Below are 143350 nucleotides of genomic sequence, written 5' to 3'. Positions count from 1 at the left end.
TTGTGAATTAATTTTAGATTGATTATGTAAGTCTTGTGTACGAGACTACGTACATGACTTCCGGTGAGATTCAACATGGCAGCGTCCAGTTCGCAGAAAATACAGATTTTTGGACACTCCTTTGTACGGCATTGTAACTATCTATTATGGACTCAGAATCACACTACTTTCATCTTAATTTGGACGGGTCTCTCCTTATACACTTAACGGCTTTTTTAACTCCACATTTTCATCTTTTATTATCTTTTTTATTTAAAGTATTAATTTGATCGATTTTCGTCTACCGTCATAAAACGGGTTGATAATATTTTGGCATGTAAACCAGTCTATCTGTTTTGAGATGCACGTGCATTCCGTGCATTTTGTATCTTGTCATTTATACAAAAATTGTACACCTACAAAATTGGTAAGAATTTGCTGTGTATTGACTTACACGTCATGAAGTCATAAAATTATTGAAACATTGAAATTTATTAAATGATGCAGCGAATGACACTAGAAGAAAGGACACATGCAGTTGGGATGGTCCACAGTGGGATTTCTAATAGACAGGCAAGTTATTTATATTCTTTTATTATCTACAAAATAATAAAACTGACACATATTTGATGTCTAAATATTGCTTGAATTAATACCCATGTTAGTAATATCGAATTTTTAAGGGGGGCATATATTTCACCTTTTTTGACAAATCGACGAACAAAGAGGTTTTTGTTATTTTCTTCCCGGGTCCGATAATTGTGCCTGTGGCTAAGGTTACAGCGTAAAATTTTCACAATAGTGGTCTAAATGAAAACAAAATGGCATCCAGATCTTTTTGATTTAAAGAGGTTTAGAAAAAGAAGAATTGTCTGTATTTTGTTTATGTTTAATCACAGAATACACCCACACATTACAATTTTTAGATGAGCCCTTGGCCTTCAGAGACCCCAAGGGGTCCCTAATGTTATTTTCAGTAAAAAGATTGCCATGGGCTTCATACACAATATGTCAAATGCACGGGGACGAGCAATGGTATCCAGCTTATTCGAGGAATTGTTACCACACTGCACAGTTACTTCCATGGGGGGAGCCACAAACGATCCCGCTGTGAGGAAAATATTCTTCATACCCACCTTTACTTACAGCAGCCCAGAAACTTCGCCAGAGGGAACACCTCCAAAAAAACAGAGAACTGAAGACGCACGGCCACATAAGAGATCAAACCTTTTTGACGAGCATTGCAATGAAGAACCAATTATTGTGTATCAAAAGGATTTTGTTCCTGACATGGTTGCTGAAGTCATTGATTTAAAATGCAAAAGTATCAGAGAAGTGTTAAATGTTTCGGTGAAGTCCGGACATTACTTAAGGGACAAAGATCATTGTCAGTTGAAGTATGAACTGCTGCCTGTAGTGCTGAAGCAAAAGTCTGCCCTGGGCCTACTTATTTGTGCAGGCGAAGCATACAACACAGTCACTTGTTACTGTCGATTTTACAAGTTCTGCAATGAGAGTTTGTGTCAAAGTGTATCCCAAATGTGTAAAGATGTTGTGTATTATGGTGGGAGTTAAAAAAAGTTTACGGACGACGACGACGGACGACGACGGACACCGGGCCATGACATAAGCACAAAGTGCCGTTGTGTATTATGGTGGGAGTTAAAAAATAATTACTTTATAAAATATTTATAAAATACTAAACATGAAATAATGATGTGTTTTTTTATTTATTTATACGCTTATGAATTTATTGGCTTGGAAAAAAAAAGTGGCAAGTTTTTGTCTTCCGCAAAAGTGACTAAAGGTTTCAAAATCCTAGCTGAAACCCTGCATATATCAATAGTTTATATATAGGCTTATGTCACATATGGGTTGTCTGGAAAGAAATGAACAGTTTATAAAATCGTCTTTATCCAATATTCATATTCAGGCAACCCACAAATAAGTGATGCCACATTTTCAAAATCCAATATGGCTGCCAAATCCAAGATGGCTACCGTACATACATATCATACAAGGTTGTTCTCAAGATGTTTCAATACATTGAAGAGTTGGTTAATGGATCATTTATTTAAACTTCAATATTTAAATTGAATATGAAATGACAAGTTGCCACAATTCCCTTCGTCAATATAGCTGTCATTGTGTCAAATTAGTTTCCTATAGTTCCATGGACTTTTGGCTGGATCCAGTTGAGGTATGAGGGTGAACCCATGGCTCAAATTAAATGAAAAGATCACGGTCACGATACTGATGAGTTTCCTATAGTTCCCACGTGAATTGACATGACTGCCTTCAGTTTATCTATTATTTTAACTTCAAGTCACATGGCAGGTGATTTTGTCGACATCTATATATATAGAATTTATATGGGAAATTAAAAAAAAAACATTTTAGCGTGATTTGAGTACATTAAATCATTTTAATATTTTTGTCATTTGCCCGAGTATCCTTTTAAAGGGAATAATGAAAAAGCAACGTGTTGGTACAACATTTAACCAGTTATCCATAAAGTAAACTGTAGACGCTTGGTTATTAATAAAACATGAAAAAGAACCTGATTTTCGGAACACAAGAAACGAACTTAATCTGCAAAAAAAAAAATAAAATTCAATTCATTATTAATTAATTATTTGAATTAACTGGGAAGTGACACGGGGGCTCGCGGAAATTCTCTCTCGGAGTGACTCGCTATTTAACTCTTCTCTCGGAGTCACTCTTGTTACGCGTTTCACACGCGGAGTCACTCGTTTTTAATGCAAAATACTCTCACAGAGTTGCGAGTGAATTCCTCGATCCTCCGAGAAATTTGCATATTCCTTGATATCTGTACTGTATGGCGTAGAGTTCATAGTTTATACATCTGGTTTTCTTTTTACTTCATAGATTACTATGAGGCATTGCTAAGTTGATACGCAATGCTGCTTTGCTGAAATTTTATTACAGTTTGCATGACTTAGTTAACACGCCTTGCCTTTTGTTCAATTTTAAGTGAAGTTACTTGGCATTGCTTAGTTTACACGCTCTGCCTTTTATGTGATTTCACGACATTATATTGGGTTCAGTGCTTAGTTAAAACACTCTGTTGCTCGCTTGGCATTGCTTATTATACACGCTCTGCCTTTTATGTGATTTCACAGACATTATACCGGGTGCAGTGCTTAGTTAAAATGCTCTGTTGCTCGCTTGGCATTGCTTAGTTTACACGCTCTGCCTTTATGTGATTTCACAGACATTATACCGGGTGCAGTGCTTAGTTAAAACACTCTGTTGCTCGCTTGGCATTGCTTAGTTTATACGCTCTGCCTTTTATGTGATTTCACAGACATTATACCGGGTGCAGTGCTTAGTTAAAATGCTCTGTTGCTCGCTTGGCATTGCTTAGTTTACACGCTCTGCCTTTTATGTTATTTTACAGACATTATATTAGGCGCAGCTTAGTTAAAACGCTCTGCTGCTCTCATGTCTGTATTTATATAGGCTTGGCTTACTTAACACGCCTTGCCATGTGTTCATTCACGAATGAAAGGGCTTTAATTTTCAGTTAATATCAGTTTTAATGGTTATTTGGTTTTTTGCAGATAAAGCCAGGCAAAAGAAAGCCAACAAAAGCGCCTACAGCAAAAACATGGCAACCAAGTCAAAAACTAGAGTTAAAAATAACAACAACAAAGATAAATCAAGTGCCATCTACATCAGCTTGGCAACAGTCACATGCTATTAATTTAGATCAGGCCTGTCTTGATGACACCATTCAGCTGCTGACAATATTCCAACTGTTGTGGATACCGGAGACAAACCCACAAGACACCAGCAAGTCCAAAATGTGGAGGAAGTTGTGTAACCTTTATTAAATCCACCTGACATGGACGAAGACACATCATCTGACGAGGAGTCCATAGGGGACGATTTTCAAGATGTTATTCAGAATCACACTTATTCTATTTTGTCAGGTAATGGCACACAATTTGTAGAGCCGATTAGCTCGCCTATTATAAACCAGGTCAAAAATTCCATTAGCAAAGCTATCTGGAAAAATAAATTCCTTGATATGGCAGTCTTACTTCCCAATACCCCTTTATCTCATTCTCAGTCTCATAAGTTTACCCTTCAGATGGACCACCATTCGAACATTTCGGTCCAACCCGTAGTTCGCCCTAGGAGAATTACAACCATTGAAGCCTGGACGTTTGCTTTCATAAGATTTGTGGAAATATATACGGTCAAATTCCTCATGAGGCACCTGCCTTAATGAAGTATCTTGAAATACTAGTATTTGTCGGACGGTTTTAGGCCGCAGATCTTTTATTAGGTTATAGTTTACTATCTACACAGTGTCATATTGCTATGTTGTTTACTTTGTATTCTAGTCTTTCAAATGTTCTCATATTTTGCACTGTCTCACATAGACTTTCATAGTCTAGTTTTATGTATAATTTTTTGGATAAGATATTTACAAGTTTTTTATATTATGATTCATAATATACCTTTTCAGTTGTCGTTCAGTTCAGTCATTGTTTATATGTTAGACATTGTATATATGGTTGCCTTAGTTAATATAACCTACAACTAAGTTTTGTCATCAGTCCATCTTGTGCAAGTCACAGTTAGGTCGCTCTGGGTAAAGTTTATGGCGGTTTTTTCCACCCAGTTATGTTCTTGTGAAAACGTTTTTTACTTGATATGTATTTTATGGTATCTAACAAGAGCGATTAGTAATCACATGTGTCGCCTCATGATGGCCAATTTCATGTTGGGACAAAGTTTGTGACAGACGGACAGACAGACGGACAATGCACAACTAGACTTGGTAATGATCATTCCTGTAAAGTTTGGATAAAATTGCACCAGTAGTTTATGAGGAGTAGTCCGGACAAGCTTTTGCGTATCTGGCAACACACAGAAAAAACACCTTTTTATCAAATGGCCATAACTCGGCCAAAAATCATTCAACCGGAAAACCCGTGCAATATGCACAAGGACTTGAGCTACAGATCAATCCTGTAAAGTTTCATTGAAATTGCATTGGTGGTATAGGAGAAGTAGTCCGGACAAACTTTAAAAATAAAAATTATTAAAGGGCCATAACTCTTGACAAAAATCATTGAACCGGAAAATGCTGATAATATGCACAACTACCCTTGGTACTGATCATTCCTGTAAAGATTAGATGAAATTTCACCAGTAGTTTATGAGGAGTAGTCCGGACAAGCTTTTGTGTATCTGGCAACACACAGAAAAATACACCTTTTTTATCAAAGGGCCATAACTCGGCCAAAAATCATTCAACCGGAAAACCCTTGCAATATGCGCAAGGACTTGAGCTACAGATCAATCCTGTAAAGTTTCATTGAAATTGCTTCAGTGGTATAAGAGAAGTAGTCCGGACAAACTTTAAAATTAAAAATTATTAAAGGGCCATAACTCTGCCAAAAATCATTGAACCGGAAAATGCTGACAATGTGCACAACTAGACTTGGTACTGATCATTCCTGTAAAGTTTGGATGAAATTGCACCAGTAGTTTATGAGGAGTAGTTCGGACAAGTTTTGTGACGGACAGACGGACAGACAGACGGACGACGGAGAAGTGATCCCTATATGTCGCCACTACTCCGTAAAGGCGACACAATAAATGCCTTATTTTCATTCAAATACTAGAGTTGTGTTTTCACTTCATCCATACAAGTTTGACTTCTGTGATTTTCTCTAAATGGACAGAACATAAATAGAACGTAGCCCGATTAACCAATCAAAATTGACCCAGCCATTAGTCTTTGTTTACTTTGCGTGCATGAAACGCTTGCAAAAAATTTCTAATTATTTTGGAAAACCACCAGAGTCCTCCCAATGCCTCCTCCTCTAACGGTATTGTCAAGTTTCATTTCAATCTATCTAATTTTGAAGTAATTGTTACAGTGTAGAACTATTTATAATTTTTCGCCTTTGTTACATACATTGTTCAAATGTTATATATTACAATATTAAATGTTAACTATGAAGCCGATACTTTACAAGATTTTTGTTAGATCAACATAGGGGGATTTGTTCAAATTTTATTTTCTTTGTATTTTGTCATTTTTTTTCTGTTTCTATTGAGGGCGGTTATGTTCTTGTGAAAACGTTTTTTGTTTGTATTGAGGGCGGTTTTTTCCACCCAGTTATGTTCTTGTGAAAACGTTTTTTACTTGATATGTATTTTATGGCATTTAATAAATGCCCTTTTTTCATTCAAATACTAGAGTTGTGTTTTCACTTCATCCATACAAGTTTGACCTCTGTGACTTTCTCTAAATGGACAAAACATAAAAGAATCATATAAATAGACCAAATTTTATTTAAAAGGAATCATAACTGTTTATATTATATCATTTGGTATAATTACAAATATATATTTTGTTTATATGATAGATTTTATCTATTTGTAGATATTCATTGTTTATTTTTTGCTTATCAAATTGCTTTTCGTTGGTTTTACCTGATATAGATTCTGGGCTATTTGCCCTTATTTTGCGGCGTGGTGTAAACAAAGGAGATAGAAGAAGTAAGGAAAGGTTGAGTTGAATGTAGAACAGTTCAGGTATGATCCAGTGAAGAAGAGAAAGAGAAAGGTGATGTTAAGAAAAGGGAAATTAAAGTTAGGAAAGATAGAGTTAAATGAAGTAGAGTTCAGGTAGGATCGAGTGAAGAAGAGAAAGAGAAAGATGATGTTAAGAAAAGGGCAAAGATTACTCCCGAACTTAATGACACTAAACGCGTAAATTTGGACGTACATGTTGAAGAAGAACCCACAGATACTGAAGAAGACAGGCTAAATCCAGACACAACTTTAAGGGGTTATAGTGTCTCAGAAATAGATAGTGTGTTTCTCAACATAGGTGGTATGTATTTCGAAACAAGTCTTCAAACTCTAACATTGGATCAAACAAGTCTGTTTGCGTTGTCTTCGAGGAATGGAGAATTAGGGGAGTCGAGGACTCTGACATACGACAGAGATCCAACTCATTTTCGCATGGTAATAAACCATTTAAGAAACAGACTTTTTACAGACACAAGGACATTACCAGACAATATTGGACAATTATTAGAGTGTTTACAAGAGGCCCAATATTACGAATTGGGTGCTTTACAGCGGACAGTAGTGTCAAAATTGGAACAGCTGACAGTTGTGTCACCACTCACATTTCCAAGGTGGACTTACAGCGCTAATCAGTGAATCATCACTTGAAAAAAAAAAGACAACTGTGAAACCATGACAAAGAAGAAACAAAAACTTAACCGTAGCTATTGTGTTCTATTTAATAAAGTCTGTGTTCATTTTCTTTTTGTGTTTATTTAAGGGTATAAGTTCAAGTTTTGGTGTTCTCATTAAAAACTTACCTCAAACCAATTTGGGCACCAAATCCATAGTTACAAGTTGGCAATGTAACAAACCTCCAAAAATTAATGTTTATATATAAACATAGATTATCAAGTATTTAATGAATGACAAGAAATGGTCGATTTATGTCAGAAACTTATTGTTTCCTGTTTTATGAACATCATGGGGTCACAAAGGTTAGAAATATGGTATTATTATTTAGGCAAGAGCTAAAATATGGCAATGCCTATAAGGCAAGAGTTAAAATGCCTTTTACACAAAAGATTGGAAGGATGGTTTTGCCTTTAAGGCGAGAATTAAACTACAGAATTGGCTGTGCCAATTGGAAATTGTAGGATAGAAGAAGTGAAGAGATCCATCTTCCTTATAAACTATCAAATACAAGTGATGTGTAAAGCTCACTTCAATGTTATTATTAGTCGCCGGTAGAAACTGGCGACTATATTTGTAACAGTTTAATATTATACCTATGGTAGGAGAAGCCCTTAAAATCTGAAAATTAAAACATGTCAATCATTGAACAATTAAAGACAACAATTATTTTTCAGCAATCTCAAAAATTCAAACATATGATAACTTTGCTCATTAAAATGAAATATGCACATATTGACATCTTAAAAAGCAACATTATAATTTTCATAAAATGAATCAATAACGTATCCCCAAGGATCAGTCATTGAATATTGGGGTTACTTTTACTTTTTTCTATGTGTCAAGCATTGCTATTTTATAATATATAAATCATGAATGATATTTGAAATGACACTTTAAAATTATTTGGTTGTTTATATTTTATGAGACCTATTATATTACATTATTTTATCTTATTATAAACAAATTCTCCCTGGTCTTTCGTAAGAATCACATGACTACATGTTTTATATGTTGTATATCGTTATAAAATCTATTAATAGTAACAGATTGCTGATAAAGCACACAGGTAACATGTTAATGGTTGGCAAAAGTATGGTAGCTGGTAAGATGCAAATCATTGTAATTTTGTACAGATAATTACATAAGTTATTTTTCATTAATCAGTTTCATACTTTATATCATCAGACAAACCTGTTTACTCATATTTTACGCATTAAAAATAAATTTTCAAAACCTTTTCCTTTCTTCTTGATAAAGGGTTAAACTTGGCCCTTTCTGTCAAACTTTCGACTAGAAAGTTCAATAGTTTAGTTTAGGTTGAACATCCCAAAATAAGTTTATGCTTAAGACATGTAAGAGACACATTATTGAAATAAATAATGGTAATCGTTGATTTCGGTATATTCCGTCGGTTTCCGTCACGCAGGTTCCAAAGGGGTCCGGAATCGTATTAGATACATAGAAAAAAATAATAAACTATCTTTGTGTTGATAGTTTATCGCACTGAAAGGCAATTAAACTTTAATTATATATACATGTATATCGTATGTAACGATGGGAATACATGTATTGATTTCAACTAAATTATATATTTTTTCGGTAGCACATAATAATGATGTACAACACTTTTACAGTAAAACTGCATTGTTTCAAGAAATAATTAAACATATATATTTTCATAATCACTTTGCAAATATTCGATGATCGGTAATCATTTGTCGGTAATTATCTGAATCTGAACTAGTAACCTATACAGATTTCAATGTATGGTACAACAGTTTATTTATAAAGTACAATTACAAGAAGAATTACCAGCATAGCACTTGCCTTACAAGCCTCAGTGGCAAACAATACTCAACTCATTGTTCCTCTTATATTTATACTTGAACCATTAAACTTATATTTTCTTATATTTATGATAATACAATCATTTTTCTATCCGGCGACTTGATGCTTTAGCATCAAAATCTCGACTTGTTTATCAAGGTCTGGATATATATCTAAATATTATTTGAACTTGATAATGTCAACTAGAACTATCGCTGAATGCGATTCATACCCCCACCAATGTCCTTGACAGAAGACGACTTGGAAAGGTGGTTAAGGGAATAACTTAAGTGGCACAAATACATAAAAAGAAATTATTTCTGGTGAAAAAAAGACTAATTGTACAGGTTATAGTATAAATATGTATTATCAAATCATGTTCGAAACAGTTATAAATAACCTTTCATTTTCCCAATGTACTAAACATTTTATAAGTCAATTTTTGACCTTCAAGTGTGGCCTTGACCTTAAGCTTGCACAAGGGTAATATGAGTTTTGCCCTCGCCCAGTTGGGGTGAAAATTTGAGTAAAGTTTGAAGAAAATCCTTCCATTAATATAGAATTTATAGAGCGGACACAACATATTGTCTAGTATCGATTGTATGTAAATTTAAAGATTTAAAAAGGGGCATAACTTTGTCAAAATACAATATAGAGTTATGAAACTTGACCTGCATATCTTATTTGTGACACCTCATATATCTTTTAAGTTTCAAGTAAAAACCTGTGCTAGTTTCAGAAATATTCAAGTACATGTTGAAATTTAAGAACATTTTCTAAGTCAATTTTTTACCTTCAAGTGTGACCTTGACCTTTAGCCGGCACAAAGGTGATAAGGATTCTGCACATAACCTTGATGAGGTGAACATTTGAGTAAAGTTTGAAGAAAATTCATCCATTAGTATAGGATTTATAGAGCAGACACGACATATTGTCTAATATTTGATTGTATGTAAATTTGAAGACTTAAAAAGGGGCATAATTATGTTAAAATGCAATACAGAGTTATGAAACTTGACCAGCATATCTTAATTGTTACACTCCATATATATTTTAAGTTTCATACAAATATCTTTTCTAGATTCAGAAATATTCAAATAAATGTTAAAATTTAAGAATATTTTCTAAGTCAATTTTTTACCTTCAAGTGTGACCTTGACCTTAAGCTGGCAAAAGTGACATGGGTTCTGCACATTACCTTGTTGAGGTGAACATTTGAGCCAAGATTGAAGAAAATCTTTCAATTAGTGTAGGACTTACAGAGCAGACACAACATACTGTGTAATATTTGATTGTTTGATATTTGACCTTCAATTGTGACCTTGACCTTGAGCTGACACATGGGCAACATGGGTTCTGCACATCCCCTTGTTCAGGTGAACATTTGAGCCAAGTCTGAAGAAAATCCTTCAATTAGTGCAGAACTTACAGAGCAGACACGACATATTGTGTAATATTTGATTGTTTGATATTTGACCTTCAATTGTGACCTTGACCTTGAGCTGACACATGGGCACATGGGTTCTGCACATCCCCTTGTTGAGGTGAACATTTGAGCCAAGATTGAAGAAAATCTTTCAATAAGTGTAGGACTTACAGAGCGGACACAACATACTGTCTAATATTTGACGGTGTTTGATATTTGACCATCAATTGGGACCTTGACCTTAAGCTGACACATGAGCAGCATTGGTTCTGCACATCCCCTTGTTGAGGTGAACATTTGAGCCAAGTTTGAAGAAAATCTTTCAATAAGTGTAGGACTTACAAAGCGGACAGGACATACTGTCTAATATTTGATTGTGTTTGATATTTGACCTTCAATTGTGACCTTGACCTTGAGCTGACACATAAGTAACATGGGTTCTGCACATCCCCTTGTTGAGGTGAACATTTGAGTCAAGTTGCAGAAAATCCTTCAATTGGTATAGGAGTTATAGAGCGGACACGAAAATGGAGACGGACAGACGGACAGACGGACGCGACAAAGCGAATCCATTATAGCCCCCCCCCCCCATTTTGTGGTGGGGGTATAATGACGAGATTTCTCAAAATAATTTTTTTCTGAGAAAATTGTTAAAAATGATATGATCGCAAGAAATGACAAGCATGACTGTACAACCCCTGTCATTTTTGTTGTAAGCTTCACAAGGACGAATCTGAATATTGGCAATATTGTGAAACCTGCAACTGTAAATTTGGAAATCAAACTTGTTTTACTCAACATTATAAGAAGACAGAAAAGGGAAAATCAACCTGTGAAATTGTATAACAGATGTAGAAATTGCAGTCTACTTATAAACCGATCAAAACACAAAAATGAGTATATCCGAGATGAAAGGTATTGCCACACCTGAAAAGACAAATATTTATGCTACATGCAACAAGTTGAAAAAGAGGATATTATGGAAGAAGAAACTGATACAATGTTAATCTTAAATTCAATTCTTTTAAATCTGGAGATAATGTTTGGTATATATCATGAGATGCTCTCAATGTTGCCATTGGATGGCTCAAAGGGGCGTGTCGGTGGAATGCTTATCTGCCAGTTCTTTGCTGAGTTTCGAATTGCCACAAAACATGACAAAGTGATTGAATTAGCACTTGTCGCAGAGTTTGACTTCGAATCTCCCGACATTTGTTGCAATTTTCATGCTTTCGTTTGGTATCTCATATCCTTTAACAACCACTGCAAATAAAATTGGCTGAGAATTTCTAGGCTAATTCAAAAATATCGGACTTTAACAAACTCTACCAAATGAGTTGCCAGTACGAATTATAAAATATGAGCAAGGCCGAGAAAAAGGGAAATTTGATTCAATTTCACTTGGGGAGATGGGTCCAACGTCTTTGATGCGGTTTTACTTGAAGAACTTTAACATAGTGTACAAATGCTCATGTGATAAAGAATATACTGCTCCTAACAGCGTTTTGACCCACATCAACTGAAAACATTGTGATGTGGGTATTTTAAAAAAAATGATTGCTCCCAAAATAATTTTGTTGAACAATTGTATTCATTTTAATTTAAAAAAAAACTAGTTGTTTGCCACTTATCCATTTTCTTTGAGATTTTTAAGAAGTTCATATTTCACATGTGGGTTCTCTCTGACAAGACCTTTCCGTTGGTACCAAAATTTCTGATCATGTGACCTTGACCGTGAACTTTGACCTACATATGAAAAACTTTAACATTGGCCATAACTATTGCACTGTAAGCGATAAGGCTTTCATATTTATTATTATTAGGACGAAAGCTATCCTCTTGTGACCTTCATATTCAAGGTCATAGTGAAAAAGTACCGAGCGGGGCCCTTCCTGACTTTGTCAGTTTTCTAGTTGTATTTATAAACAGTATAATTCATTTGTTATGTTATGTTTGTCGCAAAAAGTTTCAACAATAAAAACTTTATGCTGGCCGTGATAAGTAACGTGTTAACTCTGTTTCATATTTTCTCACATACACAAACAACTCTGCATTATAGACGGAACGTTGGACACCCATCCCCTAACAAATTAGGTTATATAAAATGGCTATCGCGCCGAATAAATAACATAGTGTTAAATAATGATATATAGGGTGATAACCGACGTCAGAATAGGTTTTGGTGACCTAGTAGTTGTGACCTCAGAAGACTCGGGCATAATATCAAGAGGTGAAACATCGATGTAAAAATACTCAGGACTTCCAGCGGTGACATCAGGGTATTCTGGTCATTCTGGGCAAGCATTGCCAACGTCAGAATAGGTTTTGGTGACCTAGTTTTGACCTCACAAGAATTGGGCATAATATCAAGTGCTGAAACATCGGTGAAATATTACTCAGATTTGCCAGCGGGCATTCTGGTGATGCAGGGCAAGCATTACTGACGTCATATTTTCAGCCTATTTGTTGCCATAGCAACCAGAATTTTCAACATAGGAAGAAAAGAAAAAGACGTGCATAATCTCCATACTGCCATCTATCCATATATCATGTTTCATAAAAATATTTTCAGTACTTTTCAAGTTATCGCGGGATCCAGTTTTGTGGACGGACGGACTGACAGACAGACCAACAGAAAGATGGACAGAGGGTAAACCTAAAGTCCCCTCCGGTAAACCGGTAGGGGACTAATAAAAGATTTCTTTAAGATTTTGTAGGAGAAGATGATGTGCATATTGACCCTGTCCAAGGGCTACCACGCTATTATTCTTCAGTGAGAAGATCTTTGCTGCTGGCCGAGAGATATGCTATGATACTGAATTATAGATTTAACTTAAAATATAATAGATATTATAGAATTTTTATATTTTCTATTACAAAGTATTGATTTGCTTAGAGCTTAAGACATTGGCTTGTTGTTGTATATATAGGTTGTTGTAAAGTTTCCATAACAGTCATCTACAGAGATGTGGGTTATATTTATAATTTTCATTACATTAATTTGGTCTTAACATATTTACAATTGTTGGATATTACACTTACACGGGTAATGTGAATAAAAAGCATATAATTTTAACCAGGGTTATACTCCCTTTTGCAGTGTCACCATTTCAAACTGAAGAACTTTATTGTTTGACACAGGGGGATCTACTACCTTCTGCAGTGTCAGCCTCGGTTTGATGCAGGGAGAAATTCCATCTCTTATGCAATGTCACCTATTTATATTGTTGACATATTTATTTTGTCACAGGGTGATTTAGTCTTCTGCCTATCATTTATTTATTTTGACAGGGGGTTTCATTCCCTTCTGTAACATTACTTTTTCAATTTACAAGGAAGATTATCAAACTCAGAGGAAGGCAATCTTTTTTGTGATATCAATATACAAGATTCATAATAAGCTTTGACATTACAAAAAATTGTCTGATCAATACAATATGTGATGGTGATTCTACTTTCAATGACAAATGCCCAAATTGCCCCTGTTATTTTTGTTATTTGTACTGCTGTATTGTCCAATATTTCAGCATGCCTAAACGGAAACCATCAAACACAATTGGGGGCAAAAGAAAGGCTTCAAAAGCGTCATCTTCTGAAGAAATCTCTGAAAAAATATTGGACTCTCTCATAGTGACAGCTATTGTAAAAGACAAGACGGTCCTTAAAGAAATCATGGACATTTTACCAAATTCAGAATCTGGCGAAGACGTCATCCAATCTCGAAATCTGGATGGTACGGAAATTGAATCAAATACTTCTTGAACATCTTAGATCCCGAAGATTCAGCTTCAACATTGTCAACGGACTCTGCTGAATTTTCAGACTGTCAGGATATTTCTGTTGAACAGCCTGTAGATTAAGGGATATTTTCTTTGATAAATCAAAATTAAGATCAAAAATTTTGAACAATGAATACGTTGATTTATCAGAAGTTTTTTTCGCAAATTCAAATGTTTCTGAAACAACAACAATTCAAAAGTTCCATAATTCAACATAAAGTTGGTACACAAAGCAGCTTAGAAGGAAATCACTAGCATAATGATTTGGACAAGACCTTTACAAATATATGCTGATATCTACACATCTAAATATCCTTCAGAAGCCAAACAAATGTTAGATACATGTCTATCATTCAGACATTGGCAAACCAAAATGCTCCTTGGCTATCCTATGATGCCAAATTTCGACAAATGAAATAATCATCAAACATACCTTGGGGTACTATCCATACCGAAACATACTTACATTGTTCGATTATGAAGCCTTCCTTTCGTTCACATAGCACATCCTCTGCAAAAGTCCCACTACACATTTTGCAGAGAAGAGGTCACTGTTGGGAGTACCAAAAAATGCTAACTGCTTCAAGCAGCAATGTGAAAGGTTCCACAAATGTGCTAACTGTGAACACTTTAACCATGGTACCAGTAGATGCACTAAACCCTTCAGACCTTCCAACCACTCAGAAAACCCACAACGTTCTCGACTAGATGGATTTTACAAGCAACAGCAAAACAAACCAAATTTGGTTCTCTCTACCAACCCCTATACAGGTCATTTCCCTTTCTTTCTATTTAGAAAACTATTTTGAAGACAAGAAAACTTCCTTGTTACATGGCTTCAAATATGGTTTCGCTCTTGGTTCTGAAGGTCAACTACCACCCAAATCATGTCAAAATCATCCTTCAGTCGCCCTTCATGAAACATTTGAGTAAACTTACTTCTGAAATTAGTAAAAAAAAAAAAGAATTAAAGGTCCATATCCCTTTCCACCTTTCCATATTTCCATAATCTAATTTGTAGTCCACTTGGAGTTGTGCCTTAACAATCTCCAAATTTAACTTTCGTCTCATTCATGACCTTTCCCTTCCGAAAAACAGCACATCTGTCAATTCTACTATTCCAGAAAAGAAATCACATGTACAATTAGAAATGATTGACAATGAAGCCTCACTTGTACTTAAATCAGGCGAGCATTCTTTAATAGCAAAAGCTGATATTGAAGATGCTTTCAGAATAATTCCCATTTCTCCTTTACTAACTGACAACATCACAACCCAGTTACAAGATAATTGGGACAATTCAACAATGAAAATTCAAAATGAACAGATCATAAACGTTTGTTCTATTTATTATATTTTTCCCATTAATAACAAGTGTAATTGCAATAATCAACAATTCTGGAACACTGCCAATTAAATTTGGCTAATGTCCAAAACATAACTATTTTTAGTAACATATTTTCTATATTTAGTTACATCTGACAAAAAAGGTACTGTCTTTTTTATATCTTAGCTCTATAATTTGTAAATCCTGATGAAGGGTATATAGTACCCGAAACCGGTAGTTTAAATACATAATTAGAAACCATTAAATTTTGTAACCTGGTGTTTTGATGTGTTGTTCTCCCCTCCCAATCTTTTAAAATAAAGTAATTAGTAGTAATCTTTAAAATTGTATAAATAAATATGTGGATAAATGTTGTTTCTTGTTTAATTTAAAAGGGAAATTACCCATACTGTATATAAATATATATCATAGTCATAATTATGTATAAAGATAAAGGAAACTAATGAATGAAATGTGAAATTTTCCACAATTCAAAAGAATTTCATGGTATGATTTATTTTTTTATTATTACAGCATTATTGCTCAAGCCCAACTAAGATTACCTGATTCTGAAAGACCTATTTCGCATGATGAAGGGGATACCTGTCCTGTTCCTGGTTGTGTTGGTTTTTTTATACTTACTCCAAGTTTAATAAACATTGGGTATCAACTCATGAGTCATAAAGGAACTTTTTCAAATGCATCTACTGTAGCCTCATCACCAAGAGAAAGTATGATGCACGAAGGCATACATTTCAGGCCGGAAGCTTCCATCATTCAGAAGAGGTAAAAATGGTAAACTCCTACTATAAACCAACTCTGGGAAAAGGGAAACACAGGAGAAAAAACCAGGAGGAAAGATTAAGAGATCAAGAGCGGGAAAGAATCACAAAGAAAGAGGAAAGAAAGGAAAGGATATGGTTGGAAAGGGAAGAAAGGAGGAGAGCATATAACGAAGTTGTGGAGTTATATTTTGACAGAGCAGTCGATCTAGACTGGGATGACAGGGACCTTGAGATTTAGTTGTCAATTTGTCATGCTTATTTTTATTTTGTTATTAAATAAATAAAAATTATCTTTTTAAATATTTGATTGAGTCAAGCAATTTTGAATAATATAATTTTCTTTCCATTTTTAATTCAAGTCATCTTTTAAAGTAATATTTTCTGTAGATTCATGGAGGGGGATTTACTCAAAGGTTATGCACTCACCCTTGAATGTTAAAGTCTGGAAAGCCACCCTTAGTCGCCACTAATATTGCATCTGTGGAACAGTTGAAGGCAATACTGCATGTTGGTTCAAGCCTTGCCAAGGCTATTGTCGCTGTACGGGAAAGCTCTGGTAATATCACCAGGGATATTTTACAAACAATCTGTTGGCCTAAGTTCTCCCCTGAGATACTTGGTCAGATAGATTTTACCCAAACTATACCTCTTTTGACTGACAGAAGTGACCAGCTAGATAACACTAGCTCGGAATAGGAGACAGGCGAGGAGGTTTAAATCAAGCCCACTGCCTTAGATTGGACAGTGATGGTGGAGGTGATAAAGGCAGCGATAACGGTCCTTGCTGCACATAAGCAGCAACAACAATCATCTAGTAGCACCCTTTCATCAGATGATCAGACTTTTGCCAAGAAAAGTCTAATATTAATGTCACCAGCAGATTTACAACTAAAACGGTCAAACCCACACTCCCCCTCACCTAACCTCAGCACCTCTATACTACCCCTAAACATACCATATGTTTTGGTAAGGTAGTGGTGCCTTTAAATTCTAATTCAAACTGTGTGACCTTGACCTTTGGTGTAGTGACATGGTTCTTCAATGCAACTCATCGTCTTGGTGTGGTAGATCTAGATACCCCCTTCGGGGGCATGAAAACTGTGTTGACAAGAATGACAAATTTCAGCCTGACATAAAATGGTAGAATATTTTAAGCCAGGGACAAGTTCATCTGAGGCAGTTACATGGATAAAAAGAAATCTACATAAAGTATGTGATGAACTTTGACAAATTTACATTTATATTTGGTTTGGAATGTGTGATTTTACAAGAAAAGACGGAAGATTTATCAGTCTTAAAAATAATTTAGAAAATGTATTTGAAAATGTGCAAAAAGAAAATTACCAAGAAATTCAAGATTTTTGTGTTTAAAAGAACACAAAAATTGTTTTCCTCCAGGTACCATTATTTTTCATAAAGCCTTTGGCTTTCACATGCAAATAGTATTTCATCTTGGTTGTATGAATAACATTGCAAATTAAAAGGGTTTAAATTACCCGCCAGTAATCACACATGCGCAATAAGACCAAGTGATCAATACTGGAAATGGCGTGTGAAATCACTTTCATTTTGAGGCGTGGTGAAAACATCGTTTTTTCTGCAAGAACTGTTCTTTTTTGACTGTTCAAATATATATTGGTTCATTCGGGTTTTTTTGAAGTACATATTTAGTTATGTCGAAAGACGATACCTTAAATTTACTCGCTTCGAATGTTCTTCTCAATTTGACGTATTTTCAGATTATGACACCGTTCAAAAACCTGAAAAGGACAGGAGTAAACAACCTCTTGCCTCGAAAAGACTAAGATTAATCTATTATTGTTAAAGCGAATAAAGGTAAGAAAAATGTTAATTCTGACAAAGAAAAGAAAACATCTTCGGATGAAACAAGAATGTGTTTGTTAAACACAAATGCCCCCGCTCAGATTCTTGTCAGTAACAATATTTAAAATAAAGGCTGTATGGGCAAAAGTGTAAAAAATCTATTTTTAGCACTGGTGACCTTGACCCAACTGACCCCTAACTCCACCCAAAGGAAAAATATCATGCAACTTATTTTCCTACCAAATATGAAATAAATCTGTCAATATATAAAGGCTGTATGGGCAAAAGTATAAAAATCTATTTTAGCACTGTTGACCTTGACCCAACTGACCCCTAACTCCATCCAAAGGAAGAATACCATGTAAGTTATCTTCCTACCAATTATAATACAAATCTGTCAATAAATGAAGGCTGTATGGGCAAAAGTGTAAAAATCTATTTTTAGCACTGGTGACCTTGACCCAACTGACCCCTACCTCCATCCAAATGAGAATACCTCAATTTATGTTCCTACAAAATATACAAGACATCTGTCGATAGAATAAGGTTAATACACCTGTAAAAAATCTTGGAAGAGGACCTCCCTTGGTATGACTACTATAAACATGAAAGACATAAACTTAAAAATAAAGGCTGTATGAGCAGAAATGTTTAGATTTATTTCTTTACACAAGTGACCTTGACCTAGAGACGCCTAATGCCACAAAAAAATTAGAGGACCTTTAAAGGTATCCACCTACCAAATATGAAAGATATCATTAAATAAATTAAGTAATTAGGTGAAATTTTTTGATAAATCCAACTTGGCGGAATAGGTTAATCATACAAGGCCCTATTTTCAAAGTGATAAAAAGGGAAATTACTGGGAAAATGGATGGCACATTTATATAACTTGGCAATATCATGTACATTGTATTGATAAGTAAAAGTGAAAATTATTAAGTTCAGATAGAACATAAGATATTTCCAACTTGCTGGTTTAGGTTAACCATTATTCCTTTTTTAAGTGCTGAAAAGGGCCATAACTTGGTGCAAATGGAAGCCATAGTTATGTAACTTGCCCAGATCATATACTTTGCATGGATTAGTAAGTGTGTAATTTATGAAGCCATTGGACCAGGTACAGGTAGAACTTAAGAAAAATCCAAAATGCCGTTCTAGGTTAACCTTGTACGGACGGACAGATGGTTAAAAAACTATATGCCCTGGGGCATAAAAACATTATTAATTTATATATTTAATCATTGACATGAATTTATTGAATAATGTTGTAAAAAATGCTGGATTACTTATTACTTTATGTCATCTACATAAGGGAACAAGACACCTCAGTCACCCAGACACTTCACCCCTCATACACAAGTGGGGGAATGTTATCAATATTAATATTGATAACTGTATAAACAGAACTGCTGTACATTTCCAAACGAAGAATTGAAACAAATTGGTTTTTTCTTACATCCTCCTGATTAGTTAGCTAGCTGTAACCTAGAGACAGCATAACTATGCTTTGCGACTGGATAACTGGATGGGATAGTATAGACACCGATAGATAATTGACTAACAAAAATGTCAATACTAAAATTAGGAACATCTCATATACATTGGTTGGAATGATTTCTACAACAAAAGGTTAACACTTAACAATGTCTTAAACGTTGTTGGCGATGCTAGCCCAGTTGTACATTTCCAAAGAATAAGTGGAGGAAAAATTTACAATAAACACCAAGTGAACTGTTAGGAACTGAGTATATCAGAACAGCGTCCAAAGTATTTAATCATACAATTTGATGGAAACGATATTGGTTCTTCTGAAATGAACAGTTCATCACTAGAAGTTATTGTTTTGCAAATAGTCAATATTTGTGCAACATTTCAAGTTCGATACAACATTGTGGAGATTGTGGTGTTGCAATTCATTCCCAGGCTCAGGCCAAAATATTTATCAGGAGATACCTAAATTGGTACACAAAGATAATATAATGCTTAAAGAGGAGCTGACAAAATTCCCCAAGTACTTTATTGGAAAATTAAAGGAATAAAGAATACAACAACAAATATCAAATGAATATTTCACTTATATCTATTTCTAGTGATTTAACACACTCATTTCAGATATTAATCAAGCCTCCAAAACGAAAGCCCTGCAGCCTTGGCGAAGCAACCTAAAAATTCAGATGCATCTTCTCTATCGCAAACAGAAAGACAACAACTTATTGAGGAGTTAGTGCCAGCTGTCACCAAGGCATTGGTTGAATCCCTTGTTGCCATGCAAGTGCTCCCAGGCACATCAACAACAGAAGAGCAGACATCGACACCAGATGTGCAGACACAAGGTAATGATACAACTGTTTCACAATTTCCACATGACATACTTACAATTGGTATGCATTTGGAACAGAAGACAAAAAGCAAAGTATGGGCAGATGAAAACATCAATTTATGTTTATTTCTGCCAGCTTCGGCTATGGAAAGTGCAGACAACAATAGAACATTGAGAATGGTGGAATCCACATCAGGTTTAATTTTAATCTGGAAGCCACAAAAGAAAACCATTATGTCATTACCCAGATGGTTTTCTGCATTTCATTGCTTTGTTGCAATTTACACCAAAAAATTCCATCTGTTAGCACCAAATCTTTTGCAATATACTGAAACTATAAGGAAACAAGGTCAGCGAGCAGGAGATGAGGAGGCTTTGTTTTATGATAGAACATTTCGTCGTTTACGACAGACTGATCCCACTCTATGGTTCTGTAGCTTGCATACAGACACTTACACAGAAGCTTTAGCTATGGGTTTAACCCAGCAAAAGAAATTGTGCTGTCCCTTTCAATCTGTTATTAATCAATTTCTGTGCCGTCTTTTTTTGTTCCGGTATTTCTTCTATTAATTTTGGTACTTTTTTAGTCAAAATTATGTGCATTTCCGCCCAAGCTGATTAGCTAAATTTCAACAATAAAACTTTTCATTTTTGAGTTTTGTGCACTCCACATGCTGAGACACAGTGTAAGTAAAATTGTTAGCAAGTAAAGACATTTAGTTACTGTTTCTTGTCTAAGCAACTTGTAGTGAGTTTATTTTTGCAGTAAATTAAGTTTTCAATGAGTCAGTTTCACAGAAAATATATTTACTACGGAAATCCATAACAGCCATTGTACTTATTTTTATAAATTCATGTTTTACTTTAACTTTTCTCTTAATATGAGTCTATTCTAAGTCAGGTTTATGACATTGCAGTATTATTGTTTTGCACAGTTCCTAGTCATTTGATTACAATTTTGTTATTTGTTTTTAGTAGCTTTTCACCTTACATCACCACGATGCAGGAAACTGCCATTTACACCCAATAAACGAAGATTTGGAACAAATTGGTTTTTTCTTACATCCTCCTGATTAGTAAGCTAGCTGTAACCTAGAGACAGCATAACTATGCTTTGCGACTGGATAACTGGATGGGATAGTATAGACACCGATAGATAATTGACTAACAACAAGAGCGATCAGTAATTACATGTGTCGCCTCATGATGGCCAATTTCATGTTGGGACAAATTTTGTGACAGACGGACAGACAGACGGACAGTGCACAACTAGACTTGGTACTAATCATTCCTGTACAGTTTGGATAAAATTGCACCAGTAGTTTATGAGGAGTAGTCCGACAAGCTTTTGTGTATCTGGCAACACAAAGAAAAAAACACCTTTTTATCAAAGGGCCATAACTTGGCCAAAAATCATTCAACCGGAAAACCCGTGCAATATGCGCAAGGACTTGAGCTACAGATCAATCCTGTAAAGTTTCATTGAAATTGCATTAGTGGTATAAGAGAAGTAGTCCGGACAAACTTTAAAAATAAAAATTATTAAAGGGCCATAACTCTGACAAAAATCATTGAACTGGAAAATGCTGACAATATGCACAACTAGACTTGGTACTGATCATTCCTGTAAAGTTTGGATGAAATTGCACCAGTAGTTTATGAGGAGTAGTCCGGACAAGCTTTTGTGTATCTGGCAACACACAGAAAACAAGAGGGCCATGATGGCCCTGAGGTCGCTCACCTGTATATAGGCCCCCCCCACCCTCGGGCCAATTTTTACCCAAGGGCTTTTATTTGTTTATTTGAACAGACTTGGTAGACACCCATAAGAAGATGTTTCATGCTAAACATCTAAGTTCTAGCTCATTGGGTTTTTTTAAAGAAGATTTTTAAAGGTTTTACTATACACATATAGTTAAAAACAATGACACCCCTGGGGCAGGGCCAGTTTTAACCCCCGGGCTTTTATTTGAACAAACTTTGTAGATATTTACTTAAAGATGTTTCATGCTTAATATCTAAACTCTAGCTATTTGGGTTTTTTCAAAGAAGATTTTTAGGTTTTTGCCAAACACATATAAGGAAAATCAATGACCCGCCGGGCGGGGCCAGTTTTGACCCCAGGGCTTTTATTTGAACATACTTGGTAGACACCCATTAGAACATGTTTCATGCTAAATATCTTAACTCTAGCTTATTGAGTTCATTAAAAGAAGATTTTTTAAGTTTTTACTATAATATGCATATAGGGAAAATCAATGACCCCCTGGGGCGGGGCCAATTTTGACCCCAGGGCTTTAATTTGAACAAACTTGGTAGACACTCATTAGAAGATGTTTCATGCTAAATATCATAGCTCTAGCTCTTTGGGTTCTTTAAAGGAAGATTTTTTAAGTTTTTACTATATGCATATAGGGAAAATCTATGACCCCCTGGGGCGGGGCCAATTTTGACCCCAGGGCTTTTATTTGAACAAACTTGGTAGACATTCACTAGAAGATGTTTCATGCTTAATATCTAAGCTCTACCTCTTACGGTTCTTTAAAAGAAGATTTTTTAAGTTTTTACTATATGCATATAGGGAAAATCAATGACCCCCCGGGGCGGGGCCAATTTTGACCCCAGGGCTTTTATTTGAACAAACTTGGTAGACACTCACTAGAAGATGTTTCATGCCAAATATCTTAGCTCTAGCTCTTTGGGTTCTTTAAAAGAAGATTTTTTAAGTTTTTACTATATGCATATAGGGAAAATCAATGACCCCCTGGGGCGGGGCCAATTTTGACCCCAGGGCTTTTATTTGAACAAACTTGGTAGACACTCACTAGAAGATGTTTCATGCCAAATATCTAAGCTCTAGCTCTTAGGGTTGTTTAAAAGAAGATATTTAAAGATTTTTCTTTCGGTTGCCATGGCAACCAGAGTTCTGCATGGAATTAAATTCTTTGAACAATTTTTAAAGGTGACCACCAAAGGAACATTCCTGTGAAGTTTGGATGAAATTGGCTCAGTGGTTTATGAGGAGATGTCATTTAAAGCAAAAGTTTACGGACAGACGGACGACGGACGGACGACGGACGGACGACGGACGGACGACGGACGGACGGACGCCGGACGAAAAGCGATCACAAAAGCTCACCCTGTCACTTTGTGACAGGTGAGCTAAAAACACCTTTTTGTCAAAGGGCCATAACTCAGCCAAAAATCATTCAACAGGAAAACCCGTGCAATATGCGCAAGGACTTGAGCTACAGATCAATCCTGTAAAGTTTCATTGAAATTGCATTAGTGGTATAAGAGAAGTAGTCTGGACAAACTTTAAAAATAAAAATTATTAAAGGGCCATAACTCTGACAAAAATCATTGAACCGGAAAATGCTTACAATATGCACAACTAGACTTGGTACTGATCATTCCTGTAAAGTTTGGATGAAATTGCACCAGTAGTTTATGAGCAGGAGTCCGGACAAGTTTTGTGACGGACGGACGGACAGACAGACGACGGAGAAGTGATCCCTATATGTCGCCACTACTCCGTAGAGGCGACACAAAAATGTCAATAATAAAATTAGGAACATCTCATATACATTGGTTGGAATGAATTCTACAACAAAAGGTTAACACTTAACAATGTCTTAAACGTTGTTGGTGATGCTTGCCCAGTTGTACATTTCCAAAGAATAAGTGGAGGAAAAATTTACAATAAACACCAAGTGAACTATTAGGAACTTAGTATATCAGAATAGCCTCCAAAGTATTTAATCATACAATTTGATGGAAACGATATTGGTTCTTCTGAAATGAACAGTTCATCACTAGAAGTTATTGTTTTGCATATAGTCAATATTTGTGCAAAATTTCAAGTTCGATACAACATTGTGGAAGTTGTGGTGTTGCAATTCATTCCCAGGCTCAGGCCACGATATTTATCAGGAGATACCTAAATTGGTACACAAAGTTAATATAATGCTTAAAGAGGAGCTGACAAAATTCCCCAAGTACTTTATTGGAAAATTAAAGGAATAAAGAATACAACGACAAATATCAAATGAATATTTCACTTATATCTATTTCTAGTGATTTTACACACTCAATTCTGTTGCTTTTCAGATATTAATCATGCCTCCAAAACGAAAGCGTACCCCATCTGCTAACACTGCAGCCTTGGCGAAGCAACCTAAAAATTCAGATGCATCTTCTCTATCGCAAACAGAAAGACAACAACTTATTGATGAGTTAGTGCCAGCTGTCACCAAGGGATTGGTGGAATCCGTTGTTGCCATGCAAGTGCTCCGAGGCACATCAACAACAGAAGAGAAGACATCGACACCAGATGCGCAGACTGCATCATCTTTGGATGTGCAGACACAAGGTAATGATACAACTGTTTCACAATTTCCACATGACATACTCACAATTGGTATACATTTGGAACAGAAGACAAAAAGCAAAGTATGGGCCGATGAAAACATTGATTTACGTTTACTTATAAAGCTTTGGCTATGGAAAGTGCAGACAACAATAGAACATTGAGAATGGTGGAATCTACATCAGGTTTAATTTTAATCTGGAAGCCTCACAGAAAACCATCATGTCATTACCTAGATGGTTTTCTGCATTCCATTGCTTTGTTGCAATTTACACCTAAAAATTCCATCCGTCAGCACCAGCTCTTATGCAGTATACTGAAACTATAAGGAAACTAGATCAGCGAGCAGGAGATGAGGTGGCTTTGTTTTATGATAGAACATTTCGTCGTTTACGACAGACTGATCCCACTCAAATTGGTTCATTAGCTTGCATACAGACACTTACACAGAAGCATTAGCTATGGGTTTAACCCAGCAAAATAAATCTTTTAGTTTGAAGCCATTTCAGGCCTTTCGATCACAAGGGTCATCACAAGCCATTTTGCCCAGCTACAGTTTAAACAACATCAATGGGAAATGTACAAGAAATCAATGTCCCTGTAAACACGTCTGCCAATGTTGTTTTGGACCACACAGCAAAAAATCATGTGGTAGCAGAACTGCAGTGCAACCAAGCACATCCGTTAATAAGAAAGCCGTCAATCAATTACCCAATCTGAAATGCTAGCTCATTCTTCTCTTATAGGACATAGTCATTCTATTTGATGAGAAATTTAGATTTTGGTTAAAAGGTTAATGATGGTATCCCAGAAAAATACTGTATGGTTTCGAATCAAAACATTGATACAGCTGTTTCATTAGTCAAAGCTTGTGGCCAGTATTTATACATGATGAAAGTCAACATCAAAACTGCTTATCGTAATGTTCCAATACACCTAGATGATTTTCAACTTCTTGGTTTCAAAAAAAATGACAGATATCATTTTGATAAATCTTTACCTATGGGTCTGAGCTATTCATGCGCTCTTTTTGAAAAGATCAGTTCTGCTATTCAGTGGATTGCAGAAAACAAACTGGGTTTACATAAATGTACACTACAAAACAGAAATATGGAAATCGGAGTTACCTAATGTAACATACAGCTTCAAGCTCAAACTTGGCAAAGAAAATGGGGAAGTGTTAAATAGTTACTGTGAATGCCCTGCTGGTAAAGGACCGCATTGTAGATGCAAACATCTTGCTGCCATGCTGATTATGCTTTCTGAGTTATAACTCTGGCAATAACCCCAATGTGCAAAAGACATGTACTGAAATACTTAAGACATTCCACAAGCCAAAGAAACAGTACTCTGGGACACCTTTAAAGGCAGATGATCTGCCAGGAAACAAACAAAAAAATGAATTTTAGGATCCAAGACCCATGCTCTCAGGAATTGGGCAAACTACACAGATCATGTTGGGAACACAGTTTTCAATTATTGTTCAAATACATCCAAACTCTTAGCCATTGGCTACATATGGGGCAGAGCAGATATACAGTCTGCAGGAAGGGATCATGACTACCTCCCCAGACCACTGATGGAACACATTAGCCCGGAACAGATAGCCACAATAGAAAGGAGGACCAGATTGCAGACTGACAACCACACATGGCTGATGCAACATCTCTGAAGAGTAACTGCATCAAGATTTGGGGAAATTTGCAAGTTGACAGCAAGGAGGAACATAAACAAATCATGCAAATCTTTCATGACTTCTTCAAATCTTCATAGCAAACCTTTAATGCATGGTAAGCAGTATGAAGAAACAACGTGTAAGAAATTTGAAGCTGAAAGGGGACTCACAGTGCAGCATTGTGGAGGCTGTACATCTGCCATCAAAAATCGTATTTAGCCTACTACGATCATAGAAATTAAATGTCCATACAGTGGAAGAGACAAGCTCATTAAACCAGGAAAATTATTCCCTTTTATGGAATATGACTCGCAGGGTAACATCGTATTGACACAAACCAGCAACTATTACTATCAGATTCAAGGACAGTTGTATATCAGTAAACAAAAGTATTGCTACTTCATTGTTACATTACATTCAAAGACATGATGACACAATCAAGCTAGTTTGCAAACAATCCTTTTTAAAAAAAATTTAGAATCATGAAACAGACTTATAAAACATGTGACGCCTGTTTAATTGTGGAAAAAAGTTGTTTCTAAACAAATGTTAGAACATTTTCCTTCCTTAACAATTGCTGTTTCCATTTAACTCCAGTCTGATCATGAAAAAAGAGCATTGTATTTGAGCTATGCAGATGTTTTGTTGAAATACTTTGTTGATAAAAGTGGCAAGACATTTAGTTTAATAATTCATTTTGATGGAAATGTTTCCTTTATCCTGACTTAAGATAGAATTGCATTGTTTAGTAAGTAAAAGTGACATCATCTCATGTTTTATACAACAGAAGGCACTTTGCTTAGATCATGACGTTAACATCTTACATCAAACTTGAATATATATTAAACCAATAAGGTACACATAATTTCACATGAATTTCAAAAATGTTATCTCTTCTTATCTATATTTTATAATATATTGTGGTGCACCGCTAAATGATTATTTCCTTACCGTAATTGCCCCTTTGTTTACATTCTATTTACATGCTATAAGTATCAAACTGCAATACTTGAGTATCCAAATGCCTTTAACTGTAACCTCTATTTCATTTTTATCAAGTATTTTACCGTTATATGACTCCAGAAATCGTTAAATGACTCCAGAGTCGTGTATTTGTGTTTTATCAATGTTTATCATTCTAGTAATAACATTTCCTCCATCTTGTATGTAAGCTTTCGTGACGTCATCATTGTATTTTATTTATGATGTCATCATTTTTGTTGTTTTACAATTTGAGGTCCATCAGGATTTGTAGGATTTCATAATTTTTATTCATCAATAAGTTTTCTGCACCACACGTTCCCCGCTACCTTATTGTGTTACATAAATAAAGTTTGTATTATTATAAATGTTTTACAATTATTTATTACGTACGTTTAATATTATTTTATGCTGTTTTATTGAAAAAACTTTTGGTGTGGGAGGTGTGGGATCCGTTAAAACTCCTTTCGTGTACTATTTCCCACAAGTTCCTACACTGTGTGATACTGTGGGGAATTTTGCTTATTTTGATGTAGGAACGAGACTCCGCAACTAGCAAACAAGAAAAACAGTCTGTTTCTGTATAATATTATCTCTCACATTCAAAGAAAAAAATAAATAAATTCAGAGCTGAAGTTTTTCTGCATCATAAAGACTTTGTCACAATTCTTGAGTCCGTTACTGCTCCAAATTTGAAACTTGGTCGGAGGAAATAATGACAATTGTGCAGTGTCTTGGACTTTTTTACTTGAATCTTATTGGCCCATATTGGAATTTAATAGTCCAAAATAAAATTCCGTATTTGAAATTACAAAAGGAAGTATGTAATATTCTAGATTTTCTCCCACAGTGCAATATCAAACCGCCAACAATTTTCCAACAAGTCCCTTTCAGTGAAATTGACACATTAAAAGTCCATTACTATGATTTATTAATGAGTAAACTTGTGAACATATCTGAAAACTCAGTGTGTCGAGAAATGCTCTATCATTTTGTGAAAACAATATCCTGTGCAATGAAGTGATCTGTCGAAAAACAATTAGCTGAATTTCTAAATGGTCAGTATAACCAGGAATCAGAAGCACAGGAATTAAAAAGAACAAATTTTGCACAGGTCACCAATTTGAGCTGTGAACACCACTTTGGTGATCTCGACAGCAGTCAAAGACGAAGACCGAGTGCTTCACTACATCACCACTCATCAGTGTAATTACTGAAACGAAATAGAAATCAAATGATGAGCTGGCTAACAAAAATGCCACACGACAACCTTACAAAAATAATGACAAAGGCAAGGAAAGGTGGAAAACTTTTGAGAAAGAAACACAAAGAGCAAAGAAAAAAAAAATTCCAGAGCTTCATACTATGGTAAATTTGGTTTAAAATTTATCTCATAAAGTGTTTATTAAATTTCTTAAATAATAAAAGTAAATGTTTTGTATTTGGAACATAGCATTTGTATTTTTGTTTGTTGGAGAATCAGCGGCAATTCTTTCAAGTAGGCTATTAAACTTTATATAAAACGCTGATTATTTTATAAGCTAAAAACAACATTAAGCCAGTTTCCCCAATTTTGCATGGCGGGACATGATGTTAGAAATATTATAGAAAAATAATCCAACAAACAGAACATGATATCAACAAATGTCAAAGAACTGAAGAAGTTTGGATTAGTTTTAATATCTAAATCACACACAGGTCTTAATATCAAATAAATGGAAGAAAAATACGTAGCAAAAAACTGACAGAATTTACTCAAGAAAAACACCAGAAATTAAATTTTAGTCAAGAACTTTAGAACATTACATCTAAGGGAAATATGTGGATACTCTACTAAATAATGTTCCCAATTCTACAGACACAAAGAATCTCATTTACTAACAGTGTTTTTGGTGTAAGTAATTATATAAAAGACATGATACTTTAAAATGGCACTCCAAAAACATCCACGGATCTAAAGAAGAAACCTTCCATAAAAATTGAGGAAAGACGACAAAATTGAGGAAAAACAATCTCAAAAACAACCTTCCACTCCATGCAGTCACAGCAAAACATTACTAAAGAAACAAAAATTCAGGATAGTGATGGGGGAAAATTGGGAAATCCAATTGTTAACTAGACCTATCACTGAAGGTGATTAATACCCCCACCAGCAACTCTGACTTTTTGGAAAAAAAGTAGTCTAAGAAAAATTTGAAGACAAACTATCAACTGTGTACAAAGAAATATTTCAATTAATTGCAATCGCAACTTGGGTTGCTATACACCAAGTTTGATTACAATATCTCATTCCTAACTCTAGTTATTGTCCGGAAACAATTTTTCTATTTTTAGTAACACTTTAACAGTGAACTTGACCCTAGGGGGTCCAAATGCAATACCAACCCAGGTCTTCATATAAGCTTCCTATACACCAAATTAGATTACAATATCTCATTCCTAACTCCAGTTATTGTCCAAAAACCATTTTTCTATTTTTTGTAATGGTGACCTTGACCTTGACCCCAGGGGGCCCAAATGCAATACCAACCAAGGTCTTCATATAAGCTTGTTATACGCCAAGTTTCATAACAATATCTTATTCCTAACTCTAGTTATTGTCCGGAAACCATATTTCTATTTTTAGTAACACTGTAACGGTGACCTTGACCCTAGGAGGTCCAAATGCAATACCAACCCAGGTCTTCATATAAGCTTCCTTTACACCAAATTAGATTACAGTATCTCATTCCTAACTCTAGTTATAGTCAGAAAAACATTTTTCTATTTTCCTAACGGTGACCTTGACCTTGACCCCAGTAGACCCAAATGCAACACCAACCCAGGTCTTCATAAAAGCTTGCTATACGCCAAGTTTGATAACAATATCTCATTCCTAAGTAAAGTTATTGTTTGGAAACCATTTTTCTATTTTTCGTAACGGTGACCTTGACTTTCACCCCAGGGGGTCCAAATGCAATACCAACCCAGGTCTTCATATAAGCTTGCTATACACCAAGTTTGATAACAGTATCTCATTCCTAAGTCAAGTTATTGTCTGGAAACCATTTTTCTATTTTTAGTAATGGTGACCTTAACCTTGACCCCAGGGGGTCCAAATGCAATACCAACCCAGGTCTTTATATAAGCTTGCTATTCACCAAGTTTGATTACAGTATCTCATTCCTAAGTCAAGTTATTGTCCAGAAACCATTTTTCTATTTTTAGTAACGGTGACCTTGACCTTGGCCCCAGGGGGCCCAAATGCAATACCAACCCAGGTCTTCATATAAGCTTGCTATAGGCCAAGTTTGATAACAATATCTCATTCCTAACTCTAGTTATTGTCCGGAAACCATTTTTCTATTTTTAGTAACGGTGACCTTGACCTTGACCCCAGGGGGTCCAAATGCAATACCAACCGGAGTTTCCACATAAGGTTGCTATATACCAAGTTTGATTACAATACCTCATTCCAAACTCTAGTTATCGTCCGGAAACCATGATGTGGACCGACCGACGGACCGACCGACCGACCGACAAGCTGACTCCTATATACCCCCCCTAAACTTCGTTTGTGGGGGTATAAAAACGTCAACACCATACCTACATCTAAGAAAGAAGTATCACTACTAACTAATATAAAATTCAGACAGAATATTGACACTTTGGTTTTTAATATATCACCACCTTTGTCACCATTACTGAATTCTCCAAGAAGTAGACCTATTCAAACACAATCGAAGGTTAAACTTTGAAAATTTCATATTTGGTATCATTTTTCCCATCTTGATTGTGTACTAAATACGGATGTCGCACAAATTCTGATAAACTCTTATCATTTTGAAAATCATTTATCAAACAATTTATCATTATTGTGAGCAGAGTTTTTACATTTTTAAACAGATAAATATTTTAGGTTTAGGAATTGCAGGGTTCGACTGATTATATATAATTAAAAGAGGTAGTTGCTTATACAATATACAACATGTCACAGTGCTGTGTATAGAATATATATGCCTAAATATGTATTTCATCCGCCTGGTTAGTCTTGGGGTCAAGCTATTGGTCTAAGTCCGCATCGGGTAAATAATCCTCCTGGTACACACATACTTTCTTTTTCATTTCAATTCACACCTATATGACTTACCAGACTATGTCATCATACAAATATTCATGTACTTAGATTTACATGAGCTTCTTCAAACTGTAAATAAAGTGTGTCAAAGATTCAACTGGATTATCGACAATAACTCCGTTTTATGGTGACATTTCAAATTCTTAAAGCTTAACTATTTTAATCTAGATCAAAACAGTTTGAAAAGGATCTTAAAGCATTTCAATCGTATAGTGGATTGTTTTGTTCCAGGTACAGAGTTTCTTTGTTCAACTCCTGAAATCGATTGGCTTTTCTCAAAAGCATCGTTTAAAAACCTAGATCATTTAAATCTGAGTAACTCACCTATATCAACATTGTCTTGTTTGAATGAAGCTCCAAATTAACGTGTATTGGATCTTGGCTCATGTCAACTGCTAGTGGACGAGGACTTTGTTGTACTGAACAAGTGTTTGAATCTCGAACAAATTTACGTCAGTGAAGTAAGTGAAATGTGCAAATGTCAATAAATAAATGACGTTTACCCAGACAGTTACAGTCTTGGTGCATGTAACGTGAATTGTAATAGTGCTATCTATTTATAAAATGATAATTGTACGTGTGTTTATTTAAGTAAATTGACTAGAAATAGATGCTGCTGTAATTTGTTTTTATATAATTTTTTCATTCATTGTTTCAAATAAAATTATCCCATAATAAAAATATTGTTCAACAAGTTTGGAAAATGATTTCCCAATCGAACTCAACCAATGGCAATATGCATGAATATAGATTAATACAGTGTATAGATTATTAATACTCAATTGAGAACACTGGAATAATAATTCTTAATATTTAAAAGAAATGACGTATTTGACAAACTGATGTAGTAACAAACAATAATATTGATGTATTTATCATTTGACCAATGTAAGGTGGAAAACATTTAGCCTATGCCCTACGTGATAGTAGTTCAACCTTGGTTGGCTCGAACTACCTATCTCTTGAACAAATTTGCACAGGCCCTCCCATTTCAACTGTAAGTTGCTTTCTGGACACCACCATGGAGTGCTTTGGATTAAGAAAAGCTCTATGCTTGCTTAAAGAATTTGATAATAAACTCAGTTCATAAAGGTGATTGTAGTGAACCCGAACCAGAAATGATAGAATATATAAACATTGAAAATTAGGAAAACAAAATACAGACTACTTATCAGGAAGAAAGTGAACATGAAATATTTGTAGTAACAATACTTGAGTATTTTACTAATAGCAAAACTAAGGAAAGTGAGAATGAAGTGTTCAAAATGCTGATTCCAAGGATGCTGAAACAATTGAAATAACTATTTACAATTCAGGAGACTTGTCACCATCTGAAATAGAACAAATGAATGGGTGCATTGTCATAGATGCAAACAACATTGAGAAACTAAATTCATTTGATAACTTAAAGGAATTAAGTGATCCCAGGAATGAAAATATTAATAATATTGGTGATAATATTCCTGATTATCTGTTAGTTGAACCATTGGATTTAAGGGTGAATATCCCAGAAGGTCAACCAAAAAGTTCTACGAAAAGTGCGAGATGAGAAACAATGTGGAAAGAATATAAGAAAACGAAAGCACCAGAGAGGTGAAGAATATGTAAATGTAACCGGCAAACCAATGCTGGAAAGGACAAGTTGTAAAGGTGGATTTTGTTATTGTAAATTACACTGTAGTTGGAACTTTACCAATGATGAAGTGAATATGATACATTCTCAATTTTGATTATAATATTGAATGATGATCAAAAACTTATTTACTATGCAGAGACAACAGAAAGATCTAGGAAGGCTTGCAAGATTGATAGAAGAAAACATCATCACGAAGAAAATTCACATAATTTTTATACTTATTTTTTTCTGAAAGGGAGATACAAAGTTACATGCTTGTCAAAACTTCTATTATTGTTTCTGTTTATAGATGTGGTGTCAAATTTAAAATGTTCATTTAAATATTTAATTTCACTTTCTTAGCTCATCTGTTTTGAAGAAACAGTTGAGCTTTTACAATTACTGGGTTGTTATTGTTGTTGTAGTCATGCAATTATGACAAGGTACAAATAGAGTAAAAAAGCTCATCCAAATAAGATACATATACCATTAAACCAATACATCTCCCCAAGATATGCTTAAGTGCTTTTTGAAAATATCATTTAAAGTTCAATAAAGTTACCTTAAAACTTTAACTCAACTTTGACTAAAAAGTGTTGTTTTCAGATCAAGTTGAGTATTTTGTCTGATCAAATTTAGGCTTTAAATATATTCAAAGAAAGGGTAGAACATTTTTTGATTGGTCATGGTCATTCATGACTAAAAGGCATTCCAAAACACCTGTAGTATTTGGCAATTTAATACACTTAACCAAAATACAAAATCCTGTAACAATTTAGTAATCATTTGTTTTTAGATTGAGACTTCAGCATAAGGCAGCCACTAATCATGTCACATTGGAGACGCACCAATAAAATATTGAGAAAGAAGTGGAAATCTGGGAGACAAGGGGGCACAGAACAAGATGTCTGAATACATTATATTAAAAGCAATACTAAAAATCACTTACAAGAGTTTAAAATTAATATTCAACAGAGTATAGTACCAAACAATTAACTGAGCTGAACATTCTGCAAATTTCATAAAGTTAAAAACAACAAAAATAACAAAAAAAAAACATGTGATGCTACACAATCCCTGATTAAAAAAAATCATATAAAGAACAGATCAATTAAATAAATGTATAGGCAACATTTTGTGACCAGAGCTGCATTACTGGTACTGGTACTGCAGTACGTACTGCAGCAATTTTGCAAGTACTGGTACTGATACTGAATTACTCTTACAAAATTTTGCTACTACTGGTACTGGTACTGCATTACTGTCTTAAAAAGTGGTACTGCTACTGCATTACCCAGTACTTTTGGTTTTGATAGAAATTAAAAATAGCATCAATTTTCCTCATAAAATAAAGCTGTAAATTACATTAACTATATTTTATTTTTGTGAAAAAGTAAGTTATCAAATCTAAAGATAATTTGCTGCAATATTCCTTCAAATGTTAACATAGAATTCATCATAAAAAGCACCAAAGACTTTAAGTAAATAAACAGACTCAATAACTCTTTACCCTAAAACATCCTTATTAAAATCTTTTATTACTTTGTATTTACTAGTAAAAGAGCAAAATAAACAGTAATTAATTTCTTCTATTCTAAATAATCCCATTTCAAGTGAAAAAAGTGACATTGTTAGCACCATAAAAAGTTGTCATTTACTTTGGTATAAATTGAACAGAGGTGTGAAAGGCAACAAAAGACTGTTGTGTTTTAAATGAAAGATGTTTATGTTGTATTTATACACTTGACTGGTTACTAAACAATTAGATATGACATGAATATATGTTGTAAATATTGTTTGTAAAAAGTATGTTAAAACCATAAAGTTGTAAATATGTTATGTTAACTTTAAAGTAAATGATTTTATTTCTTTGCTGAATAATATTTGAAATTATTTGTTTGAGACTGTATTTATTCAAACTTTGATGAATATATAAAAGTAATGGTACTGATACTTAATTACTTCACCAAAAAAAGTACTGGTACTGCAGTGCCGAGCTAAAATCTAGTACTGGTACTGGTAATGGTACTGCATAATTTGCCAAGTACTGGTACTGGTACTTAAGTACTACACCCTTAGTACTGATGCAGCTCTGTTTGTGACATCTCTTTAGATTTACAGTTAATGCCATAACATCCCATGTAAACACCAACTTGCAATACAATATTGCATATATCACAGGCATAAAAATATTGTTTCCCGAGATTTCCTACAAGCTATAAACTATACCATAAACTTGTTAATCTTCATGTTGCAATGTGGATTCATCTTGTATTGTGTCCTTGACAATCACTGGCTGATTGTTACGGTTGATTGACATCAATGAGTACCCAGCTCTCAACACACGAGCAAATTCACTGAAACATACAATTTTAATCACGTTTAAATGATCAATCACATTAACTAAACAAGAGCTTTTGATAGGACAGCAACGCTCGACTATTCTTAGTGCCTGATAGTAAAAAAGCCTTGATTAAAAGGTAAAATTTTCTAAGTAAAGAAAAAGGCAAAATTTTTCTTTAAATCCATATTACAGTTATTGGCCTTGGAGAGAGTCCTATTATGCTCTCAAAGAAGAGTATACAAATTGAACATATTTCAAAACCTTATGTCAATGAATTTTGAAAATATTTGAGGTATTACAAAAACTTTAACATAAATTCTAAGTCGAAAAAGGGGCATTATTCTGTCAAAATGCTTGATAGAGTTACCTCCTCCTGTCTACATGTTGGGGTCATGATGGTGAACAAGTGTGCAAAGTTTCAAAGCCATATGTCAATGGACTTTGAAAATATTTGAGGTATTACAAAAACTTTAACATAAATTCTAAGTTGAACAAGAGCTGTCGGTAGGACAGCAACGCTCGACTATTCTTAGTGCTTGATAGAAAAAAAAATGCTTGATACAGTTACCTCCTCCTGTTTACAGGTTGGGGTCATGATGGTGAACAAGTGTGCAAAGTTTCAAAGCCATATGTCTATGGACTTTGAAAATATTTGAACTATTACAAAAACTTTAACGTAAATTCTAAGTCGAAAAAGGGGCATAATTCTGTCAAAATGCTTGATAGAGTTACCTTCTCCTGTCTACAGGTTGGGGTCATGATGGTGAACAAGTGTGCAAAGTTTCAAAGCCATATGTCTATGGACTTTGAAAATATTTGAACTATTACAAAAACTTTAACGTAAATTCTAAGTCGAAAAAGGGGCATAATTCTGTCAAAATGCTTGATAGAGTTACCTCCTCCTGTCTACAGGTTGGGGTCATGATGGTAAACAAGTGTGCAAAGTTTCAAAGCAATATGTCAATGGACTTGGAAAATATTTGAACTATTACAAAAACTTTAACGTAAATTCTAAGTCGAAAAAGGGGCATAATTCTGTCAAAATGCTTGATAGAGTTACCTTCTCCTGTCTACAGGTTGGGGTCATGATGGTGAACAAGTGTGCAAAGTTTGAAAATATTTGAACTATTACAAAAACTTTAACATAAGTGGTTACGCCGACGCTCGGGTGACTGCAATAGCTCTACTTATTCTTATCGAATAGTCGAGCTAAAAAGGGGCATAATTCTGTCAAAATAATTGATAGAGTTACCTCCTCCTGTCTACAGGTTGGGATAATGATGGTGAACAAGTGTGCAAAGTTTCAAAGCAATATGTCAATGGACTTTGAAAATATTTGAGGTATTACAAAAACTTTAACATAAATTCTAAGTTGAACAAAAGCTGTCACAGGAGACAGCGAAGCTCGACTAATAAAATACTGGACGCAGTAAGGAGGACAAAACTATGAAAGAAAAATCAATTATGTATAATTATGTATTAAGTTATAGTAAAAAAACATTTGTTAACATAAATTCCAAGATCAAGGGGAATAATTCTATAAATAGTCACACTAGAGTTATGAACCTTGTCACACAACATGTGTGTAATGATAAGAAATATATATTTGAAGTTTGAAGTAGATACCTTAAAAAGTAAAGAAGTTATAATATTTTTTTAAAGAAAATCTTAAGTTCAAAGAGAGATAAATCTGTAAATATTGCTTCAAGAGTTATGAACATTGTCACATAAAATGTAATTGATGATAACGAATAAGTATTTGAAGTTTGAGGTAGATACCTTTAAATCTAAAAAAGTTATAGTAAAAAAATAATATTTTTCAAGGAAAATTCTAAGTTCAAGGGGAGATAAATCTGAAAATATTGGTGCTAGAGTTATGTACCTTGTCACATAAGATGGGGATGATGATAAGGTACATATATTTGAAGTATGAGGTTGATCCCTTAACAAATAAAGAAGTGACAGTAAAAAATAGTATTTTTTTACAAATTTTAGGAAAATTCTAAGTTCAAGGGGAGATAAATCTGAAAAATATTGGTGCTAGAGTTATGAACATTGTCACATAAGATGGGGATGATGATAACATACATATATATGAAGTATGAGGTTGATCCCTTAACAAATAAAGAAGTAACAGTAAAAAATAGTATTTTTTTAGGAAAATTCTAAGTTCAAGGGGAGATAAATCTGAAAATATTGGTGCTAGAGTTATGAACCTTGTCACATAAGATGGGGATGATGATAAGGTACATATATTTGAAGTATGAGGTTGATCCCTTAACATATAAAGAAGTAACAGTAAAAAATAGTATTTTTTGAGGAAAATTCTAAGTTCAAGGGGAGATAAATCTGAAAATATTGGTGCTAGAGTTATGAACCTTGTCACATAAGATGGGGATGATGATAAGGTACATATATTTGAAGTATGAGGTTGATCCCTTAACATATAAAGAAGTAACAGTAAAAAATAGTATTTTTTGAGGAAAATTCTAAGTTCAAGGGGAGATAAATCTGAAAATATTGGTGCTAGAGTTATGAACCTTGTCACATAAGATGTGGTTGATGATGAGGAACATATATTTCAAATTTGAAGTTGATACCTTAAAAAACAAAGTTGACAAAGTTATAGTGAAAAATATTTTACTGCACCAAAACTTAAATCTGAAATCTGGACGCGGACGCCGGGGCGAGTAGGACAGCTCTCCATATACTTCGTATAGTCAAGCTAAAAAGGGGCATAATTCTGTCAAAATGCTTGATAGAGTTACCTCCTCCTGTCTACAGGTTGAGGTAATGATGGTAAACAAGTGTGCAAAGCCATATGTCAATGGACTTTGAAAATATTTAAACTATTTCAAAAACTTTAACATAAGTGGTTACGCCAACGCCGACGCTCGGGTGACTTCAATAGCTGTACTTATTCTTATCAAATAGGTGAGCTAAAAAATACTCAAATGAAGAAAAGAAACAATGTTGCCTGATAATGCAGAATTTCTTATATCAATTTTTGAAATTAACATGTTCTTTGATGTGATTATTTTACCAGCAATAGCACTTGCTGTACTTTTAAACTAATTTAGTGATGGAAGGACAATTTGCAATTTCTGATACACAAATTAAAACTTTTGTAAGTGGTTACCTTGTAGAAGGATCAAGAGTGTGTAGCAATGGTAACAGTAACCTAGACACGGTATCCATGACATCAATTTGTAACTGGAGTAACTGAACTTGATAAACTATATCCATGTACCTCTCTAGCAACTTGTAACTTCCATATTGGAATACTTTTGAAGAGCAATGGTTGCCTGTAAATCATATCATCTACGTAAATGTCTTTTATAATTAATCAATACTTTTTCTTCTTAAATACTGTAACATATTTTAGTAATGGTTTAATCTTAATTACAAATGTAATTTAACACTGGCACATCTTTCATACACCCTTATAAGTTGCATATAACTATGATTAATATAGGTCATGAAAGATGATTCACTTGAACACACAAAGTCTGATTTAATAAATAGAAATTTTACCATTTTGATTTTGTCCTTATGAGCTTAAGATTTTGTCCTAAAGAAAAAATGCTGGTGTCACAAAATCCATACATAACAGTTAATAGTATCTGAGCTGCCTATGAAAGATAATGCCATAGAACATAGTTTCCATAAGATTTTCAACAATAACTAGGCTCTCCTGTGCTTAACAAGTTAATGCTTGGCTACTGGGTAAAGACACATTCAGGTTTCAGGCAAACAAAAGTCCAAGAAGCTACAGAATTCATAGTTACCTGTTAATATGTTTTTCTCATACCAGACTGACATTCCACTAGGCCGTGCCTGGGGTAACTTAATTGATCTAGTCGAAGGTGTCACTACACTGCTTAACATTCCTGATTATAAGTATATTATATCAGTTATACAACCTCATACCTTATAACAATAATTTTCATAAAACATTCTCTGCATATAAAACAGCATATATGAGACTGATATGTAACAGCAAATCATTTCATTTATCAACTTCTTGCAACTTTTCATATGTTAAGGACAATCAGATTTAGTGATGCCTTATTTTCTTTTAAGCTTGAAATTTAATAATATTTAATATTAACTGAAACTGATTACAGATTAAAACCTTCAAAACATTCCAGATTTATAGACAACAAATATTTATAAAACACCACATACAATTTTTGATAACCAAGCCCTTATCCTCCAATAGTTTCAATTGTTTCATAACATAACTTTGTAAATGATCATTTTGGGTAAAATAAGTTTTTCATTTTTCTTTGCAATATAGGCAAAATTTACACCAAGGCAACAGCTCATTATTTTTCCTATATGATCCTTGGCAATACCTGGCTGTATGTGGCTTAAAATATCAGATTGTAAAAACTGGTCAGGGTACTATAATTATAGAGTGACTTACTGAAGTCTGATGTGTGCAAGTTTTGTTCCAACTCCTGGAAGGTGAGTAGAATATGTTCAACCATTTTCTTACAATAGTAAATGTCTGCAGGGTCAGAATCAACTGAAATACAAATATATTACCATTATTTACACTCAAGCAAATTTTTAATGAACAAGAGCTGTTGGTAGGACAGCCAGCATGTCCATTCTCAGGCGTTGATAGTAAAACAAGAGCCTGGATAATGTCTAATTTCCTAAGTTCATAAAATACCATAATTCTGTCAAAGTCTATGTAACTTTATATTGGGTAGTGATGCAACAATACTTTCAAAGTGTGTGAAGATTCAACCCATTTGTAGATACCAACCCAAAAACTTGACCAAAGCATGACATCAATGCCAGGGTGAGTATAATAGCTCACTTAATTCTTCAAATACATGATTTAAAAATGTTTTTAACATCACAGGCTTTACTATCACAACACAATGTTAACCTACTCAATTGACTAATGTAGTACAAGTAAATGTCTGTCACATATTATTATAAACAATTCAAATATGTAGATAAAAAGAAAAGATAGTTTACCTGATATATGATCAAGATGTAAGTTGTCCATCATATGTAAAAGACTAGTATATGTAGATGTTATATGTTGAGCTTGTTTAGCTTGAAGCTGGATTTGTTGATCAGCCTCGTCTCCAAACTAAAGATACAAATATATTTCAAATACATGTGTACAAGCATAATATCATGCTGATATACTACTTTGAATATCTTAATTTGGTTTTCATAAATAATAATTTTGTCCTCACTTTTAACTTACAGTAGCATGCTTAAACAAGCACTGAAGTCTTTAAAATATGCTAACACTCAAAATAACAAAAGATAACACTACCTATAAAAGATCGAATCTTATTTGCAAAGCAATGATAATATTACCTACACATAATTCACTAGCTTTTATCTTAACCTATTATTCTGCAGATAGAACACTCCACTTTCAAGAAATTGGGACATAATTCTGCAAAAATTCTAAACAGACTTACCTGCCCTTGTTAGTCAATAAACATTTCAAGTTTGAAGTATATATCTTTAATGCATTACAATTTAAAAATTGGACATTAAAAGTTTGTACTAATTAAGTTTGACAATCTTTGAAAATTGACCTTAGAAAAAGTAACAATATGTAAAATAGTGCCAAAAATTTGCAAAAATAATTTCAGGTTATCTAACTCTTACATGGTATCATATTTTGACAGTTAACATGTATATCAAGTTTGAAGTGAAAACTGATAGTTTTGAGAAGATGGACCTCAACAAAAAGATTCAATAATGGGAAACATACTTTTAAGAATATTTATTATTTATTAAGCTACCATAATTTTTTATACAGAGCTTTGCACTTAAATAAATAAACTAGAAATGTGTCCATAGGATACAGGTGTCCGTACATTCCACTGTTTTGTCAATCTAATGACTCAAGGTTAAATGTTTTTGGGCTACGTGTGACGCATGTTGAAAAATAACTCAGACAAAGCAGCACAAATTCACATGCTTATCAATATTCGTGCGCAGTTTCATTACTATAAGTCAAATATTTTTTTAGCTATGCACAACACAAGATGAAAATAGCAAATTTTTACTATGTCAAGGGCTATAGCTCTGACAAAACAGAATAAATCAACAATTGAAACCTCAAGTACACAACATCACATGCTGAGCAACATTCATGTAAAGTTTCATGACCCTACGTCAAATAATTTTTTAGCTATGTGCAACACAAGTTGAAAATTGCAAAATTTTTACAAAGTCAAGGGCAATAACTGTACAAATATTTAATAAATCCACATACAAACACTCAGGTGCACAACTACACATGCTGATTAATATTCCTATAAAGTTTCAGGATTCTAGGTCTATTGAGACACAAAAGAGAATGGATGGACGGACAGATTGATGGACAATGGTAAATCTAAATGCTCCCCTCCCCCCTCCCCTACAGTGGGGGCACAAAAAAGATTAAAGGCAGTCTTATTAAGAAAATACATACAGCACATTGAAGACATTGCGGGAAATCTGCAGATGCATGAGGAGTTCTGACTTTCTGAGTGACAGTTTGTGCATACAATTTCTGACGAAACTTCCTATTTTGGTATACCAATTTTTTCAGTCTGGCAGGAACACTCAGGTGAGCACTAAAAAATATATATATTTCATCAAATTTACTTATTACAACATATAAAAGCTTCAATATTCAATCTTATTCTTAATAGAATGGTTAATAAAAAAATCTGAAACCATACATATGCATATAAAAAAAAAATTAAGTAACTAATATTTGAAACGGCTGATTTTTTTATTTCCAAACTGCATTTACAAAATTGAACCCAAAACATATTTCTAAAACACTATAGCAGTATAAATAATAATTGTAATTCCAGCCTCGAATCCTTTACCTTTTTGCATGTTCAGTAAATCCAACTTACCCATCTTTCTTCAGGAAAAATAATTCATCACTGTCTTTGTCTTCACTACCATGACATTTATTACCTGCTGATGTATCTTGACTGTCTTCAATAGAAATAGCATCTAACTTGAGAAATTCGACATCATTGTTACAATTCATATTTAAAGAATTCTCTGTTTCTTTACAAACATCAGCATCCATTTTAACACTGTAATCTATTTGCTGATCAACTTCTGGTAAGTTTTTACGTTTTACATTTTCATCTTCAGTTTTAATAGATTTAAACCTACTGGCCACTGTCTCCTTTCTTTCACTCCCTTTTGCATCTCTTGCCCTACTGCCTGCACTTCCAGCACCACGAGATTTAGATAATGTTTTAGCAGTTGCTGCTTTATAGGTTGTCTGTAACTTTGAAGACCTTAAGTTTGGATTGGTTTGGAAAGGAGCATTTACATGAACCGGTACTACTTTCCTTGTACCAGAGCTGCTTTGGGGTCTTTGAGATATTTTTGGTCTTTCAATCTTTTCAACAAGGTTAGCTTTGTTTTGTCCTTTACCTTGTGGTTTTCCACAACTAACAGGCTTATTTTTAGCAGGTGCATTTGCATGATGTGTTATCTCTTGAGGCACTTTAGATGTTTGAACATTGCCGACAATTTCAACTTCTTGTAACCTCTTTTGTAATTCTTTCTTATCACCAGTTTCCATTCCAGTTTTGTCATTTTGGTTTAAGTCATGGTCAATTTTGGTCTTCTGTTTTACACTTTGAATAGTCTTTGGCTTTTTGGGCTCTTCAAGCTGGGTGCCGAGAATAAATTAATAAAACAAGTTACATAAATTCAGATTAAGCTGTAAACCTTAATTTGCAAAATATCAAATTTGTGAAACAATTATAGTGTAGAGATACTCTATGAAGAGAAATTTTATTGTTTAAGTGAATAGAATAGCTCTTCATATTTTATAAATATAATAGTCAAGCTAAAAATGTACAAAGATCATAATTTATGTGATATGAAAATTGAAGCAAAAGTCTACATAATTTTTGTCTTTAGTCTTAAATTTGCTGTTACCTTTTTCTGTAAGTCCCTAGCTTTTTGTGCTTTTGACAACAACTGATCCATCATTAATAATCCTTCCTTTTCTTCTGCTGTTAACCTGTCATCACTATTCTCAAGCTCATCATTCTTCTTTACTGTCAAAATCATAAATTATTCTTAATTGTCAATCTTACCTCAAACGGATTTTCTGTCAAACAGTATGATTTAACAGGCATAACCAGTTGTAAAATGTTCACTTCTTTTTACAACATGTGCATATTTTCTTCCAGAAGTGTTGAGTTTTGCATGACATGAAAAGTTAAACTCAATAACTAAAATGTTATGCCTAAAAGTATTGGATTAAACTTATGTTGGAATTCACTTATGTTGGAATTTTACTTATGTGCAACAGAGCCAGTTCTTGACCTTTGTAATTAAAATAAGGTTCTCCCGTTACTACACAAAACAAAATAATGGAATAACCATCTGTACCAGAAAATTATATGCCTGACACTAGAGTCTTTGTGGAATAGTTTTGTCATATTGTTATGTTATAATTTCACTATTGTACAGGATGAGGACCCATCTTAACACATCCTTTTAAATAATGCTTAACAAGTTAATAGAAACCAAATATTTTAGCTAACAGAATGGGTACCAATTTAATGTACATGTATAAGCATATCTCACAAAAAGGGCAAGGGTTAGTGTTAGTAAATTAAATGATTTTCAATAATGATCTTCAATACAATTATATAAATATAGAAATCACTGTAAAATCATTTCACATACACATACTATTTACCTCTATTTGAAGCTGTCTGTCTCTCAGATTTCTCTTCTTCTAGTTCAGCTTTGACTGGCCTGTCAATTAATTACAATGTATAAATGGCAGATCATTACATATACAAACATATTGTCATAAATATATATCTTATCATGAACTTAATATTATTCAAATCTGTCATTTCAGTCTCGTACATTTGTTGTAAATGCTTGCATTTTACAGTAAAACCAACAAAAACAAGGGTAGACCTTTGTGAATTTTTTTTTTTGCTTCACATTAAGAGGAAGATCTTACATACCCTCATGCAAAAGTAAGGAATTACCAGCTTGCCTAAATACACAGGCTACACACAACTCTCAGTGCATGCAAATTCTTTATCCATAAATATAATGCTTTCCCTCTTTACCTTATTGGTTACCGTCATTTATATATATATATATATATAGCTTACATAAGAATTATATATATTACACTCACCATGCTTTGAACAGTTGTTTTAAATATCTAATAGACCTTTCTTGCTTCAATTTCTGCTCCTGGATTCTCCTGCACTGCTCTGCTAACCAATCCATTCTAAAATGAAGAAAAAGGAATAATTCTCTATAGAATACTGCTACAGTATTGTTTAAGACTTTAAGGATCAGTTTATCAACCATAGGAGGGATTTACAACTAGGTCATCAATACCTGTTATATGTATCACGTGATACACACTAACACATTATCAGAAAAGTCAGACAAACAGTGTGCTACACATACTAGAATGTACACTATAAACTCTTAGAAAATGATACTCTTAATGCTAAATTTTGAAAAGAGCATTTTCCTTTTGACTATAAGATATGTCTACAATATAGATGTTAGAATTTATTTTGAAATTATTTTGGAAAAGTGAACTTTTTTTTTTTATACATTTGTAGCCTCATACTTTCAATGTTTACCAAAAGAAAAATAACTTTAGGTGTCTTTTATCAATTATGTTTAGAAAATGTTTTTATTAAGGGTGAATTAATTTTAAGATATGGGTCAGTTAAAACTAGAACTGCCACTGTCATGGCGTAAATCCCCCCACATACCACTTGTCAGAATCAACAGTGGCCATTTAGAGCTCAAGGACAACCTCTCTGCCAAATCTGACGTTACTAAGCATGGCTAAGTTATGTATTCTACATGCTTCAAATGTCAAAATCAATACACTGTGGACAGGCGTTCTTAAGCATTTGAGCAGACAACCTTTTCATAGTAAAGTCTCTGTGAACTTGACCTTTGACACAGTCACCTTAAACTTAATAGGGGTCATCTACTAGGCATAAACAACCTCAATACTAAATATGAAAACTGTTGACCAAAGCATTCTTAATTGAGCGGACAAGCTTTTTTAGTCAAGGCCCCTGTGACCTTGACATTTGAACAGTGACCTTAAAATCGATAGGGGTCACCTAATGGTCATGATCAACCTCCATGCCTAATATGAAGACTGTGGGTCAAAGGAATCTTAAGTTATTGGGCAGACAAGCCTCTTTAGACAAGGCCCCTGTGACCTTGACCTTTGACCCAGTGACCTCAAAATCAATAGGGATCATCTACTAATCATGACTAACCTCCAGGCCAAATATTAAGACTGTGGGTCAAAGGAGTCTTAAGTTATTGGGTTGACAAGCTTTTTTTAGTCAAGGCCCCTGTGACCTTGACCTTTGACCTCAAAATCTATACCTGTCACTAACCTCTGTGCAAAATATGAAGACTGTGGGTCAAAGGAATCTTAAGTTATTGGGTGGACAAGCTTTTTTTAGTCAAGGCCCCCGTGACCTTTGACCTGGTGACCTCAAAAGCAAATAGGGATCATCTATTAATCATGACCAATCTAAATTCCAAATATGAAGACTATGGGTCAAATCTTAAGTTATTGTGCAGACAAACCGACGGATGGACTGACAAGGGTAAATCTTAATATCTTAATGCACCCCCCCCCCCTAAAGTGGGGGCACAAAAGTATGTTTAATTTTTTTCTCATCAAAAATTTGATTTTAAATCAAAGAAATGTTAAAATTTCCTTTGTAAAAAAGTAAATTTTAACAAGCGGTTTAACAAATATCCTCTGAATCAGAATTGTTTATATGGAAAAATTATAGAAGTCAACTCAATTGAAATTGAATGCTCAGACTTATTAATTTTATAAATACATATTAATGATCAAATCAAATGCTAGAAATGTGTCCATAGGACACGGGTGCCCCCACACTCCACTGTTTTGTCACTGTTTTTATAACCCTAGGTTTTTGATCTACATGTGACACAATTTGAAAATTGCAATTTTTTCCTAAGTCAAGAGCAATAACTTACAAAACAGAATAAATCCACAAGCGAAACCCCAGGTGCACAACTTCACATGCTGATCAATATTCAGGCAAGGTTTCATGATTCTAGGTCAAATACTTTTTGAGTTACCTGCGACACAAGTTGAAAATTGCAAACTTTTACTAAGTGAAGGGCAATAACTCTAAAAATACTTAATAAATCCACACGAAAATACCCGGGTGCACAACAACACATGCTGAGCAACATTCCTGTGAAGTTTCAGGACTATAGGTCAAATACTTTTTGAGCTACGTGAGACACAAAATGTGAACGGACAGACAAGGGTAAATCTAAATGCCCCCCTAAAGTGGGGGGCACATTAAAAGGTGGGACAGGTTTCAAAATTATAACCAATGACCTATGACGGATATTCAGAGGATATTTTTTGCTGGGAAAAAAATCCTGTACAAGAATAATAATTATTATTAGGTATTGTTTGTTTTAGTACTATCTTTTATGGCCAATGAGATTTCTTCAAAATAACCAAATCGAAAAAGTATGAGTTCTTTTATTGACAATTAAAATACTCTTAAATTTTAATTCGCACATATTGATCTCTCAATAATGGGCATACCCTACCCAAAGCATTTATGTTCGGAATTAACATTTCTTACATATATACTGTAAAATTAATTTAAACTTTTAATTTTCTCATTGACTCCACACTGAAAGTAACATAAATACTATAGGACTGGTAACAGAACAAAAAGTTTGTCCGACCTGCAACTGTTGCTATGTGCATTTATTATCAGTGAATCTATTTTTAGAATAATCCGTGTCTGTAAATCCCTCTTATTGATACATAATTTCAACAATTGTTTTACTGCGGAAGAAGACTGGTTAAGTGGCATCAAACTCCTTATAGATTTATAAGTGAAGGGTTTAAAATAAATCCTAGCAGGGTGCCCATGGTTGTACAAGCACCCATTACATGATTTTGTAAACATTGGGGCATCAATCCCATGATTTCATATGCAGAAATACATTTGTACTTCAATATGAGGCCTATAATTATAAGCATTCAATAATTAAATAAAACCACCAGTAGGCAATGTCATAATTAACAGTATTTTGTTCTGTATATAACACAATTTAGAACTAGAAATGTGTCATCATGCCACGGATGCCCCCGCATGCAGCCAAAATTTCAGATGGTGCATTAATTATTTTTTTCATTTTAAGTTCAAAGCCCTTAAAACTTTTCAATGTTAACACAAACCATTTTCATACAATGTTCAAGGCACTGAAATTATTCAGTCTAAACCTTTTAAAAATAGCATATTGCATATTTGTAGCCAAAATAATGGCTAAAAGTAAGAGTGCTGAAACTGAAAGTTCAAAATTTTTCCAACATTCAGGAAAGATAAGTTTGTCTTAAATCATTGAACTACAACCAAATTCAAACTTAAACTGCTTATTCCTAAGATGTATCTATATCATTTTCAAAGTGAAAGGGACATAACTCTGCCAAAAAAATCATCAAACCATGACCAAATTCCAACTTGACCTGCCCATTCCTTTGACATATCCATATGTCAAATTTAAGTTGAATATGTAACACTGTTGGGTAGATAATGAACAGAAACTGTAAATTTCATATTATTTTCAAAGTGAAAGGGGCATTACTCTGCCAAAAATCATTGAACCATGACCAAATTCGAACTTGGCCTGGGCATTCCAAAAACATATCCATATGTCAAATTTGAGTTGAATGTGTTGTACCATTGGGGAGATAATAAACGGAAACTGAAAATTTCATATTACTTTCAAAGTGAAAGGGGCATAACTCTGCCAAAAATCATTGAACCATGACCAAATTTGAACTTGACCTGCGCATTCCTTTGACGCATCCATATGTCAAGTTTGAGTTGAATGTGTTGTACCGTTGGGGAGATAATGAACGGAAACTGAAATTTCATATTATTTTCAAAGTAAAAGGGGCATAACTCTGCCAAAAATCATCGAACCATGACCAAATTCGAACTTGACCTGTATTTTCTCATGACATATCCATATGTCAAATTTGAGTTGAATGTGTGCAACCGTTCTTAAGATAATGAACGGAAACTGATGATGACGGAATGACAGAATGACGGAAGGACGGAAGGACGGAATGACGGAACAGGGTAACACTATATGCCCCGGCCATTACATGGCGGGGGCATAAAAAAAAAACAAACAAAAAAAACACGCATCGCTGATAATCAATTTGACACATGACTGGCCTCTTATGCAATGCGCGGTAATATACAAACATGACGTGAAGAAACAACTGGACACTGTTAATTGACCAGGTATATGTAGGGGTCCTACGAAGTCAAGTGTGAAGTTATCTTAATTGGCATTAATTAACATCGACATGGCTTCGGACAGTTCCACAGTTTATATATATTATATGTTTATTTAAAATATAACATCACAATTCTTAAAAATTTACTTCTGTTCACATAAAAGTATCTAAATATGAATAGCTTAAGATAGCAAACTATCATGATGTGTTCATCTGAACCAAATCAACCAATATCATTTTCGTTTCCAAAACGTACATTATTTCATCAATGTTATATATATTATGATATAATAAAAAAAACAGTGCATGAGATTTGCAATATGCATTATGAATATCTTAAAATAGTATGCCTGAATTCTCCGAGAACTTGATAACATTTTATTGATTGTATACGGCAACCGTTTTCTGGCCTATAAGTACTTTGAAGCAATCGATCTTGCCATGGTCAGTGTAAAATAGAGATTTGACCAACCGGGATATCCCGTACTTCAGAACGTGGAAGATTTACGTATTAAGGTCGCACAAACTTTGACGACCGAGTACACTAGAGAACTTGGTTTTGTTTGAAATGCCTATGGTAACGACATTAACCGAGATATCTTAGAGGTGCAGCTTTAGCTGCTACGTTCACATTTTGACAAATCAGAAAATAGTACTGTTACTCTGCCTGACGTTTTGAAATTTGTGTCAGAACAGTCAGTGCTAGAACGAGCACTGTTCTCTGAGGTCGTTGTGTTGTTTAAGATTTTGTTAGAAATGCCTGTTACTAATGCTACAAGTGAAAGGACATTATTGGCGCTCAGAAGAAGAAAGACATACCTGAGATCGACAATGTCTCAAGTACGTTTGAACAATCTTAATGGTGTTACATATTCATAAGTACAGGCCAGATTCATTTAACTAACGTGTTTTTGCCGATGAGTTCATTACCACCAGAGAACGACGGCGATGTGTTTTTGGAAAATTTACATAAAATGAGACTCTGTGTTGTGTAAAAAATACAAGTTACTGCTAAACAAAAAGTGGTTATTAGTGACTCGTAATGTACTATTCTTCCATCATGTCATGGATTGTTATTTAAGCCTATACCATTGTGTGATTTATGTTAAACAATAATCCACATACTGTAATATCTCTTGTATTTGTTTATTTATAATTATCAGATAAAAATGCATCTAAAGAATTATAACATCAGTTATTGTTTATTTTTCATTTGCCAAATATCAGTTACATATGTATTCATCTTTTATGTACACCTGTCCGTTCGTTATACGAACCTTAAATTTCACCCTTAAAACTTACGGCGCACTTAAAAATGTAAAAAATCGTTGACATATATTGCTATAACATGTACTAGCGGCAGGCTGTAAACTGTGCCAAATATACGGGAAAACGCCCCTGCTCATGAGAGCATCCTAGAATAACAAATTTTCCGGGGGAGCATGCCCCCGTACCCCCCTAGATTCTGGCTCAAACCTACCAAATTGGCCGCACCAATCACAATATCGTGACGACGGCCCTGCAGTGTGTCTGATTCTTGACATGAATTATGTCATGATTATCATATTTCACATTGAATATCTGTATATTTATGGATTGAAAAATCTTCAGATTTCTACACTGTCTATAAATTTACGGACAGTCAAAAAATATCATGTAATGCGAGACCTGATTATTGGTGGAATTTCCCTACGAGTAGACCATTGATATACGTTACATAATCAACTAAATCAGGGCCAAAAAACCCTTCTTTGTAGAGGTCGAATATAGACTGCTTCCCCAGCCAAACTAGCCTAATTAATTTGGCGTGAACGGTTTGACCCATTTTACAGACTTTTTTTTTTCTTACTGTCAAACCGTTACGCCTAATTTTAACTGTCATTTTTACGCACGGAAAATCTACCGGCAACACTATCGATAGTTTGGACTGATTTTTACTGCTTAAACCTGAAAGTAACTTCAATGTCCTCTAAAAATCAATAGAATATAAATTCTAGTTGTACTAACTTCTCCTAGAAAAAATATTAGATTGTACCTGTCTTAACGCATACATGCGATTTATTTCAAATTTTGTACTGTATACACTATCTCCGGCGGACATGTTATGACGTCATCGTAAAAAATCGATTCCGTGAAAGCTGGTAGTAGCAACCAGTGTGTCTAGCAGGTAAGTGTGGGTTACGCATGAAGATTAAACTTCAAAAAAATATCGGGGAAATAAATCTATTCATTATTTTTAAATAAATTTGTGCATTATTAAATACTATTGAAAAGTATCAATGTGTTAAACCTAAAATACAATGGTAGCAAATAGGCTCCGTACAAGTACTGTTGTTTAATATTTTTTTAAATGTTTTAATACATGTACTCAACATTTATCAATAGATGGTTTGCCTTCTTGTTTACTGCTAATGACTGCCGATAAAATACTGACTTCATTTATACATGCATATTTAAATGACAATTAAGAATGTAAAAGAAATAAAGGAATTCTTTTTCACCTATTGCTGATATATATTATAATACCATATTAAACCTACTGATAAAGTTAAATGTCTTCTTGACATACTTTATTAATTTACTAAAAAAGGAACTTTATTGTGATCCAGCCATATGCTGTGTAACTATAAGGGAAGGGTCACATATTTTAATTGAAATAAATTTTAAGTAGAGGATATTAAAAAAAAGTCATTGAGAAGATAAGAATTTTCAAATGAACAGATTAAGAGACTTATACATGTATAAGGTGTATGTCTTGTTGTTACATACTGTTTTGGTGACACTTTTGTTTGTTTTGTTGTTTTCTCGTCTATGGTAAGTATCTTCCCTTTGCCCCTAGTTTTATTTCTTTATTCCGCCCCCTCCCCCTTCCCCGAATTTCCTATCCCCTACCACTGTGCCAGTTTACTTATTGGTCCTATTAATCATTCATTTATTTATTTTCTTTGATTTTGATTTCCTTGTATGTTACCATTATTTCTTTATATTTATCATTTTGTATTATTTTAGTGATAAGCCAGACCGTGCTCTCTCTTGCGCCGTCCTTTTTTTGTTTAGGATCCTCCTGGGTTCCTTGCAAATGATTCTTGTTCCTGTGTCGTGCGGGGGTTGCGTACATTGAACGCGGCCTTTCCTTGTTCATCTTGTTTATCATATTTTATACTTGTATACCGAACCGAACCATAACAAACAGATAATGATTATCAATACAAGGTTCGACAAGCAAGCAAAGAAATGTAAAGAAAACAGAAAAAACTTATCCACATATCCGCCCTCCAAAAAAAAACACCAAAAAAAACGCCTGAAACTGCAAAACCGAAACATAAATACACATGGGTGCCAAAGACGGCTCTGGTAGGTACATGTGCTCCCTTGCGCCGGTTTCAACAGAATTCATCACTTAGTATATGTTAGTGTTCATCCGTGCTGTTCTACAGAAATTAGAAAATTCGACGGGAGCGATAGCGACAGGAGAATGTTTCTAATTTCTGTAGAACAGCTAAGGATGAACACTAACATATTTAGTGTCAAGCTTTATTTGGCCCTTGATTACGTCACTACGCGGTACTATGAAGCACTATGAAAAATAGAAGGCGACTATGAACGGATTTCAATATAGTATCGACTTTTTTTCTTCTATGAAAATTAACACACATAATTTTTAAGAAATACAGCGTTTTCATTGGATGACAAAGAAAGCTGGACACTAAAACATAATAATGTAGAAATTTTAATCAACACCCACAGATGTGCACAAAATACGGCGGTAATCATGGAACTTTCAATGCAACACATTCGAGTTGCTGTTCAATGAAAAGCGGGAACTAGATAACATGGAATTTTAAATGGATATAGGTTTTGGTGTCATTTTGCGACAGTCGTTCTAACAGACGACTACAGTAATCTAATCAGACTATTTCTCCCATCTGCCTTACATTGTTATGCTATTCTACGTCTTAAATAAGGGCTTGCTGCGTTTTTATCATAAACCCCGTCATATCTGTTCGACAATTGCATTTTACTGAGGACTGTCTGAAGTTCCATTTTATAGTTTGAAATTTTAAGATTTTTTTCTCAGAATTTAAAGTTATTTTTGGTTGTTTTGAACTTCTTCCCCTACACAACTGTCCTCAATATTTTTAAAGATAAAAAAATGAAAATTGATAGGGAGTTTAATATAAATTGAAATTCTTCTTTGCTTCATCATGTATAGTATACTTATAATTCATTAAGATGTACCTACAATTACATTGTATTTTCATATGTGCGAAATCATGGCAGGGTTATAAAATAAAAAGGCAGTTCAGAAATTTCACCTAATGATCACAGATGTTAAAAAATCCGACATTACAATTTCTAATTTGACAATTTAAATGGACTTTTAAAATGCAGTATGATCCGACGTCGGACATCTAAGTAAGGTTATCAGAATATCCTTTTCACATTTTATTTTTAATGCTGAAATATTCTTGTGTGAAAAAAAAAAGTTATTCCTGCATAATTCATAACTTAAACAAATTATATTATAAAGCTTGACAAATACAATCGATTGCCGCCGATACCTGTGTTACACCATGGAAATTTTACAATTTTACCCTGTTTTACCCTGTCACCGCTTGCGTCATTTTCCAATATGGCCGCTTACAATAATTTTCAACGATTTAAAAAGTTAAAGTGGAATATTTAGACTTGTGTTCGACTTTAAAGTATGATAACTTGGAACCTTGCATAAAAAACGGTTCTCTTTCAGGTAATGAAGACCGTTTCTTTGAAACTTTTTTAGTTTTCGCTCCCAACAACTTCTAATTGGGAAGCGTCCGTGCATAAAAATGCAGTTCGTGGTTGGACTTGGAAAAAGACAGCGCCCGTCCAAAATTATCTCGGTGTCTCTATGACAAGTCTAATTAGTTGGACTACAGCCAAACTAGCCTCTTTTTTCCCCAGTTTGATCCTCAAAAATTCCCAAGACTTTTGAAATTTCCCAAATTTTGAACAAAATTAAATGATGGTGTTGAATTTAGAAGTTTTACTGACTTATAAGTATTTCCCAGTGCTTTTTCCTTTTCTATTTTGAAGAACTTGTTAAAAGTTTGTGTTAAATTTGAGACACCTTTTCCAAAAGTAAGCCAAAATCATGCATATTTTCCCCAAGAAAAAGGCTGTCTTAAAACTCTGGTCCGAAATGTCCATGGTCCGAAATGGCCATAAATACTAAAATAGAGGCATTTTGGCAAAAATATCTAGAGAAAGCAGCAAAAAATAAAGTAACTAATTAGAAAATTTGTTTTGTTGCATTCATATACAGTTGCTGTTATGGTGATTTTTTTTTAAGTATAGCTAATTACTTGCTAAAATCTGTATATTTTTACAAAATTTGCATTTCGCAGACACCTTTCGGCTCTTACCGTCTGTATCTTGAAAATAGCCGAGATGTTCCGATAGTTATCAATCAATACGGAAACGGCCGAGGTGATGCGACTAGGACTATCGTTAATCTTCGTAAATAACCGGCGAGTTGGCGTCATGTTGCGAGTGAGGAAAAAGTCAGAGAGGTTCAGAATGGAAAAATTTCCGTCATAATCCGGACAAACGCCATATTGGAAAGATGGCCACGAAGGAGTCCAAACGAGTTGCAGACTTACGAGTTGTTGATTTAAGATTACAGTTGGAGAAACGTGACTTGGATAAATCAGGTGTTAAAGCTGTTCTTGTCGAAAGACTGCAAAAGGTTAACACTTACTACACTACTTACAAAACATAATTTTATGTCGCCCGAGTCCTTTGCCTTTGGGTGTGTCACACAAAATTATGCTTCGAGACTACAGTGATTTTTTTTTTTCCAATTATCAAAAAAACCCGTGGCTTTTTGAAGGGGAATATATAGCGCGATAAATCAGAAAAAGTGGAAAGGGGACCATATTTTGGGACATTTCGGACCAGATTTTTGGACATTTCGGACCATGTGTTGGACATTTGGGATCATGTGTTAGACACTTTGGACCATTGTTTTGGACGTTTCGGACCAGAATAAATATTATTTATAAGTGTAACTTTAGAATATATGAGACAGCATGGAACAATTTTACACCTATCCCGATTCACAGGCGCTAGTCACATAATCAAATATTTTACATAATCGGTCGGAATCAATCGGTCTTTATGTATGTAAAGATATATCCTCGATTGATGTACATTCGCGGTATTAGGCAGATTTGTGAGAAATAATGTGGAAAAAAGATATATAATAAATTATACACATAATGTTTGCTTACAATTGGCCTTTTTCAATTTCAAGTCAGTTCAAGTTTCACCAACTTACACTCGTATTTGTCAGTGGTGACTTTAAATAATAAGCGTCTGTCATGACCGCCGCCATATTGGAACTGTATGTTAATTCGCGGACGACTACAAATACGTCATTGTAGGTCAAATCAGTGCACATGACAAAAATTCCAGTCACTTTAAACTGAGAAAATATCAATATTTCAGAACAATGTTGATTTTTTATATATCTATTTCTTATTTGCAGTTTTATTTTGTAAACATGTAAGAAGTAGTAAAAAAAACAAAAAACAAGCCGATAAATTCAATTTCACCTCCCCTATGACCCTCATTTCCGGCAAAAGATTTAAGAAGGTCAAGTGCTTGCACATTGTAATCTAAACATGTGATTACATCTTAAAGTTTGATGATGACATAAAAGTTATTCTGTCATTATATTTTGGTCAAATAGGCTTAAAGTTAGACCTAATTAATTTTTAAATGAAGGAAATGACACTTTTTGCGTTAGCTGATATGGGTATCCAAAATCGGTCAGTAAATATATTCATAGCCTCGGTTTGGGAAAAAAAGCATGGCCGACTGACCTTCACATCTTGAAGAAATTTCCGGAACTGGGAATTGTGTCGAAAAACTTTTCTAAGTAAATAAAAATGGATTACTTATAAGGTAGATATTTGGGCATAAGTAAAATCATGTTTTTTTATACTTATTAGAAAATAAACAATAAACTGCCCATTTTTGTGTGATTTGTGATGATTTGATACACGAAACATATGTAGACACATTTTGCGAGAAATATTATGTCATAGTCGGGCAGATGCGACAAGATTTTACGAGGTTATCCGAGTGTAAACAAAATCTGCGAATTTATATACACAGCGATTTTAGATACATTGACGATAAGGCCCCCAACGAAACAAAAACATCATGCGGAACAAACAAGAACACTGCTGCAATAAACAACTAGATCACGGTTATCTCTTTCTGGTCGCCATCTGAAAGGATCAATCCAAGCGTTAAAGCTTTTTATTTCATAAATATTCTCCAAATAGCAAAGAAATGAGTAAAAGTTTCAGAAAATGCCAATATTTTCAATCCATGTCGTTTTCGACGTCCAATCTATTCATGTATACAAACACTATTTCTGGTCAATTTCTACCAAATTTTTCGACAATCCATAATTTAACAGATCTTTTGTATCTGTAAATTTACAGACATATTTATATGATTAAGAAAGTCCAAAGAGGAAATAGCTATTGAAAAAGGATGCTAGAGGTATGAACGCTGTCATGCATGATGTTAGTAATGACAAAGAACAAAATTATTATCTTAAGTTGAGAGTAGGCCCTAGATCTAGATACCATTATTTTATAATAACAAAGATAATACTAAAAAAATCAATTTACAATTGAATTCTAAGTTCAAAAATGAAATGGAGATAATTCTGGGAATACAGGAGCTTGAATCTTATATGAAATAAGGCAAAGCCTATGAACGAGGAAGTCGTTAAAAAAGTTTCATTTTCAGCTGTAGCCTTAAAAGGTTAAAGCCCCCCCATTTCTTTTTGGGAAAAATTTGGGAAAAAATCCTTGATTTTCAGAGAAAAATTTGGAATCCATTTTGACACCTTGGAAAGACCCTAAAATTTAAAGAAATTTTAAAGGGGGAAAATTGATCTTTAAAAGGAAGGGGGTTTGGATTAAAGGAGGGCAGTGGATTTTAAATTTAAAAATTTGGGTTCAACGGGAAAAAAACTATTTTAACCGGGCTTCCCGAAAAGTTGAAAAAACGGGGTCAACTTTTCCTTTTTTACAAACCAAAAAAATCGGGTTTCCCCCGGGGGGAAACAAAATCTGTGGGGAACCAAAATTAAATTGATTCAAAATGCAAAAAAAAACTTTTTTTTGGGTTTTCCCAAAGCACTTTTTGTTTTTTATTTTTTTGTTTTTAAAAATCCGGCAAAAATTTGCGACACCCTTTTACCCCCTTCCCGTCAACACCAAGATTCATTGGTTCTGGCTTCCATTTTTCATTAAATTTGTCTCAGGTCTACAGTGTGGCCATACCACGTGACATTGACGTCATTTTCGGCATCATTTCCAAGACAAATGTTGCTCGATTCGGAAAAAAAATAGCCGTAAATATTTTGTTTCTGTACCAATTTCTTTGGGATATGCACCAGTCTATGGGGAAAAAATATAAGCTTTCCACAGAATATTTGATATTTGTCCGTTTATAAGACGTTTTAATCAAACACTTTGCATAACCTTGGGAGTTGCTTGTATCAGGAGCGGGCTTCAGTTGCAAGCTATTTCGTTTTCTGGCGTTATCTGGTCTACGCCATGAATAAAAAGTCAGGTTTACATCAACCGGGAGTACGGAAGGCAAAAACTCTACCTTAATATGTTCATATTTTTATTATGAATGACATAAATCTTATATTTTTCTCCAATTGTCAATTCTGGCACCAGTTCCAAGTCGAAAAAAAGGACTACAGTTTAAAGCAGTTTTTAGAATCCGTTGCAAATGCAAAGCAACATGCATACCGTTCTCTTTCTATAATTATGTTAACCATGAAACACATTTTATTTACTATACGAGGAACGATGGTTAGGAAACTACCCGCCTATATGACTGAAATACTGTTGGAAAAAGGCGTAAAATGACACACACAAAAAAAATTTACTATACGATTTACATAAACACAAATGAATATTTAAATGATTTTTACTCGCTGCGCTATAAGTGATTTTAAAAGTCGTAAAATTGTTGTCTGTATTTGTAAATAAATTGATTTGCTCTTTAATCATTGTTCTTTCACGGTAATGATTATGAAAAATCTATTTGTGTCATGTAGCTATACTAAACGTGGAATAGAAAACAGAAACCCTAAATATCGCCCAAAACGGCAAAATTGAAAATGTTGATTGACTTAGCTAGCCTGTCCAATGAACATGCACATTCAGGATCACTTCGATTTGTATGCTCTAAATAAGGGTTACGCCTCAATGCGGCATTTTTAAAGTAAAAAAAGAGCTATTTATACGTATAACCATATACATGTATATATAAAGAACCTGTAGCAATGTTTTAGTATGATAGATTCAGATTTTTAACACAGTGGCACTCGTTGGTAAAACATATTTTTACATCCTGTTTTCATACCCACGGTAACCGTTTTTCGTGAACTGGATATAACTTCGTTAACTTAAGAACACTATTAAATACTATCTATTTTATAATTGCATTTATTTCTGTTGATAAACTGCATATCTAACAAATTTAGTTCATTATATCAGTCAACTCAGCTTTATCAGAGAGCTCACCAATATATATTGTAAAAAGAGGAATTAAGGGAACGGAATATTTATGGTTTGAAAACATTTAAATCGAGTAGAACCTTTTTAACAATAATGTCTCTTTCAACTGAATCTTATCGATGTGGTCATTGGCTGTAAATGCATGGATTATTACACGCGGCATGACCTGCAGATGTTCTCAACTGGCTTTTTGTAGCATTTTAAGATTTAAAAACGGACCACACATTAAAATCTAAAACAAGATAAACATGGCGCATATACTAAATAAGTGAATTATCTGATATGTAAATAAAGCAGAAAGTCATTTGACAGTTGAAGGATAAAATTGAATATACTTTTCAAATGTAATCGCAATTTTAGTAAGCTTATGTTAGCTATCAATAATTCAATGGACGCATCAGTGTCATATGGACCCTAGTCTTAGATCTTGCCGATGTTGCTATTACAGATGTTAATGTAAATATTTATATAATTATTGATAATCATTGTTATTTCCGTCTTTTTGAATGTTTTGTTTTCATGAAATTTGACTGTGATCGATGGCTATTGGTTTGTAAAATCATTTATCTGTTTACTATTTTCTACTTTGTTAACTCCACATGGCGTCCATTCTCGTTCTTATTCATGGCTATTTTGGGTCTTTTTGATAAATAGAGAATCATAAGTAATGCAACTAAGTAACAATACTATCAGGTTTACACGGCAAAGTTCCAAGTTCAAATTGTGATTTCGTTTATCAAACTCTATAGAAATTTATTATACAACAATTCCAGAAAAAAAAATAAACCTTTTAAAAGTCTCTCTTTTGAGGACAGAAAAACCTATTTGTCACATTCACGAGTGTCAGTGTTTGTCAGTAACTCTTGACAAAAATAAAGTAGCTTTACAACACTCGCGTTAAAGTGTAACCCTTTCCATAGCATACAAATGTGTTTTTTTATTTTAACTCTTTCTCTTACTGAGAGCACATATATTTCTTATCAATTTCGCCATTGTGAAATAGAATAAAACACATTTTACTACATAGGATAAGATGAGCAATACTTAAAACATCTTCAAAACGAAACCAAAATATTATTTTCCGACAGGACTAAATCTTAGTGATTTGACGTGCACTATTGCGATACAAGTATAAGTGTTATTGCTTTAAGGAACAATCAGTTTTTTCACAATCTCTCTGTGAAAGATCAACAATGATAAACTAAATTGTAGAAAGAAAACGGTAGGCATGTTGCTTTGCATTTTCAACGAATTCTAAAATCTGCTTTAAACTGTAGTCCTTTTTTTCGACTTGGAACTGGTGCCAGAATTGACAATTGAAGAAAAATGTAAGATTAATGTCATTCGTAATAAAAATATGAACATATTTAGGTAGAGTTTTGCCTTCCGTACTCCCGGTTGATGTAAACCTGACTTTTATTCATGGCGTAGACCAGATACACGCCAGAAAACGAAATAGCTTGCAACTGAAGCCCGTTCTAATACAAGCAACTTTCAAGGTTATGCAAAGTGTTTAATAAAATGGCTTCTAAACTGACGAATATTTAATATTCTGTGGAAAGCTTATATTTTTCCCCGTAGACTGGTGCATATCCCAAAGAAATTGGTACAGAAATAAAATATTTATGACTATTTTCTTGTCCGAATCGAGCAATATTTGTCTTGGAAATGATGCCGAAAATGACGTCAATGTCACGTGGTATGGCCACACTGGTCTATTCTTTTCATCCTTTTATTGCTGTTCTGCGCACTCTTCTGACTTATATTTTCGGTTATTCCCAGGTTTGGCACCTTTAGCGACGCCATTTTGTATACATGCGGCTTGGATAAAAGCCGGACAGTCGGACCGATCCGGAATAAAAAATTGTCGGACCTGATCAAAATTTATCGGACATGTCCGTCGGACCGACGTATTTCGGGAAGTCTGTCATAAAATACAGATTGAGTTTAAATTTGACATTAGGTCAATAACATTTTGCATTGTTTATTTAAATCAGGGATGGTGGGGGTGTAATTTGAATAGCTTTAGTTAATTTCATGTTTATTAATTCAGGCACTAGAAGAAGAAGGTCATGACCCAAACACTGTTGAATTAGAGGTAACTGAATCACCAGCTGGCAAAAAAACACCAGGATCTGCAAGAAAAGCACAGTTAAAAACAAAAACAGATGGTAATATATCTTCAAGCTGTTTCAAAATTAGAAATTACTTAATTGATTTATTTCACAATGCTTTAGGCAAACTGTATGTTGATTTTATTGAATTTGCTTATGTGGCCGTGCCTAGCCATTTCATAATATATTTCAAGTTAGGAAATATTTCCAGTTAGGACAAAATAGTTGCTCATTTTAAATGAAGATTATTAGTCGTAACTATATTTCATGTCATACAAATAATGCATGTTCATTGTTTTTGTTGAATTTCTTTAAAATGTATTGTTTTATTTCTTGCTTAGATCCTGCAATAATATTAATATAATACTATTCAACATAAAATTCAGTTTTAGGCATGGTTGTAGTAAATGCAAAAATCAAGTTGCCAATGAAAGTGTTTCTTCAGTACTGCATATCATATGTAATCCCTTAACTTGCATTTTTAATGGGTTTTCCCTGCTTTGAATATGGAAGAGTGCATTCACAGTGATTGGAGTGAAAATATCAAAATACAAATATTGAGCTACTGACATAGTACATGTATATTTTAGATCTCAGTCAAACAGCACAGATTTGTATGCTGGCCTAGCTCTCTATTGGTAACAAAGTTGCTTAAAATTTTATTATAGTAAATCTTTTTTTTTTTTCAGAAGACAAAGATGCAGAAGATAAAGATGCAGACAAGGTTTGTATTTAACTGTGTATTACATCGAATCATATACATTGAAGAGATTCTATTGATTGATGAGTGTGAAGGTTTTAATTGACAGTGGCGGCATGGCCGAGTGGTTAGTGTGTCAGTCTGGTAATCTAATGATCGCTAGCCACATGGGTTCAAACCCCGTCATTGGCCAGTTGTTTCCTTGAGCAAGAAACTTAACTCTCATTGCTCAGTACTGATTGGTTCCAGGAACGGTTTCGAAAGTGTGACTATAAGCTTATAGATTGAACTAAAATAAATTCTGGGAAACATCTTTGTGTATTATTTCAATCCTAGAAAGATAATTTGCTCACACTCTTGTTTCCAGGTTTAGTTCTTTGTAATTTTGTCTTTTGTGAATTTCAAATAGTTTGTTTATGTCTTGCAATACAGTTTTTTTTTGCTGTCCTATTTTGATGCCTGGTAATGGGTCAGGTTTCCAATGCCAAAAAGTATGTTTTTCCCAATTTCAAGAAGAAAATTCCCAATTCAAGGAACAAAAAATAAAATAAGTAAAATTATTGTCATTTTGCTACATTTAACTACACTGTGGCCATAGAAAATTGTAATCTTGCATTCCAAATTGTAATATTTGTTTATGAGTGAAATATTGCAGGAGTTTAAATCACCCACTGAACCAAATATTTGATTTCTTGGTCTTTTTTATGTATACAATATGTTGCCAGTTTTTCCAAATTTTTCTAAAGCATTGTAAAAATTCCTGAATTCTGGATTCCCAAATTGCTGAGAGAAAAAACCCTGCCCAGTTGTTTTGTGTTCAGATTTTTATTAAGGAAATCATTTGGATTATTATACCCCCAAAAACGAAGTTTGGGGGGGGTATATAGGAGTCACCCGGTGGTCGGTCGGTCGGGCGGTCGGTCGGTCCAGACGTCCGTTGCATTTTCCTTGTCCGGACCATAACTTGAAGACTAATGGTTGGAATTCAATATAACTACATACAATGGTCAAGCACATTGAGAGGAAGTGCAGTGCACAAGAACCATAACTCTATCTTGACTAATTACAGAGTTATTGCCCTTTGTTACTTTTCCTTGTCCGGGGCATAACTTGAAAACTACATGTTGGAATTCAAAACAACTTCATACAATTGTCAAACACAATAAGGGGAAGTGCAGTGCACAAGAACCATAACTCTATCTAAAGTAATTACAGAGTTATTGCCCTTTGTTACTTTTCCATTGCTTTCTTTTGTCCGGACCATAACTTGAAGACTAATGGTTGGAATTCAATATTACTACATACAATGGTCAAGCACATTGAGAGGAAGTGCAGTGCACAAGAACCATAACTCTATCTTGACTAATTACAGAGTTACTGCCCTTTGTTACCTTTCCTTGTCCGGGGCATAACTTGAACACTACTGGTTGGAATTCAAAATAATTTCATACAATTGTCAAACACAGTAAGGGGAAGTGCAGTGCACAAGAACCATAACTCTATCTAAAGTAATTACAGAGTTATTGCCCTTTGTTACTTTTCCATTGCTTTCTTTTGTCCGGACCATAACTTGAAGACTAATGGTTGGAATTCAATATAACTAAATACAATGGTCAAGCACATTGAGAGGAAGTGCAGTGCACAAGAACCATAAATCTATCTTGACTAATTACAGAGTTATTGCCCTTTGTTACTTTTCCTTGTCAGGGGCATAACTTGAAAATTACTGGTTGGAATTCAAAACAACTTCATACAATGGTCAAGCATATTGAGAGGAAGTGCAGTGCACAAGAACCATAACTCCATATTGACTAATTACAGAGTTACTGCCCTTTGTTACTTTTCCATTGCTTTTTTTTGTCCGGAGCATAACTTGAAGACTAATGGTTGGAATTCAATATAACTTCATACAATGGTCAAGCACATTGAGAGGAAGTGCAGTGTACAAGAACCATAACTCTATCTTGACTAATTATAGAGTTATTGCCCTTTGTTACTTTTCCTTGTCCAGAGCATAACTTGAAAACTACTGTTTGGAATTCAATACAACTTCATACAGTTGTCAAGGACATTAAAAGGAAGCGCAGTGCATAAGAGCCATAACTCCATTTTGACAAAATACAGAGTTACTGCCCTTTGATACTTTTCCTTGTCTGGAGCACAACTTAAAACGTACTGGTTGAAATTCAAAACAATGCCATACAATGGTCAAGCACAAAAAGAGGAAGTGCAGTGCACAAGAACTATAACTCCATCTTCAGTATTTATAGAGTTATTGCCCTTTGTTCCTTTTCTTTGTCTTTCTGGACTTATTACAGAGTAACTCAATAAAACTTCATCAGTGGCCAACCACATTGAAAGGGAATGCAATATACAAGAACCACAACTATCTTTAATTGCCCACAACCATAACTCTATATTTCAATTCTTTTACAAGATATTCTGTTACTAGTAAGATCCTCATTTCGGAAGCAGTCTTGTGGGGGTATTAATCACATTTAGTGATAGTTCTAGTTTGGATATAACTTCATACAAATACTGACAACATACATATATACATGTATTACCAAAACAAAAAAAGAAAAGGTAGCAAAGTTATCAACAAGATTGTGCTCAAGAGCTATTAGTACAAATCTAGAATATATGGTTAATAGTGGTGTTATAAATACAAGTATAAAAGAATTCCGGCATTTTCTTGTAAATAAAAGAGTATGGTCTCTGATATATTTATTTGTAAAAGTATTTTGAATTATTTTTTTTCACTTGTATGTATTGAGGAAAAGCTGCTTCTTGGTTGTCCTACTCGGTTGTAGAATTAATGATTAATATACCAAAAAAAAGTTATAAATAGAATGATACAATTTTTTCTGGAACTGTATTTAATATATTTCAGTTTGATGATGAGGGTGAAGAGGATGAAACTGAAGATTGCTCAATTGAGATTATAGAACCTAAAGTTGATACAGTAGACCTTACAGAGAATGATTCAGAGAAGGAGGACAATGTAAGCTTTATATTAGAATATGTACTCATATTTATACTCTATAAAATAAAACCAAAGGTTTATATAATATAAGTATATAAATGTTACAAATTCTGCAAGAAAATAAAATTATGTTCAATAATAACCTGATGGTCTTTTTATGCCACCGCAGCATCTGCGATGCGGTGGCATATAGCGATTCACCTGTGTGTGTGTGTGTTTGTGTGTGTGTTTGTGTGTGTGTTATATAGATTATATAGTGAACTTAAAAAATCTTCTTGTGAAAAACCACTAGTCCAATTTCAACCAAACTTGGCAGGATTGTTCCTTGGGTGAAGGGCTTCCAAAGTTGTTCAAAGAATTTCATTCCATGCAGAAATCTGGTTGCCATGGCAACCAAAAGGAATTATAAGAATAAATTTAAAAAATCTTCTTGTAAAAACCCAAAAGGCCTAGAGCTTAGATATTTTGCATAAGGCATCGTCTGGTAGACCCTTACCAAGAGTGTTCAAATTATAGCCCTTGGGTCAAAATCGGCCCCGCCCCGGGGTCATTGATTTTCACTATATGTACATATAGTAAAAACTTAAAACACCTTCTTGTAAAGACCCAAAAGGCCTAGAGCTTATATATTTTGCATTAACATTGTCTGGTAAACCTCTACCCAGATTGTTCAAATCATAGCCCTGGGTCAAAATCGGCCCCGCCCGGAGGTCATTGGTTTTCCTTGTATGTATATAGTAAAAACTTATAGTAAAAACTTCAAAAAAAATTCTTCTAGCAATTGACAAATGCTAGAGGTTAGATATTTTGCATGAAACATTGTGTAGTAAACCTCTAGCAAGATTGTTCAAATTATAGCCCTGGGGTCAAAATTGTCCCCGTCCTTGGGGGTCATTGATTTCAATATAATACATATAGTAAAAAATAAATAAATCTTATTGTCTGAAGGTACAAGGCTTAGAGCTTTAATATTTGTTAAATAATATCATCTAAAGGTACTCTACAAAAGTTTTTCATATTTTGCCTCTTGTGTCAAAATTAGCCCCGCCCCCGGTGGCCATAGGTTTTCCTTATATGTATATAGTAAAAACTTAAAAAATCATCTTCTCTAAATTTACAAAGGCTAGAGTTAAGATATTTTGCATGAAACATTGTGTAGTGAACCTCTTGCAAGATTGTTCAAATTATAGCCCTGGGGTCAAAATTGGCCCCACCCCTGGGGTCATTGATTTTCATTATGTACATATAGTGAAAAAATGAAAAATATTTTTGTCTGAAAGTACAAGGCATAGAGCTTTGATGTTTGATATATAATATCATTTATAGGTCCTCTACCAAAGTTGTTCAAAATTTTCCCCTGGTGTCAAAAATTGGCCCTGCCCGGGGGCAGTGATTCTCATTATGTACACATAGTAAAAACAGAAAATAAAACAAATGTTTTCTGAATGGGAGAAAGCTATAGCTTAGATATTTGACTTGAAATGTTATTTGGTGGACCTGTATCAAAATTGTTTTGAATTAAACCCTTGGGTCAAAATTATGCCTTGCCCAAGGGGACAGTGACCTACTTTCTTGTCCTTTGATGTACAGCAATGACATTTTGACCACGTGCACAGTTTTAGTTGTAAAATTGAACTTTGATATCAGGTGACCTAGATTTTGATGATGTGACCTACTTTCTTGTCCTTTGATGTACAGCTATGAAATTTGAACCATGCGGTGGCATAGCATTTTTCTCAAATGCAATCTTGTTTTTTTTGCAGGACACTGTAACTGATGAAAAATCTGATGAAAAGAAAATTGACCAGATAGAGAATGGGGTAAAGTGCTTGTACTAAATTCATTATTTTAAATTGAAATACAAAGTGGTCAATTTTTAGCTGGTCTGTTTCAAAAGAAAAGGTAGTGCTATTATGATTGCTGCTTCATCGTCATTGCCATTGAGAAAAGATAGAAAAAAATATTTGAAGGCCAAGGTTCTGCTACTGAGTAGAATTAGATTCAACTTGATAATGTATTTTCCATTTAAGAATAGTTGAATTGTTTACTCACATTATATGTAAATATGAATGAAGTTCTATTGTTTTAGGAGAAATTCAATTTCTTTACAGTTGGAGGTTGCATCAGAGCAGACTGAAGCTAAGCAAACCAGTACAGACTCAAAGGAGGAACCAATGGTAGCTTAACACTATTTTATATAGTATTTTTTAACAATGGAGCTATTGTCTTGACTCTCTTATTGGCGTTGGCATTGATTAATCTTATGTTGACGTCCATTGTCTAAAAAGACAGTAAAAGCTATTCACTTCAAACTTGTTTATACATGTTTATTGTCATAAAAGGGCAGATAACCCTAAAATTATTTTTTGCAAAGTTTGCTCCTTTTTCAAGCTAGGTTTTTAGCCCTTGTTAACCTTTTCGTTAATTTCCTGCCTTAGTGGTTTCTTGTTAGATATTTTTTTTTTAATTCTAAAAGGCAGAAAGATGCACATACCTTGAGTGATATTTGACCCCCTTTGAGATAGTGCTTTTAAGTTTGAAATACTTGTTAACTTTTTAGCAAGAGTGCATAACTCTGTCATTACTTAGTATATTTCAAAGACATGCTCATATTCCTAAGCTTTTAGAATAGTCATAGTGGATGCTCTTAGGGCAAGTGTTATTGAAACCATTGTATTTTACAGGAAACAGAAAATGAAGTTAAAGAGCCAGAAACAAAAGAGGAACCAGGTATAAAAGAAATGAATAATGACCCAAATTAATATCTAACTTTAAGGATATCTGTTATTTTTACAAAATTGCTATGTATAGGCTTAGATTACATCTTCAGATAATATTTCAATAAGTCAAAAGTTTATTTTACCAATTGAAAGATATAAGTCTACCAAAATGCATTAGCCCTATTTTATTGCCACTTTATGTCCAAATGTTTGGGAAGGCAGATAGTAAGATGGAAGAAGAAATATTGCCAGACCATGTGCTGCAAGATTCAAGCCATGCAAACTGTTTTGTCTGAGTTGTCGTAAAATGGATTCACGGTTATATGAAATTTGTCAAAATACCCAGACAAGTTTGGAACTTAATGTGTTGGAGCATGGACATTTATGCTGATTGGATATTTTGAAGAACAATATGGTAAAGTGATAAAGACGAAGTGAACCAACTTGTGAGTTTTCTCCTTGTGACGTTTTCTCCATGAGCAGTTACAATTGAAATTTTGGGTGTGGATATCACAGCATTGACCAACCAAAGAAAACAAGGGAATCGTAGGTTATCTTTTGTCTTAATCTACAGGGTAAAACTGCGGTTATAAGTAAGTATGCCCTTGGCCATGAAATTGTCCCCTTATTCAACAACCAACTCATTATTTTATGTATATTTCAACTAGACAATTTTTCTGCTTTCTATAGCCCAAGCAGTCCCTAGTTCTGTTACAACTGAGACTCCTGCTTTGCCTGTTGTTAGTGAACAGCAGGAAAACAATCCAGAATCTTCTGAGCCTATTGTTGGTGATGCTGAGATATCAACTGTTGCCTCATCTGCAGCTGAAGATGAAAAATCCACTCCAAAAGCAGAGGACACTTCAAAACTAACTGATGATTCTGTGGATAAATCTGATGTTAAAAATGAATCTGATGTTAAAAATGAATCTGTGGGGGAGACGACCGAAGTAATAAAACCTCTGTCAGTGTCTACACCGGCAAAAACTGATGATACTGCCAAAGTTAAGGCAGATGTTTCTGTTGAAGAAACATTGGCAGGGGAGGGGAGTGATAAGGGGGCAGGTATCAAGCCGGATAAACCTGGTGAAGAAAAGATAGATGGGCAGAAACCTGAAGGGGAGAGTGAACAGTTAGAGGTGCTGGTGGATGACACACAAAATGACCTGGATGCTGACCTACTTAATTCTCAGAGTTCAGCTAAAACAGAGGGAACTAATGATGGAAGTACCAAGGGAACTGGAGATGGTAAAGATGCTGGTCCATCAACAGATGCCAAAAAAGAAGGTGATGAATCTACTAAGAGTGATGCCTCTAAAACTGGTGAAGGTGAAACTAAAACAGATGACAAGAAACCTGATGAAAAGAGGTTGGTATGGTTTGTATGAATAATTTTGTCATGTGTAAGGTGGTGTCTTTGCTCATTTTTTTATTTCAGCTATTCTGTTTGTCTTATACCTTCTGATTTTGGATCATCATAGAATTCAACAACTTTTAATATTTCTACCTGTAGCTGAGTTTGTAACAGAGGCAGTAAGATCTCTTTTTCAATGAAGTGAATCATGAGGTAGTTTGCTGTCTTTCCCTTGTACCAGATAACTTGTCCCACAATGATGATGACTGTATTGCGTAGACCGAGGAGACACTGGCCATCCTGGTATAGACGATAGTGTTCATGCTTCCTAGTGAAAACAACAAGGCGTAACAGAGGAAAACCATTTCATACTAGAGTTACTTGCACATTTTTTTTTTGTTCAGTAGTTCAGTCGATTTTCTTTTCTTTTTTTCCAAAAAAAGCTGTTTATAGTTTCAATGCATTGAATTTTATTTTTGATGTTCAGAATAAACAATTCATGGTGCCCTATTTTTTCATGTTACTTTAAAACAGATATTTAAAAGTGATAGAAAAAGTGACAGTATTTGACCTAACAAAAGTTTGATATGATGATACTAATATTGAAGTTAATGAACAGAATAAAGGGATAGTTAGAACTGTGATGAAAAAGAAATTTAATAATTCATCAACTATATACATGGTCAATTTTGTTATAAAAATCAATATCATACAAAACCCTACAAGCTTTGATGTGGTCCTCAATATTTACACACTTGTTACATAGAAATAATTTTGACATTATCCCTTTTCTAAAACAACAACTTATTTGTCTTTAACATATACCCAAGACATTCATTGCTGTTTTATACAGTAAAACTTGAAATATAGATTGCTTGAATGGTTTGAGAGTGAGATACCTTTTATTTCCTTATATCTTCTGTTATTTGTTCTGATGTTTCTCTTCAGGCTATAATTTTCCTTTTTTATTGAAAATGTTCATTATGTTAAAACTTTATTACAAGTAGAATATTTATTTCATCAAATGATTATATTGAATTGATCATAAATAAACAGTTTCAGTTGAATAAAATCTTTAAAGGAATATTTATTGATCTTGTGTGTTCTTCTATTTGACTTTTAGTGCTGCTAAGGACACCAAAAAGGATGAGAGATGTAAGTTTGTCCAGCATTTAATCTATTTAATATTTGTAGGAATATTTGACTTTAAAGTCAGCTCTCAAAGAAAATTTGTAGTATAAAATGGTTTTCATACTAATCATAATCTCACTAAATACATGAGAATGCTTAAAGGGACTCCACTGACATGATGGGACTGAAAATATTTTTTCCAGATAAATGTACCATTTGATGAAGATTTTGACCTCTAATCTTTGTGCAAAATTTCAGATCATTCGCACACTTTTTTTTCCAGAATAATTATTCAAATTGTAAAAAAAAATGAACCAAATTGAAAAGCGTTTCAACGCTTTTCACTCAAATCGGGCTAAGAAAAGCATAAAAATACGATTTTCAATTTATTTAAAAGTATATTTCTTAACTATCTTTGCATATATTTCGGTTCAAAGTGCCCCAGCTCATTTATGTAAGAAATTCAAATGTTATGTTTTTAGGCTTTTAAACCTCAGTGGAGTCCCTTTAAAATGAAATTTTGAAAGAATTAGTTATTGTGCTTACTGTGGTTTCTAGCATATAATAATATTGGTGACTTTTATAATTATTGAAGTATAAGTATGCATATAAATTTGACTTCTTTAATATAAGATTATATTTTACAGCTGGAAGCCGTAATTTGTGGGTAAGCTCCCTATCTACTACCACTAGAGCCACTGATCTCAAGGCATTGTTTAGTAAATATGGAAAGGTATGTTTAACATCATACGTATTTTGTTTCAATACTGTTGATTCTTAATCTTTTTCCTGCCATAGTAAAAGTAACACACATGTAGCAAAAATCACTTTCATCTAAATCAAAAATACAGAAAATAAAAGTTGGCATGTGAACAGGAAGTAAGTGTTTAGTCTACTTTTGCTGTAATGTAATCATATCAATATTCAACCCCTGCAAAGTGAATAAATTTAACATGTTTTTATAATTCCACATTAATCAATTGGGAGAGCGTAGGTATTGTAATCAAGGGCGCAAGTTCTCAGTGACAATTGATCTCAATAATTTTAGTCTGATGGTCATTCATCTCTCACCGCTGATTCAGAAACCATAGGATTAATAGTGGTCACTTAGAAATTGGTAATTACTCATTAGATATTCAGGAAGGCAGGCTAAATGGCTCTACCACTTTAAAATGACCAAAAATTTTGTTGACATTGGTGTAAGAAGAAAATATAATAAAGAATTATACACTAAAGATAAAAATATGTATATCACATGCATTACTCTTTAAGCTTGAACTTACTTTGGTTCACCGTTGATAAAAGCTATAAATGTAAAAAGTATTCCCTGGATCATTTAGGTTGTAGGAGCAAAGGTGGTAACAAATGCACGTAAGCCAGGATCACGATGTTACGGTTTTGTGACAATGTCCTCAGCTGAGGAAGCAGCCAAATGTATTCAACAGTTACATAGAACAGAACTTCATGGGAAAATGATCTCAGTGGAAAAGGTTTGTATCATCAAATGATTATTTATGTAGATAGTTTTGTGATATTTTTTTCATAGAGCTTAAAGTATTTCTTTTAGTTAAAAAGTAGACTGGCTTGATTTTTATTTATTTTTTATGTTATTGTTAATGGTAATGGTCTTTCTTTGGATAACAAATTAAAAAATGTTAGATTTGGTTTAACCGAGTTGTTTACTTTTTTCTAGGCTAAGAATGAACCAGGATCTGCTGCTAAAAGTCAACAAACAAGCAAAAAACCTGAACAGAAAAAGACTGAGCAGAAAACTACAACACCTGTCAAAAAGGAAGAAGGTGAGGAACATATTTTTTTAAAGAAATGATTAAATTACTATTCTGTGTTTTGAAATTTTTGGGGGTAATTTTCTAATTCTTTAAATTATGTAAGAAAACTAAACTTTACCAGGAATATGAAGGTCTAAGTAAATATAAGTTATATTGTTAAAGAAACTGTGCTACTCAGTTATAAAATGATTATGTATTGCTTGATCTGTAGAATGATTAATGATTTTATATTCTATGCTTATTGAAATCAGTAGCTAAAACATAGGTTGTTGATTAATTGACAGGAAAAACAGATACAGATAAGAAAGATGACAGTAAAGATAAGAAAGATGTTGATAAAAAAGACGAGAAGAAAGATGATCGTAAAGATTCTCATCATAGCCCACATTCTCATCATGGTAGAGATCGCCATGATCATGGTCGTGACAGGGACAGGGGACATGGTCGTTACAGTGGCAGGCATGATTATAGGCGTGGCTCACGTAGGTCACCCCCTCACAGACATCGGGATAATCGAGAACATCGGAAATCATCAGATAAGAAAGGTTAGTTGTTATATAAAAGCTTTATTAATATCTTCATCTATAGTTTTTTTAAGTCATGAATAAAGGATGAAGATTAGGTCATTTGAGAGAAAGAAAGTAATGTTTATTAACTTCCAATTTGCATTCATTCAAATTCACAAGCCTAAGTGTAAAGCCTAAAGTTTCTAACTAGCTGGCATATATAGTAGTGAAATATTCACTAGCCTTGAAGTGAATGTACCAGAGCAAGTGTGAATTTCAGTTACATGGGAAAGGTCTCTATGTCTTTTTATAAGTTGTGAATGCTACTTTAAAGTTTGTTGCTTGCTGTCATCTCCCCATTTTCTCAAATTGGTTATCAAGTAAGATTAGCCAGAGAGTTTACTGGTTCAGGCAATTAAGTGATTAAGTTTAATATAACATTCAGATAATAGGTAAATTTGTATTTATAGATGTTGCTACAAGTGACAAAGATGGTAAGGATAAATCTCGCACAGTGGTGATGGATAAAAGTAAGGGTGAACCTGTGATCAGTGTACAAGGAGAGGAAAAGAAAGATGGAGAAATCCAAGCTGAAGATCAAATTAAAAAAGAAGAAATCAAAGAAGATGTCAAAAAAGAGGGAGATGATTCAAAGCCTGCTGCAGGTATTCTTTGATTTTTCCTTTGTGTAATAGATGGATTTTTTTGTCTAGGAGTTATATCTAGAAGACGAGAACACCTAAAAATGTAGTAGTTTGTTTGCACAGTAAATGAAGATTTCTTATAAAAACAAACAGATTGAAACATATTGTAATAAAATGCATAAAGGGATGTTTTTGATTATATTATGCTTGACGCTTTACTGTAAATATATTCAGAGACAGCTGGTGAAGAAAAGAAAGATGATACAAAAGAAAAAGACAGAGCAAAGTCTGAGAAAAGTGATAAACATCGCTCTAGATCTCGTGGAACTTCATCAAAGAAAGATGATAAAAAAGATGTTGTTACTCTTGATAGAATAAAGGTAAATAAAGTATACATTGTATTAAATTCTTCACAATATGATTTTGCTGAAATTACAAGAATATAACACGTAACAAGTAGAATTATAATTACAGAGATTTAAAGAGTGGTCTTAATTTGAACAGAACAAAGTTATATATCTTTAAAAGTTATGTATTATCATTGTTTAACAGGAAGCCAGAGAGCGTGAGAGATTACGTCAAATTGAAAGACGTATTAAAGATCAGGAAAGGCGACGTCAGCGTGAATTGTTGCGTGAGAGACAGAGACAGAGGGAGGTTCAACAGAAACAAAGAAGTGAAGCAATAAAGCTTAGCAGGGAAAGAGAAAGATTAAGGTTAGACTATATAGAGTGCATATGTGTCACTATATGTTTGATTATGAAAATAACCCTGGCAACTTCATTAGGGGAATTTAATTAATAAGCTCAGTAGTATAGAGCATTGTGTTTATTTGCTTGTAAGCTGGTTGGTGTGAGTTAAAATTTAAATGTGATTTTTAGCCATGTTTTTTGTGGGGGGAAAAGGCAGGTGTATGCAACTCTCACATGTCTCAACAGATGTCAGATCTGTCACAAAGTGCCCCGGGCAGCGTTTTACTAACGAACTTACGCCTAAGATTTGCGTAAGTTTTAACTTACGTCTTATTTTTTACCTAAAGGTGTTTTACTAAAAATTTGCGTAAGTAAGAATTTCGTAAGTTTTTACGTAAAGTTACGCTTAAAATTTGTTGACTTAAAATTTACGTAAGTAAGACTGACATCATCTATGAATAATGGCAGAGCAGAAAATTGAGAATTTTAGAGACGGATGTGATTGGTAATATATTTTAATGGTGAAAACAGCTCTAGAAAAGTAAAGTCTAAGTAAGGAAAGGATAATGTAGCTTTAAGGAGTTATTAAAAATTATATGTAGTAAAAACATATATACGAATATGGTAGTCGTTCTATCAGCTTAAGGTCTTTTAATTAATATATTCTTCTCCAAAAATATACTGGTATTCCATACCGCCCTTTTATTTGCAAATATTCAGAAAGCATTACTTCACTAAGATAAAATTGTGAATATCTTGTGTTTGCATGTTGCGTTTTTGTTTCATCTTTTTTAAAGCATGTTTTCCGCATGTTTTAGTGTAAAATCTTTAAAAATCAAAGGGTTATCTTTACTTGATAGACATAAAATAAATAAATGAATAAAATATAAATAAATAAATAGAAACAAAAATATTTTTTTTAAAAATGTGGGTTATGTGAATAAGCTAAATATTTCATTTAGAAATGAGAAAAAAACCACATTTTCACTTGCGGACATTACAGTTTTTTCACTTCTCAAAACAAACAAAAACCCTTTCAATATCTTCCATGATAGATCATATGGGGTTTTCCTTTCTACGTTATAAATGTATTTATTTAAAATCAGGAGAAACCCCTGTGTGTGGCACAATATGCACTTAAAATACGAATTGCTCAGCAACATTCATGAGTATCCGTAGATGACTCTACGAATTACCAGTTTAGCCTTTTTCATAAATGTTTGCGGTCATTAAATATTACTAAAACGCCTCCTTATTGACTTATTCTGAAAACCTTCTTTGAAGAGTTACGCACTTTTTTAACGTAAGTTTAAGAAGAAACTTACGAACGTTTTGTGAAACACGCTTACGATTTCCGTAAGTTTAAACGTAAGCGTAAAGTTACGAAAATACTTACGAAAAACTTACGCAATGTTGGTAAAACGCTGCCCTGGTGCATATGTCAGGGTTTTGCAATTTATTTTTGGGTAATTACAGCCCTTTGTTGTGTTTCCATATGGAGATAATAGAGGAATAGTTTCTGTTCAAAGTGGCCTAATTTTCTCAATGGACTTTACTTATTTTTGGTGGAAAACCTGGTTCTGTGACAATTTACAAATATTGATTTTTGGAAAGATTTAGGCACTAGCAAATAAAGTTAGAAGAAAATAACAAGAAATTATGTTTCAGGAGGGAAAGAGAACTTCTGGAGAAGGAACGTTTAGAAGCACAGAGATTAGAACGATTAAGGCTTGAACAGATTGAGCGAGAAAGATTGGAGAGAGAAAGGGAAGAGAAGAGACGTTTAGAACAGTTAAGGTAAGACACACTGGATTTTTTTTTCGTTGGTACATTATCATCATTTTGTATGGAAAAAAAATCTAAATCTCCGGAAGATTTAAAAAAAATTCATGTGCATATCCTATTTCTTCTAAATGATACTCATAGTACAAATATTACCACAAAAATATTTTGATAGAATTTTTTTGGAAAGAAATAATAAACCTGTTTGATTTTAACAGTTCTGTTTGCATCATGATTTATTTATGATCAGGGAAATGTTTGTGGCAGAGTGTTAAAGGTTTTTGAATCATTTGGCATGAGCTGCTGTTAAAAGTAAATATTTGGATTATTTTATATGTGAGAAACCTATCTAATTGAGTTACCGACGGTCAAGTTATTCTACTTCGTTGTCCAGTGCACATAGGGGTCAAACGATTTTCCTCCACCAGTACAGCTGGAAAGTCACCATATGACCTTGAAAAAAAAAAAACCTTTTTAAACAAAAGTGTTACATTGAAAAATTCACCCTTGGCAAGCTAATTCTTAAAACTAATTTCTAGTTCTAAATGAAAAATTTTTCTTTTGAATAAATACAGACTTCAGGAGGAGCAACAACGTAGAGCAACAAAGAGAGCATATGATGCTCGTGATAGAGATGCTTACTGGGACTCAAAGAGACCTGCCTTAGCTGACAGGGGCTATGGTGATAGGTTAGTAGAAATTATCAAATGAAAATGTAAAAAATTACGCCCTTAAAATGGCATATAAAAATCATTATCAGTATAACATGCTTTCTTATTCTTGTTAAAGCTGTAACATTTCAGGCATAAAGAGTTTATTCATATAACATGGCAAAAAAATGAGCTCATCCCTACATCAATTATTATGGTCAATGAAAATTTGTATATATTCAGATATTGTGTCTGGACAGTAATTCTTTATGGCATCTCTAACTGGACCAACTGCTGTCTATATTAAAATAATGTATTGTATGTAAGACTCGCATCCTTTCCTCATAGACCTGGGTCACAAATTAAAAAAAAGTATTTATAATCTTTAAACAGTTATATTCTCAAATATCCAGACTTACTGTTATTCTCACACATTAATTGAATCCTAAATAATTTGGAACAATGAAGGTCTATTTCACACTTTATTCCATGTACATATGCACTAGTTAGTGGAAAAGTATTTTGATAACTTGTCACATTTGTTCTTCTCATAGAGGCACTGTCTCTCACATTATTAAATGAATTATAAGAGAATTATCTTTAAAGCCCAATTCTTCAGTATGGGCAGACAATTAGAAAATGAATTTTATCTTTCATTAACCCTTTCTGTCCAAAAAATATATAGTACAAAGAGTTTGACATATATTTTAAAGAATTGACAGAGATCGTGTTGATCGTAATGCTAGAGATGTTGGCGGAGGTGGCAGGTATGTAGAGAGAGTTACTCAACAAGACAACATGGCAGACAGTAGAAGAGTAGTAGATAGATTTGACCGCGGTGATAGACGAGGTATAGATACAAGAGGAGATATTGGTGGAGCACGTGCTGGGAGAATCGATGATAGGAGAGATATGAGAGATCTCGGAGGACGTAGAGATGATAGAAATAACACAGGAATAAATGATAGAGGAGGCAGAGATCAGAGGTAAAACTACACTTGTCTTCTATACACTGTCATATGAAATTATGAATTTATACAGTTGGTCCATAAATTAGATTATAGATTTACTTCACTATGATTAAAAAAGATTAATTTCTATTAGAGTTGGCAATGTGTACTGATTTCAGTACTCGAGTACTTGGTAATTTCTTTATATCGAGAAACAATCAAGCTTTTTCCATCATCTTTTGTTTCTATCAAACTTTCTAGAAACAAACCTTTATCAAATACAATACTTTTATGTTTGATTGAATGCTTGCTTAACTGGTTACTTATTGCCATCGCAAGTTTTAATTTAAATCTGCTGCCAGCAAAGAATATCACTTGTTCCCAAAGCAAGTTATATTTTCTTTTGGTTTTCTTTATTTCCGTATCAGAGACCACAGTTACTTAAACATTTTATTTTTTTTGGTCATTAGGAACATGGCAGGTGGTCGTGACCGTGGTAATGATAGAGTAGATCGGGCACCAGCAGCACGTAATGATAGAGCAGTTGATCGTTCAGCAGACCGGGGTCCAGGTAGAGATGAGAGAAGGGACGTTGGAGGCTCGGGTTATAGAGATTCTAACCAGAGAGATATAAGAGATAGAGGTATAGATAACCGGGGTGGTGACAGGTCAGGTAGACAGAATCTTGGATCTAGAGATAACAGATCTGATTTTCGCTCAGATAAAGATCAAACTATCATTGGCTCCAGAGACCATAGAGGTAGGTTCTTCTACGCCACACTGTTGTAGGCTTGTTGTATTGTATTGATATAGCATTGTTCTGCTGCAGTCAATCAGTTGTCATATTTGTTTATGATGATCAATTACAGCTCTAACTTGAGCATTGCTGTTGTTTTGGAAAAAATATTTATCTCAACATGACATCATTGAAAAACCAAATAACCATTTAACATAAAAATCATCATAAAACTATATATTTTAGCTCACTTTGAAACTTTTACTTTGCTGATATGACTGCAGTTCCAATATTTGGGAAATATTTGCATTTTACTTGTATTTTTTTTGTATTTATTTACTGAACACTCTCTGGTTTTTGCACATCTGTTACTAGTGGGTACAAAAGGTATTTTGAGTATATCTTACTGTTCAAGGTTGTAATGCATTGACTTAGCTTATAGAATATATATATTATTCAATACATGTGCTCAAATCTAAAATTTTAAGAAGCTGAACATCAGTTCTATTTGTGTTTGTATGGAACTTGGGGTTTGCATTTTGTTAGTTTACAAACTGAATTTCTATTCATTTTAATACTTTTTCTAAGGTGTTAAGTAGTGCACATTTTGTTTTGCATTCTCCAGGTTCCATGAAAACTTCTGTAAGTAGATTTGTATTTTAGTTGCTTGGTGCAGGGTACAATATGGATAATAATGTTATGGGATAAGGTGAATGGTGAATGTATATAGTTAATTGTAACAAAGCCTGTTCTGGTATGTTATCCATAAATTGTAACAAAACAAGACTGCACCTTTGATATATAAAGCTACATAGCTTAATATGCATGGCTTTAATTCATATTTTAAAGAGAAAATAGCAAATCATATTTACACTTGCCAAAGAATATTCATAGACAAAAAAATCAACAAAACAATACTTTAACAGCGTAATCATACAGAAGTTTGGAATTAGTGTACCCATAATGTATATTAAAAGCTTGCATAAATAGTCTCTATTTTGAAAGCCAATAATAAAAATGTTGTAAATTTCTAAAATTTCTGTTGTAAAAACTTGTAGAGAATTTTTCATTTTTCAAAGATAATCGTGGGTCGCAACAAGATGTACGGGGCACAGGTGGCTCCCTCTCACAGTCAGGGCGGGGCAGTAACTGGCAGGGCCAGGGCAGGAGTGGGGGCAGTCAGGGCATACAGGACAGGAGTAGAGACAGTGCCAGCAAGAACTTCTCAAGGAATCAGGCAGGAGGGATATTGAAAGGTAATTTATCTCCAGAACTTTAATATCAGCTGTAAAACATTTATTTTCTTTCAGATGAAAATACAGATTTTCTATATTCTATAAAGAGAATTACATTGTACAATGATGAAAACAATAAAAGTGTTAATTTTATGGTTTCAGGTTCTGCCCAACAGGGTAGTCAAGGTAATTGGGGCTCAGGTTCACAAAGAACAGATAATACTACAGTGAACAGACAACCAGATAGATGGGCAGGGAATTCCATTGTACAGCAAGAAGCTAGACCAATAGCTTATCAGACTGTTGGTGCACCGCCAGGAATCTTAGCTAATGTACCTACTGGAATGTATGTTACAACATCAATGGCTCCAGGAGCTCTCATGATGGCTGCTCCAACCCTTCAAGGTCAAAATAGGCAACAGGATCAAAGATTTGATGCATACAAAGCTTTAGGACCCAACATTAGAAGATACTGAGATTAATGTTCAGTCATATTGTTTAGATTATATGTACGTTATGTGAATCAACTTTTATGTTATGTGAATCAACTATTACAGATCACAAAGTTTGGAAAAAAACATTTTCATCATAAATGTTGCATGTAATGTTTACTAAGCTGGATCATGTTAAATGAAAGATTGCTTTTGAGCAGCATTTTTGTCGCAGCAATATATTTTATTTAAAGTTATATTGGTTTTATAAGTGTTTTATAAAACAAAGTGTTTTACTTGATCACTTTTACATAGTTGTGTCATCTAAGGAAATTTAGAAAATCAAATTTTATGTCATTATTATGTATCATCTCTGTAAATGCATTTCACATTTATTGTTTTCAATTAATTGATAAAAAAAATAAAACGGTATGTAGAAAAAATAATGTAGTTTTTCATCTGTGTTTATAATTGGAAAACAAATAGCAATGGGTTGTATTTAGTATCTGGAGAGGGATTCCTTGGCTTATTTACTCCAAATCACTTCCCTCTCACTGCTGTAGGTTGCAGCTGTGAAATTGAAAGATTCTACATAGTAGAAAGCTATCCAGCTAGCTTGCAGAATGTCGGTGGTTTTACTCTGTTGCCTGTTTGTGCCTGAACGGATGTACATGTATAGGTGCACCATTCTTGCACCAGTACAGCTGAACTGTCGCAATATGACCTATACTGTGTAACGTGAAACCCAACCAAAATTAAATCATTTAATATGGGACTCCGTATTTATAGAACATTGTATATGCATCTTCTTCAACCCAAGTCAAAACTGCCCTGTCGAACTAGCTTTGAGTCAAATAGGATAAAAAAAATAAACATTCCAGTCCCGGTGCATTTTTTGTTCAAGAATAATAAGAATCTCGATGCCAAAAAATGATGCTTGAAAAAAAAGGGCATATGCTATGCACCAGGTAGCCCGTCCATCAATCTGTAATAAGTTTTTGTGACCAGTCTCAATTTCCTTCCAAAAAAACTACTAGGATGAAATGTTAACCATGAGAAATTGTGCAGAGCGCAGGTTTGACATTAGTCATTTTGTAACAATTTAAAAATTACCTGTTTGATCTTTATTTTGAACCACTAGAAAGAAATTAATTTTTTGGCAGAATTATCACTGAGATGGTGAGCAGAACACATATTCGGGCTTCCCTAGCGCTTGCTTGATTTATATAGACTAACAAAATACAAAGAAGCTTTCCTGTCCGATCTGTTATTTTTGAACTGGTAAAAAGAAATTGAAACTACGTTGCAGAAATGTTAACCATGACATGATGCGCCCAGCGCATATTTGACCTTTCTCAGGTCAAGGTCACACTTGATCATTTTGTATCAAAATTTGTGTCCGCTCTATCTTTTGAACCAATAAGAAATTTTAGCAGAAATAGTACTTGAGAGACGGTGTGCAAAACACAGGTGCGGGCTTATTTATTTACCGTATATAGACTTGCATAGGAATCATTGCATGTAGGTTGTTTCAAATATGAACGAGAATGGGAAATTTTAAATTTAAAAATACACAGGGGTGGCAGAAAGAATTAATATACGAAAACGCACCACTGGAATACCAATTGAAATATTACCTGTTCAGTTAGTGTAGTGGTTATGGTACTTCTGTAGCATGCAGAAGGTTAATTGTCAAGTTCAAATCCGACAAGGAGTAATACTTTTGATGGACCTTTTTATTTTTTGATTCATTATTTTTGAATATATTTTATTCACGAAAATGCTAATGGTATATTTAATAATTCAGCAATTAATACAATGTCTTCAACATCTGTGGCTACCTCAGTCGCGCTGGTTTTAGCAAGTTCATCTCCGGTGCCAAGCGAGTACCACAATCGGTGATTACCACGGAGAAATGGTGAGATTTACACTAAGTGGCTTTATCAAAAGCTAATCCCCAATCTTCCAGCACACTGTGTCGTGGTGATAGACAATGCACCTTTTCATACTATTTGCGATGACAAGTTTTTGGTGAGATCAAGTACAAAAAGTGTGATGACGTCCTTGTTACAGTGCAATAACATACACTTCAACCAAAGATGCTCAAGACTTGCGTGCTAGCAAAAAAATAGATGATTATTGTTGCAAGCCATTATGCCATGTGTAGCACAAAATCTCAGTTGAATTGCATTACACATGAAATGTGTAATTTATATGCATGACACAATCAAGAAATGCCCAGGCACAGGAATTTAAACAAGTAAAAAATTGCTGGGAAATGCAGCAATATGATTGTCACGGCGAAAAACAACAACAAAAAAAACCAACCCCCACACAAAAAAAAAACGAAAAAAAAACCCAGTTAAATATATTGATAAGGTATCTCCAAATAGCATTGTTTTGAATTGACATGTTAACTTGTTCAGAAGGTTTTAAAATATCATAATCATGTAACTTGTTACAAGAGCCATGTTTATATGTAGTAGAGCAGAATAATTATCATTCTTATGTACTGCATACCTCTCGAGTGAGATTTATCCACCTATGAAGGTTCATGTTGATATCTCAAAGGCCTTTGTAGTTATGCTATGGACAAAATTAAGTATGAAAAATAACAAAGGGCAATAACTCAAAATTATGAAGGGTAGAGTTATCACTCTTTTGCACTTCATATCTGCTGAGTGAGATCTGTCCACCTTTGAAGGTTCATGTAGATATCTCAAAGGCTTTTGTAGTTATACCCTGGACAAAATTAAGTATGAAAAATAACAAAGGGCAATAACTGAAAAATAATGCACGGTTAGTTATCATTCTAGTGTGCTGCACTTCTCATCAAAAAGAGCTATCCACCTATGAAGTTTCAAGTTGTTACCTCTACCACTTTTTTAGATATTCTCCGGACAAAAAGTAAGAAAATAACAAATGTCAATAACTCAAAAATTATAAAGGTTAGAGTTATCATTCTTTCGCACAACATTCATCCTCAAAAAGATCTATCTACCTATGAAGATTGCATTGACATCTCAAAGTTTGTTTTTTTAGTTAATTTATGCTCCACTCGGGTGAAAAATTAAGTATGAAAAATAACAAAGAGCAATAACTCAAAATTTAGAAATGGTACAGTTATCACTCTTCCATTGCACACCTCCTGAGTGAGATCTATCCACATGAAGTTTCATGTTGATATCTCAAAGGCTTTTTGCTGTGGACAAAAATTGAGTTTGAAGAATAACAAAGGGCAACAATGAAATAAATATGCAGCGTAGAGTTATCATTCTTGTGCACTGCACTTTTCCTAAATATGATTTATCCACAAATGAAGTTTCAAGTTGATACCTCCACCTATGAAGTTTCAAATTGATACTTTTTGAGATATGCTCCGGACAAAAATGTAGAGTGACGGACGGAAGGACAGACGGACGGATGGAGACTAATTCTATATCCGTCTTTTCGGCGGGGGGTAATAAACATTTTCTTGTTCATATCTAAAGGAAACTCAGAATTTTGCTCACAATAACGTGACATGAATTCTGAATGAAGTTTGATGTTGTGGTAAAAACTGATTTAAGGACCAAATTAAGTTATTTTACAACCTGGTATGGTGAATGTTAATTGTGAAACGCATATAGAAAAACCAAGTCTCATTTTAGAGAATTGCGCAAGAAAAATGAAATTATTAAACAAGAGGGCCATGATGGCCCTGAGTCGCTCACCAGAAACAACTGTTTTTCAGTGTTGGAAATTAATTTTCAAAAGAACTTGCTGAAAGGCAAGTCCAGCTCTTTCGGCAGTTCAGCTCGATCAACTTTAACTTGCCCCTTTAGTAATATACTTTCACAACACTGATTGTTTTAGCTTTTTTTCTTCATAATAAACAATAGGACCACTAAGTGGCCCTAGATGACTCATCTAACCCATCATTTCATTATTCACTATAAAAATTGTAATATTTTGCCCTTATATTTTGGAAAGGATTTGTTAAAATATGTATGTTGCAAGTGTGTTCCTATGAGACTATGTAGAATAAATGCAGAACAACTGACCACTAGAGCAGGATTAATTTTGATTGGACAATTTCTAAAAACTTTTTTTGAATGAAAACACAAAATGTCACATGCAAAACATGTAAGGTGTAGTTGTTTGAAGTTCACGGTTTGGGACAATTTTTTTTATACATTCTGTATGGTAACATAACTGTACCTCAAAAAAAGGCAATAGGTCAAACATTGTAAAACATATGAAAAGTAGGCCAGTTTATATCAAAATTCAATTCAGCATCAGAAATTACACCCCTAGTCCAAATTTCAAGTCTGTATGTCAAGAACACAAGAATGAAAGTCAAATTATATCAAAAATATCAAAAGTAGGTCAGTTGATATCAAAATTCATTTCGACATCAGAATTTACAAACCTGGTCAACATTTAAAATCTGAATGTCAAAATACAAGACAGTAGGTCAAATGATGTCAGTAATACCTAAAGTAGGTCAACTGGTATCAAAATTGAATTCAACATCAAAAATTACACAAATTACACCCATAGTCCAAATTTCAAGTCTGTACATAAAAGACAAAAAAGTAGGTAAAGCGATATCAAATATATCAAAAGTAAGCCAGTTCATAGCAAAATTCAATTCAGAAACAGAAATTAAACCCCTTGTCCCTTGTTAATTCAACAACAAAAAATGAAAAAATTACAATTTTTTACAAAATTCAATAAGAGAATTGAGCAGATAAACTCATCTTTGATAGTAAAGTACAGGAGAAACAAATTTTATGTTTCTTTAGGCCTATTTTTTTCCTGGTTAATGACCTACAACTGACCTTACAATGATGCAGTAGTCCGAATTCCAAAGCTGAAATATATTTACACATCATAAACAGGTCATGACCCAAGCCAATGAAATTTATGAAATTCTTGCTGAAAATGTCTTATTTGGATAAAAGAATGAATATACTATGTACAGGAAACTGCATATGCTATTAGAGGCAATGTAAAGATGGTCTTTTCTATAAAAGAAAAAGAAAAAAAAAGTTTTTGTAATGACACTATCATTATATTTATACTGTGACCACGAATAGTGTTAAGAGTTTAAAACATAACATATCTACTTTGTGTGAAGTCAAAACACGTATATTTCATATTTATATTTATAAGGAGACTGTGTATCCATTGTCAATATTTTTTTTATATTAAAATTAGAGCTTAGAATATCTTTAAACTTTAATTTAAAGAAACGCTAGTGCATTTAAGCTTTAGGTTTAACAGGACCAATCAAACTAATATGAGCAAACTTGATTAAAGACTACCCAAGAATGCTACAGACAAAGTTTGGTGATCATCCATCAATTGGTTCTGTAGAAGAAAATGTCTAAAGGTTTTCTATTTTAAGCCATAGTGACCCCTAAAAGGGGCCAATCAAATTAATATGAGCAAACTTGATAAAAGACTACCCAAGAATGCTACAGACAAAGTTTGGTGATCATCCATCAATTGGTTCTGTAGAAGAATTGTCTAAAGGTTTTTCCATTTTTTAGCCCTAGTGCCAATCAAATTAATATGAGCAAACTTGATAAAAGACTACCTAAGGATGCTACAGACAAAGTTTGGTGATCATCCATCCATTAGTTCTGTAGTAGAAGATGTTTAAAGGTTTTTCTATTTTTAGCTCTGCTGAACCCTAAAAGGGGCCAATTGAAATGACATGAGCAAATTTAAGTGTGACTATCACAAGGATGCTACAGACCAAATTTTAGTTAAATCTGCCCAGCAGTTTCAGAGAAGAAGATGATTGTTGACGCATGACGACGGACGACGGACGACGGAGTATCCCCCTTTAATACTAATAGCTCACCCTGAGCCTTCGGCTCTGGTGAGCTAAAAAAAAAGACAATTTAAGTTCTTAATTGCAAATATAGAAACTTAGGAATGTAATGTTCAAAGACATTTTACACGTGAAAAGATTCACTCCGAGAGAGACATAGATCCGACATGAGAACACATTCGTCAAAATATGTCGTCCCTTCGTGTTTTCGCATTTTCGCATTTTGAGGCGAAGACGCGAAAATATTGGGATGGCGTTAATCAGCCACCATACATAATCCATTCAAGGCGAATTTCTCAAGCATGTCGAAAGGATGTCCGGAAATGTGTTAATATAAAACGCTGATATTTCGTGTGTTGATAAAAATACTGTTTAGATTCTATATGGTTTTGAAAAAAAACTGTTTCTATGTAACTTTTCACGGAAATGGGCTGTACAATGATTACGTAAAAACAATAAAATGTCGGCTGTAGAAATCGAAAGGCATTTTGTCACGTGACTTTTGCCCATGCTACCGAAAACTACCCATCACAATATCACGGCGTTGAGACGCCGTGAAATAAAATGGAACTACTAGGATTTGAATCTGCACCTGAATGTTTGAAAGACCAGTGCGATACCACTACACTATGTAACGTCACACTGCAAAGACCATGGTCAATATGTAATAATATACTATCCATACACATGCACGCCTTAAGTACGTGCACCGATCCATGGTTCAGAAATAAACTTCACCAGTAGCATTGCTTTATTGACATTTACAAAACTGATTAATCATGCCCCTTGGTTCAATAATGGCCCAACCGAAACGGTTATTTATACAACTCAAAATTTGCTAAGGATCACCTTTTTGACATTGCATATTTCAGTCCTATTATCATCATATTAAAATCATATATTTCCACTAATGATACACCTGTACAGGGACCTCATAATCGTGTACTTAAGTTATCGATCTGTCATGTACACCTTGCACGATAAGCACGTGGAAAAGCATACCCATGGAAATTTGGTGTTTTATGGCCATGTGCTTTCACTTAAACATGTACAAGCAGCAAGACTTCTCTCGTTTTATTATGTCAAATCGACAGGTTAGACGTGGTCTTAGTGAAGATGGGATGAGATGAACAGGGATATTGGAATCTTGGAGGCTGGCCGTTCACAAAGGCACTTGCCATGTCCTTTGGGTATCCCAGAACATTGTCTACAGGATGTGGAACCGATTCCAAATGACTGGAAATGTCTTGCAGGGCCACGCCGGAGGTATGGAACGTTCAACGACTCAAGCCAAGGACAGATTTATTGTCCTTCAGGCCAGGTGCCAACGGTTCTCGAACGCTGCGACCTTATGTAACGACTTCCAGAATGCAACTGGTGTGTGTGTAAGCACACAAACTGTTAGAAACGGGTTACATGATGTGTAACGACTTCCAGAATGCAACTGCCATGGTGTGTGTGTAAGCACACAAACTGTTAGAAACAGGTTGCATGATGTGTAACGACTTCCAGAATGCAACTGGTGTGCGTGTAAACACACAAACTGTTAGAAACAGGTTGCATGATGATGCTGGGTTGAGGTCATGGAGGCCAGCAATTTGCATTACTTTGACACAACGCCATATTCAAGAACGTTTGCACTGGGCGCAGTTATGTCACATGGACAGTTAATGATTGGACACCGGTCCTCTTCACTGATGAGTCAAGGTTTTATATGGACTTCACAGACAAACGGGCTAGGGATTGGAGAAGTCCAATGAACGCTTAGCTCCAGCATGCGTTGCAGAACATGACCATTTTTGCGGGGTATCATTCATGGTGTGAGCGTGAATAAGCACTCCGGACTTACACATCATTGAAAACGGTACATGTACCCGCGTACGCTGGCGCAGTCTGTCTCGATTTCATTCTTTAGGATGACAACGCCCGTGCACATAGAGCCCACATCACAAACCGATACCTTGAGGCAATTATATAGTCCGCATGGATTGGCCAGCGAGATCCCCGGATTTAAATCCAATTGAGCATGCTTGGGATATGCTGCAGAAAGCCATTTCTTCACGCCACGTTCAACCAACAACAGTCCAGGAGCTTAGACTTGCAATCATAGAAGAATGGGCACAGAATCCTCATCACAATGTCCAGTCCGTAATTAATGCCCGCGGACACCATACTCGGTATTTATCACCCTACACGAACCATTTGTAGAAAAAGTGATCCTTAGCAAATTTTGAGTAGTATATATAGACTTGTATAGGAAAAACACACCCGAGGCTTGTGTGAAACTAGATATTTGGCATGTAAAATCACTTTGTGGAGGTATTTATCATGTCCCTTGGTTGAATACTGGCCCTGTCACTTAGTCAACATATTTTTGTGTAGGAAAACACATTTAAGTCATATTTTGATGAAACTACAATGCCAAGAGCAAAGATATTTAGCATGTTACTTTACCTTGTGAATGTCTGCAAAATTGATATAAACTGTGCCACAGCTTATATACATATTTGGCATGTAGCATTAATTTGTAGATCCTTACAGAAGTGTTTTTGAACCGATGTCAAAATTGTCCAGTTGCCTTATGCAGAAAACACCTTTTTGTGGCTAAATACTGTGCCTATATTTGGCTAATATACTTGTATAAAAGTTTTATGAATCGTATAGTTAGGAAAAAAAAATGCCAACACCTTCATGTAGTATCTTAAACACAACACATTTTTCAGACTGGGTCTCTACACTAATTGGAAGATTACTTGCTATATACACGTAGTTTTTAAAATGATTAAAACTTTTGACAGTATCCTTCTGATACAGAGTTCAACATAAGAGCTGCTTGACTATTTCTTCAGTCAAATACATCTGGAGGAAGAATAGAATACATCTTACAAGGATTATAGTGCCATCTATAAATACCTTAAATTTACACCTCTTGTGAATTACTAAATGTACAATTTACAAATATTAATTCATTTCTGAGATACATGTACTTTAATTTACATAATTTGAGTGTAATTGCCAAAAACTTTAAAATGCATAATTATTTAAGTTTATTTAAAGAGAAATCTGGAAATCTACAGCATTTCAAAAATTATTCAGTGTTACCATTGTCTTATTATATTCGTATGCAGCTTTAGCATGCTGAATAACAGCCTGGCGTGTTCTAAATAAGCATTTGACAAAGTCAAAAATTAATATTTGCACATAATTATAGTTATTTGTTTCAAGATCAACATGAATTTATACTTTGCATATCAACCAAAATGTATTTTTAAGGAGTGTAAAGGTATTTATGGATGGCACTGTATACTAATATACTATTTAATATGATTCTCATAGGGCAGACACAATACATTATGAATGTATGTGTACAGCAACATACAACATATATCAAACTTTGGAGTCAACAATATTCCCATTTTAAAATACTGTTTTATTTTCAGCTTGTTGAAGTGGTCCAATTGTAGCAATACATTAAAGTTCTGCTCATAATCCAATCCAGACCAATATTAAGTTGCAAGTGTATGATTGTGGACTATGGTATTAGGTACAGTACATTCATTCTATATACTCTACAAACTTAATTCTTTCCATCGCAAAGGTTGCTTTCCAGGGGTCTTCCCACCCATTTTTTAAATCCCGTCGTTTTAAATGTTCCTCCACTTTGCAAAATACTTAATTTTTCTTTTCAAAAATAGGAAGGATACATCTCCTTTCTTTTGAAAAAAGCCCTGCATTTTATATATAAAAATAAATCCCATTTTGTATATGGCTATGAGTAATACATGTATAAAGAACCTCACTTTTTAACAGTCTTAAAACCAATTTCAAGGTATAGATCTGGATGAAAGGGTAAACTAGCTCATTTCAAGACTAATCAGTCTAGGATTATTAGTAGATACCATCTTCAGATCATTTTCACTTCATCAAAGTAGACTAAATAGATGTACTACCATGACCATTTCATGTGCAGTCCTTTCCAGACAACTGGATTTAATTGCATTACTACCAAGTTACCAGTTATTTTGCAATGTTAATACAACCCTTTCTACACCAACAGGGTGATCTCCATTCAATCGACTTTTCTAATTTATAAGACTCATCCCTTGCTTTTCTGATTAATTTGGTTTGCTCATTCAGACTATTGGAGCTAAAAATGTTGTAAATAGAATTCTAACATGCTTTACACCATTCTCCTTGCAATTAAGTGCATTTACACAATATATGCAGAGCATAAAAATGGAATGCTTACACTACATACGACGTCAATATAATATAAATGATGTCAGGAAAATTACTTCTACACTTTATAAGTTCCACATATTTTTATCTCTTTTTTTATATGTTGGAATGGAAATAGATATCATACTTTCTTGCATTATATATAACAATGCATGGCTTATTGTTCAAATGCTTTGTAATTAATAGGCCTTTGTAATTATATTCCTACGCACTTGAACTTGGGTCATGTTCCCAAAATCATGAAAAAAATCCCTGACCATGCATTATTCTACAATGCACTAAAAATTCAAACTATTATCCCAAATAACTTCTTAACAAAATTTACATTTATTCTGGAGAAAAATGCATGGTCATTACAGCTCTTATCAATTTATCTAGTTGCCAAACCAGTTTCTATCTATAAACTTAAAAATCCCAGTAAAAAAATCAATCAAGGTGCCAAGGAAGATATGTTGAGGACAAACAAAACACCATATATATAAATTAGTTTGGTAATTGAGGTTGTTAGAAGGGTTTATATCTATAATATACGCAAATATTCATCTGCCACAGGCCATTAGCCCAGATTAAATTTTTATTATGATGAATTCATACAAGGATTCAAGACGAACTTTTGCCATTATTTCACAAAAAGTTGCTTGAAGGATATTTGCGCCACACACAGCAGCCCCTAATGAAGTCAATCAAAACTAGCTTGGTCCTGCAGTATACCACAGACATAACGTTTCAGAGATGTTAAATTTGATGTTCTCTGTATCCAGCTATAAGCTTACCCTCAATTTTGTAACAAGGCAAGCTTTAAGGGGAAATATAGAAACAGTCATTTGGAAGCCATTTAAGTGACATTCATTGCAATTGTAGCAACCTAGTTCAATTTAGTCAATTATTATAAAGCAAAACAGAAGCTTTTAAATATAATAGTTAAATTTCAGTTCAGTATTCTGTGGCATTTAACACTTTTATTAAAATGTAACAATATAAATATTCATTTTGTTATAGATGGTCTGGCAAATTATATTGGAGCTTCCTTGTATGTAAAGACTGTTTTGAGAATTGGTATAAAAAACAATTGCACTTAAAACATCTACGATATGATCATCTCAAATGGACAGATCAGGAAACTGCTGCATGTACTGTTCTGCCAAAGACTGTGCTACACACAAGTATGAATACAGCAGAACGTTCTCACAAACTGGACAGCAATACAGGAATAACAGCTAACTGCAGCACATTCAGCTTAACTGGACACCAAAACAGGCAAACTTCGTACTGCAGCATGTTCCAACTAACTGGACAGCAACGAACTGCCTTTAATGTACTGCGATACTGCATCGAACAGCATGGGCTGCTACTCAAACACGCTACCCCCTGCCTGCAGTCCAGCTTTCTATTACTGCTCCTAGCAGATTAGAAAGAATACAATAGGTTATTATACAACTTCAAATATCACATATTAACATTTATTCTACAAAAGGGCAACGAATATGAACAAATTAAAAAGAACAGACAAGTTTAAAATACTAACAAGTCAAAAATGTACAAAATGATCAGTATGCATCATGTGATTTTCATTCTTGGCAAATTAACAAAATGCTTTATGGATCTGTTTATCCAGTTTAAAGAATATGCTTTTTGAAATACAAAAAATATAAAATCTGACTAATTACTAGTATTACTAATGAGAAACTAATGATAGAAACAGATAAATGAAGTCTCTCAAGCGATATTATCTTAAAATTTCACATATTAAACAGTCATTTATGGTCAAAACTTAAAATCCACTCTCAGAGGAGTGATCTTTTTGACCAATATGATAATAACCTTTTATTAAACTGTAGCCAAAACGCACTCGTTTGCAGGCACCATCTAGTTTACTGGATGATAATCCTATATCAAAATACTGGTTCAGTCTGCATTATCTTGAGAATTTTTTTCCGGTGTTCTTGAATGCGACCTTGGAGATCTGCTTGACCTATTTGACTTTGACCTGCTTCTAGAACGACTTCTACTCCGACTGCGAGATTTGCTGTCATATGACCTGCTCCTACTCCTAGAATATCTACGACTTCTTCGACCTCTAGATCTTGACCGTGAACGAGACCTAGAATATGACCTGAAACATACACAAATATCAATTATAACTTTGCATACAAACCTTATAATAACACTGACACAGAGACATCATTGCATTATCTTCTTTAGTACTTTAATATCAAGTTAAGAAAAACATTAAGTGCCAATCCTGACCAAAGCAATACTTAAGCATCAAATAAAATTTCATTGACTAAATAACATGTTGCCTACAGGAATGCAGTAAGTAAAATTCCCATGGGCGACTTAGCTCCTTTTAGACTCAACTAATTATCATAGTGTTCTTTGCCACAAGCGGCATTTGATCCGAGTTTGCGTACCAGTCTAAATTGCGTGGAAATAGCCAATGCTAAAGCTGCAGGTCTCCAGATGAGCCAAATTGTGTAGAAAAATACAAAATTAATGTTTTATACAGACATTTTTTTTTCACAAACAATAATTTGGAAACTGAAGGCAGCCGAGATATTGAGCTTCATACACTTCTATGAAATATGCTGCAAAATTACAACAGAATTAACACATACTTGTCCAATTTCTTACCTTCCCCTGTACCTTCCACCACCACCACCACCACCGCCATATCTCCTTGGCGGACCCCTTCTGTATGGTTCAGAGGGCCTGCCATATCGTGCCATCTGTACTCGTAGTTCTCTGCCATCCATGATTGTACCATCCATAGCATCTAAAGCATCCTCTGCATCCCGCTTATCAAAGTATCGAACAAAAGCAAACCCTCTACTTTCTCGTGTAAATCTGTCTCTGGGAATGTATACATCTCCAACTTCACCTGTAAAAAATTCCAACATTTGCCTAAAACGCACTAAAAAGCATCAAAGCCGAGTAAATTCTTGCACGACAATATGAACAATTTAAAGCAATCAACAATAATCTTTCTTACAAAGTCATTTTAAAGATGTGATCTTTTCTGGAAAACAGAACTCAATTTATATTGTAATTCTCTTTATTCAGGGCATGCACTATCACCAGTGAGTGCAGTGACCCATATAAAAAATATTCCCAATAGCTGCCAAAAAATATAACATTTTCAACTTTCAAAATTTGAACAGATTCAACTTGTTTCGAGTCATACATGACTCACTGTCACAGACTGCTTAAACTATTGGTTAGCAGTACTCCTCTGATTTGTTTCCCTATATATTTTAAACTACCCATATCATGTGCATCCCTGGTCACAGATCCAATATCATGTAGTGCTAAAATATCCTGAACTAAAGAAATATGCAGATTATCCATTGCAATTCAACATTTTAGTGCAATTTTTCAATTTCTTTTGATTTTAATATTTATTTGTAGTCTAAGAATTATGAAATATTGATACAAAGGCAGATTTTCTGCGTTTTGTTAAACGCATCCCAGAGTAATTTGGTATGTCTTGGCAGGGCCTTTTTACCCTTCTTTGCTGTAGCCGGTATCCGGCTACTTCCCCAAGCTGAATTACTACCTTTTTTCCCAAATAAAACAGACCAAAATTCCCCTTCTTGCAAAGATTTCCCCTTTCAAAGAAAACATAAATCGACGGATTAAACTTGTAAACAAAAAATAGATTATGGTTTTCGTCCAATGAATGCTAATGATTCAATTACCCAATAGGGGGATACCTGATTTAATACAATTGATGTTAACTCGCAGCCTCGGTCTGATATTTTTCAAAAACCCTGCTACTCATTAGTAAACACATGATTTTTTTACGACAATACGCGATTACGATGTCGCTAATGTAAACAATCACAGAAGTTCATAAAAGAACAAAATACGATTGAGTGACATTTGTTATTGTTAATTAAAAATTGGAAGAATTAATTTGATGACCCTTCTGTAAGTGCAGGAGTACCTAATGCATGTTTCCGCTCGCAAGCCCTTGTCTGAGTAGCACAACATGCCAAAGTGTCAGAAAAAGAGAGCCGAGTGAAACATAATTACAAAGTGTCAGTAATAGTGATACAGCGGGAACTGATAATTTGTACCCACTGAGTCAAAGCAAGAAACCTCACATGACCTACGTAAAACTAGGAAATATGAGTCATGGTAGTCCTGGCATAACACACAGTGGCAATAAATTGATATGGAAAAAATGCCTTTAACTTAATTTGGACAGAAATCTAGGGACTAATCTAAACTTAAAATATGTTTGAAGGAAAATAAACAAAGAGATGATGATTTTTTCTACAAATTGTGAAAATAAGATATTTTCCCCAAACATGTGAAAATCGCACATTTTTCTCCACAAAAAGGGCTAGGGCGCCTTCCCCAAAACTAGTGAAAAAGCCCTGCTTGGAAGCACAACCTTCTCTAAAAATCTTGACAAAAGCAATTATCTCAATAGCTAGTTTCCCTCCAATCAATACATCGATCAACACTTTCAGAACTAGCAGACGACAGGCCATTCATATCAGTAGAATTTCGAGTAAAGATAACGGATTGCGTATCTCACTGTATAAATCGTATGTAAAATGGTCTGACATATGGTAGGTTTAACAGTTAATTAAAATACTTTGAATTTCAAAGATGTGTTGAATTTTATACTGTGACGAAGCCAAGACTCAAAGCTTTCTTTTGGTGTAATACATTTTAAAACTGGACATTTAATCACAACAAACTAGCGGTTTAAAAACAGCTTATTTTGTATTGTTTTAGCATAAGCGATATCGATTTTACTCGAAGATAAGGGAAGCAACTCGTATTTTTTCACTCGATATACCTCGGTTATTTACGTAGATCATATTGAAAGTGTTTATGGGTGTATTATCTGATCTAATCTTATTAACTTAACTGACCTAATATTAATATAGAACTACGGTAAGCAATTCAGCCTATTCCGACAAATTGCCCAAAGTTACCGGTCATCAACCGGACACTTTTTGAACATTTTTCTATACAAATTTCATAATTTTAAAGCTAGAGGTACAAAAATTTGACACAGTAAAGCTAGGTTCTTCTCCTAACTTACAAACTAGTTTGTTTAGTTCTGATTATGTTGACGCTTGTATCTGAGGCCCATCAAGGAGGGTATCAAAATTACCTAAATTGTACAAAACAGACATGTAATAACATTGATTTAATTCAGATAAACGCTTTGGTGTTCTTTTTTTTAATTTTTAACATGACATACAATATTTCAGCAGCAAATGCTAAAGTATTGAATATTCTATTGTTTACTCTGCAAATGATTATTGCTGTTATATGATGTCAGGCATTGCTTTCTTGACCCCCAAATTTCAACGTCAACATTCTTGAAATAGACATTAAAATATTACCATTTACGGAGGTTGAAATAAATAAATTTACTTAATTTTAGAAGAAACATGCATTTAATGTTGATAAAAAAGTGACTGAAAACCACTGAACAAAGAAAATTCTAAATCAAGCATTTTCGGGGCCGTCCGGGTTTGGTGGTTGTCCGGTTTTGGTGGTCCCCAACCAGTACCGAATGAAATAAAAAACAAGTTTCAGTGTTGTAATTAGTTATTTTAAAAATTTAAAATAATTCGAAAATAGTAGAAGTGGCATTAAAATTCAAAAGCGTAGGTTATTTCAGGGGTTTTTTTTAGGAAAAGGGGAAGACGCTGGACGCTGGTAGGGAGGGGAAAAAATATACGAAAAAAGTCAATTTGGGGAAACTTTATTATGACGTTATTTATACTATATACTTAACTACATGTATAGTAGAGAGTTACAACTATATCTTTTTCCCCTTAAAAACTTTATCATCATGCAAAATATTCTTTGCAGTATAACATATTTTCTTAATATGTATGGTGGTGAATGGTTTTTATACTTCTATTTTTGTATGAAATTTAATACAGTATAGGTATAATAGTGTATCTGTGACACACTTTAGCTCCATACAAGTCATTTTCATAATAAGAAGTACAAAATATATTACTTTACTAAAAATAACCAAGAAAATGACAATATTTTGATAGCAACTGATTTCCAGAAATAGTACCGTTCAGTACGGGATATAGCCAAGAAAAAAAAATGGCTGCCTCCATGTTGAGACAGTACTTGCAGTTTCCTGCAATGTTTTTGGTTATTTTGAACAACAATTGGTGGTTTATCCTGCATAAAATGAAGAAAAATAATATTTTAAACCATGTAATTATTAAATCTGATCCAGTTTAAAGGAAAAATAGAATTTTTTGGGGGAAAAAACTTGGCTATTTACCGAGGGGAAGACGCCGACTATCGGTGTCAATTTGTTAGTAAAAAAAAACCCTGTATTTACATGAATAAGTTTACATATTAATTATTTGTTTGTTCATTTCAATTTACGCCTTTTCCTAATAGTATTTCAGTCATATAGGCGGGTAGTTTCCTAACCATCGTTCCTGGAGTTACACCAGTACTAGACTATCTTCCTCCGTGCTAAACTACCAAAGCATCTCCCGGGGATTGTACCCACGCCAGAGAGGTAACTGGATTAGAAGTCATAGACTCTTACCCTTTGACCACGGAGGACATACTAATTGATTTACTGTAACAGTATAATGATAATGGTTAGATTCAGAACAATTTGATGACCCAAAATTTCACATTTACTTAAAATTTCAAAATCATACAAAGATGAAACTCACTCCAGTGCCTTTGTAAATATAGACAATCAATAAATTACTTGTTTTTATGTAAAAATAAACAAGGCAAATTCCACAAATTTATTATGAAGATCTGTAAAATTAATTTATGGATTGAAAAATCTTTAAATTTCTAGACTACCTATAAATTTAAATATCACGAAATCCTAGACCTGACGGCTGCTCATTCTTTGTTTAGTGAGAAAAAGAGCTCTAATAGTTTAATTGAAGCCGCCTTATTAACAGATTAAAACGTGGGTTCCTTACTGGACAAAGAATTTACAACTGTACCGTATTTTTGGAAAGCTCTCCGTAAATCTTCGGGTGTGGTTCTGTAAGTAAGATTGTCAACTTTCAAAGATACCATACTATCGGTATCCGGTGGTGGGCGACCGTAGCTCATCTTTAACTTTTGATGCAATATTCGTTTCTTAATCGTTTTCCTACCACGCCGTAACGCTTCCCTGAATCAGAATGGTGTCAAGTTTAAAGTGTTAACAAAGAAAAAGAGAGGGAGAAATATTTAAACCAGTCTAATATTGAGTCACGTGGTATCTGTTCTACACGGCCTATTTGAATTAGAATTCCGTTTTATTGAATTGGACGAATTGTGATCCATTTGCCCATAAATTTTCAGAATTGTATTTGAAAGACCCTGGCCACGCCAATCAAACTTGTTCCATAAGGCAAACTGGGTTATTTTAGACAGTACATATATAGAGACATCCCCTCTATGTTCACTCATTTCAATTCAAAGTCCATTGAAGGGCTTTGAACAGAGTTTTAAAGGCTCACCAATGAAGGAAATGAACTTTTCATCCCTTCAAAGAGATTGGGTTCTCATTCATCTCTTTTCTGGATCATCCAACAGAACAAACAACAGAACAAAAATCTCAGAAACAAGGTTAGCAGTGAAATTAATCATGCTCACAATAGCTGATTGTATAAATAGTCATTTTAGTCAAGTACATTTATACAGTACAACAATAAATAGAACTTTTATGCTTAATTAGTAATTATAGTTATTTATTAACATCATTATTCTTTGTCAATGTGCATCTCAAAAGATATTGTGGGTTAGCTATTTGTTGAGTTTTTTTACAAATTCTATTTCTTTTATGTGTTGTCATTTAAAATGCCTTTGTTGAATGCATATAGTTAGTAGTCCTTTTTTAAGTGTGTTATCAAATCAGAATTAGTTTATGTTATCTTATTATTGTTTTGTTTATGTACATTTACATTTAATGTACTGATATTTTATGTAATTGTATGCCTGAGAAGGCCCATGATTGGTAATAAAACATTATTCTATTCTATTCTATTTTTATACTATTATGTTCTTGAAATCCAATCGGATGACCGAGTTAACTCCCAATCAAGTCAAATTTTTCTCATAAAAAGCCCTTTTCAGTCATAAAAAATGCTAAGCTAGGTATTTTCATCCCAATTAATCTTTAAGTGAGCCAACTTTGCTTGATGAATTCAACAACACCTGCCTAGAAAACCTCAAAATGATCAAAATCACAATTTGTGTAAGTGTCAACATGCAAAAATCTTTATTTTAAGTCGGTTTACATATTACAAGAAACATTAGGAAATAAGCTATCTACTGACAATAACAGAGACATAAAACGTGTTTACTAATATATAACAGATCTGAAAAGTAAAAACATTTAAAACTATAGTAGCAACTTTAGGCATGAAATAAAAGTAGCAAGAATAAGAAGAACTATATACAATAAGATGAAGTAAGATGCCATGCACAGTACATATTGTATTAAAGGTACTAACAGTTTTAAACATAATAAATGACTGTAGCATAAAATGAGCTGACAATTTAAGTATGATACATGTAGCAACGTGAAATAAATAAAAAAAAAAAAAAAATAGATGAATTAATTAAAATGGTAATAGTTAACATCTAGAGTTTATACATAATTAAAGATTTACTAAAAATAAAGAAAATATATAAATAGATAAAGAAATTGCCTTATTTAAAAAATAGTACATAAAAATTTATGATATAACTAAAATAGCATGAAAAAAATAGAAACAAGATAAAACACATAAAGGGTAACAACAAAGTTAATAAATTAAGTTGCATGCACAGCCTAATGGAAGGGAAAAATAAAGAGTTTTAATTAGAACAAAACATACAAATGAGACAGCAAGGATACAACTAGCATAAAATACAGGGTTTAAAGGAAAATTAAACACAGCATATAATCAAATCATCATAGCAAACTGAAAAGGGATGCACAAAAACAAAGCAAACAAACAAACATGCAGTCTAAGGATTTTACATAAATTAAAACTAAGCAAATTAACAGACACATAACAAATTTACATATACATAGCACATTTACAACTTGGGCCAAAAGTGACGTCCAAAAGCTGTTGACTACTTTACATACTGATAAAGCTTGCAACACTGACAATTTAAAACAAATAGCATTGAAAAGTACAGATTGCTTCCCTGGTCACCAGGGTCTTTCAAATATATTCTATCTGAAAGACCCTGTGGTCACAAAAGTTTTTTTTAAATCTTAAGATACAACCACATCGCCTGAACCAAGGCGAACCATTTTCAAGAAAGGCAATTAAAGTAACCCGACAAAGCCTACTTCCTTGACATATGTTCTTTGTAAAGTTATGGAACACATTGTCGCATCAAACATGACACAGCGCTTTCAGGTCAACAATATTTTATTTGACCTTCAACATATATTCAGGTCTTGTGAAAAGCAACATTAAAATGTATAGAAATTGTAATATACCTAGAGGGGCTTGGCCATTTCTATTAATGCTTATACCACACGAATTGTCCTTAAAACTAATAGTCTTGTATAGCTCTTATATTTAATATCTATTATTAACACCACATAGATAGAATAGATAGAACTCTGGAAACAAAGTGCTAGGGGGCGTGAGGGATGTTGCACTTTATCATTATCCCTCATGTACAGACTCATTCAAACCGAGTCTGCAATTTTCATGTAATTTTGTTGTAATTAATGCTTCCGAGGGATCACTTTGTTTCCAGATTTCTATAATGAACTGAATGTTTTGAAAAGTATTGGTAATTAAACAGCAAACTAAAAATTTACTTGTTACTCTTCTGTTATAAATTATGCCAAACTTAAATTATTATCCTTTGATTTGGCATTTAACCAATAAAACAAACACAACAAAATTACGGGAAATTTTTTTTAAATTTAGTTTGTATATACTGGTATGAGCTATGAGCAATTCGGTCTTATTTCATTAAAAGACAGAAAGTTGAGAGCATTGCCCAAAAACATATAGAATTTCAAATAAAATGCATCCAGATTATTTAAATGTAACTTCTTGTAGCAGGTTTGATGTTTCTTAGCTTTATGTTTTATACATTTTTTTTCTATTTTCTTAGCATTACACTTAACAACTTTTCTAAAACTGCAAGTAGCATTTTCGCAATAGTTTAAAAACTACCGAAAGGAACAGAATAATATTTTCAGGACACATATTATTATTAGATTAATACAGATGCCATTGTTTGAAATAACAATAAGCTAAAGATAATAGATTTTATTAATTATTCAACAAACCTCCAATTTTTAAAGTCGCAAATTTATCCAACTTTCCAATACTTACCATTATTTACTGCATTCTTGCATTTATAATAAATTAAATTTCGCTTTTTCTAATCGCTGTTAATATATTCTAATGTGGTTTTATATTTATCCCTCCCCTAAAAAGAGATAAAAAATGTTTAATTGCGCATGTGGGCATCGTTTTGACTTTTCTTTGAACTTGTTTTTACAGACGCGTTGCACGTGAAACTTATGCTTACTTTTAGGCATTACATGTACTTTCTTAGTAGTTCAAACCAAGAAAGAGCAAGAGCGATTGTTCTAATTGAAGGTGGTGCGAGTTACAATGTTGTGTTCGTTTACTTTTATATTTCGTTTTCGACCAGTCGTTTTAAAAAAGAAATTAAATATAACTCAGGCCATCACCTGCAAATTTTGTTCATATTCAGGTTGTAAGAATGCTGAACGTGCACCGCACATCAGTAATTTACGCCGGCTTCGTATATAAATACGACTTTCATTTATTTATAATTTTTGTGACTTTGTAAAGTGGGGGCTGCATCGAATAAAATACAAAATCTTCAAAATACGAAGATGTCTATTGTTTGTTTTCAACTAAACACTGTCTGATATATTTCTTGAACTGCCCTGAAATATTAAAGCAATTATCCTCAATAGTTATAAAAATATTGCGAAAGGGCTACTGGTTGCGTTAGAAAAGTTGGGAGTTATGTTTCTAATAACTATGAAGATGTATGCTTGATGTGTGTGTGTGTGTGTGTGTGTGTGTGCGTGTGTGCGTGCGAGTGTGCGAGCGTGCGCACACGTGTGTTTTAAATGACTCATCGTCTCATGTTTTATTTAGCCCTTAACGTGGAATTTATTTGTACTAATTATCATTTCCTGCAACTAAATTAATTTGAATAGTTTTATATAATCACGGATTTATATTAATATATTTAATATAAATCCGTGATATAATGTAGTACGTACCAAAAATATACTATAATATAATAGTTTTAAAGTTCATTAGTACGGTTAGAGACTTAAATAAAGCCTGGGACAAAAATTCAATGTACATTTTTGATCCCGGGCATGATTAGAAGTATTTTTTTTCTTAAATAGATCTTACATATAAATATACTGTATAGTCTAAATAGTCAAATATTATTTGGAAGCATTGTATATATCGAAAAAAAGCTAGTATCCTTGAGCTTTCATTGCCCCTGGTCGTCTTTCGGCGGAATATACCAGCAGTTAAAACAAGTTTACCCTTGTTTTCTTTAACTATGCTAGTAGAAGTATATCCGAAGTATAATGATCATGTGACATATACAAGATGGCGGGCGACAGTATATTTGACGTTAGGTTGTACAACATTATTATGCTTGGCCTGTCCTTTATGCTTATATTCACGGCATTCCAAACGGCATCAATGGCTGAGGTATTTTTGATTATTTTATATATATATTTTTTTGAATTTGTTACGAATGAAGAAAAGACAACTATTCGGTAAAGGGTGAACTCGGACCTATACCAACTCGCCTCGGGTCAATGGTACTTGGTAGTCAGACTATCAAACACATTCTTTTAATAATCTTCTTTAAGAAATATTATTAAATTAATTAACTTTGACAGGATGCTTGTTTAAGTATAGTACTCACCGCGGGTACAGCATCCTTGCCCATTCCGATGTAATCAGAAAATTTGTTTCTTTACACATTGAATGCCACCAAATACTGTTTCCACCATTAAGTGAATGTGGAAGTGCAGCTTCTTGTGAATTTGGTTAGAAATTGTTAGAATTTTTTTCATTTCAATTAAATTCTGTCATTGATAGAAAAATCCAAATCTGCCTGTGTGTGCTGAAAAAACTTCTTTATTTTACCCCATATTTAACGGTTAAACTTATAATTTCATTTTCCGACAAGTGAAGGTTGTCTGCTGAAACTGTAGTGACAGCATATTCTGTTACAAAAAATTATACCGAAGCCAAAAAGGGCCATCAATTAACATACCAACGGTATCATAGTGCTCTCCGTATACATTGTAAACTCCCATTCTAAACATGGCTGACGGACCATAGATGTTTCTTATAAAAATCATTGAGTTATTCTATGAATGACATGTGTATTTTAAAGTCAAGATGCGGCAGCTAAACACAATTCAATAAAATAGTAAATATAAGTTCTTTTTATTTGTACAATTTTCTGGAAATAATAAGAACAGTGGTACCATAGGGGACTAGTCCAACTAATTGTAATGCGCGACGAGATATTGTGCTATTTTCGTGTCTGGGCAATATCTCGCCTCTAAAGCGAGATTCTGCCCCAGAACGAAAATATCTCAGAATCAAGCTTTGGCACGTCAATATATTTTGACTACATAGGGGACCATCCTAATTGCTTGATGAATTTGATGGGTCACGTGAGCGATCTAGGGCCATCTTGGCCCTCTTGTTTATTTTTTGTTTCCTATTATACTGGTGCCTCGTATTTCCGTGGTACCCATATTTCCAAGGTACCAGGCTTAACCAGTCTAAAATGCCTCCTAGACTTACAGTAATGAACCTGCAAGTAGTTTTACTTTTACTATTTTATTGTAATTTTATCGAAATGTTTCATATAATGATATAGAACTAAAAAAATTATTTTATTCAGATTAAGAGCAAAGTTTTTTAATATTTCACCATTTTTCTTTTAGATTTTCATACCTTTTAAGAAAATCTTCTTGTTAAACAACCATTGAGGTATATGATAAATGCCAAAGAGAAAATTGCCCCTTTCAGATGAGTCTAGGTATAGGTGTACAAATAAATAAAGATTACTATTGGTTTTGCTTTTGAAACTGTTAAAATGTAATTGCCTGGGTAATATGAGAACACAAATTTACTCACAAGGCTGCAGATAGGTGTCAAATACAATGTTGTATACATAATTGCTTACATGCAAACATTAAATGGAATAAACTCTGATGCAGTTGACATGTCTATCCTACAATGTTCATCGTGTTTTCCAGAGTTTTATCCTCTTAACTTTTGTTGTCTGTGTTAAACAGTTAAGTACCACGGAAATATGAGGCACCAGTATATAGTTTCCAAAAGGTTACCTATTTGCTAATTACCTGACCCATCTTTTGCTTGTGGTGCTTTTTGGCAATTAGTACAGTTATTGTGATTTAGTATTTTGTATGAAAGTCAAAACCCTTCGTTGTTTACATTTACATTCCTTTTAACAGAAATAGTTTTACATTCATCGCCACTTTCTTCAGGTGAAAAAAAAACAGCATGCTCTTTGGTGGTAGACAGACGTTTCACTATTGAGACGGTTCACACCAAGACGTTTCACTCCCATTTTTATGATTTACTAAAATAGACCTTAGATTTACTGAAAAATGAAATGAAAACTGAGATTTCACTTTTTGTCAATGACTTCAAACTCTTTTATGTTTGTATATCATAATTGTTAAAGTTTTATTTAATTTTTTTTACTTGATTGGAGAGATCTTTGATCTCTTTATGTTGGCCCATCTATCTTTTCAGATATTTATTCTTACTTAGGGGAGGATAGCATATATGTGTTTTACTGGATATAATTGTATAAAAGTTACAGTTCTTTAAAGCAGAGACATAGATAACTATCTTTTTAATTGGCTGAACATAGTCTTAAAACATTTCAATGGTCCAATAAACAACTGATTAGTAACTGTTGACACTAAAGTGCAATGTTTTTACAACTAATTTAATAATGATGTCATACTGTTAGTTGATGGTCTCAGTGTTTATACAACTAATTAGGTGATGAGATTATTGTTGAGATCACAATTACCTAAGTTTGTTTAATAGCTACTGTTTAATAAATTAATTGATAAAGAAATAATTTAGAAGAATAATTAATTTTATACACATTTTTTATAGCATTTCGTTGTATTATATTTACAAAAAAATTATAAATAAATTTAATATATTTAGAATGATATCATTTATGACTTAAAAATACTAATTACTGTACTGGTAGTGGTTTTCAATATTCAAACTGGTACTTATAATGTGTCTTTGTTGTTCATGATTGAACATTTTCATTTTGTTATTCTATTATATTACAATGTTGGAACTCTTATAATGAAAATGATATTTCAAACATTTGTCCTTCATTTAAACCTCTTATCATTAATTCAGCCCATACTTAAATGAGTATAATGATAATCTTCTAATAATTCATCAGAAATTAATTATGCCCTCATCAAAACCAATAATTTTTACCAGGAATTATTCAAAACACTATTTAAACAGAACAAAAATCACTTTCTAATCGGCGCTGATACTATACTGTAAAGATCATAATTATTTACACATTCTGTTATATTTCTGGAAAAAAATACTTTTATAATCATTCTTCATATTCACAAATTCTTCTTAACAATACTCTCAAATTCAACAAAATGAAACATTAAATTGAATTTTCCCTTAATAATTTTTTTTAACTTTCCTAATAAGCATCTAAAAATTTTAAAAATGGGAGTGAAATGTCCATACAATTGACAAATTGGGAGTGAAACGTCTAGGTGTGAACCGTCTTGGGATTGAAACGTCTTATAGTGAAATGTCTTGGGAGTGAAACGTCTGGCATTCCTCTTTGGTAAACATTATATAAATGTAAGAAAACTCATGATTGCTCTTTCTAAGAACAGTCATTCAATCCTACTCCTACATTTTGTAAGTTTTGGTGTAGTGCCTGGCCATGACAAGAAGATCCCTATTGTATTCAAAATCATTATGTCTAAGGATCACTGAAAGCTTGTCCAAATAGTAACTTGAGAACATTTTGATTTAAAGTCCTAATATTTGGTTTGAATGTTTGTTTTGACTAGATGATGACCCCTTATGATGGTCAGTTAGTCAAAAGTCAAGGTCACTATGGCATCATCCACTAAAAGCTTGTCCTACCACTTCATACTAGTACATCTAGAGCAAACTTTGCCTACTGTGTAGGTTGCCTTGATAGTCAAAGTAGATTATTTCTATTGATTTTGAGGTTAAAAGGTCAAAGATCAACACTACATTATTTTACTCCGTGTGTAAAATCCTGGTCAATTACTTGAGAATTATAAAGTCTAAAAAAACTTAGAAGGGACATTGCCAATGGCCAAATGATACTATGTATTGACTTTGAGGTCAGAGGTCAATGTTGCAGTGGCACTATGTTAAAAATCCTTGTTTTTTTCATTTTCAATCATTTGATAAGGAATAAGGCTATTTTTTTAACTAAGAAAGGACATTGTTTTGGCAGCAAATGCTATTTGTCTATTTTGAGTTCATTAGGTCAATAGTCAAGGTTCAATTGACAATGTATAAAGTCTTTGTCATATCAATATCTTGAGAGGTAATAGGCCTAAGTTAATGGAGCTTTATAGGGACATAGCCCTAATCTGTAGAATACCCCTTTTGATTTTGAGGTCATTTCTCAACTTTAAAGCAGCACGCCTCCTGATTCATTCTAATTTTCATTAAAATTTTGAAAATGTATCTGAATGTTTAATTTTGTGAAGGAACCAAAATGAAGCAATTTGCTTATTTTCAATGGCACTTACAACCCACGTAGATTACCGAAAAGTCGTCAAAATATGCATAAATAGCCCTTACTGCGTTAGTTACGCAGTAGAAATTTAGCTGTAAGTACTGAAAAATCAGTCATTAATCACACAGAACTAGCAAAAATATTACTTGAATCTTGAATCTTTTTACATTTCCTAAAATTATAGTACATGTTTCTTAAGTTTGATTTTATTAAAATATTTTGACTCATCTAGAGGCATGTAGCTTTAAGCTGAAGATTCACTTCTTAAGAAGATTACATTTGTATACACACATTCGTCTTCCATTGCCTTGGTATGTGGAAATTGTTGAGAGGCACAAGACAGTGGCAAGAGATTAAAGATTCACTGCTTTGTATTAATTTGCAAGTCTGCAACTCGTTGTTAAGTTTAAGGTGGCACTACCCAATTCATATGGAATTAGCTGCCTATGTCCTGGCTGAAGCCAAAGGGAGTTACATAGGTAAGTTTACGAGGAAGGGCACTAGGGTGCATTAGCACCTTGTATGATGAGATTGCTTGAATGGTGGAGGCCTTTGTTGGCAACATCAGCCATTATCGGGGCTACCTCTTCATTATTGTCTCTGGTTACAATGTGTTCTAGGTCTCTTCGGTGCTGTACATTGACTTACTTTTTATTTCAAATTCATCTTTACGGCTTATACTTTGTGGAATTTATAAGAAGGACCACTTTGTGCTTAAAAATTAAACCTTTAAGGGCTCGACTGTTGGCATATCCACACGTCCGTACTTGACTCCTTAACTGTAGACCCTCATTGAACATAGAATACAGCCAACAGGTGCACATATTTTCATGTAACTGCACTTCCCAGCAGTTTGCCCAAGGTCAATACTGTTGGTTTTTTCAACCTAATGTTGATGATGGTAAGCTTCAAAACTGAAATCCAGATAAAACCATTTAAAAAAATACAGGAGTTAGGGTCAGAGTTAAAATTTTGCATTAACACTGTTTAACAAATATTCATATTTTTTTAGTTGACATTTTCTGATATTGGGAGCATTGTGATGTAATAATCACCATCTATTATAGCTGTAGTTAATTTTCATTAATTTAAGATATAAATAATGAGGTTATCAGCTCAATTGTTATCATGAACATAGTACAAGGCTACTCTTTATGTTCAGAAATAGATTATTTCCTGATACAGCAACATATAAACACATTTTATGTATCTTCAATATGATAAATACAATGTAGACTGATACTATTTACTATTATCTAATTAATCTTTCTGACCAATTAAAGTGAAATTATGCCCATCTATTGACATTATGCCCATCCAAGGGTATATTTAGTAAGTGAACAGATGAAAGTAAAAATAATTTACATTTTGCCATAATTCCTTTCAATTTTATAAGTTACTTTGCATGATTGATATTGAACTAACATGGCCTAAAGAAATTTCTCTTAATGTCCACCTCATTTCCGCTAAACTTGACAATGAAAAAAATGAGCATTATGTCACTTTAACAATCCATTTGTTAATGTACATGTACACATAGACAATATTATACCACTTCACATTTCATGATCTTTATAATTTTGATGATTCAAGTCTCATTTTATCAAGTTAATAATGTCAGAATAATTATATGATGTAATTATTTTTTGCAAATCAGCATTTTTTACATTTTGTGTACCATTTACTTCTAGTGAAATACGATCAATTTTAGTTTTTATAAAACAATGAAAATAAAATTAGGATCATAATTATTTCCTGATATTTCCTTAGTGAATATGGGACCAGAAGCTTGTTTTCTTTAAGCTAATTGTTATTAATAATTTTGTACAAATTTCGTACTATAATGATGTAATTTTACATGAGTGTGACATAATTTATTACAAGTTTACATAAACTTATGTATATAAATATAACCTAAATAACAAAATTATCACTAACCTTAGTTTATGACACCAAATTATAACTTGTAAGATTAGTTACTAAGTTCAACAAAAGTTAAATTTGCCACTAATAAAAATAATGCCTCAATGCGAAGATAAGATTTACTTTTTTTAACAGGACAAATATACAAGAAATAATGAATTTTAAGATATGAACTCAAAAAGACCCCTATTTTTGATAAAATATCTTATTTCATGGAATGTGGTTCAATTTGCATTTACATATCCCCTCAATTACATATACATGTAACTCAGTGAGATTGTGCATCTGCTTCATTTACATTTTATTTTTTAACTGTAAACTAGAATATATTTGAAGCATTATAAGAAATGAAAATAAATAGAAGGCACACTTTATTCTTTAGAATTTGTTCATGAGATTAATAACGTTCTGTTTATTATTCATTTGTTTTTGGCAATGATTTACCTTCCCTTATTGTTTTTGGGCACTGATGCTTTAAGGTCAGGGTCATAGTGTCCTTGAACGTGTAAACCATTTCCACTCAGTAACTTAAGAACCATTTAACCCACAGCCTTCAAACTTTATAGGATAATCACCCTCAATTAGTAGAAAAACCCTATCATTTTTTGGCACTAATGCATGAAGGTCAAGGTCACAGACTCACAGTGACATTGAATGTGAATACCATCTCCTCTCAAAAATTTGAGAACCATTTGACCCACAACCTTCAAATTTCATAGCATGATCACCCTTATGAGTAAATGTGTCTGTTGTTTTAGCAGCCAGTATGTGAATGTCAAGGCCACAGTGGGCTAAATTTTTCTGTCAAGGATTTGTTTGTCTGCAGACCTAGAAATCATCAAAACAAACTTACAGACCAATTTCCAGGATATTTGGATCAAAACTGCAGCCACTAGAGTGTTAACAAGATTGTTATGTGTAAATCATTAACCCTTAACCTGCTGAATTTCTGAAATGTACTTATCTATCTTCCTTTTTCAAACTGTCTATTATTTGTTTTAGGGATATAAAGTTGAAATTTTTATGTTGTTGAGCCTGGTCAGACTGTACAGATATGCCTACTGGCTTGGCTCTATACTGGTGACAAAGGCTAATCTCGGTTCCAGATATGGATGGGTTGATATCTTATTATCTTCTATGAAACTTATAAATTTTTCTTTATGAATATTTCAGAAAAGTGTGCTGGACAGTGCCAAAAATGAATCTGAATCAACAAATGGAACAAAATTCACTGGTGATGGATATACAAGGTAAACCTAAAATCACCTGGTCAAGATTGAGTTTTCTTTACAGCATGTTTTTCCATTAAATTTCTGTTACTGTCAGACAAAATGGAGAGTCAGGCCTTTATAATTAATTATTTCTAGAGTCTTTATTTGACTGACTTTTGCACAAAACAGTTAATATTGCAAAATTAACATTCATAGTTTGGCTTTCCAGAAGTCAAAATACTACCGAAAACATTTGTGATGTTGGCAAAAATATATTTTTTACATGTATATATACTAGTATTGTTATGTATTGATTAAGAAGAATGTATCTTTTGTTGTTAATTTTCTATTCTGAATGTTGTTAAGTCAAAGCAAGACTTTTCATAGAAAACGATTGTGCCTGAGTGAGTCTTCACATTGCATGAATAGTAGCAACCAATTAGCTCAGTAACATATGTTGATGGAAATAACTATTCTGCTATATATCAGTTTTTGTAGAATTTGACATAAAATGCAATGTATAATGAAAACTACCATTTATAATTATAAAGATATAGTACCTTTAAATAAGAAAGATGTTGTTGACTGCTTAATTGATCATTTAAAATCCCTGAAGCACATAATTGACTGTCTTATCTTAAAGTTTAGCATGGGAAAAGTTACATGTTGGTTTTTTTTCTTCTCTTTTTTGGGGGGATGGGGGGGGGGGGGGGTAAAATAATGTTGTATTATATGTATTTGGGAATTGCCCCCTGTGCACAATATTATCAGTTAGTGTAGATAAAATGTTTATTTTTGTTACTTTATATTGCAATAATTTTTGTTTATGTCTGACCCTTTTCAGAAATATGAAGGTTTTTATCAACTTTGTGAATGACTATCTTGACGATATATCTTGTATCTATTTGTAAACTGTAGATATGATTTATTTAAATGTAAACACACATCAGACATATCTGATTTTATTTATATATCAGTTAATTGAATTTGTAAGATAATAGTGCACTGCAATATACTCGAGTAACTGTTATGAAGTTGCTCTTTTTCAGGTAGCTTAATTGCATATCTGACACATTTTTAGCTCACCTGTCACAAGTGACATGGTGAGCATTTGTGAACGATTTTCGTCTGACGTCCATCCGTAAACTTTTACTTTAAACAACATCTCCTCGTAAACCGCTTAGCCAATTTCATCCAAACTTCACTGGAATGTTCTTTTGGTAGTCAACTTTAAAAATTGTTCAAAGAATTTAATTCCATGCTGAACTCTGGTTGCCATGGCAACCAAATGAAAAAACTTAAAAAATCTTATTTAAAAAAAAAACGAAAAAGATAGAGCTTAAATATTTGGCATGAAACATTATAAGTCTAGTCAGTGTCTACCAAGTTTGTACAAAAAAAAATCCCTTGGGTCAAAATTGGCCCCGCCCGGGGGGTCATTGATTTTTAGCTCGACTTTTCTATGAAAAGGGGAGCTATCCTACTCGCCCCGGCGTCGGCGTCGGCGTCACACCTTGGTTAAGTTTTTCGTACCACCCCACTTTATTTCAGAAGTATTACAAGTATGGCTTTGAAACTTACCATACTTGTTCACCATCATAACCTCCATCTACAGACAAGAGTACATAACTCTGTCAAGGTTTTTGACAGAATTATGGCCCTTTTTTGACTTAGAAAGTGTATTGAGCTTGGTTAAGTTTTTTGTACCACCTCACTTTATTTCAAAACCATTGGAGGTATTGCTTTGAAACTGACCATACTTGTTTACCATCACGACCTTCATCAACAGACAAGAGGACATAACTCTGTCAAGGTTTTTGACAGAATTATGCCCCTTTTTGACTTAGAAAATACATTGAATATGGGTAAAATCCACTTATTGCCTTAACCCTTTGAGATATTGCTTTGAAACTTTTAATGCTATTTCACATCATTACCCCCATCTGTACGCAAGAGAAGGTAACTCTGTCAAGGATTTGTTTTAAAAATTAAGGCCTTTTATCGACTTAGAATCTTGGTTAAGTTTTTAGTACCAGTCCACTTTTTGACTGAACTGTTTGAGATATTAATTTGAAAGTTGGAATACTTGTTCACTTTAAAAATACAGAGATTCTTGTATTGCCTTTTACTGCAAAAACTTTTTTTATTGGCAAGCAATAAAAATGTCGAGCGCGCTGTCTTACGGACAGCTCTTGTTCTTATTTGTATATAGTTAAAACTTAAAAAATCTTCTTTTAAAAAACCATAAGAGCTAGAGCTAAGATATTTAGCATGAAACATCTTCTAATGGCTGTCTACCATTTCTGTTCAAATAAGGGCCCTAGGGTTAAAATTGGCCCCGCCCCTGGTGTCATTGATTTTCCTTATATGTGTATTTTTAAAAAATCTTCTTTAAAAAACCCAAAGAGCTAGAGTTTAGATACTAAGCATGAAATATCTTCTAGTGAGTGTCTACCAAGTTTGTTCAAATAAAAGCCCTGGGGACAAAATTGGCCCCGCTCAGAGGGGCGGGGTAATTGTTTTCCCTATATGTGTATAGTAAAAACTTAAAAAATCTTTTAAGAGCTAGAGCTTAGATATTTATCATAAAACATCTTCAAATGGGTGTCTACCAAGTTTGTTCAAATAAAAGCCCCTGAGTTAAAATTAGCCCCGCCCCGGGGACCTATATACAGGTGAGCAACTTCAGGGCCATCATGGCCCTCTTGTTTGTTTTGTTTACACCAGATGGGAATATCTATCTCTCGGGTAACTGTTGAGTGGGGACTGGTAAGAGCCTCATTATTGCCACAAACAGTTACCCTCCAGGTAGATATTCTGGTTTGTAATGGTAATCAGTGTTAGATTCATATATCACCTCTAAGAGTTAATGACAAAAGCCAATTCTTTCACCTCTACCTGTCCAGTTAGTTTTTATTGTTAAGCAAAGAAGTAAGAAACTAAGCTATTTTTTGGCAATATGTACCTGAGACATTTGAATATTCAATGACCTTTGTCGGTAATTATCAGATTCCGCAGTAAATCTTGACGGATTTTAATGTATTGTACAACAGTACATGTATAGCTAAGAATTTACAGCAAACTCTTACCTTACTAGCCTCGGTAACAAGGTGTAAGACTTCAGTTAGTTTTAAATTAAAGATTGTAGGTTGTTTTCGTGTACGATTTTTTCCTATTATATTTTTCAAAACCTGACCACTATGTTTTATGCACGCAAAGCACTCATTGTATGACTTCACATATTGAAGCAAATGAAATGAAAAAATATGTATTTATCAAAATGAGGAATTTAATAAAAAATGTTAGAAAAGAAACACACAACTGATGTACTGATGTTTCATATAAATAAAAGAAATAAAGAATCAGTTTGTGAAAGCTACAAAAATGGTTTGTTAAAGATTCAAACTTCATGGGTACAATTCTGTCGTACTTACCACTAGGCCATGAAACAGTATTTATTGATTAAAGTATCAAGATCTATATTATCATTAAAATCCTAATTGTAAATCGTAACAAATAATGAAAACTAACAAAAAATCTCCCAACATTTAATGTGTCTGAGGTCAATATTGCCAAACAAATATCACTTGTATTAAGTATTTAATATCAGACATAACACAATATTGATTGGCACATGTATGTAAAAAGATATTTTGATTAAATTTTTGTATCACTTTATTAACAGCAATATATTTATTTCAGTTTGAGTGTTATCTATATTGTATTCTCGGTGTCAAACTGGCTGGCTCCTTCTATAATAGTGATAACTGGACCGAAACTCTCTATGTTCATCGGATCCCTACTCTACTTGTAAGTAAATTGAATTTATTTACTCCTAAAGGTATGATTTGAAACTGGAACTGACTGTGTAAAGCTTAAAGTGGATTGGTCTGTAATGGAAGGTCTGTAAATACAACAAAATATTATTTTGATAGTATTAAGTATCAGACATAACAACAAACCATAAAGAAATTACATTTAGATGCTGGTGGCAAGTGTTAGAGATGATCATGAAAATAAAACTTTCTTCTTGATTCAAGTGTACTTTGTATACACATAAGGGAAGCAACTCTGTAGAAGTTACTTTACAGTAGAAATGTACAGAGACAAAAAGAAATATCAAAGTATTTTTAAAAAAAAATGCTATTGGATCTATCCAGTGTATTAAAGACATTAATACACGTCATAGACAGGCCAGAAAGTAACAAACGACCCTGAAATGAATAATGCCCTTGCCCTCGGGGCAATTAATTTCATTTTGCAGGCCAATTATCTCCTACCGGCCCTACTCTGCCATGTATTAATCTCTTAATCCAAATGACACATTTGAATTGTTTTTATCAATATTTGAAACACTTATGGAAAAATGTATCCAATGTAGACCAATCCACTTTAAGTTTAGTTTTGAATATTTGAGCCGCGTCATGACAAAACCAACATAATGGGTTTGCGACCAGCATGGATCCAGACCAGCCTGCGCTTACAAACCCTATAACAAGTAGAGAAACTGATAGCGAACAGCATGGATCCTGATCAGACTGTGCGGATGCGCAGGCTGGTCTGGATCCATGCTGGTCGCAAACCCATTATGTTGGTTTTGTCATGACGCGGCTCATTTCTATATGTGTAACTTTCCTATAATTTTGGCAAGCAATTAAAGTGATTTCCAGAGACATGATTGTATAACTTAACAAATGAATAATGATAGTTTTAAGGGAGTTATAAATCTAGCAATACATAAACTTTATAGTATGGAAGTATAGAAAAGATTTAAATTGTGCAAAATATTAGACATCTGTGATTTTTGTGAATTCTGTGAAAATGAATTCTGCAATTTTTCTGATGTTTTCTATCTTTTCAGTTTATTTATCCTATCATTTTTGAAGCCAATGACATGGGCATTATATACAGTGTCAGGACTCGTAGGATTTGGTGCTGCAAGTTAGTAATAATACTCATATCAAATTTTTAATCTTTAAATGAATACATAAAAAATTGTTGATTTTAAAGCTGGTTAAATAACATAATATCACACTCAAATATTTCAGTTCATTTTTTTCCTTAAATTTCTTTTTGCATTACTTGCACAACAGATGTAATAATTTTCCTAATTCAGGATAATTGTTCCACTTTCCAATTGTGAATTGAATAATTATGGGAAGATTTAACAAGGAGTACACAAACATAGGAATGGAAACAAAAAATGATTGTGCTCTGTCATATAAGTATCCTGTATTTTATTTTCTAGCATGCTTGAATATGTCTGTATTGTTTAAATTTGTTTTTTACAGTATTATGGACAGGACAGGGAAATTTTTTAACTATAAACTCTGACTCTGAAACAATATCAAGAAACAGTGGCATTTTCTGGGCTCTGCTGCAATGTAGGTATGTGACAAAATTTACAATTGAAGTGAAACAGTTTAATGTAACATTTAAAAAGCAAAAAAGTTAGTTTATGGAGAATTTATTTAAGTTCAGTTGTGTAGGAAGCTTTAACCTTTGTACCTGTTCCTGGAACTAACCAGTACTGAGAAATGAATGTAATGTTTCTTGCTCAAGGAAACAACGGCTTGCCCCTGGCAGAGTTTGAACCCACACTGTTAGCCATGGCGCCACATGACCAGATAGATTACTAAGGAAGTATGCCTAAACAACTTACAATTTCATGGTTTGGCTAGAGAAATGATAATTCCTAAAATCTAAATGATCTCATTAAAATCTTATTTGCAAAATAATAACTAACCCATTACCAGGTGGAACTGAAAGTGATAAGTGTTCGTCACCAGTATATAGCCAAGGCAGCCTACAAATGTGTGCATTCTGACCAAAATCTATAATGCAGGTAGCTCAAATTTTGTATTTTGGTATTAAAATCCCTTAAACTTTGAACAGATTCAGCAGGTGAAGGGCTAAAATGATGTTTCTTTTACAGTTTACTCTTTGGTAATGCATACAGCCATTTTGTGCTTCAAGGAAGTGATAGCATAACAAAAGCTGAGCGTAACAAACTATTTATTGGATTAAGTGGTGCTGCATTGCTTGGATCCATATTCTTACTTTTCCTAAGGAAGAAACGTACAGCAGATTCAGATGATTTAGTTAATCTTAACTCAAGGTATGATATACATTTTAACATTTAAGTAAATTTATCATTTCTTAAATAAATATGGTCCTGCTCATTTAATCATTCATGGTAGACATGCCAGTGATGTGAGGTTATATTATAGTCTTAAGATCATTTTGTGTATTAGAACAGAGTTATATTTTATTGACTGAAATGAAAATGAATTTTAGTTTGCGATAAAAAATCATTAAATTTTGAAAGTGTTATAAAGATAATTGTATTAATAAATCTCTTAATACCTAACTACTCCATATTAGTTTGTTTTAAATTTCAGTGGGCAGGCAAAGGTGGATACTCCTTTAACAGCATTAAGTAAGTTTTTGTTTTAGAAGTTGTTGAACAAAAAGTAAGTTTCTTCAACAATGTGCATCTTTTAGGAAACTACAATCAATGGTTCAGGATGCTGCTCTTATGTGTATTGTCAGCTATGGTCTTTTTCATGAAATTTACTTCATTTTTTGAAGCATTCTTGTGCCCTTGACTAGAGCTTATGATTTACTGGTAAATAGAAAAAAACTTTAAATGACTTCATCTGATTTAGCGTATTGGTTATTACAAAGCTTGGTCTGAAAAGGTATTGGATGTTTTTCCATAAAGTTAGCATAAATTAAGTTTTGTTAGCCTTTTGTAGCAGTATTTGGTGATAAATAAATTGTATAAAATTGCCTGCTTTAATATTTTGTATGTATATACATTTTAGAGAGGTCAGTTCATCTAATGAAAACCAAGGAGATGTTGTTATTGAGCATTTCAATAGCTTATACAGGTAATAATTATAATAAATTCTGTTACATTTATATTAAGATGATATATTATGATGACACACTGCAAAGTTCTTTAGTACTGACTACAAATTTGTTAAGATGTATGTGTTTTGTAAGCTTTTTATTTACTTTGTTCCATAATTTTACTTTCAGTGTATTGCTTTAAAGACATTATTCCTGAATTACTGTGTGGTTCCTTTTCAGTACAATACAATGTTATTTGCTTCTTTATATACTAGTATCTGATATTTATTTTAATAACAAATTCTTCAAAGGGATTTATTAATCATTTTACAAAATTATTGTACAAATAGTAGTGTGAATATAAAAATCAGTTTGAAGTCTTTTCAATATTATATTTAATCTTGCAGGACTTGAGTTGACATTTTTTAGTGGAGTTTACAGTACTTGCTTATCAAACACCAAATACTTTGGCACAGAATCCAAGGGCCTTATTGGAATATCTGGCATGTTCATTGGAGCAGGAGAAATTATAGGTGTGTTTGATTTATTCACCTTATTAACTTTCCTGTATTCTGAAGTTTTAAGGTATTGCTTCAATTGTCCCTGTGTTGTATGCATGAAATGTACCCTTTAAAGTTGAACACATTGAAAGTTAGTGCTACCTTAATGAAAGTTTTTGCCTTATAAATTTGAAAACTAAAATTATTTAGCTATCTTAATTCTAAAACATTTAAACTTTAAGACATCGTCTCATAAACCACTAAGACAATTTCATCCAAACTTCACAGGAATGTTCCTTTAGTAGTCAACAGATGATGGTGAAGAAATAATACTAAATTTTAGATTTATGATTGATATTTTATTATGCAAATTCTAAGACTATACATCAAAATATAAGAATTCATTATGTTTGTTTAAGATTTAGTTGATAGAAATACTTTAATGATATGTTTTTAGCTCACCTGTCACAAAGTGACATGGTGAGCTTTTGTGATAGCTTTTCGTCTGGCGTCCGTCCGTTCATTTTCCGTCCGTAAACTTTTACTTTAAACGACATCTTCTCATAAGCCACTAAGCCAATTTCATCCAAACTTCACAGGATGTACCTTTGGTAATCAACTTTAAAATTTGTTCAAAGAATTTAATTCCAAGCAGAACTCTATCTTCTTTTAGAAAACCGAAAGAGCTAGAGCTTAAATATTTGGTATGAAATTGATTTTCCTTATTTGTATATAGTAAAACTTTAAAAAAAATCTTCTTTTAAAAAACCAAATAGCTAGAGCTTAGATATAAAGCATGAACATTTTCTAGTGGTTGTCTACCAAGTTTGTTCAAATAAAAGCCCTGGGGTAAAAATTGGCCCCTCCCCAGGGGTCATTGTTTTTCACTTTATGTATATAGTAAACACTTAAAAAATCTTCTTTTATAAACCCCAAAGAGCTAGAGCTAAGATATTCTGCATGAATCATCATTTAATGGGTGTTCAAATAAGGGCCCTTTGGTTAAAATTGGCCCCGCCCCAGGGGTCATTGATTTTCCTTATATGTGTATAGTAAAAACTTAAAAAATCTTCTTATAAAAAACCTAAAGAGCTAGAGTTTAGATACTAAGCATGAAATATCTTCTAGTGAGTGTCTACCAAATGTGTTCAAATAAAAGCGCTGGGGTTCAAAATTGGCCCCTCCAAGGGGGGGAGAGTTATTGTTTTTTCCCTATATGTATGTATATAGTAAAAATTTAAAAAATCTTCTTATAAAAACCCAAAAGAGCTAGAGCTTAAATATTTATTATGAAACATCTTCTAATGGTTGTCTACCAAGTTTGTTCAAATAAAAGCCCCTGGTTTAAAATTGACCTTGACCCAGGGGTATATATACAGGTGTGCAATTTCAGGGCAATCATGGCCCTCTTGGTTCACTTTTGAGCCCAGATTTCATGGTGTTTTTTTTTTATCACATGCACTTGCTGTTCCTTGCTGTCATTCTTACAAATGATATTCCAGTTGTTGATTTCCCTTTGTATTGTTTTTACTACTTTAGCAAGTTACTAGTATTCAGTGTAAACTGTGTGTATGCTAAGCTGCAGAATTTATGTTATTATATTGTTTATAGGAGGGACATTGTTTGGGTTGATGGCTAAGAGAACAAATCGTCATGGACGTGACATTATAGTGATGTTTGGTTATGTTGTTCATATGGCATGTTTCTACCTCATCTTTATAAATCTACCCAGTAAATCACCAATAGACCCTACTGATGAGGCTACATACATGACAACAAAGTAAGTCCTTCCTAAATTGTGTTTGTAGTGATTCTTTTTTTAGAGGAAATAAGACTCTTAACTCTTTGCACTAAGAATAGTCTAGTGTTGCTTGTCTGATAATCTCTTGTTGCCTACATCGTGGTCAGTAACAAGCCATATAATTAACATTTCATTAATTTAACCAGCTATAACCAGGGTAGCTAGTTCAGACCAAGGGTGAGGTGTAATTTCTCTGTGACAATTAATCCAGGACATTGAGTCTAAAAGTGGTCATTTGTCTTTGACGGCTGATTAAGATGAGTAGTCAGTTACTTGTGGTAGTTATTGGTAAGATACTCAGGAAAGCAGATTAGATTGATTGACCGCCAAGATATGACCAAAGCATGTGTTTAAATAAACATTAAAATCCAGATGTAGAAATAAATATCTAGAGTATAAGAATAAAATGTGTGCAAGTTTGAGTCACTTTTCACTTTCACATTACCTCATTACAGCAGTAAGCTGAATATTTTGTCATGTCACATCTTTAAAATGTAAGAATGTGAAATTGGAAACATCCAGTATAAACAATTTTTTAAATTTATGCCCCACAAAGTGGGAGCATATAGCGTTGCACTTGTCCGTCCGTCCGTCCATCCGTCAGTCAGTCCGCACTACCGAATAGGGATAGGGGGCCATCTAACTGTAAACAGAACAAAGGAGAACAATAGAATTCATTCCGTAACAATAGAGTAAGGGGCCATTGGCCCTCTATTAAACAATAGAAAATAACAAAAGAAATGGCCCCTTATTCCATTTCGGCCGGACGATTTTTATGCCCCCACAATGTGCACTTGTCCTTCCGTCCGTCAGTCCGTCCGTCCGTACGTCCCGAAATCTTGTGAACGCAACTCCTCTTAAACCGGATGGCAGATTTTGCTTAAACTTACAGGGATGAACAACCTTAATGTGTAGATGGTAGTAAAGGAAGGAATTTTCGCTGCGACCAAATTTAACTTAATTATGGCCCTTTGTTGATTTTTTCACTAGATACTATGTAGAAATTTTGTGAACGCAACTCCTCTTAAACCGGATGGCAGATTTTGCTTAAACTTACAGGGATGAACAACCTTAATGTGTAGATGGTAGTAAAGGAAGGAATTTTTGCTGCGACCAAATTTAACAGAATTATGGCCCTTTGTTGATTTTTTCACTATATACTATGTAGAAATTTTGTGAACGCATTTTCTCTTAAACCGGATGGCAGATTTTGCTTAAACTTACAGGAATGAACAACCCTTAAGGTGTAGATGGTAGTAAAGGAAGGAATTTTCGCTGTGACCAAATTTAAAGAGTTATGGCCCTTTGTTGATTTTTTCACTATATACTATGTAGAAATTTTGTGAATGCAACTCCTCTTAAACCGGATGGCAGATTTTGCTTAAACTTCCAGGGATGAACAACCTTAATGAGTAGATGGCAGTAAAGGAAGGAATTTTTGCTGCGACCAAATTTAACAGAATTTATGGCCCTTTGTTGATTTTTTCATTATATACTATGTAGAAATTTTGTGAACGCAACTCCCTCTTAAACCGGATGGCAGATTTTGCTTAAACTTCCAGGGATTAATAACCTTAATGTGTAGAAAGTAAAGGAAGGAATTTTTGCTGCAACCAAATTTAAAACAGAATTATGGCCCTTTGTTGATTTTAATTTTCAATTGGCAGATTTTGCTTAAAAAATATTTGCAGGTTACAATAAGATGAACAACCTTAATGTGTAGATGGTTTAAAGGAAATTTTGGAACGCAACTTTTAAACCGGATGGCAGATTTTGCTTAAACTTACAGGGATAACAAACCTTAATGTGTAGATGAAAGGATTATGGCCCTTTGGCCCTTGATTTTTTCACTATATACTATGTAGACATTTTGTGAACGCAACTCCTCTTAAACCGAATGGCAGATTTTGCTTAAACTTCCAGGGATGAACAACCTTAATGTATAGATGGTAGTAAAGGAAGGAATTTTTGCAGCGACCAAATTTAACAGAATTATGGAACTTTGTTGATTTTTAGTTTTCAACTTGTGGCACATGTAGTCCAAAAAAATATTTGACCTAGAGTCATAAGATTGACAGAACAGTGGCATGTGGGGGCATCCGTATCCTATGGACACATTTCTAGTTATATTAATTTTGCTGATTATATATATACATGTATATATTTGACCAATTCCAATTACTTACTTTAAAATTGTACAGTGTAATGGGCCAATATATTACGTGATATGCTGTACATTGTAGTAAACAATATGTTTTATTAAGACAATTGAGTGCATATGACCACTGTTTGCAACAAAAGTACCTGAGTAACATCTATAAAAAGCATTGAATGTGTCTTCCCTAAATGAAGCTGATTGATGTTTCTTGTCAGAATATTACGCTACAGTGCTTGTAGTTTTAATTAGTACACAGCTTGAGAAATCATATTGTTATGCCTACCAGCTTGTCTAATAGGGTTTCCAGATATATTCTTGTCCATATATATTACCATATTATACAGTTCACTGTTTAATAACCTGTAATTATTAGCTGTCATTTTGTCAAAATGTATTAACATGATGTTTTGCATTTTCAGTAAATATGTGGCTATTCTATGCAGTTTCTTGCTTGGTTTAGGTGATAGTAGCTTTAATACACAGATTTATTCACTTCTTGGCTTCATGTTTCCTGAGGATAGTTCGCCAGCATTTGCCATCTTCAAGTTTATACAGGTAAATTATAACTTTTAATAGAGTTATCATATTGATGAGGTTAATATTTACTTTGTAAAGATGACATTTATTGTAACTGTTACATACATATGTGATTCATGGATAGGTATGTTATCATACACATTACTTATTGTAAAAGTAAACCATAACATTGAAATAAAGTACATGTAGTTTCATCATTCCTTAATACAATAACTGTAAGTTTAATTTCTGCCAAACTTAACTTGAATGTTTTTAAGGGCATTGCTATGTTTATACTTCTCCAAAACTTTTTTCCTGGTGAGCTCTTGTTACCATTTTAAAAGGAACAAAAGTGTTAAATAATCTTAAAGATCATTTGCTTTATACCTAAACGGGAACTTTTAAAATTCTGTTAAATAAGAAAGTTTATCTTTACTTACAACAGTTACTTCCAAAGTTTTGTTTTATAATTATATATTTTTATGCTCCCTGAAAAATTTCGGGGGAGCATATAGTCGTCGGGTTGTCCGTCCGTCAGTCTAGAAACTTCAAACTTGGTATGGTGATTGGTCATGACCAGCAGATGACCCCTATTGATTTTGAGGTCAAGAGGTCAAGGTCACATTGACCTTGTAGGTAAAAACGGTTTCCAATCAATAACTAAAGAACGCTTAGGCCTAGGAACTTCAAACTTGGTATTGTGATAGGTCATTGGAGCATATAGTCGTCGGGTCGTCTGTCAGTCCTTCGTCCGTCAGTCCATCCGTACGTACGTCCCAAATTCATGTCCGGCCTATAACTTTGTTATTTGAAGTCGGATTTTAAAAACTATTTCACAGAAATGATCACCATATTTAGACGACGTGTCACGCGCAACATTTGGGTTGCTACCTTGAAGGTCAAGGTCACAGCATGACCTTGAAGCAAAATAGTGTACGATCCATAACTTCATTATTTGAAGTCGGGTTTTAAAACTGTTTCACAGAAATGACTACCATATTGAGACAATGTGTCTCGCGCAACATTTAGGTCGTTACCTTGAAGGTCAAGGTCACAGCATGACCATGCAGCAAAATTGTGTCCGGCCCATAACTTCGTTATTTGAAGTTGGATTTTAAAACTATTTCACAGTAATGATCACCGTATTGAGACGACATGTGGCGCGCAACATTTGGGTCGCTATATTGAAGGTCAAGGTCACAGCATGACCTTGCAGCAAAATCATGTCCGGCCCATAACTTCGTTATTTGTAGTCAGATTTAATAACTATTTCACAGAGATAATCACCATATTGAATCGATGTGTCACAGCATGACCTTGCAGCAAAATCATGTCCGGCCCATAACTTCGTTATTTGAAGTCAGATTTTACAACTATTTCGCAGAAATGATCACAATATTGAGACAATGTGTCGTGCACAACATTTGGGTTGTTTTTACACTTTGAACTTTGTCTGTGACATAACTCTGACACTACAAGAGGTATACCTTCCTGTTTCCAAAACCTATTCGGAGAGCATCACCCGATTCAACCAGCTCTTGTTTATTTCACTAATATTTATTCAAAGTTTAAAAGCAATACCCCAAATTGATAAGACCTTATTCAATTATCAAGTAAGAAAGTGCTATTGTTAAGCTTTTTTCGTTTACTGAAATCATGTGAGAAAAACAGTTGTTATTATTTTGTCTTGACCTACATACACTCTTTTATTATATACTTATAAATGAAACTTTGAGAAATATTGATGAAATAAAATGTGTATTTTCACTTTAAAAATTATTTTTTTCACTGCAGTGAAACATATTTTCAGTATTTTAACTGGTGTCTTGCCGGACTTCTTTCTTCTAAATTGAGCCAGTAAACAAAAGTCAAGGGGAAGTCTTTCAAATTGTAATGTTTAAAAAAAAGTAAAATGTATATAATAAACTGAAAATTCAAGTTTTTTCAATACATTTATTTTCATCTTGTGGTATGAAAACTATCATATTTCACTTGTGGCTAGTGCCACTCATGAAATATTTATTTTCATACCACTTGATGAAAATGAATCCTGTATTTATAGAAAAAAACTTGAATATCCTCTATTTATTTCCAGTCAATAGCTGCAGCAGTTGCATTTTTCTACAGTGATTATTTGATTCTGAAATGGCAGCTCCTCATTCTTGTGATAGCCGGGTCCATTGGTTCCTTGTCTTTCTCTGTAATAGAATGGGAAAGTACAAACCTGAAGCGGGAGGGGTACCAGAGCATTTGACAATTAGACGTAAGTATGGAACGAAAATTACATAATCATAGAATGTTTACAGTTGGCCATGTAAAATTTATTGCAAAAATTATATCTTGATTACTATTTTGTTTTAAATGTGCTTTCAGATCAAGATTGCCAGTTAAACTGAATTATAAAACTGTTAATTTAGCTGTGTAATTTAAATTCATTCAAAATTTTTATATGTGTCAAAATATTTTACAATTATTTTGCTGATTAAAAGTGCATACATATATCACAAAAAGTTAATAGGTGTTTTTCAACCTTGTATACCAATTGATAAAGAGTATGATTAAAAGTTACAGTGTATCTAAATACTTAATTGATAATGGAAAAAATTGTTTTTTTTATTATATAAGTATATTTACTTAAAATTTGTCAAGTACAATTTGAAATTACTCTGGTAAGCTCTTTTTTCTACAAGAAAAAATATAAATAATTATATTGGTGCCTTGTTTCTATATATACAATTGATGTTTTAATGGGTTATGTACATGGTCCCAAGTCAAGCATTTTAAAATGGTGTGGATAGGAATGTAATCTGTGTCACATTTTAATTTAAGAATTATATAATTTATTTTAGAATTTAAATATGACATTACTGTCTTGTTGTTTGTTTCAGCCATCTGATAATTTAGTAATTATATGATTATATACATTACATACACATATATTGTTCTTCCTCTCCAGAGCACACACATACCTACTTTCATGACACACATTAAAATGGAAAACATGCCTCTGTTAATTCTATTCTCATGAGTCCAACACAAAAAAATGGAGAAATCTGGTATAGATTTTCAAGCAGGCATTAACCTGTTTAAAGCAAAATACCAGCTGCATTTTATTTACCATGAATCTTTAGAAGCAAGGGAAAAAATACTTATTACTGAAACTTTTTTTCTGTTATTGTATGAAGTTCCCTGATGATTGCATGGAATATTTCTCCTCTACACACTATGGTCTGTAATGTAAAGACTTTAAATCCTTCAACACTATTGTCAATGAGGATGACCTATACCTAATTATACATCCCAATACCTGTGTATATACATCCTATAATATAAATGATACATAGACACTTATCATTAAACTTTTCTTTAAAACTATGGAGTGATTTGTCATATCTTTACTGAATTAAATAGTTTTAAATCATTGAATCATTTGAAAGTTAATTGTGAAATTTGACCATATTAATTTATTTTAAAGTCATATGTTGTTATTTGTCACCTGTTTGGATTTTGCTGTAAGATTAAGAGATATTCTATCAGAGATAACTGTTCACAGTAATGATAGTTGATTGTTATAATGATATATATTTATATATATTTTTCATTATTTATTTCAGAGGACTGTTGCAGAGAATAATTCTGTCAATGGTTCTGATGATGAACATACAGAATTGTTGTCTGCTGCAGATCCGCTACCCGACGATGACTGAACGATAGTACCTGTGATAACCGTGTTGCTAAGTAACCTGGTTTAATGTTGAACATTCCCACTATAGACGATACAATGTTTCTGTGCAATAAACAATGCAGCTGTGCTGATAAAATAATATAAATAATATGAGCCGCGTCACGACAAAACCAACGTAATGCGTTTGCAACCAGCATGGATCCAGACCAGCCTGCGCATCTGTGCAGTCTGATCAGGATCCATGCTGTTCGCTATTAGGTTCTCTATTTGTAATAGGGTTTGTAAGCGAACAGCATGGATCCTGATCAGACTGCGCGGATGCGCAGGCTGGTCTGAATCCATGCTGGTCGCAAACGCATTATGTTGGTTTTGTCGTGACGCAGCTGATATGTATTTATTTATGATATTAGTTATTTTCCTGATGAGGGTAACATGTAGCTTTTGACAGACAAGTTGCTCTTGTAAATCCCATCAGTAGCATGTATAACAAATTTTATATAACCACCGTTGATTTATCCATTAATCTTTTAATATATGAATTAATATATAAACAATGAAACCTATTATCAATTCCCATTCTGTACCTCGGAGGACATTGTTTTTGTGTTCAAGGAAATTCACAAGTTTAATTTTATTGAGATAGATTACTAAATTCTGTTGATAGATAGCATGTTTAAAAAAAAGAACAAAGACTTTTGTAAATAAATGTAGTGTTAGTTTAAATTATATTTTATGTTTGAGAAATGATAAGAATACTTGAGATTCTTGAGAATATGAATTGTTTTTAAATCAATAGCTAATTAAAAGTAAAATCAAGGGTTTGGGGTTCTTTATTTGAAAATTTGTTAATGATAAATACCTATTTTTAGTATATACCTGTATGGTTTTTTTAGTACATTAAAAAAATACATTACAGGACATTTTATTCAATATACATACAATATTCACATGTGTTAAATAGAAACATTTTATATCACAACTTTTTGTAGAATCAGCCATAAAATGATAAAATTATGGTAACAAAATTATTTTACTGTTGATAAACATTAAAGAAAATTTTTAAATATATAGCTTTTTACTTTTAAATAGACCAAATGTTCAAACAGGTTTTCCAACAGAAAACTCTGGTTATTAGATTATTATTACATTGTTATTTCTTTATCATGTTATCACAGAACTTGCCTAAAAATTTTAACAAACTCTTCTGCATTGATTGTGTTGTAAAAGTGTTTAAAGCTGCATGTGGATTTGAAAATAATTGTTTATATGAGTCAAATGATTACAGAATACTTGGAAGGTAAACAAATTTGTTTGTATATTATATTGAAAGGGAGTGGGACATGCATGAAATCATTGCCAAAACTTACTGAAGATAACAATGGAATAATTTGTTTTGGAACATTTTATTCTGTTTACATATAATATTCGTGTATATTAGATTAATTATTATATAAACTTTTTTTATGCTAAAAATCCTTCAAAAAGGATCAAAAGGTTATTAAAATAACATAACTTTAACGTGTGTGTTTTTTTTTATTACAAAATGTTTATAAAATATTTCATCCGATATGCCTTTATACACTTAAACAATCATTTATGTCCTAAAAATAATGTACATTGATTTTGATATGCACATAATTGAATGTTGAATTAAAGTTATAATATTAATTTGTTTTGCATTTTTATTATACAACACTATGTATTTTTCTTATGATGAAAGTTGATATTGAACAAATGTGTAAGAAGGTATTTTACTTACATTTTTCTATACTACTAATTATTTAGTGCCACTGAAACAATGCTGTCTGTTTGTCTATCATATATGTACATTGTATATAGTATATGATAGAGTAATTAAAAGTTAAGTAAAGTCATTAACACAAATAATATCATATCAATGCATTTCTATCAATTTTTATCTGACTATATATCTCTCATAGAATTCATAGGGTCAAGGTTTTGAATTTGTAATAAATAATTTATATTTGCTTTGTTGTCCTGTAAGAAGTATCACTTTCTTAAACTTCAGGCTAACAATACTAGTACATAAATTGAAAAAAATATTTTCAATAGGATCCACCGTGTATATCCATTAATGCAGGAACATGTAATATAACACAGGAATTGCGCAAAAGTAAGGCTGAATCTGTAAATATCTGTGGCTTAAACAAAACACAGGAAGTAAGAAAGTAAACAGACCTAATTATCTCATCATAAATTAATGTGAAAGAAATCATTAAGCACATCAAGCTAAGGTACTATATTTTAACCAGTATAAGAATTATTTACAAGAAGGTCATTACATTTTAAAAATCATTTGTGAGAATGACCACCTGGCTATAATATCTATTGAGGGACGATTTTTGTGTTTTGTTGTGTTAATAAGTAATATACGGCAAAAAAAGGAAGCAGATACAAATTGATTCAGACACTTTTTGTAATGTAACCTGAGTGTTGCCTCGGCGCATCATTCACGAAATTGGCATTACCTTGCCAAAAGCGTCTTATCTTATTTTATTGGCTTATTAGATAAATAGTTGGACAAATGTCTAAGGTATGCTGAATATATAGTAAAAATAGCATCAAACATGTATATGCCTTATTGTATTAATAAATACCTTCAAAACACAACAGTTGCCCACACTAAGTAGTCAGGTTGCCATTCTCATGACATAAAAAATAAACATTGTCCTAATTAGGGTCAAAATATAATGTTTTGCTAGCTGTATACACTGATTAATTTCTTTTAATTAGACTAATTGTAAAATATATATTGGTTTATTTACTTGCAGTAGTGCTTGTTTCAGCCATAGATTTGCACTATTGGAAATGCACATGTTATTTTCACATTCAAGTGTTAAAGCTGCACGCCTCCAGATGAGCCAAAATATTTAAAGACAATCAATTTGGAGAGAAATATACTTACATTTTAAGAAAGGTAAAAACATTCAAGATCCGAGTTTAAGTGTACATGTTATGTGTGATTAAGATTGATTTTGCGGTTTTTATCACCATATTTCTACTGCGTTACTAACGCAGTAAGGGTTGTTTTTGCATATGTTTAACAGTATTTGGTAATTTTCTTGGATTATAAGTGCCGATTGCAATATGTTAATTAGTTTATTTGTTCACCTCAAAATATTTTACTTTTAAATACATTTCTAAAATTTTCATGAAAATTGACATGAATCTGGAGGCGTGCTGCTTTAATTGGATGTACATAGTGTGATACTTTATGGTTCTATTTTTTCCATGACAAAGACTTTTCAATCAACTTCATACATGTATATGACTCAATATGATAATGTATATTATTTTCAAGGGTGCTATATTTTATGTTGTTTTATATTATGTTCCAGTTTTTTTGTTGTTGTTATTAAATTAGTATTATCTGCATGTTTTAGTGTAAGTTAAGTGTCACATTATTCTTAAGTTTTAAATTTATCTGAATATTTTGAAAGGAAAAATAAAGCCTAGTGTTTCTGAAAGTATATTATTAATTTTTTTTTTGCTTCTGACTTAAAAGCATCCATGTAATCATGAATTGATATAACTTATAGTGATATTCACAAAAAATATGTAAAAAATTACTGTGATACTTTGCAGTAGAACATATTTAATTATCTTTTATTGTGCAATTTTTAGAAGTATAATACTCAGTTAGCAATCTGTCGGCATACTAACTTGAAATGTTTATCTTGATATCCCAAAAATTGATCATGGACAGGTCAATTATTACGGTTAAAGAAGTCAATTTTTAATGGTCCCCTGGGCATTTAGTTATTGAACTGTCCAACTGTCTGTCTGTTGTTCATATGGTTCCGGTCTGTTGCATAAGTAGGTCAAAGGGCCAAACATTTCAAAAATCTACTGTCTAAAATACACTGTAAACAGTATACATTGTATAGTAAGAACTTAAAAAACCTTTCTTCAGAAATAACAAAGCTAGATATTTGGCATAAAACTTTGTGTAGTGAACCTCTATCAACAAGTTTGTTCAAATTTTTGCCCTGGGTGTTAAAATTGGCACTGCCCCGGGGTCATAGATTTTCAATAGGTGCATATGATAAAATCTTATAGGAAATTATCCGCTGAAGCTTCAAAGGTTAAAGCTTGAAACATTGTGGACCTGTACAAAGATTGATCAAATTATGGCCCTAGGGAGGGTCAAAATAAGTCATGCACTTGGAGTCACGAGTATTTTTTATACACATAAACAAAAACTAATTTTTTTTCTGAAACAGAAAAAGCTAGAGAATAGATATTTGCTACAAACATTTTCAAGATTGTTAAAATTAAAGTCTTTCGGTCAAAATTGGCTCTGCCCCAGAGGACTCAGGCACCTACTATTTGTCATTTGATATACCAGCCATGAATAGTAAAAAATAAGTAGTTAACTGCAAATACTTAAAATTCCCTATAAAGTAGCAGCAACATATAGGGATAACCTCTCTGTCATTGATTGGTCTGTTCATCACTCACAAAGCTTGTCCTGGCTACTCCTACAAAACTAATGGAGCAATTTCATCCAAACTTTACAGAAATGATCAGTACCAAGTGTAGTTGTGCATATCGCCGGCATTTTCTAGTTTAATGATTTTTGTTAGAGTTATAACCCTTAATTTAATGTTATGAGTGAATTACATGTAGAGAGTTATTGTACAGGTTTCATATTTAAACATAATTATATAATGATATAGCTATTTGACTTTATAGTTACATGTACTTTTACATTGTAGTGATTATATGGCGAAAGGTTGTTTTATTTTTATATATGTATAAATTAAATAATTGACATTAAACCTACTTTTCTCATAACTTCAATTCATTGTTTATACTTCCCAAAAAGATTTAAGTCTGCTCATATTTTTCTTACACCTTTAACTTCTGTGAAACTAAAATAAAAATGTATGTAGAAAATTACAGAACATGAATGACAATCAATGTGTTTTATGCTGATTTTGTCCTATAGCTGAGAGTTTAGAGGAGCAATAATTGAAATAATGTTACCCTTCACATTTAATATGTAAACAATGTCTAATATTTTCCATGGCCGTATGGTCAAGGTTGTTGGCTTTACAACACTTACCTGTTATCAGTCTAGTTTTGATTCCTGCTAAGAAATTTGGATTCTTCCATGTGAGGAAGCTATCCTGGTAGCTCACAAAACGTTGGTGGTTTTACTCGGGTACCTGCTCGTGTCTGAAATAATGCATGAAGGGGCACCCAAGCAGAAAGTTAGGGATGGGGCTGGGGAGGCAATGATTTCCTCAACTTGGAGAAACTGTCAAACTGGAGAAAAGTGTGAAAAGAGGATAGTTCATCTGCACATTAATCAAAGGGCAATATTCAAAATGCACAAAGCTTAGTTCGTCAATGCAGTGTTCCAAGCTGATATCTCTAAAACATTTTGAGCTATAGCCTAGGATAAAAATAAATCAAGAAAAAATCAGGCAATAATGAATAAATAATGGAGGAACTATTTATTGTTCTATTGAAATATTTTCACATACATGCTTAAAGTTGCAAGTTGATATCTCAGATGCTTTTAAATGAGTTATGGTATGTAACTTTTATATAGAATGGATTGACTTTATATTAGAACATGATATTCTTTAGGATAAGACCTTCAAGTATATCAAACTCAATTTGACCTTGATCTTGACAATGAAGGTTAATGAAGATTTTTCACTGATTTTTGCTGAAATTGACTGTAACTTGGTAATTGATAAATGGATTCAACTGAGCTTGACCCTGTGCTTAAAATGACATTGACTGTCAAAGTCAAATTATTGAATTTTGGTTAAGTTGTCATAATTTTGTTATTTATGTATGGATTTGATTCATATGTAAACAAAACAACACTTGTGAGTTTTACCAAACAGACATATGGAGTAATTTACATTTTTAGAAATGCCTTGACCTTTAAATGACATGGACCGTTAAGTGATTGAATTTTGATTATATTTTCTTAACTCTGTCATTTATTTTCACATGATGTATCCTCTGTCATTTATTTTCACATGATGTATGTAAAGGATTCATACTTGCCATGGACAAAACAAGTGTTACTAGACAGACCTATTAAAATTAGAAACGAGAAAGTTGATGTCTTTTCTTTAATTTTCTTTTAAAAGATTTGTTTAAACTGTTTATTTGTTTGCTTTTTGAAAAAGTAAAAAAAAGTTGAGCATTGCCCCTGCATGGCAGTGGCTCTTGTTTAGTTGTGGTCCAGATAAAAATTAAGCAAGAAAAATGATAATTACTTAAAATTATGAAAGGTATTACTCTTTTGTACTGGACTTTTTCTCAAGAAGATCTATCCATATAAATCTGGAGTACCTGCCACACAATTACTTCTAGCTTACAAAACTTTGTAAGACACTTTTTAGCTCACCAGAGCCGAAGGCTCAGGGTGAGCTATTAGTATCAAAGGGGGATACTCCGGCGTCCGTCGTCATGCGTCAACAATCGTCTTCTCCTCTGAAACTACTGGGCAGATTTACTTCAAATTTGGTCTGTAGCATCCTTGTGACAGTCGCACCTGAATTTGCTCATGTCATTTCATTTGGCCCCTTTTAGGAGTCAACAGAGCTAGAAATAGAAAAACCTTTAAACATCTTCTACTACAGAACTAATTGATGGATGATCACCAAACTTTGTCTGTAGCATTATTGTGTAGTCTTTTATCAGGTTTGCTCATATTAATTTGATTGGCCCCTTTTAGGGGTATCTAGAGCTAGAAATAGAAAAACCTTTAAGCGTCTTCTTCTATAGAACTAATTGATTGATGTTCACCAAGCTTTGTCTGTATCATTCTTGGGTAGTCTTATATCAAGTTTGCTCATATTATTGTGATTGGCTCCTTTTACGGGCAGCTAAAGCTAAAAATAGAAATACCTTTAAACGTCTATTTTTACAGAACTAATTGATGGATGATCACCAAACTTTGTCTGTAGCATTGTTAGGTAGTTTTTTTATCAAGTTTGCTCATATTAATTTTATTGGCCCCTTTTAGGGGTCTCTAGGGCTAAAAATAGAAAACCCTTTAAACGTCTTCTTCTACAGAACTAATTGATGGATGATCACCAAACTTTGTCTGTAGCATTCTTGGGTATTCTGATATCAAGTTTGCTCATATTATTGTGATTGGCCCCTTTAAGGGGCAGCTAAAGCTAAAAATAGAAATACCTTTAAACGGCTATTTCTACAGAACTAATTGATGAATGATTACCAAACTTTTTAGCATTCTTAGGTGCGCTTCTATCAAATTTGCTCATATTAATTTGACTGGCCCCTTTTAGGAGCCACTTAAGCCAAAAATAGAAAAACCTTTGAACATCATTTCCAACTGAAATAATTGATAGATGATCACCAAACTTTGTAGCATCATTAGGTAGTCTTTTATCAAGTTTGCTCATATTAATTTGATTGGCTCAAATTAAATATCAGAAAATATTGACAATGGATAAAAGCTATTGTTTCTGGTGAGCGACTCAGGGCCATCATGGCCCTTTGGTTTAACATTTTTCTCTGATGGGGAGTTTAATACGCACCTGTCCTGTCACAGTATAAATGGGTATGCTGAAGACCTTAAGCTACCACACAAATTATGTTTACAATAGAAGCCTAGACGACCAGACATTTTCCGTCTTGATATATCCCAAATGCTTTAAATTTTGGCTCTGACCAAAATAAAAGCGGACACAGATAATAAGCACAAGGTAGTTAAGGATAATCTAGTTACTGTCAATTCACCTAATTTTGTGGGCACGAAATTTCGTGATTTTGTCACAAAGAACATTTTTGTGTGTTCTACGTGATTTTTTTTCAAATAGGTAATATGTACATAATGTGATGTAAACTAATCTTACAGCTGATGAAATGAAATTATGTTGGGACCTATCCATGAAAACCACAAATATTAATTCCCTTTGAATAATAATGATTTTGCACCTTTTTGGCGTGGAATAAAAATGCAAACTAATTCAACATAAATGCCAATCACAATTAAGTGGCTGGTATATCCCCTTGCAAAATATTAAAGTATTGAAATTTAGACTGTTTTATTTTTATGTAAAAATTATGTAAGGTAATAAACTTCTCAATTTTTTTAAGCCTTGTGTGACTAAAAATGGCTAAAAAGATCAAAGGAAAAGTTACATAAGTACCATTTCGTAAATACGTCCGTCCGTCCTCCGGAGCATAACTTAAGTTCCATTTGACCCACAGTGTTAAAACTTCATTAGATGATTGTCCATATTGGGTAGAAGACCCCTATTGATTTTGGGGTCACAAGGTCAAAGGACACTATTACCTTAAAACTGAAACCAGTTTCCGGAGCATAACTTAAGTTCCATTTGGCCCACAGTGTTAAAACTTCATTAGATGATTGTCCATATTGGGTAGAAGACCCCTGTTCATTTGGGGTCACAAGGTCAAAGGACACTATTACCTTAAAACTGAAAACAGTTTCCGGAGCATAACTTAAGTTTCATTTGGCCCACAGTGTTCAAACTTCATAGGATGATTGTCCATATTGGGAAGAAGACCTCTATTGATTTTGGTCACAAGGTCAAAGGTCAAGGTCACTATTACCTTAAAACTGAAACCAGTTTCCGGAGCATAACTTAAGTATAGGATGATTGTCCATATTGGGTAGAAGACCCCTATTCATTTTGGGGTCACAAGGTCAAAGCTCTAGGCCATTATTACCTTAAAATTGAAAACAGTTTCTGGAACATAACTTAAGTTCCATTTGGCCCACAGTGTTCAAACTTAATAGGATGATTGTCCATATTGGGTAGAAAATCCCTTGATTTTGGGGTCACAAGGTCAGAGGACACTTTTACCTTAACACTGAAAACAGTTTCCGGAGGATAATTTAAGTTCAATCTGGTGCACAATATTTTAACTTCATAGGAGGATTGCTATTTGAAGGAGGTAATACCTTTTTTAATCCCTATGTCTTAAAAATGCTTCATTCTTACAAAAAAATCACTTTCGGATATAAAATGCTACGCCTAGCGATGCTCTTGTTCTTCTTTTATGCCCTCGGGCAAATAGTAATTGAATCTAAAATGACCAGTTGGATTTATCTTAAGTTCTACCTATACAAATGGCTTTATACTTTACAAACTTACTTATCAACACAATGTTCTTGATTTTAGCAAGTTACATCAATATGGCTTCCGTTTTTACATGTCATTGCCCTTTTTAGCACTTAGAAAATGAATAATTGGTTAACCTAAAACGGCACGTTGGATATATCTTAAGTTCGATCTGTACTTATAGCTTCATAATTACCATACTTACTTATCAATTCAAAGTACAGGATATTGCCAAGTTTTATAACTTTGCCATCCATTTTCCTCAGTTACTTCCCTTTTTTCATTTTGAAAATAGGGCTTTGTATGGTTAACCTATTCAGGCAAGTTGATTTAACCTTAGATTTCTCCTATTAACATCATTTATTTAATATTATCTTCCATATTTGGTAGGTAAATTTTTTTGGGTCACTTGGGTCAAGGCCATTGTTTTAAATTTTTTTAAACATTTTTGTTTATACAGCCTTTATTTTCAAATTGACGTCTTTCGTAATAATACTAGGATAGGCTAAGGAATGTCTTCTACCTTTTGGTTCAGTAAAGGCTCAGTTGGGTCAAGGTCACCAATGTCAAAAATGTTTTTACCTTTGATATGGCCAGTAATGTGTTGATGTGCCGTAAAAATCCAAACAAACAAAACAAGACTGGTGTAACCTTATTCTATTGACTGATGTTTTTTAAGTTTGGTTGGAACATAAAATTAAAATCTTCTTCATTTGGATGGAGTTAGGGATCAGTTGGGTCAGGGTCACCTATGCTAGAGATATTAAAAAAAAAATTTTGTTCATACAGCCTTTATTTATTTACTGATGTCTTTAATATTTGGCAGGAAGATAACTTGCATATTATTCTTTCTTTTGATTGAGTAAGGGGTCAGTGGGTCAAGCTCAAGTGTGGCAAAAATAAGTTTCTACACATTTGCTTATACAGGTTTTATTTTTTGCCTGATGCTTTTCATATTTGAAAGGATGATAACTTGTATGGTCTTCTTCCTTTGGATTGAGTGAGGGGTCAGTTGGATCAAAAACACCCGTGCTAAAAATAGATTTTTACAACTTTGCCCATACAGCCTTAATTTATGGACAGATGTCTTTCATATTTTGTAGGAAGATATCTTGCATGGTCTTCTTCCAAAAGATTAAGTTAGAAATAGATTACTACAGCCTTTATTTTTAAACTGATATTTTTCATATTTGGGCATGGACCAGTGTTGAGAGTCACCATGTCTATAAAACAGACAAGTAAAGAAAATGTGGTGTCACTGACAGTGCCAGTCTTGAAAGTGCAGGCCTATTTATTTATTATTGAACTGTCAAATGTTTAATTATTTACGTCATCTCATAGTTTGACAATTTATTAAGGACTCGTAAATGATTTTACAATTATCCCGTAAGTGACCCAATCCCCAGATGCTATGGATTGACAAAATGAAATGTTAAAACTTACACTTTTAGTCCCAGATATAATAAACATCATTACCACTTAAATAATTTGTAAACGGGGACGTGCGAGTCTCGGTTTGATATCACATGATCTTTTGTGTAACTTACCAAAAGAAATGAGAATAAAAGCAAATGTAACTTTTAAACATTGTATTCAATATTTAAGACATCAAATGTTCATAATTTACATACATATAAAACAAGATATGTTTGTAAAATATGTATGCCCCCAATCGGCAGCCAATTAGTCATGTGATCAGGTTATTATGCATGACTTCTGACCCAGTGAACATACAATTATTAAGGATTATCTAGTATCTACTGGTCATGACTAGTCACAAGGTAATAATTATTGTGACCCTATAGGTTGTGTGCTGCAATTTAAGTTATTAAATCTTACCAAATAATATATGCATAAATTTAATGAATCATGTAGGTCTCATTAATGACAGCCAAGTTGTTATATTACATAAGACCTTCAAATGTGTATATCACAATCATTTTTAGTTTAATATAAAAATATCAACCAAGGCATCTTGAGTTGTTGAGTTATTGGTCAGAAACCGTCATTAAGTACAAGGTCAATATGACATTGACCCATTGACCCAAAGTCAATAGGGGTCATCTTCTGGTCATGACCAATCATCATACCAAGTTTGAAGTTCTTAGGCCTAAGCGTTTTTTAGTAATTGATCGGAAACCGTTTTTATCTACAAGGTCAATGTGACCTTGACCTTTGACCCCAAAATATGGGTCATCTGCTGGTCATGACCAATCATCATACCAAGTTTGAAGTTCCTAGGCCTAAGCGTTCTTTAGTTATTGATTGGAAACCGTTTTTACCTACAAGGTCAATGTGACCTTGACCTTTGACCCCTTGACCCCAAAATCAATAGGGGTCATCTTCTGGTCATGACCAATCACCATACCAAGTTTGAAGTTCCTAGGCCAAAGCGTTCTTTAGTTATTGATCGGAAACCGTTTTTACTTACAAGGTCAATGTGACCTTGACCTTTGACCCCTTGACCCCAAAATTAATAGGGGTCATCACTTTGTCATGACCAATCACCATACCAAGTTTGAAGTTCCTATGCCAAAGGGTTCTTTAGTTATCACTCGGAAACCATTTGGTCTACGGACCGACGGACCGACAGACAGACAAATGCAAAGCAATATACCCCCTCTTCTTGGAAGTGGAGGCATAATAAGTAAAGTGGGGAAAATAAGAGAAAATCGGAAAACTTCAGAGAAATAAAAACAACGACTTACCACAATGGTGATCTGAGTCGCAGAGCTTCTGGTCATTTTTTATGTCAAACCTTCACGTCTAAGTTTTCGTTCAAGTTTGAACATACTAAATGATTTTTATGATAATATAGCTCAAAATATTGGTGTCCACAGTGAAATTATGATTAATGAACAACACCCTAGTGTACAGGCTATTTCTGATAAAATCAAAAGCATAATTTTGTATTTAAACCCGTTACATCTTAGGAAGTCCATAAGCTTCTGCACAGTGTGGATGGTAAGAAGGCCACAGGTGTTGATAACCTACCTCCAAACATTATAAAAGCTGGTGCTGATCGAATCTCTTGCGGAGCCTATCAAATGTATAATAAATAAATGCTTTGTTAATTATACATTCTCGGATTCCCTGAAAATGGCTCAAGTTACCCCAGTTTATAAAAAAGAAGATCCAGTTTAAAAGAAAAATTATCGGCCTGTAAGTATTCTGCCCACTTTCTCGAAGATTTTTTAACAACCCATAAATAAACAACTAGTTTTATACTTTGACAACATTTTTCATAATTTTCTGGCAGCTTTTAGATCTAAATTTGGATGTCAATCTACCCTCTAACGGCTAATAGAAGACTGGAAAATGCCATGGATAAAAGTGCGTATGTATAGCAGCAAAACTCATGGACCTGTCGAAGGCACATGACGTGATAGTTTTGAAACTTAAGGCCTATATGGCTTATCTGACACAGCTGCAGAACTTATACACAACTACCTGTCAAATAGAAAACAAAGGGTTAAATTTGGTAAAGCATGCAGTGATTTGATGTCAATAAGTAAGGGAGTTCCCCAGGGATACAATTTAGGGCCTATTATCTTTAATATCTTTATTAATGACATCTTTTTCTTTATTAAAACAGCTAGTGTGTACAATTATGCTGATGACAACACATTATCTTACTTTGATACCAATATTGACTCTTTACAATCTATACTGGAAAATGAAAGTTTATCTATGATATAATGGTTTGATAATAATCTAATCAAGCCAATCCGGACAAATTTCAGGCAATTTGTATTGGAAAACGAACAACTAGTAAATTAACCTCTTTTTTTCTTAATAGTACTGAAATTATTTGTGAAAAAAAGTGTGAAACACTTTGGTGTTATTATTGAAGGTGCTAGATTATGATTACTGTAGAATAGAGAAGAGACTGATCCAGAATGATTTTAGCTAATATATATAAGGGGGCATTTTTCATTTTCTTTACCTTATAAGTCATCAATACACTTGGAGTATTATATATATTCAACTCGGATATTAAGTAATTAGTACCAGATTTATTGGAGCTTGGATTTTAAAATGTATTAAATTATCCTTGTGGATTTTATTGTGGGAATTTTTTCTAAAGTGTTCTTGGATTTAACTTGGATTTAACTGTGCTGTTCAAAAAGGGACCATCCCAAGATCAGACTAGACATTTGAGATTTACATTTTTATTTTGACTTCAGGTATTTATAAGCATAAATTGTTTTTCAATTTTTCTTTAATTATTTTTATGGAATAAATTTGTTATTGTTACAAGTTTATTGCTGGCTTTTCTTTCTCGTTACGCCTGGCTCGTAACAGAAATTTGGGGCTCGTCCGGGATTGAATATTTCTTTTTGGTTACATTATTGGAAATTATTACCGTTTATTTTACAATTTATTATTACCGTATTTACTCACCTGAGTTAATATCATAGTTGTTCTATTAGGTGTGCCTTTCAATTCTGAAATTTTTGAAACAAACCACTTTTAAGTTTAAAACCAGCAACAAGCAGTCATGTCTTTTGATTTAGAAAAGTCTGAGCTGAACCTTCCCAGGAGGTATTAGATTTGGCTAAGAAAAATGATTTGCTCGATCTTGCAAAAAAGTATAATTTATCAGAAATTAAATCTTTCATGCGTAAACAAGAAATTAAAAATCTTCTGATTCGTTATTTTGTGGATGAAGATATTTTTGGAGAAGATGCACTTTCTCACATTGTTGAAACACACTCTAGAATAAAGATAAGAGAGCTTAAACTTTAATTTAAATTTAAACTAGAGAAACTGCAGTTAGAAAAAGAAAGGGAGGAAAGGCAGTTGGAAAAAGAAAGGGAAGAAAGACAATTAGAAATAGAAAGAAAAGAGAGTTTCAGAATTTCAGTTAAGAATGAGAGAATTAGATATCAGAGAGAAAGAGAGAGAGAGAGCAAATCAGTTTGAACATAAAATGAATTCAAAATTTGATGTCACTAAAAATATAAGGCTTGTTCCACCTTTCCAAGAAAAAGAAGTTGATAAGTATTTTCTTCATTTTGAAAAGGTTGCTGAAAATTTTAAATGGCTAAAAGAGCACTGGACATTACTTTTACAGAGCGTCTTAATTGGTAAAGCTCGTGAAATCTTTACACAACTTACTATTGAACAAAACTCTAATTTTGATAATGTAAAAGAATTAATTCTGAAAGGTTATGAGTTAGTACCAGAGGCTTACAGGCAAAAATTCAGAAATTCTTAGAAAGAAATTAGTCAACCCATGTCGAATTTGCAAGAGAAAAATAACAACTTTTTGATCAGTGGTGTCTATCTAAGAAATCTTAATAAAAATCATGAAAAGCTCAGACAGCTCATGTTAGTTGAAGAGTTTTAACGTTGTATTCACTCTGATGTTAAATTTTTCTTAGATGAAAAACAGGTAGAAACTTTAGAAGAAGCTGCCCGTCTAGCTGATGATTATTCTTTAACCCACAAAGTCTCATTTATGAATAAAGGGAAGTCTACACCCTTACATTTTAATTCTAAGTTCAGTTCTAGTAATTTATTTGGCTCATCTAGTCAGTCAAATACTCCCAAACCAAAGTCATCTGGTGAACATAAAGGTCATAGTCCCTTATCTCGTCCTACATGCAATTATAAAAAGAAAACTGGACATCTTATTTCTGATTGCTTTACCTTAAAAAGGAGGCAACAGCAACGTGATGAGGCCAAACCCACAGGTCTTACCACTTCAAGGTCTGAACCTCAGTATTGTATTGATAACAATGCAATTTTGAAGGTCATAGAACCCAAGTCTGATTCTATAATGGAGATTTATGAACCATTCCTTGCGGAAGGTTCCGTGTCACTTATCGGTGATACTTGCCCACCTACTCCTTTTAAAATTTTAAGAGACACAGGAGCTTCTCAATCTCTTATTTTAGCAGATACACTGCCGTTTTCTTAGAATATGATAAACAAGATCGACAAGGAAATGCGGCGTTCAATGAACGCAGCCCCTACCCGACACAGCAACAAGCGCCAGCGGCAAGGGGCCCAGGAGAACCCCAAAGAAAAATAGGACAGGGCATAAGGCAGAGCACGGGCAGGCAAACCATTACATAAGAATAAATATTTAGTAACTGATAAGGAACATTGATTTCAAGAAGGCAGTTATTGTTTAGATATTGACTTAGCTGATACTTTTATAGGTTAGTCTTTAAATAATGAAATAAATTTTTCTCTCACTCCTACTCTGCCTGAAATTCTGACAGATTTTTCAATATCTGACTTTTCTACACCAAGATCATCAAGGTCATGACACGCTGTCAAGGTCACAGCTTATCCAGGAAAAACAAAATGATCCTGAGATTTCGGTTTTAGTAGATTTATTATTGACTGTGTATGTCCATCACCAAAAACAAAATCAGGTTCTCAGTACTTATTAACTATTATGTGTGCTTCTACGCGCTTCCCTGAAGCTATTCCTTTAAGAAATATTAAAGCCCAAACTATTGTCAAGGCTCTTGTGAAAATTTTCACATTTGTTGGTTTACCTTAATCAGAACAGTCTGATCAAGGGTCAAACTTTATGTCTGGTATTTTCCAGCAGGTCATACACAAGTTAGGAATTACTCAAGATAGGTCTTCAGCCTATCACCCTGAAAGTCAAGGTGCATTAGAAAGATTTCACCAGACTCTGAAAAATATGATAAGGTCATTTTGTTTTGACACTGAAAAAGACTGGGATGAAGGCATCCATTTATTGTTATTTGCTGTAAGAGAATCTGTTCAGGAATCTCTTGGCTTCAGCCCTTTTGGATTAGTATTTTGTCACACTGTCCGAGGACCCTTAAAACTTCTTAAAGAGAAATTCCTGTCAGAAGATGACATATCTGTAAATTTGCTTCAGTATGTATCAGATATTCGAAATAGGTTGACTAATGCATGTGAGTAAGCTAGGCTCAATTTTAAATCAACACAAAGTAAAATGAAATCAAAGTATGATTAGAATGCTCAGGAAAGAAGTTTTTCCTTGATGATCTTGTTTATCATATTTTAACCCTGGTGATAGAGTACTTGCTCTTTTACCTATTCCTGGAAAACCATTATAGGCAAGATACTTTGGTCCTTATACTATTGAAAAGAAAATATGATAAACAAGGTCAACAATGAAAGGCAGCGTTCAACGCAACCCCCACACGACCCAGCAAATAGAAGCAGTGGCAAGGAGCCCAGGCGGACCCAACAAAAACAGGACAGGGCACGGACAGGTTAATCACTTAAATGATAAATGATTTGTAATTAATAAGGAATTCAAAGAAAACAAATAAATGATTGAATAATAGGAAATAATTTATAACTGATAAGGAAAACAAATAAATGATTGAATAATAGACACACAAAGGGCAATGGGGGACAGGAGACCGGGAAAAGGGGGGGGGGGGTAAATCAAAGAAATAAAAACTAGGGGCAGAGAGAAAGATACTTACCGTAGACGAGAAAACAACAAGGGACACAAGCAAAAGTGTCACCAAAACAGTATGAAACAACATTGACATACATCTGAGGAACACAGAGGGGCGCAACATTGGAACGGTCAGCAGCACAAGTACTGCTGGGGAGTTTAAACCGGTTAATGGTGCACCAAACCTCACTCTTAGCCCCACCATGTTCCTATAAACAAGACAGTGTATATATATTGAATCCCCGCCAAGTGAAATTCCAACAGTTGTTATTGTTATAAAAGGTTAAATAAGTAAAACACCAAAATGATCATGTAGAAACATATAAAAGTAAACCCAATGACCATAACAAAAGTACTCAATGTCCTAAAGGAAGACAGAGCAACAAGAAAATCACCTACAAGGGCCCGACGAAGCAAGGCAGAAAATAACAAGAATAAAGATCAAGACACCGCCCCCGGACACACCCAAGCAGGACACCCAGAAGGCACCAAATAAGTACCTGGAGTGGACACAAGGGCGAAAGGAGCGGGACATGTAATGTGAAATAATATAAACAAGAACAGGCCCATAAGGGAATTAAAGGGAAAAGGGCTGTACGGGTGAAAAGGTGGGGGGGGGGGGTTAAAATGGAAGGGGGGGGGGGAAGAGAAAATACCTATCGTCAACGACAATCCAACAAGACAGACATCACAAAACATGTAAACATCCAAAAACAAGCACAAAGAAGACGAACATTAAGACAATTCAGTCCCAAAGGGCTTTAAGAACTGTCCATCATAGAGTCTCCCACTTGGTCCGTCAAATGTAATCAAAAGAGGAAAGCGTAGTGTCCAACTGTAAAAGGGTTGAACACTTAGCATGCAGTATGTCTTAAAATAGTAGGGTCATAACCTCTTTTAATAAAACGTTTAATGATTTTAGTAAAAACAGCAGAAAAATTACCATGACCCAAAATCTTACGAAGTTTGTAAATCACATCGCCATAAAATCCAGGCTGGCTAATCCCTTGTGGCAGAAGATTTTTTAAATCACTATTGAATTTAGAAATTATATCAAAATTACGATTACGAAAGTCAGTGACCTAAATTATATTTTAATACTCCTGGGAGGCAAAAGCAAAAACAAATGTGTCACATAAACATGTTAAAAGAATATTTTGACAGAGATAGCACAATTAGTAAACCTATATCTATTGTTAACTCTGTTCCACAAAATCAATGTTCAGTTGAATCTAATAGTTATGAAAGTTTTGAAAAGTCTGATCCTGGTTCAGCAAAGCTTGAAAACTCTGATATTCTGAAAAATCTGGATGAAAAACTTGCTCACTTAGAACCGTCGAAACGAGATGAACTGAAACAGCTTATTTATGAATATGAACACTTATTTCCTGATATTCCCACACGGACTGATAAAATATATCCTTACGTCATTCTTGAAAACACTGAATCAATAAAACAACATCCATATAGAACAAATCCTGTAAAACAAAAGTACCTAAGACAAGATGTTCAATATTTATGGCATAATGACTTTATTGAACCAAGTCAAAGCAGTTACAGCTCTCCATGTATTCTTGTACCGAAATCAAACGGAACATATAGAATGTGTACAGATTTTCGTAAAATGATCTCTGTAACAAACACTGATTCATTTCCTAATGCTATACCAAGAATTAATGACTGTATTGACAAAATTGGAAAAGCAAAATATGTAACAAAGTTTGATCTTCAGAAAGGATTCTGGCAAGTTCCACTTACTGATAGAGCTAAAGAAATATCAGCCTTTGTAACACCAGACGGCTTGTATCAATATAAAGTCATGCCATTTGGTATGAAAAACTCACTAGCAACTTTTTAGAGGCTTATAAATATGGTAATATCTGGTCTACACGGATGTGACGCATACATTGATGACGCAATCATCTACTCTGATGAATGGGAGGAACATCTCAAAACTATAAGAGCATTCTTCGACTGACTTAGCGATACTAAATTGACAGTTAATCTTGCAAAAAGTGAATTTTGTCATGTAATTTTAACATTTTTAGGACATGTAGTGGGACAGGGTGAAGTTAAACCAATAGTAGCTAAGGTCTGCCTACTTGTAAAAGACAACTGATGCGATTTCTTGGTATGGCAGGGTATTATCGTAAATTTTGTAATAATTTTTCGGTTATTGCAGAACCATTGACAAATTTGCTGAAGAAAAGAAACAAATTCATTTGGACTGACAAGTGTCAAATGGCATTTGACAGCCTTAAAGCCATACTTAAGAGTGCACCAGTTCTTTTGGCACCAGATTTTGATAAAAACTTTTAGTTAGCTGTAGATGCTAGTGACATAGGTGCTGGAGGTGTATTGATCCAAGAATACAACTATGGTGTTGACCATCCTGTTTGTTACTTTTCTAAAAAGTTTAATAAACATCAGAAAAATTACTCTACTATAGAGAAAGAGTGTCTTGCTCTTATTCTTGCTATTCAGCATTTTGAAGTTTATCTAACTTCTTCAAAGTTGCCTGTTGTTGTCTTTAGTGATCACAATCCCCTCACTTTCTTGCATAAACTTAAAAACAAAAATCAAAGGCTGTTGAGGTGGAGTTTGTTTTTGCAAGAATATAATCTTGACATTAGACACATTAAAGGGAAAGATAATTTGATCCCTGATGCACTTTCTCGTGTCTAAAACTGATATTTTCAGTATTTTACATTTAGCATCTTTATCATCTGATTGTTTAATTTTACTTTGTTGTTTGCTATTGATCTGATTGTTTAATTTTACTTTGTTGTTTGCTATTGTTTACATTAAACATATATGTGATTTTTTATTATAAAATTGTTTAATATTTTTTCCGTAGTTTTTCATAAGTTACATTGTTCGGATTTATGTAAAAGAAATATTCATTTAATTCATATTTCTTTTTCTTGAAGAGGGGAAGTGTTATGTATTCAACATATTACATGTATATAGTTTATTTCTGACAAGTTGGTATTTCCAATATTATCAATGTTCTATTTTTAGAACATAAACTACATGTATGTACAAGAAGTTTCTTAACTGTTGTAGAATACACGCTAGTATATATTAGGGATTTTTTTCATTTTTTTTACCTTTTAAGTCATCAGTTACCTTTTAAGTCATCAATACACTTGGAGTATTATTCAACACGGATATTAAGTAATTAGTGCCAGATTTATTGGAGATTGGATTTTAAAATCGATTAAATTATTCTTGTGGATTTTATTGTGGGAATTTATTTTAAAGTGTTCTTG

General features: G+C 33.5%; 6 protein-coding genes across 10 annotated transcripts; 4 read left to right on the top strand and 2 right to left on the bottom strand.

Annotated features, from left to right (window-relative positions):
- Positions 1 to 1000: 1000 nt before the first annotated feature.
- LOC132724353 (uncharacterized) lies at positions 1001 to 1968 on the top strand. Its single transcript, XM_060709188.1, has one exon. It carries the CDS (start codon positions 1012 to 1014, stop codon positions 1552 to 1554), a length of 543 nt encoding a protein of 180 aa, XP_060565171.1. The 5' UTR covers positions 1001 to 1011; the 3' UTR covers positions 1555 to 1968.
- A 1879-nt stretch (positions 1969 to 3847) lies between these two features.
- On the top strand, positions 3848 to 7197 carry LOC132724361 (BTB/POZ domain-containing adapter for CUL3-mediated RhoA degradation protein 3-like). The gene is made up of 2 exons (XM_060709197.1): positions 3848 to 3935; positions 6659 to 7197. Exons 1-2 carry the CDS (start codon positions 3848 to 3850, stop codon positions 7195 to 7197), a joined length of 627 nt encoding a protein of 208 aa, XP_060565180.1.
- A 26994-nt stretch (positions 7198 to 34191) lies between these two features.
- Positions 34192 to 54413, bottom strand: LOC132724360 (uncharacterized). The gene is made up of 11 exons (XM_060709195.1): positions 54322 to 54413; positions 44807 to 44902; positions 44348 to 44406; positions 43576 to 43697; positions 42525 to 43303; positions 42089 to 42233; positions 40624 to 40741; positions 40058 to 40159; positions 39417 to 39518; positions 38768 to 38933; positions 34192 to 35641 (listed from the first exon to the last, which is right to left on the bottom strand). The coding sequence occupies exons 2-11, from the start codon at positions 44899 to 44901 to the stop codon at positions 35524 to 35526; spliced, it is 1806 nt and encodes a 601-aa protein (XP_060565178.1). The 5' UTR covers position 44902; positions 54322 to 54413; the 3' UTR covers positions 34192 to 35523.
- A 131-nt stretch (positions 54414 to 54544) lies between these two features.
- On the top strand, positions 54545 to 79445 carry LOC132724359 (scaffold attachment factor B1-like). 3 transcript variants are annotated; one of them, XM_060709194.1, is made up of 23 exons: positions 54545 to 54704; positions 60632 to 60749; positions 61382 to 61416; positions 64286 to 64396; positions 66142 to 66198; positions 66490 to 66555; positions 67063 to 67108; positions 67789 to 68467; positions 69576 to 69607; positions 70231 to 70316; positions 70924 to 71073; positions 71277 to 71382; positions 71658 to 71918; positions 72350 to 72544; positions 72758 to 72903; positions 73076 to 73239; positions 74884 to 75012; positions 75573 to 75686; positions 76361 to 76633; positions 77068 to 77357; positions 77959 to 77975; positions 78413 to 78589; positions 78731 to 78870. In XM_060709194.1, the coding sequence occupies exons 1-22, from the start codon at positions 54582 to 54584 to the stop codon at positions 78584 to 78586; spliced, it is 3372 nt and encodes a 1123-aa protein (XP_060565177.1). In that variant the 5' UTR covers positions 54545 to 54581; the 3' UTR covers positions 78587 to 78589; positions 78731 to 78870. The 3 variants fall into 3 exon arrangements, with proteins under 3 accessions (XP_060565177.1, XP_060565176.1, XP_060565175.1); XM_060709193.1 differs by lacking the exon at positions 77959 to 77975 and having other exon boundaries at positions 61397 to 61416; positions 78731 to 79445; XM_060709192.1 differs by lacking the exon at positions 77959 to 77975 and having other exon boundaries at positions 78731 to 79445.
- A 10155-nt stretch (positions 79446 to 89600) lies between these two features.
- On the bottom strand, positions 89601 to 96241 carry LOC132724355 (serine/arginine-rich splicing factor 2-like). Of its 2 annotated transcripts, XR_009624897.1 has the most exons (4): positions 96037 to 96241; positions 91694 to 91940; positions 90884 to 91175; positions 89601 to 90461 (listed from the first exon to the last, which is right to left on the bottom strand). XR_009624897.1 is itself a non-coding variant. In XM_060709191.1 (3 exons), exons 1-3 carry the CDS (start codon positions 96146 to 96148, stop codon positions 90968 to 90970), a joined length of 567 nt encoding a protein of 188 aa, XP_060565174.1. In that variant the 5' UTR covers positions 96149 to 96241; the 3' UTR covers positions 90509 to 90967. The 2 variants fall into 2 exon arrangements, 1 of the variants encoding a protein (XP_060565174.1); XM_060709191.1 differs by lacking the exon at positions 89601 to 90461 and having other exon boundaries at positions 90509 to 91175.
- A 4371-nt stretch (positions 96242 to 100612) lies between these two features.
- Positions 100613 to 128360, top strand: LOC132724354 (UNC93-like protein MFSD11). Of its 2 annotated transcripts, none has more exons than XM_060709189.1 (13): positions 100613 to 100761; positions 107990 to 108066; positions 111730 to 111837; positions 112889 to 112968; positions 113319 to 113415; positions 113963 to 114145; positions 114429 to 114466; positions 114855 to 114920; positions 115290 to 115415; positions 116994 to 117162; positions 119761 to 119896; positions 121953 to 122120; positions 123472 to 128360. In XM_060709189.1, exons 1-12 carry the CDS (start codon positions 100657 to 100659, stop codon positions 122109 to 122111), a joined length of 1344 nt encoding a protein of 447 aa, XP_060565172.1. In that variant the 5' UTR covers positions 100613 to 100656; the 3' UTR covers positions 122112 to 122120; positions 123472 to 128360. The 2 variants fall into 2 exon arrangements, with proteins under 2 accessions (XP_060565172.1, XP_060565173.1); XM_060709190.1 differs by lacking the exon at positions 123472 to 128360 and adding an exon at positions 122746 to 123420.
- The last annotated feature ends 14990 nt before the right edge of the window (positions 128361 to 143350 follow it).

The sequence above is a fragment of the Ruditapes philippinarum genome, unplaced genomic scaffold (genome assembly GCF_026571515.1).
Source record: "Ruditapes philippinarum isolate M1 unplaced genomic scaffold, ASM2657151v2 ctg4362_1_1_1_1, whole genome shotgun sequence".
NCBI classification, from domain to species: Eukaryota; Metazoa; Mollusca; class Bivalvia; order Venerida; family Veneridae; genus Ruditapes; species Ruditapes philippinarum.
Note: the sequence above shows the minus strand (reverse complement) of the source record. Positions and strands in the feature narration are given on the sequence as shown.

Coding starts and splice junctions, on each gene's coding strand:
- LOC132724355 (XM_060709191.1), bottom strand. CDS start 96,148: ATGAGCTACGGTCGCCCACCACCGGATACCGATAGTATGGTATCTTTG. Junction 91,941..96,036: donor GAGAGCTTTCCAAAAATACG/GTACAGTTGTAA, acceptor AATTTTTTACAG/GTGAAGTTGGAGATGTATAC. Junction 91,176..91,693: donor GGTGGAAGGTACAGGGGAAG/GTAAGAAATTGG, acceptor TGTATGTTTCAG/GTCATATTCTAGGTCTCGTT.
- LOC132724361 (XM_060709197.1), top strand. CDS start 3,848: ATGGACGAAGACACATCATCTGACGAGGAGTCCATAGGGGACGATTTT. Junction 3,936..6,658: donor CACTTATTCTATTTTGTCAG/GTAATGGCACAC, acceptor GAGTTCAGGTAG/GATCGAGTGAAGAAGAGAAA.
- LOC132724354 (XM_060709189.1), top strand. CDS start 100,657: ATGGCGGGCGACAGTATATTTGACGTTAGGTTGTACAACATTATTATG. Junction 112,969..113,318: donor CGTAGGATTTGGTGCTGCAA/GTTAGTAATAAT, acceptor TGTTTTTTACAG/TATTATGGACAGGACAGGGA. Junction 115,416..116,993: donor TGGAGCAGGAGAAATTATAG/GTGTGTTTGATT, acceptor TATTGTTTATAG/GAGGGACATTGTTTGGGTTG.
- LOC132724353 (XM_060709188.1), top strand. CDS start 1,012: ATGGTATCCAGCTTATTCGAGGAATTGTTACCACACTGCACAGTTACT.
- LOC132724359 (XM_060709192.1), top strand. CDS start 54,582: ATGGCCACGAAGGAGTCCAAACGAGTTGCAGACTTACGAGTTGTTGAT. Junction 72,904..73,075: donor TTACTCTTGATAGAATAAAG/GTAAATAAAGTA, acceptor ATTGTTTAACAG/GAAGCCAGAGAGCGTGAGAG. Junction 75,013..75,572: donor AGACGTTTAGAACAGTTAAG/GTAAGACACACT, acceptor GAATAAATACAG/ACTTCAGGAGGAGCAACAAC.
- LOC132724360 (XM_060709195.1), bottom strand. CDS start 44,901: ATGGATTGGTTAGCAGAGCAGTGCAGGAGAATCCAGGAGCAGAAATTG. Junction 43,304..43,575: donor CTAGGGACTTACAGAAAAAG/GTAACAGCAAAT, acceptor CTCGGCACCCAG/CTTGAAGAGCCCAAAAAGCC. Junction 42,234..42,524: donor TTTTTCCTGAAGAAAGATGG/GTAAGTTGGATT, acceptor TATATTTTTTAG/TGCTCACCTGAGTGTTCCTG.